We start from the raw sequence: 144,179 nt of genomic DNA on the forward strand, positions 1-144,179 counted from the left end.
ATGGCCCTTTTTATTTCACATATCGCCAAGAGTGGATATCTCAGATTGAAGTATTCGAGACTACAATGACGTCAGCCTAAGAGGGACCTCCTGCTTCGAGGGTAAAACAAATATGCGTGATGAGGCACGTAGGGTGCTGGAAAATGTGACGGTGACTTGAGATATAACACCACCCCCTCCATTGGTAGTCGTCTATATTTTCCATATTTTACCCTGAGCACATTTCTTTCCTGCTGCTAATGCTTTCCGACTGTTATGTGTGCCATTACTTGTGGGTGTTACTCAATTCCCGCCCCCCTCTTCTAATGGAAGGAATCTAGGGGCTGAGCAGGGAAAGAAGAAAGGTTTTGAGGGACTGTAGGGACCGTTTAGCCTTAACGGCTATTGACGCTGGAATATCAGTCATTTTTGCTGGAACGTTTTGTAAACACGCGACTATTCTTTGCCGAGGAAAGGGGAAAAGTAACAGAAGAAATGATGTGGGTGATTTGTCTATTTTTCGCCTTTGATTTTGGTGGAAGCGCTTCATCTGGAAAATTGACTAACTTTTCTCCTCGCGAGAAATTCTGGTGTTTGGGGATTGGAATGCATAGGTGTTTTGGTTATTGCAGACAGACAGAAGTGCCCCTGCTCACGTGATTGCGCTTTAACACATTTCGTGCTTTTCCGTTACTGTGACCAATGACTGCGAGAATGTATCTAAAGTTTGGTATTTCCAAAGAATTTCTTTTATGTTATTGATACGTCGAACAAGTAAGGTAAACACACCACTACTGGTGTGTTTACCTTTGAGTTTTTTTATTCATTTAGCTGAAGTAGTTATACAAATGTGATGTTTCTGCATTTGTGTCAAATATTGATCCAGTAAATGTCAACCTCCGATCTGATGGAAAAGCGAACATCCAATTTATAGGTGGAAACGGACACATCTATCACTTATCAAGGTTGCCTTTGCCGAATTTCAAGGAGGGGCACATCGAATTGAACAGAACACTCGCTTCAGTATCACCTCGCTATTTTTCCTTTTCCCCTTCTATCTCATTAGATAGAATCATCTTTCCTGGCCACTTGCCAATTTACCTTTACTAAACGTGGTCGGACAGTACCTTTTCATTCAAATGTATGGTTTATTTGGTTTATGTTGTTACAAAGATTATTTGTCTTAAAATGCTTTCACTTGTGCTCATTATGAGTAAAATACGGATAAGTCATTGGGGCATGGGGGGAGGGGGAGGCTTCGGTAAAACTGAAACTGGTCCTCTCGGCGTTCACGTCTCAACGAGAAAGATCCCGTTTTAACACAATTATAAATTATGAAGCAAAAATAAGTGTTCAGAGTAGAATGTTCTTTCCACTTTTTTTTTTTTTTTTTTAAATATTTTGGCTGCCGTAATGTAGTTATTCAGTGATTCCTTATTATTAGCAAAGATGTTTTTGTTGTGTTATTCTAAATACGGATCTTGTTATTTTACAGTTTGTTGATCATGAGTTCTTGTATACAAAGAAATGCAACTGAAAAAAAGGGAAAGAAATGAATTTGTAGTTACAACAATGATAATATTCATCTGTAGTCAAAGGTATTGCACATTGAATACCTCCATTGAGTGGAAGACCATTCTGTCATATGGTTTTTCTCAGGATACACTAGACCATTTCTGTACATTCATAATAAAAATAGTTTTAAAAAAACTTTTCGTAATAGGGATCAAAAAATCTGAAACCTTTGGTTTTTCTGAAAAATTTAGTAGGACAAATTTACTAAGTTTGATCAATTCACCGTTGTTAAAGAATATTTCCTCTCTTTGCTTTAAACAGAAAGGCTACTACAGGGTGGCGACAGATCAGGGAAATCAGGGAGATCAGGGAAAAGTCAGGGAACTTTATTAATCAGGGAAAAGTCAGGGAAATATCAGGGAATTTTGAAAAAATAACAAAAAATCAGGAAAAATTGATTTTATGAAGAAATTTTTTTTTTTTTTTTGCTTTACAAAATTAAGTACTCTAATTCCCTAAGCATTTTTCGCCAATTATCTGTTCAAAAAAAAAAAGTAAAATAAATGAGGTGCGATTATACACTGCCGCATATTTGTACATCTTTTTTACTAAACGTCAAAGTATTGAATCTTACTTATTAACCACAAGATAAACTTCCTAAGATTGCTTCTGTGTCTGTTAGGTTGTTTATTTTACCTAGCTTGAAATTTCCTTATACGCTTTCAATGCTACGTAATATAAACAACCATACAGGCAAAGAGGAAGCCTTTGCCTTTATTCCATTGTCTCGAAGTAATTAGTGTACTGTAATCACGATTTCAAGAAGAAATCTTTGGTTTTTGAATTAAGACCTTAAAAGCTTAAAAGTTATTACTTCTTTGCATTTTTAATTTAATTGCTAGAATTGAACTTTCAATTATTTGTTGTCACCGCAGATTATAAAGGTTTTCTTTTCTTCAGACTTAAGGGATTCTTTAATTTTATAACCAAGTTGTATTCTTCTTTTATATATTTTGAAATTAACTAATTGATTTTTTTTCTTGCATTTCAAAGTTGTTTGTTAGAAAAGCAATCTAAGATTTTTTTTTCGTTACATGCTGAAATCATTTGAAATAGAGTTAACTTGTGTACTTAAGTAAATATCTTTATTTTTTTTTATTGATAAAATACTGTATTCATTCATTAAAACCTATGTTCTTGATTAGAGAAAAGCTCCCTATGAATGGATGTCAAATGGTTTCATCTGTTTTGCATAAATATGTCAATTAGTTATATAAGAACAACTACATTACTTCAATTCTTCCACTATTACTTGTTATTCTTGCAACATTTATTATACTGTTTGAAAACTTAGTTCAAAATAATTTCAATTACTTTTTAGTTCTATGATAAATACACATGTTTTTAAGAATAATTTTAATAGTTTCTTAAAATTCTTATGCTAAGTGGTTTCTTGAAATAAAGTTTTTTTTTTTTTAATTTTCTATAACCTTTCCATGTAGAAAAATTTAATATGCTGTTTTGTAGGGGTTTCCCCCCCCCCCCAAAAAATTGACTTGATGTGTTTTTTAAAACCATTTTATTAAAAAAGTAGCATCTTTTTAAAATATCTTTAGTTCAACAACTTTACACAACTTAAAACGTTTAAAATACTGCATTTTATACAAACATACAATGGATTTCAAGTAGAGCAAAGAAAGAAAACATTATCATTGGTAACGTAAATCAGGGAAATTTGGTGAACCTAATCAGGGAAATCAGGGAAAAGTCAGGGAGCTTTTTTTCACAGTTCCTGTCGCCACCCTGTACTAGATTTAGCGAATGAAAGTTCGAAAGCCAACTATTTTCTCTTGTATTCCACAGACTATTCAAAATGTTCTAGGTCTTATAGCTGCAAAATTTCTCGTTTAATCCTTTTATTATTTAAATTTAATTTTTTTCGATCGAACGTTAACCACTAACGTTTGAGTTGCATCAGTGCAAAGTATATATTGCACATTCCATTCTGATGGAAGTAACTTATAGCCAGTAGACAATAGTTCACCTAGGGAGTCAAAGATTTATATGCAGAAGAAATAATGCTTAACAGTGTATTAACATTCTATTTACCCAACATACAATAACATGAAGGGCTCTTGAGATGGAAATCAGAACGTTCTGTCCTTTCCTCGCCAATAAAACTCAACCATTTAGATAGGCTAATCATCTGTTTTCTATCCAAGTCATGCAGTTCTGTTTTCAATCAACCGAACAGCCGCCAGATTCAACCGAGGTTATGAGAAGGGGAGGAAAGAAGAAAAAAAAAAAAAAAAAAACACACACACACACACACGCACAACGTCTGCTGTATAAGAGCGACTTACGTCAGCTATGCCGAGATTGCCTTAACTGCTGTGTATTGGGTGGGAAGCGAGAGAAGAAATCGATTTTCTCTCGTCCTTCTCCCGTACCTTATTCCCAAGCGAGAATGCCTGGTGCAGGGAAACAAGCGTTCATTCGCTTCGAAAATACTTGTCGTGTTTCGAAACTCATCACCGCGGCACTGTATCTGGATGCATCGATCGGCTGAGGGATGGGCGTTCGGTATGTGTGTCGTGGAGTGAGTAATTGAATGGCATTGTAATAATGTGTCTGCCATCATGAAGTTAAGACTGACTTCGCGTCAAGAATGCCACTCTCATTCGCTGGAGCATTCTTATTCTCCACTAATGCATCATTTGTTTCCGATCTGATTGTTTATGTTTATGGTCCTCTGATCTACGATGTTACAGAGTGGCAAAGCTGTTCATAAGTTTTTACTTGAAACTTCTATTACTTAATATCCACTATTGAAGGGGGGGGGGTCGGAGGGGAAATGACCACGTACTTCGACTACCAGAATTGTAAAGCCTCTGACTCCTTTGCCCCACAAACAGTTCGACTCGAACTTCGCGACCCCGACTCCACAGCGATGGCAGAAATGCAGACTCTGAAGGAAAATAACCGACTCCGACTCTTGGAATTTGAAAGTCTTCGACTCTCTATTCCAACTCCTGATGCAAGGGAGGAGCGATATGACGATCACCCCTCCCTTGAGAGACTCTCCTTTGGCAAATTTTCGATATCGAAGTTCAAAAACACAATTTTAGGCGATCTTTGAAATGTTCAAGTTAGGAGAAGAGATATTTGAGGCTCGCCCGTGAGAATGTTTTAGAATTGAAGTCCGAAATATCTGCGAGGAACATTTACAAACCAGGAAACCCTTGACAATTTTCTGGATCCGCCCTTACCCTGATGACAGAGGGACATTTTTGCTCTGAAAGATTCATTTAATTTGGCAGTTGGGCGAAAGTCCACACGAATTTGAATCCTTATTGTTATTGTTTTGCATTTATTTTTCAATTGAAGTAAAAAAAAAAACAGTGGTGGACTTACAAGTTTCAGGGTCCGTCGCAGTGCATCTTTTTGGGCTTCCCTTAAAGAACACAATTACGTAAAACCTTTTTCATGTGCCTTTTTGGATTTCCCTTCGACAGAGTTGTTCTCGAGAGAGAAAAAAGGGGGAGAGGGGGGTTCGTGGCGCATAGTGCGCCATTGAAATTTTTAGGTGGTGTTAAAATTCAAAAACTTTATATGGGGGTTGGGGGGCTTCAAACAAATTGCCATTTGTTCGAAGCATTCTTTATGTAGAACTAATTCGAACTGTCGAACAGCCGACGAAATGAGATGTTAAATGCCTAAGATTTTGCGAAAACATTAAGTTACAGAAATAAATCCAAACACTATTCAGATGGATTACGTGGAGAAATAGATTTTATAAACATCTTACGGTTTTCCATGACTTAAAATAAACGATTTAATTAGGACTAAACTCCCTAGTTTCAATCGTCTAATACTGTCGAAGATTCAGAGACAGCATCACAACTAAATGCTCTTTTCCCCAATTCAATCAATACATTAATCAGAAAACTAGTACAGAAAGTCTGACGATGCAAATATAAACCTCTCTGTGCCTAAGTTCAGTACAAACGTTAGGCACCCACCAGGGAGGAAGCAAAATTTCCATTTCCCGCCATCTTCATTCGTCGAATGCGATTGCATACAGGGGCCTAGATGTGGTCGAACATGAATATTTAATTAAAGCGGACAAGAATGGCTGCTCTTCCCTCTATTACGGGTACCTGAATTATGGATTGCCATTCTGGAAGCCTGCATAAAGTTTGCATGGTTATGCCCTGTTGGAAGAGGACCTATCTGATGTGCTTGTATCGCGGCCTGTTGCTGCTCAGCGAAGCGGTTGATTTCCGAACTGCATTAAAGCAGCTTGTTTCATGTTCGGTAGTTAGGAAGTTGTCTCGGGTCTTCATCATACGAAGGCTTGACGCACTTGCTTAAATTTCTAGAACTTAGAAGAATTCTCTGGTGTTTTGGCAACACTGAAACAACTTGGTTGTCATGGTTGATTTCAATAAAGAGGCCAGGTAATGGAGATAGGGTATTGTGGACAAAAGCTATTCTGCCCTTCTACATTTAGATGGCTGAGAAAAGCAAATTCTGTGCTTCAGAAAAGTGGAAAGTGATGATGCATTTGCTTGAAAGCTAAGCCAAGCAAAGAAACCTGTTGGGAGTTGGGATAAATGATGTTGAGATGTATTTTTGCTAATATGTTTTTTTTTTTTTTTTTGAAGTTTTGATTCCTCGAAGAGGTAACAACATCAAACTGGATGAGAAATATAGTTAAATATGATATCGCAATACGTTTAGTTCGACAAAGTCGCAAAAATACTTATTCGGGGTATGACGTCCATGTCCAACCATTCATCTGAAAGAAAATGTGTTGAAGAAAAAAATCATTTGACATTATGATTTCCGCCCAGTTCGTGATGAAGAAATGTCATAAAGAGAAAAACACATATGATTTAAACTGTTGTTCGAAATTGTGACCAACAGCACTGAGCAAACGTCGAGTTGTGACGTTGACCTGCAAAAGGGAGTGAGCCCCCCCCCCCCCCCCCCAAATGTTTTTTTCCCGTCTTTCGAATTGGGGAATGCTGTTTCCTGACGGAATTCATCCTTACTTACAAAATATTCTCAGGTTCCGTTTCCAAACATTTGAAAGAAAAATTACTCCAAACAGAGCTTCCTTGAAAATAAAAAAAATTCGTATTTGCCGCTTATTTCTTTTTTCAGGGTCAGCAGCTCAATTAAAGATTGTTAGAGGTCTTCAAACCTATCAGGAATTCTTGATACATATTTCAGAGCTTACCGTCCCTTGAAGGAACATCTTTTTCATTTCTAACAACCATATAAGAACATTTTTCGGTGCCGGGTCATGGTCACTGGGGCTTTATTTATGTTTTCTAAGACCATATTTTTTGAAGCCACGTTTCTTAGCGAACGTTCTTATCATTCAGACATAAATATTGTTCTCTCCTACTGTTTCGGTCTTCTCTCTTAGTACATTTTAAAACATTGCTACTTACTTCTGAATTTTTGCTTTTGCCTGCTTGCGCATTTTTTATGAAGGCTAGTGTCCATGATTTGAGGTTGTTTTCGTCGTATCCAATGGTTTAAAAGTCAGCTTTAAGCACTGAGATACAGAAAGAGGATCGACGGAATTCATCACGTAGATGAGTGTAGTCTTATCTCTTACAAGGTTGAGATTAGCTACCGTCTTGGGAAACTTTATAATAAGTGTGATGGAAATTAATTTCTGCTGATATTTATTTTTTAATTTAATCGACACACAAATACGTGTCTTTAAAGAAACATTTAGTTCACTTGCAAACTCCTCCCGCTCTCCCGTTTCATGTTTTACTCATTTCTGACTTAATGTTTTATAATTTACTAGTGGCACCCGCACGGCTTTGCCCGTAGTAGAAAATTAAAAGGTCTTTTGGTTCGCCTGTATATTTACAAATAATGTGTGATGAATTTCTCGCCAATTGGTTTGCCTGTGTTACGGTTCCGCGTTATGATAACTTGGTAATTTACTCGTCCATCTTATGATAATTTTGCTCGGGAAAATGTTCTTAAAATCGGAATAGAAAAAAAAAACAAAATCGAATTTTCGAAAAATTGCTTCGAGGTGCACATTTCTATGCTACAGACTAATTTTGTGCCAAATTTCATGAAAATTGGCGGAACGGTCTAGCCGCTATGCGCGTCAGAGATCCTGACAGAGAGAGATCCAGCCAGAGAGACTTTCAGCTTTATTATTAGTAAAGAAGATTTATTATGTTTTGATGTATGTTAAGAATTTTTCAAATTAATGTTTTGGTGTCCTTCCTACAAATATGCTGAAGAAAAAGTTCGAGTTGTCTAAAATATGTACTAAAACAGTACCTTAGTTTAATTCACAAGTGTTTTTATTTAGTTTCCAGCAAAGTCGATATTTTCTTCTAGGTTCATTTCTTTCTGTTTTTAATTTTACTTATTTATTTTTTATTATTTTTTTTTTAAATCATCAGCAACAATATTATGAAAAGTCCTTAAATTAACGTTGCATTTCGTAACTTTCTCCAAAAATAAACTGTAACATGGAAAAAAGAGAGAAAGATATTAGTTCCAATGAACGAAAAAATAACACATTTCGTGAAAATGAGGACTTATTTTTCAATTTTAATAATCAATGGTTTGAATTATTTGAATGCAGTCGGATCCCGACTTACGCGAGGGATGCGTTCGAAGATTCCTCGCGTAAGTTGAAATTTCGCGTTGCGGAAAAGGTGTTTGTATGTGATTTTTTTATTTGGCATACCCAGTTACTTTAGACATTTTTAAACACCTTTTAAACTGTTTCAGACTATTTTTAACTATATATTACCGGTTTTTTTTTTACATGAAGGGCTGAACTTTTACCTTATTTTTAAAAAGAGCTGCATTATTGAACGTAAAATACTGTTACAATGCACAAAATCAATGATCAACGGGAGAGAGAGAGACATAAAATAAAACAGTATACAATTATAGTCGCATTTATAACTTAAAAATTGAAGATGATGTTTTATGCTGTGCATTCTGAATTAAAAATCTGATCGTTATTCTAATATATTTTTAAATACAATAGCTTCGCATTTACTTTTATAACGTTTCCACCTATGCTAACACCCCTCTTTCAGGGCTCTATAATCCACATTGCAAGAGCAGATTCCAATTTCATACTGTTCGTATTTTAGTTATGCACTACTCTGCGAGCTTCATATTAAAACTTAAGTCCTGGAATTATATAATGAATGCCTTCTCTTGACTTTTAATTGTACGTATGAAAATTTCCCTCATGATTAATTGTCGTGCTACCTTCGACCCATTTTCCTGTTGTCCAAGCGTATCAAGAAACTTTACCTTTTCTTATATTATCACAAACTTAAGAATGAAACAGCGTGCCTAGCTGCTACAATATTTCATCACCTTTAATACTTAGAATAAATAGATGAAAAATGAGGAATAGTTATATATACACATTAACAGCGCGATGTTTAGACTACTGCGGTGTGTTTGAAGCAGACACTTAGTATCACGATTCCTGCCCAAATATTTTCGTGTGTCGAGTAAGAAATTCGCTTTAATTCAAAACTTCGTTGCTTGCGAAAAACTCGCGTTATAGCCATTTCGCGTAAGTCGAATCGCGTTGTAGCGGGAGTCGCCTGGATACATATATTGCAATTAAATGCACTGCTTATATATTTTTCACATAAAATCGCTTTTCGCACATTGTGTAAACCTAAATTTAAGTTATAACACTGACTGTAGATAGCAGAAATTGTTATTGAGAAGATTAATCTCTGTGTGATTTTTTTTTCTCCAGATATTCATCATTGATGTTTTTATCTTCGAGATTTTCTTTTGCTACTACCACAATCTATGGTTTGGAGCAGCAATTCTCAACATCTGGTCGGTTGAGAATTTCTGCTCAAAATATAAAATACATTAAATTGAATATTTGATTTAATTCCCTCGCAAACGTCATGTCAGCAGAAAATCCTAAATGAATCAGTTATGTGTAAAAGAACTGTTCATAAGTAATTTTTTTTATTTAATCTTTTTTTTTTTGGTAAATATTGAACGTTCAGTTACTTTGGCTGCTGCATTTTTTGTTTCAGTTTCATATTTTGTACAATAACTACAAAAAATATTCATTTCGTTCATGCATTGAATTTAGTGATTTTATTTAGTATTCTTTGTTTTTATTTATTTCCTTATTTCGATGTGCGTAACTGTTTTCTGAAGCTGGTATTAGTAATCAGTTCGACGTTAAGAATGGCTAAGTTCAAGATTTTTTTTTTAAATCTTCATAATAACTATATTGGGACTTTTAATTATATTTAAAGATTTCGTTGAAATAAAAAATAAAATTTGTAGAACCTTTTGCTTTGCAATGATACAAAACTACGAATGAAATTAAAAACACAGTAAGAGAGAAAGAAAAAAAACTTACAGTGAACCTTCTAATACTGTCAAACTTATGAATGTGATCACTATAGCAAATCTTGTCCCTTGTATACTCAAAACTTGTAAAATAAATACAAATCTGTCGTTTTAAGACAGTAGATCAGTTTTCATTACAAGAGGCGTCATTAAGATTACATTTTAAATCTCGCTAACTAGTAGCGAAAGTAGTCCATAAAATACCTTGTTCTAAAGCTCATTGTATATTTAAAAAAAAAATGAGATGGATATAGTGCAGGATACCTGAAGCTTTACGTTCTGAATGGTTTAGGGAAAATTTACCCGAAATAAACTGAAAACTTGCGAATTTAAACAAAATTAAGCCTTGAAGCAACATGCGGTCAGAACTTTTAACAACCACGCAAACTTTTAATCACATGCTTTAACTTGGACATGTTTTGAACTTGCAAGAGTTGTTGCAACGTGCTCGGTTATATCTACAACTCAGAAGGAAATGATGATGAATGCTGATGAGCTTTTCTGCTGTGAGTAAAGCAGACTTTCTCCTTAATCATATAGCTAAGATTTAGTGTCTAGTCACTTGCAAAAATGCACATAAATCTACTACCGAGTTTTTTGTTTTATTTCTTTACAGTGATTAGTTAGTAATGTCAGCTGTAAATTGCTCATTCCATTGTTGTGGATGTAACATTTTTGCGTTAATATTTGGACTTCCCAAGAATCCCAGGAATTTTAAACTTTCTGTCGTAATCTTTATAGTTTTGAACTAGCTGTACCGCACGACTCTGCTCGTGCTATAAAAGTGTACAAAAAGCTGTTGGAGCAAATGTAAATTTCTCTTCCTACTCTGACATAAAAATAGAGATTCTTTTTTTTAGTTTCCTATTAGCACCCCCCCCCCATCCCTCTAAGGCATTTTCCCTATTATAACGTTACCTATTATAACGTAACCTATATTAACGTAGCAGGGCAGTGGATTGCTACAAAATAAAATTTTTAGAAATTGAAATAAGAAAGAAAGAAAGAAAGAAACGGAGAATTTGAAAGGCGTAACCATGGCAACACAAAATAAAACGGTTATAATTTGAATGGAGATTTTTTTTTAACTTCACTTAATTCGCTTGTCATTTTTTTTTTTTTTTTTCGAATTGAGATAGAAGGTCGAATCTTCGACCTCAGGTCGAGTTAGATCTGGAGTAAAAGAAGTCGCTCTTTAAAATTGTGTCACAAAGAGAATTGTGGGACAATTTATTCACTTTGATTGATAGTTTTGATAAAGAAGGTAGTGCCTGAAATGCAGGGAAGCCTTGAAGAGTTCGAGTTTATAACGCGAATAATTTCCGCCATAATTAAATTAGAAAATTGGAACAATTTTCATGGTACGCAGAAAAATCTTCCCTTTCCACTGATATATAATATTAATATGGACAGGTAAGTTTTTACTTCCATATTCGAAAACTTATGCGAAAATCGTGCCTAAATTAAAGTTAAAAAAATAGTTAAAATTCGAATTTTTTTTCGAATCGGTCCGCAAACCTTTTCCTGATTTAAAGAAGCAAACTATTAAAATGTCAGCGAAATCGGCCCAATAGTTCTCGAGTTTTACACGTTCAAACACACAGACGCTTTTTGGTAGGGGAGAGTGTTGTACCTTGGGACACTTTTCATATTTTAATTTTTAACGTCAATTATTTGAATCAAATTTAAAATCTAAAAGTTGCATTAAAATTCCCCAACATACTTCTATGCAATATATATTTTTTTAATTCAGACAGTTTAAAAATAAAATATTGTCAGCCATTTAAAGTAAAATTTCCTAGCTGTCCCAAGGTACAATATCCTATTGTACCTTGGGACACATCCTGTTGTACTATGGGAAAGTCTTCATGATTCAAGAAACAGCCATATACTTGAACCAATTTTGCACCAGAAACAAAATACATATATAATTTTTTTACATGGTAGTGAATTAAATCATGAATAATTAATTATAAATAATAAATTATTATCTAACATTAAATGTGTTTGAAAGACTACATAAGATTAGAACATTGTTCCATGTACCTAAACATATCTTATTTATTAAGAACCATGCATATATTGTACCTTGGGACGTGTCCTAAGGTGCAAACTGTTTGACTGCTCCAAGGTACAATCACCACGTTGTTTAAGAAAAGCTAAAATGATGGTCAATCAGGATGCACTATCATTATTTTCACATAAGCAAAACATTTAAAGTACTAGTTTATAACAAAATAAAACTCAAATGATTAAATTTGCTAATACAAAGACAGAAAATGAATTTAAAATGAAGAAAATGTTTACTTTGGAGTCATAAAATTTTCTTTCTCTCACGAAATCGTCAATTTTACTCATTTAAAGCTGATTTTTACTATGGCATCATTTAGTGGTGAAGGTTGCAATTAAAGATTACAAAAACATGGCTGCGAAAAGTAGATTCAAAGAAATTAGCAGCATCCCAAGGTACAACACTCTCCCCTAACTACATTTCGTACTAAGTAGACCCTCGTTTTACGCGGGTTTATTTTACGCGGTTTCGATTATACGTGGTTTAAGATTTGACACCTTTATTTTATTTCACGCGGATAAGTTTCGGTTTTACGCGGATGTTGCAATGCAAACAGATAAAATTTTCCCCTCTTTCAAAATCCGAACTCCTAAATATTGCAGAGTACGCGTAATCAACTGCGTGCTAATAATCGAGTTTGGGCCATTGGAGACATTTTATGCGATTGGTTCCAGATCTCTCTCCAGAAGTTAAGTTATTAAATTCACAAAGTTCAGAACTCACTGGAAGAAGAACTTTCAGGAGTGACAAAAGAGGCCAAAACCAACGAGGATACCGACGGTGGTGACACACAAACAAAAACGTTCACATTGTAAATTTTAAGCCATTCCTAGACAATAGAAATGATCTTTCCGATTTGTTGGTGAAGGGAGATTTTATCATAGAAATGACGCAAGCGATCAAAGAATTACAGAGAAAAGATCTTAATGACTGCCAAAAGACTATCATAGCCAGCTCCTCTTTATAAACAGAACACGAAATTAATTCATGTTTTCTTTATGCATATTGTGCATAGAAGTCGAAATAACACTGCACTGATCTTTTGTGTACAGGACTACCTTGTTGTAAATTTATCTGGACGAAAATAAAATTTGTTTCGTCTTTAAATTCCATCATCTTTTCCTTTAATAATGTACTGATTAGTTTGATAACCCTTAAAGTATTCTTGACATTGGTGTTAAAACTCAGTTGGATTTGAGCCGAGAAACAAATGTTGCTAGGTACGGTACTTTCGGATCATTTGGTTCGGAAAACGTAAAGCACCGATCCACTCACATGGTTCAACTACGACGCCAGAACATACGTTTTGCGGGAACCTTCCAGTACTTTACTTTGAAATATATCTCGAGACCTAAAATCGTTGCTTTCAAGAAATGAAGGCTTCAATCTCTCCCTCTACGTTTTATCTATTCTCAATTGACATATCACAGTAGGAAATTTCATTGCAAAAAGCAGAGCTGGCTTTCTTATTGTCCTTTGGCAACGGGTTAAATATTTTTTTCAGTTTTCGCTCAACAATAGATTAAAATAAATATTAATCATTTGGGAGATATAACCATCCAATGTTTAAATTTATTATTTAATTAACAAAAACGTTTCCGATTCGATTCATCACGCTTCGAAACCATGCTTGCCACAACTTAATTACATACAAAAGTTTGATCAAATTCGGACCAGCCGTTTAAAAGCCTTATGGTGATAAACGTACGCACAGAAGAGTTTTATATATTAAAATTACAGTACGTAAAGAATGAACATTCTATTTTGTGATAAAACTTGCATTGAAGCAGTACTTGTTATTTTTAGCAGTAAATTTGCGCCTTCGCCTTTTTTTTTTTCCCCCATGGGGCAAAATGAAAAACAAAATATTTTTCTGATGAAATATTTTGTATTTGATTACAAAATATTTTTGATGAAAAAAATCAGTAAATAAAAAAAATGATTGAATAATGAAAAGACTGCAAAACAATAAACGAATATTTAAAGCAATTAATATATGAAGAAAAATAAATGAGCGTGTAAAAGAATGAATGAATAAGAAAATAAGTAAATGAATGAATAAATAAGTGAATTACTAACTGAAGGAATGTAAATGAATTAATAAATGTAAACGTAAGTGCTTTATAAAAAAAATATTGAATGAGTAAATGAAACAAACTACATATTTCACTTTGCCCCATCCACTTTGCCGCATGTACTTGACTAATTGTACAATTTACTAAAAATTCAAATAAGCTTAATTTGAACCAAATTAATACTGCATTGAATATTAGGAGGCCTCATTTAATATTTAAAATGCTAATAACAAGAACTATATCATTTTATTGTAAAAAAATAATTTTTGACTTACAACAAATAATTACAAAGTGAGTCTCATTTTTTAAAAAAAAATCCTGTATTACCAAATCCTTTAATTTTGGACAATATTTTTTTCCTGACTGAAATAGACTACATCCTTTAATTTTACTTACTATATAGTTAAAATAATACCATATAGTTGGAGCTAAAACCTGCGTAAATATTTCACCGTTTCACTTTGCCCTCATGTTCCCCTTCTGTTTTTCATTGTGTTTGGGAACAATTAAAAAGCGGATTTCAAGTATTGTTTAGTTTTCTCATTGTTTTTTTTTTTTTCATTAAAATATACAATTTTATTGTAAGTGTGCCTAAATCTGGAAGAAAGAACAAGAGCGTTGCGTGAGAGAAAACAGGTGAAATGACAGTTCAGAATAAAGGAGAAGATGAAAGTTTTTCTCACTTCTATCGTGTGTCTTTACGACACTTTTTTTTTTTTTTTTTTTGCTACCTTGCACTCCGTACATCAATGGTTTTCGAAGTAAGAGACATTTAGCTTACAATTGTTTAGATTATGCAGTGACCTCCGCTTTTAAGAATCACGTTTATTCTAAACAGTGTTGATTCCATAAAGTGACGCATTCAATAAAGCGTCTAATTAAATAAAGCTGGATTTTGTTCTGTTTTTGACTATTTGATTAATTGAAACGTTTGATTCAAGCTACCACTGATTCAGTTAACCGGCTTCCACTGTAATTAGGTTCCACTTTACTAAGATGTATATCAAAGGTTCCGTGGTTAATAGTAATTATTAGTTAAAGTGGAAACGTTCGAAATTATGCACACATATTAATCCTTTTTTTTTTTTTTTTTTGTAAAAAGCAAGTAATTTTACAAGAAATTTTAGATCCTCTATCCCCTTTGTCTCTTATCATTATTCGTCATAAAACTATTTTGCTCATTCCAAAACTTTCCGATATTCTTGCTCCATCTTAAACTTATTTGCATTCTGCTTTCGAATTCAATATTTACGTTTAATATATCATGTTGTTTTAATTCCTGAGAGTTTCTACAAATAAAAGTTCCCACATTTTGAGCTTATTTAATATATCATCAAAAATGTCGTTGCCCTAAACTTAATGAGCCTTATTAACCACACAAGCAAGTTTTACTCATGCAAATTATTCATTAGAGCTTTTGTAAAATTCCTTAAATTGCCTCCGGCCCCTAGCAAATACTGCATAAATATTGAAAATCCATCGATCACTATTGAAGAGCTTATAATTGCGAACTATACTGCTGTCGTCTCCCTGATGACATCGCCTATAATTGTTCACTTTATCCACAAATGATCACCAGGCTTGTTAGAAACTCCTTAAAACAAATATAGTTTTAATGGGGGTTGATGGAAATGAAAACGATTGAACTGCATGTTCTTGGAAACGTTGACCTTCCCATCTAATTCTGAAAACTTGCGCCGTTTTCATTTGCGGAAGAACTCCTTCCTGTAAATATGAAATTCAAATGAGTTTTCAAAGTGGATGAGTTAGTTCTGTTTGCAGGTGTTTCTTTTCTTGGTTTCTCATTCGCTTGGCCGAGAATCCGATGCTTTGGTATTGCATAAAGGTCGATACCTGTTAACGTTTAAAAAACGATTAATGAGTATAGACATCGTTTCTCTTTAGAGTTTTGCTTTCGTCAAAAATAAATCCCTGAAGCAGTGAATGCTGATTCGAGGTTTGATGACATGAATATGAAATTGGAAACTCAGTAGCATGAACTATTTCCCACGGGCAAAGGGACTGTTTTGCCTGACAGATTTCAGGGTGGTCTCTAATTTTTTTGATGAAGCACTCTGTTATTTGCTTGTGATCTTACGTTGACACCGACTATCGGTTGGAGCGAAGGTTACATATTAAAGTCCCAAATTAGCATTGTAAATTTCATACACATGTTTCGGAGATCTAAGTACTTGTTTAAAACATGAAAAAGGAGTTATGTGTCAAAATTTTTGTACAGCTGTTGTTGCATTTCAATTTCTTTGAGTAAATTGCCAAGAAGAGAACCAAACAATTGTTATACAGTGAAGTCCCGGCTATCCGTATGTACAGTATGAGGTCAAAGCCCTTTCAGCGAATTGAACTAATTAAAATGCCTTAGGAATTTTTGGGTAACCGGGAAACATTCGTCTCTTGTCACGAGTAAGGAAATGTGATTTTAAAGCTTTCATCTCTTTCTCCTATTTATCGGAAAATAATGACTTTTTTTTTTGAACAGTTAATATGTTTAAAATTGAAGACTTCAGATGTTCATCAAAAAGTATTCTCTGAATTTATGTGTTCCCGGAAAATAACACTTGAAGTTGAGAGGGGTGTCCATCCGCCCCAAGGGTAAGGGCACACAGTCCCCCCAAATACGGTGAAAGTCCTTCTAATCCGTCCCGCCCCCAAAAAAAGGACAAAATGCCCCTTAAAACAGGGGCGGCAAATAAGGGGGTCAAGAGGGGGCGGTCGCACCCCCAAATTTTTTGAGCAGAATGATAGAAAATGGGTGAATTCAATTTATGTAAGTCGGAAATCAATGTTTATTAAAGAAAATCTCTCTGGTTCTCAGCAACTATTTGATGAAACTCTACACATTCTCAGACTAGAAAAAGTGTTTTTCGTTATTTGGATGATGACTTAGAAATTCATGAAGTATTTTCAGCTTTTTCAGAACATAGAAAACTGATAGAGAACCATGGTTAATTTTAACTAAGAAAAAGAAGACATTGCCTCATATAGGCTAAATATTTCACATTTGTGTGCCCAGTGTAACGATAGTATGTCCAATATGAGGGGCCCGTGAAAATTGGTGTGGCTGCATGGTCCTCACAAGAAAATTCCTTGATATTTTACATTCACTTTTACGCTCATTTTTTAAGTGTATATTTATTTAATGAGTGTTCATTGCTTTCTTTTGCTAGGAACACGTTTCAGCTGCTCAATACATTACAATGCTTTCATAGAAACTTCTTAAAAATGCATGTGATTATTGAATAAAAAAAGACATATCAACCAAATACCTTTTGTGGGGCTCTATAATTATGCAATCGTGGAGTGAACTAGATAATTTTCAAGAGTTAAAATGATAAAAACATTACTCTATAACTTCAAAGCAGTGATTTGACGACTGGAAGAATTATTGCAAAACGATTCTTTCAATGGTGAAAAAGCTCATGCCTTTTAGCATGTATGACTTCGTTTGAATTTTTATCCAATTTGTTTGCATCGAGAAAAGGTTTTTGAAAAATGCTTTACTCTATCAAAATCTATATCTTCAATCCGCTACTCGACTATTCAAACCACAGTTCAATCTCCAATTGAAACTGAAAATAGATTTTTTATAGATGTATATTTGAATCAATCGTGAAATTTTTCAAAAAAATTCTTCCTCCGATATTTGATGATAATTATTTTTCTGTATGGTTGGCTGGGATTATGGTTGTTTGGATTGGATTTTGAAAACGAAAAATAAAATGTTTCAACTGTGAGTAAAACTTTTAGCATGAGGCAAGAAAAATTACAAGCAATATACCGACAGAATGGTTTTCACATCCAGAGACTGCAGTTTCGTCCTTGTTATGGACTCATCAGTCTGGAATACACAGCTGGAGGCAAATGATATCTCATTGAAGCTGGGAGCGCCGATATGATTAGATTATTCAATAATGAAAAGTTTAAGCCCCTCACAGTTTTTGAATTAGCCTGGGTGATTTTGAAGAGCAAGATTTAAAAAGTGTTTTCATACATAACTTTATGTTACTTCAATTAATATTTTAACTATTACAATCAGCTCAGCTAGTAGAGAAAGATTTTTTTTTTATGCCTCAGGAGGTTAGAGAAATATTTTCAAAGCACAAAGGGGAAAAAGAAAAAAAAAACCTTTTCCATTTAGCTGAAGTGGCAAAACAGCACGACATTGGGCACTGATAGATTAGTAACACGATTCCCTGCTCTTCTGAATCCCAAAAACCATGCATTATAACTTTTCCAAAAGGTATAAAAACTTTAGTAGCTAGGTGTTTTGTATGATAACTTTTTAGTTAATGAATCACATTTTTAATTGTTTCTAAACACTAATTTCATTCATACTAAACCGATTTTATGACAACTTCTTGTTAGCTAATGTGTGTTTGGTTTCGCTTTGGGGTTATACATATTTAAGAATCTCGACCCCCCAAATGAAATGGTGAAATGCCGCCCCTGCCTTAAAACAACCCAGCCTAAAAATTTCATTAATGCAGTGTGTGCCATGGTGGGTACCCCTGAGGTTGAAGTCGAAACCTTGTATAGCATAAATAACAATTAGGAGAAGTAGTTTATAAAGGACATGTTGATGAAGACGAACCCTGACAGCGTGCATTCTACAGCGAGAAAAAGAAATCACTGCCTATTTTAAGAAATCACAAATATTTAGTTTTTGTGCACTTTCTTCGCATAGATTGATTACGTTATAATCTTTTCCTCGTCATAGCTAAAGTATTTTAATAAAAAGAACGACAAAGAGATAAAATTTTTGGTGGAGCCGGAATTATAATCGGAACTTTACCGTTAGTTTCTGAACATGATGGTGATGAACGCCTGGTCGATATCTCAGTCTCAGGAATTTTTCAGTTTACAAAATCTTTAAAATCGTTAACCAAAATGTTTGTCTCGTTCAAAATTACAGCACCTTATAAATTCCGAAACTCTGAGCTAAAACTCATGTGGCATGTGCAATAAATAGTCCTTCCTCTGTTGGCCTTTCACTACTGCCATGACTTAAAAATTATGGAACTCCACAGCACAGTAAAGAATTAGAAGTATGTTCTAGTGCGCACGCAATCATTTTCGACATTCCGGACAAATTGCGCACCCGAAGCAACAGATTCTTTATGCTAAAACGAACTAACGGCATGTTTTACAAACGGAACATATGCTCCCAGTGGCGGATCCAGCCGATTGTTTAGGGAGGGGCCATCCGAAATTTTTGAACAAACTCCTCAGGGCCGAATTTAGCTCCATACCACCTCTAGGGAAATTTGAAATCTGCCGCCCCCTCCCCACCCCCTAAAAGAAGCAAAATATCCTTGACTCAAAAAAAAAGTAAAAAAGGGTTCCCCAGATTCAAACTGTCAAACTTATGAAGAAATGATGGCGTTTCACATTCTGAGGCGCCCCGATGAAATGATCAGAGTGATGTCTCAAAAAAAATTTTATCCGGCAAATTTTGCTGACGATTCGGCAAATACCATGATTGAAAAACATTTGACTTTCATAAGATGTGTGAAAGTAATCATTATTAAATTACAAGAAAAAATTGTCTCTGCAGGAAATGAAAGAATGCTAATATTTTACTTTCAAGAATAACAATTTAATTCAAAAAATGTGTTTAAAATAGCAAATTTGCCGCCCCTGAAAAGTTTGCCGGCCTAGGCAGCTGTCTACTCTGCCTATTGGGAAATTGGGCCCTGATAACTCCCCAGAAATTTTATTAAAATGAAGTTTTAAAAACTCAATTTCCGGGGTATCGAGACATTAGGTGAGGGGGTGGATTTAGGAATCTCCCTCGAAAATGTTTCAAAATTTACATTTCCGAGCAATTTTTGAAAATTAGGAAGCTAAAAACGCATTTTGTCTATTTTTGATGATGTACGGAGAAAGGTCAGGTTTCGGGCGCCGGCCCCAAAATACTTTTTGGAAATAAAACTTAGAAACCAAAATATTCTGTCATTATACATTGAGAAATTAGAACGGGAGGGGTGCTCTTCCCAGCTCTTCAGCTGTCCAGCCTAAAAATGCACCTTTAGGTAATGTTTGCTTACGTTAAAGGAAGTGTGAAGGTGCTTAGAATCCTTCCTTCCTGGAAATATTTTGCCTTTGAGGCTCAAAAAATCGATTTTTAACTATATTCATACATATTTTAGAAAGGGATGGAAGATTCGTGAGCTCCTCCAAAAAATCTCCTTTTAAAGCTATCATCCCGATATAAACTAGGAAGGGAGGGGGTCCTATCAAAACTCGTTTGTAATTGAAGTTCCAAAAAAAAAAAAAAAATCATTTAAGTTGCTTTTAATCAAGTTAAGTGATAAGGGCTGGATAAGCTAGTTTCCGTTGACATTTTTTCCAAATAAAAGACTTAAGATGCAATTTTTGGCTACATATCAAGGCATTTGTGAAAGGGCATGGGAAAAGGGGTTCGCCTCCTAGTTTTGAAATTAAAGTCATAAAAACGAATATTTAGGCTCTCTTTGGTCTTGTGAACAATAGGTATACTCTGAAACCGCAACATTTAGAGATCGTCCAAGTGTCTGTAGTTTGAATCAAGAAATGATGTAAAAGACGGAGAAAAATTTTGGAAATAAAAGTTCTGTTTTGAGGATAGGAATATAATTTATCTCCCGATTAAGGCCTATACTTCTTTTTCAGTAAAATACATGTGTTAAATTTTGTTATCTTCTCATAATACTTTTTTCTTTTTTTCCTTAAAAAATGTTCTACAATCACAAGGCTTTGGGAGGGGCCATGGCCCCCATGGCCCCCCGCTAGATCCGCCTCTGTATGCTCCATTGTTTTCGCGGTTGTCTCTGCGCTCTGGATCCAGCGACAGCTTCCTCAGATGGATACACCACCACCACAGCAGCAGCCTGTCCCGTGTTCTGAAACAGACGTCGGTCGTGTTTGTTTTGTTGCTCTTTGTGGAGATGATCACTTTCACGATCTTCTTTCCATGGTGTCCGCCTCTAGTTTAAACAGTGGAGACGTGATCAACATAACCGGTTCGCCTCCACCAGACAGCGCGCTCCTTTTCGGAGGGGCACGTTTCCATCCTTTATTGTTTTTAATTCTAGGGCAGATATTGTTATTTCTCGAAACAATCATTGAGCTGAAGATTAGATTGAAATATCTTAACTCTTTGTGGACATCTGTATCGCAGAAGTCGGAAATACAGTTCGGCCCATAGGCGTTCCATCATTTTTTATTAAAAATTGAAATTTTACTTGTAGCACCACTTTTCCAGTTAGTTAAACGTGTCATATGAGACGTAGCAAATAATAATATAACGTGAGCAAAATATGGTCTAAATACACAGTTGAATTTAAAAAAAAAACAGTGTAACGACACCTGCGACGTTTTTAGCATCATACGAAGCAGTGAGGTAGAAGTCAAGGGATCCATGTGGCAAAGTTAAAAATTTGGAGATAACCAGTACAAATGAAAATTGGTTGGTCTTCCTTATAGATCCTTGTGGAAAGTAAGGGTGACAACATACATCAAATGGTGACCACGGTTTCAATGTCCTTTTCCCGTTAAGTGATTTTTGTCGTTTTTCAACTTTCGTTCTATGAACTAAAGCTGAATGAAAGGTAAGCCATAAGTGTTCTAGAACTGTCACCTGCACCTTACAATGGTAGTAACGAACTATAATGCTTGGAAACCTCCATCTGGTACGTCACATTCTGTTTCCTAGATTTTAAAAGCCAGCACAAAGGATGGTGCTGAATATATGGGTGCACATGGAACACTGGATGTGTATATTCTTTTACGATACATAATTAATATTAGTTCAGTGTAAAACTTGGAGACATACAGCAATTGTGTTTTTCGAATTTTTGGCATAACGTTACATTGTGGTCACTAAAAGCGTATAATATGATGTCGTAAGAAAACGACAAGAACTAAATGCAGTAACATCTGATAGTAAAGAATAGGAATGGCAGGAAATTAAACTGCTTTTTCAAGTGTTTGCATAACGAAATAAAAGTTAACCGTGTAAAACCTTCGAATCACCTCATGGAAGAAAAAAAACTTTTACCTATAAAATCGGTAATAATGTGATCCGTTTAATCTCCCCCCCCCCCTCTTCTTTTAAACCAAATAAATGACATACTGGACCTTTTTTTTTTCTCCATCATTATTCCTGAAGAGTAAGAACTTACCAACAAGTCGCCGGAAGTAAAGCAATATAAATTCAGTATATACATTTCGTTTTTACTCTTTTTTTACTTCCTGTGACAAAATTAGCTGATGTGTGCATCACATGACTTCCTTTTACTCCAATTTAATGTCATTTTCTCATTATTGGCAGTTTTAATGTGATTCAATAGTTTGCTCTCTAAATATCACCAACAGTGGCCAAATTAAAACCAGATTAAAAAAAAAATAATAATAAAATCGCCAAATTTGTCTCCAAGTTGGCGACAAAAATTGGCAAAAGACTGACGATATATCGCCTAGTATCCGCCAAATTATAACACCACTTGAGTTTACATCAAAATTAACAATGATTTCCCCCCAAATAGGGGCACCCCCTTTGGAGCATCCGAATGCAACCAAAAAAGAAGGTGCATAACTAGACCACACTAGGAATCTAAGTACCGAATTTCAACTTTTAGGACATTCCGTTCTTGAGTTATGCGACATACATACACACATCCGTACATACGGACGTCACGAGAAAATTAGTTGTAATTAACTCGGGGGTCGTCAAATGGATATTTCGGGTGTCTGTACGTTCCTAGGCATATATCTACGTGTGATCGGGTCGAAAAAAAACTCAACATTCATTCGGGGGTGAGAAAAAGGGAAATTAAGGCCGATTTTTGATTGAAATTTTTTTCGCGAATACAATACTTTATTTTTTGTAAAAGGAAATAAAAAGGAAGTATTGTATTCTCGAATAAATTGACCTTATCTTCCATTTTGCTCACCACCAAAAAAATTTTGAGTTTTTTTTTTTTTTCAACTCGACCACACGTGAATAAGTGCCTAAGAACGTATAGATACCCGAAATATCCACTTTGACGATCCCCGAGTTAATTACAACAATTTTTCTCGTGACGTCCGTATATACGTATGTATGTATGTGCGTATGTTCGGATGTATAACGCATAACTCAAGAACGGTATGTCCTAGAAAGTTGAAATTTGGTACGTAGACTCCTAGTGGGGTCTAATTGTGCACCTCCCTTTTTGGTTGCATTCGAATGTTCCAAAGGGGATCTTTTACCTTTTTGGGGGGGGAAATCATTGCTAATTTCAATGCAAACTCAAGTGGTGTTATAATTTGGCAAACACTTGGCGATATATCACCAAATGTTTGGTCGCCAAGTTTTTGTTGCCAACTTGGCGACAAATTTGGCGGTTTTTTTTAAATCAGGTTTTATTTTGGCCTCTATTGGCGATATTTAAAGAGGTAACTATTGAATCGCATTAAAATTGCCAATGATGGCGAAATAACATTATATTGGTAGAAAAGGAAGTCATGTGATGCACACATAAGCTCGTTTTTAATCAATTTTGCGTTTTAAGATCGTTTTGAAAACTATGTATTGTCATTAATTCGTTTGGAAAACTGGAGTTAAGGCTGTTAGTTAAAACAGAAAATAAATTTCTTCTTCAGCTTTCATTCAATAACATAATTGAGTTCGATTTTTGCTTGGAGCTTCGAAAATGAACATGTCGTCGCCTCAAAACAAGAGTAAAATGTCTTTTACTGTTATTCTTGAGATTAGATGTCTTACTGTTGCTCTTAGTGATTACGTTGTGAAAATGGTCCCCCGATGATTTTTTTAAAAACTAAATCTTTTTTAGGAAGTGAAATAATGTGTCTATAAGAATATCTTCCCTTTCCTTTATTACTCATGGGAACCAATTACTATTAACTTCTTTTATCAGTATTCTTTTTATAGAAACCAGGTTTCTGTATGAAACTTTCAACGAACGAGTTGTATATTATGAAATATCGTCAGTCTAAAACTAAATTTGGAATCGAAGTTTCTTTTATTTTCGGAACTAAGTTTTCTAAGCTGCAGATTTTTTAGGTAACCTTAGAGTTTATAATATACTAGCATGGATTTTTTTTTTTTTAATTTTATGAGGGTATAAGACACTACTAGTGTTTCATTTTAAGAGTTGACGTTTATTTGTCTCTACGTTTTTTAAGAACATACTTTTTTCTTGTTTCTTTGTTTTCATTAGTGTACAACTAACTGTACTATATTCTTCCATAGTAAAATCTTATCGATCCCATTCGAGAATAGATTTCTTTAGCAACAAAACATTGTATTGAGACCGTGACTTTTTACAGCAATGCATGGCTAGTCGAAATGGTGAGCATGCATTGCATAGTATAATTGTACTGCAGTGATGTTCCCATCAATTTTTCTGAGGGTATACTCCCAGTATAATCCACACGCACAATGTATGTATGCAATCATATACATAATATGTCATAATATGAAATTTTTTGGAGCTTGAGGGTATACGCAATGTGTCTAAAAAAGTTTGAGAGTATACGTCGTACATGGAGAGTATAGTGCACATACGCCGCTCTAAGTAAATGATAAATTTTAAGTGTTTGGATTACTGTCTTCCAATTAGCTTGCAATTCGACTAGGGTACTATCTAGAAATTGTTTTCGATTTAGTTAGTTTTTTACATTAGAGAATTATTATGTTCTCTGTATAATCACTGCATTGAAATTTTGTTACCTATCCGCAGGGTCGGATACGGAAAACCATTTTCGGGAGGGTTATGTTGAAGACCCCCCCCCCCCCGCCCAGGGAAGAACCTACGGGTTTGGGTACAAAAGTTTCTGAAACTCCTTGGAGGTCAATAAAAAGCACCAAATCTGCCAGGAATAAGGCACCTAATTGGGGATAAACGTTGCAAATTCATTTCATAAGCACTGAAACGAAATAGTAGTTCAAATTTTTACTTTCAAAAATAATTAATGAATTGAAAAGATACTGTAATCATTTACATAATATGCATAAAGTTTTTAAACACTATTTGTACAGATACTCTGTTGTGGCCGGTTTAGGGGGAGGGGGAGTGGTTCATGACTCCCATGAACCTCCCCTTGTATCCGCCACTGCCTGTCCGCTATATAGCAATAAAAATCACTATGTTTTAAAAGGCAATTTGCATCGTGTTATTTCTTAAGTTTCTGCTACGTATTTTTGCAATTTTTATAAGACTAGGGTTTTGATGAAAGGAAAATTCCATCAATTTTTCCATTTTTCTGAGTTTTTCTGTCAGAGAACTATAGCTTAAGAATTTCGTACTCTGCTAGTTGTAAACTGTTACAAACAGAAATTACAGCCTTAATGAAACCAGGAAACAGGAATACTAAAAAAGAATAATTCATTTTTTCTTGCAAAGACAATCAAGCAGTGTATCTACTACAGTTTTGATTAATATGACATTATCTTTGTTTACATTATATCTATCGCAGATTAATATAAACCTAAGATTATATCGAAATAAAATATGAAGGAATGAACTAATGCAATGGAGGACAAAATCATAGAGAAGGAATTTAACCCCCTGTATATGAATCCCTTTTGCTTCCAATTCGACTTCGCAATTTGTCATCTGGCTTCTGCAATCTTTGTGAACCATTAATCATGGGTGTCGTTATGCTTCCGCTTATTGTACGACATCATTTATCAAACACACGATAATTTAGCAGACGATCTAATGTGTGATACGTTATTGTGGTGGAACTTTTATGAAAATGATGCGCTCAGCTGCTTAATTTTCAGTTTAATTTGGATTCATAACTTTACTTTTAATTTGGAAATCAATTTGTTATTTAATTTGGCAATAAAATGATGAATCGGATTTGAAGGGAAATCCCCGCATGAAGCGGTCGCGCTAACCTAACGGTTGTCAGCTTTTTCTTTTCCTAGTATAGCTAAAATACTTTAGCTAAGATACTTCTTTGATTTTTAGAGAGAAAAGATGTTCTTTTTAAGAGAAAAAATAATTTAAAAAAAACCTACTAAGCACTCGTAACAGTTAATTAGTGTTAATTTTTTAAAAATTTGAAAAAGAATGCATATAAAATGCAACTGGGAATAATATCAATTAAGCTTTACTAAAGGCTGCCCTCTACTATAATACTGCTTTTGCTATAATCAAGTTAGTCACAAAAGTGAAAAATAACAGTAACCGAAGTAAGCATAACCATGCGATTAGTAGGTCAGTGTTAAGAAAATAATTCCTATAATTGGCAAACATTAGCCAATCTGGCTTTTTTTTAAAAAAATTTCTATTTTTATAAATTACTCTTGGCAAATTAAAATTATATCAAAGTTGCAATTATTGTGTCACCTTAAAAGTTTTGTGTTTAAAAATACCGGGAAAGTGTTATAATTATTCATACAATTGATGCTTTTAAAATTATCCAAAGATAAATAAGGTAAATAACCGAAAAGTGTGTCTCTATTGAAATCTGTGCCGTGTACAGGGAAAGAGCAGTAACTGCAAATTATGCATTTGTTTGCATTTTTTTCAATCTATTATACTTCAGCTTTATTGCACAAAGCATGCCTATTTGGTTTCCTAAAAAACACACACGAAAAGAACGCCCAATTCCAACATTTCCTTAACGTTAGTATTCAATTCAAAACACGTTTCTTCAAATATCTCGAAAACTCATTTCTGCAGATACTGCCGTTTACCTGCACACGGCAGAATAACTAGTAGTCGATGTGGTAATAATATGAATCATGAATTTTGAATTCATCAAGTTAATTCTTGAAATAAATTTATTCAATGTACGTTGCGACGAATTCGGTGATGTTCTTTTTATCTATTTACTTATTCATCTATTTTACAATAATAAGATGCATTCGTATATTTCGATCATTGTAGTCTCAAATTGACTAATTTTGACTTATTGCTGTTCTGCACATTACTTTTTCGTTTCTTTTTATTGAAACTAAAATTATTCTCCGCGAATTGAAACAAATAAATTTCTTTCATTAGTTAGAGATTTGTGCATGTCCCCCTTCTTCTGACTCTGAAATTACTTGTTCGGCAAAGGCTTTGAACAAGAGGAGAACAGAAATGAAATGCGGTTCACTGCCCCCCCCCCCCCCTCCCTCGTATGCTCATTCGAAATAGCTGAAAGAAGCGACTTGCGTCTTAAGCAATAGTATAAACCAAGACTAATTTTCTTGATAACTGTCTCTCTAATCACTCTTTATACCAATAATAAAAGTCCACATCTTCATTTTTTTCCCTTTTACCGCTTCTACGATCTTCTTTCTTTTCATTATTATTTATTTCGAAAGTCGTCTGGTGTCGTCGATTAAGGTCACTTTTGTTTCAACTCGAAAGAGAAGCATTATTATTCTTCACAATTCCTCTATAAGTGTACGGAATTTCTTCGCCCTGCGAGAATTGGTTGATGCTATTGATAAAAGTCAGCAATACTTGATGTTTAAAAAAGGCTGATCCATTTAGTATTGGCTTTGTTTAATGTCAAGAGAAGACAAATAGTTGTGACCATAGTGGGTACAATAGCTCTTCCTAATAATAATTGTTAAAAAAAAATAAATAAGAAAAAGAACCATAGCAAGAGTAATTAAAAGAAGTAATAATAATATTAACATCGACAACAGTAATGTAACAACAATTACAGTAGTAATACTAATTATAATTATAGCAAGAAAGAAATAGTAATAATAATAATGGCAGTGTTAAAATAAGATCGGCAACAAGAGTAACATAAGTAGCAATGATAGTAAAAATGATAATACAATGCAGTGAAACCTGCTAAAGAAGTTTTTATGCACAAAAAGTTATTTTCTCTGATCCCAGATTTGTTAACTTTTCTATGATATTTCGTTTCCCCTTATGTATATATATGAGGCAATGAGAAGCAAAGGAATGGAAGTGGGTTTTTTAATGTTTTGTTTGAGGTAAAACGCGTTTAAAGATAAGGTTCTAGGTAGGCTTTCATTTAAATTTGTTTTCTAAATCAGGATTTACAGCAGCACCTACCAAGGCTACTAGTGCTATCTCTTGCCCCAAGACAGAGGAGATATTCACCGGCTATTTGTTCTGGTTATCTCCAAATTTCTGATTTTGCCACTTATATCCCTTTGCTTCTCACTGCTTCCTATATTCATTGAAAAATCGAAAAAATCCGCGTAATGTTATTTTTGAACCTTTCTGACAAACAAAGCAGTTCAGTTGAATCCCTTGGCAGCAAACTTCAAGCGACCACTTTTTAACCGGAATTTTGTTGCAATGAAATTCGAGCAACTCAACAGCAGTTAAAACGGGACTAAACATTTATTTCGTTTAAACGGATGTTTCGTTGTACTAAGAAATCTCGTTACAACAAACTTCAAGGGACCGCAAATTTTGTTTGTGGAAACGAAAATTTCGTAGTAATGGAGTTCAAGTCATATTTTTGAAGATGATTCGCGACTGAAAATTTTATTTCCTTGAAGCAGATATTTCGTTGCATTAGTATTCGCTGCAGCGGATATTTCGTTGTATCGGGATATCACTGTATTGGTTTTCGCTGTTATGAGTACATTACTATTTATCAATTCTTGTTTTTCAAAGTTTCGTAAATTAATTCCTAAGTTCTACGATCAATGTTATCAAGTTCTAGGACAGGGAGAAAACAAATGCTTCTTTCGTTTTCGAAAAGCTACACATTTAACAGCAATTGCACTTACGTAGATGAGAAATTGATAAAAATAACCAAACTCATCAAGATTTGGAATTGTGTTTACCAGGTGTTATACGAGTGTAGTATTTTTATGTCTGGGGTTGCTGAACCAGGGATTGGTCGGTTTCTGGTCTGGATCAAAATATCAGAGTTGTCTTCCGGGTCCCATCAAACTGGTTAAACCACAAATAGTGGTGGGTATGGGAGACCCTGGAGGGAAAAATATTTTTATGTAGTGGCGACAAAACAAGAAAAAGTTTTTTTTTGTGTGTGTGTGTGTATTTCACTATCAAAAGCGTTAGAAGAACTCAAGGATAGCATCCATGCAGCAGTGAAAACCATTACGTAAGGACGCTGGACGCGACAGGACATAGCAAACACACTCGAAAAAACAACGCTTCTCTTGTTTTGTCGTCATTTTAAAAATACTGCACTCATATTGCGTTCACCACCTAGTGAACGCAATTCCAAATCTTGATGAATTTTTGGTTATTTTCATATACAGTGTAACTTCGATTTAAAGATACCCGATTTTACGATTTCCTCAATTTATTGATGCTGGCGGAGCCGGCTAGAGGCGTGATGGTTAGGCACTGGCCTTCTACGCCTGTGGACCCAGGTTTTGACCTGGGGTGGCCAGTCGGTGGATTTTCAAGATGCAGAAAATCATCAGCGCCCATGTCGTATGATATACGGCATGCAAAAGATCCTTTGGTCATTCGTTTGGCTTAGAATTCCCTCGGCAAAATTAATAACAATTAAAAATTATTTCCTAATGCAATTTCGCATCAAAAGAGAGCCCAGTTGCTTCCATTTGGTGGAAACTGGGCGTCCAAATTATCCGCGTCTCAATGGTGGCGCGTGAACGACTGGATGCCGTATCAGGGGATCACAGTAGGTCTACTAAAAGGCTAAATAGCCTAAAAACGAACCCCTATAAGACGAAAAAAAAAATGATGCAAGGCTCTTCCCCCTCCAAGAGCAAGGGCGCACCCCCTAAATGTCGCTAAGACCCCTCATCCCAAAAAATTAAAAACAAAAAAAAAAATACCCCAAAAACGGTAAAAAAAAAAAAAAAAAAACCCTTAAAACAACCCCCTCGAAAATCTCAATGGCGCAGGCTGACCCCCTTTCCCTATGTGAGCACCCCTGAATGATGCATTTCACTGGTCCGGATTTGGCGGCATTAAATGCCTATGTTTCTCGATTTAACAATATCCTTTATTCAACGATAACTTTTTCCAGTCTCTTGACAATCGTAAAATCGGGGTTATACCTCATCGTTGTACGCGCAATATTCTCGGATACATAGCGTTTCGAAAATGAACGAATCAAGTGTCGTTTCCTTGTCTGTGCCTCCGTCGGCAACGGCAGGGACTTGATTCTCCATTCGTTACACCGGGTTTAATGTCGCGTTTCAATCAAGTTTCGAATCTCATTTCATTTCATTACGGCATCATTCACAAAAACGAGCCCGAAACACAATCAGCACATCAAAAAGCAACTTCCTCATACTCGCCGGGCTACTAACACTTATGACATTTCGATTAGCCTTTAATGAAATGAACTCATCCACCTTTTTTGCTGCTGCCAATCTGGGAACAACAACTTCCAGCACGAGAGAGCGTGTTTCCAATGAATAGTTTAATTAAGGTGGCATGGCTGGCAACTACTGTTGGTAGCACTCGAGTTTCGCATTTTACGATCGCCAGCGCATATCATTTTTACTACGTAATAAGCCTCGAATTCAAATGATATTCGAGTCACCCTCACGCCTCGAGCAGGCGAGGATAACTAAGCAGACGATGTTAATCTCGAACAAGGCTCAAACGGCATAGTAATGAGTGGATTTGATTGGCAACCCTTCGGCACATATCATTATTGAAGGACAGTTTTCTAGAAATACACTTCGGTATGTAGTGGACGTAAAAAAACTAATTCATAAATTTAAACTTTTGAGCAATTAAATGTGGAAACATAAATACATAATGCAGGCAAAAATTACATTTCCAGTTTTAAATGCTTATTGATTGTTGTAAAACTAATAAACATGCCTTTAGTTACTGAAAAATTGCGTCGCATGTCGAGTTTTCAGTAATTGAAAGCGCCATCGCTTCGACACGAATTTTCGAGTTAACAAAAGTTATTTTCTAAGTTGGTAAGTTTTTGGCATTGAATGCTACAAAATTAACAATTAAGTAAGAAATGAAAGCAAAAGTTACCATTTTAATTTGGAGTTTCAGGTAAAGCATCATTTTGTTAAAAATTTACCTATGACTTTTGAAGAACGTGACATCATTTTGTTAAAATTTTACCTATGACTTTTTTTTAAGCTCTTTTATTATACTTGACCTGATTGTCACGGAGAAATCTGAGGCCTGGTTTTGCTTATATCTCTGTAACGAGACCACTTAGAGACTTCGGGATATCACTAAATGATATGCTTAATCTTAAGGTGCAACTTAGCGCTGAAAAATTAAAATTCTAAAATAAAATAATTATTTCAGTTAGGATAGAAAACAGCAAATTTCATGTAATTTCCCTATTAAATGTTTAAATATAAAAACCATTGTTACAAATTTTGTTGCCTTGCAAAAGTAATGTTAAAAGCAATCATAATAAAAAATTTTAATCAAGGCTTTTCTGAAGCAATCATAAATCCTAGAGAGGAACAAGGATTAAATTTTAGTACCAACTGCTTCAAGTTTTAGACACGTATATAGGTTTTTTCCCTTTTAGTACCGAGCATTTATATGAAAAAATAAGGGGAAGTTTCGTGAGGGTAAAATTATTCTAGTTCCGGAATACATTTACACTAAAAAGGATAAAATAACAGTTTTTTTTTTTTTTTTTTTTTTTTTTTTTTTCAATACTAAGCACTTTTCGTATTGTACTCAAAAGGACAAAATAACTTTTCTGGGTCAGAAAGGACAATTTAAGAATTCCTATAGTTTTCGAAAATTCCAAGAAAATGTCACCACAAACGAAGAAAAGTGCGGTTCTATACTCATTTCAAACCAAACTTTACCAATAAGGAAAATATGCATGTTTCAACACTCAAAGTTATGATTGAAAGCTAGACAATGATAAGAAATTCTCTTCATGACCTGAGCCGCACTTTTCTTCGTTTGTGGTGTCATTTTCTCGGAATTTTCGAAAACTACAGGAATTCTTAAATTGTCCTTTCTGACCCGGAAAAGTTATTTTGTCCTTTTGAGTGCATTATGAAAAGTGTTAAGTATTTTTTAAACAAATTCTATTATTATTTCAAATATTGATTCCTGTAAAAATGATTTAACAAATTATAACACAAGTTAAATTTCAAATTTAAAATGTAGCATAACAAATAAAAAGAGCTTAAACATTAATAAAATGAACAAGACAATATTAATGTATAATTATAAAACAAAAATTAAAACAGTAAGAGAATGTGGATAAAGTGAAGAAGTAAAGATAACTTTCCTTTTACATTGAAGACAACGGTACACAAAGACGACAGTACAAAGTGTTTTATTATAAGATTTGTATCGAAGCATTATTTTTCATTTTTAGCAATGTATTTGCACCTTAAAAAAAGAAGAGATTTCGAGGGGAAAAGTGAAGAATAAAATAGTTTTCCAATGAAATATTTTGTATTCGATTACTAAAATATCTTCGATCAAATTAATGAGTAAATAAAAGAATGAATAAATAATGAAGCATTAAACGAATGCATGAATTGATTAATATGAGAAAAAAAATAATGAGTGAATAAATAATAAAATAAGGTGAATGAATGAATAAATAAGTATATTAATAAATGAATTAATAATTAAACGAAATGAGCTACATGTTTCACTTTGCCCTGCTTGTACCTGGAAAATTATATCAAGCATTTAAAATCAAGACATGCCTAATATAAACTAGATATGTACTGTACTAGACATTGGTAGAATTCAATCGATGCTTAAAATGTAAATTACAAAAACTATCTGATATTTACTGTAATAAAAATTATTTCTGGTTACGGCAAAATGTTACAGTGTGGGTATCAATATTTGAAAATGATTTTTTATTATTTAATATTTTGATCTTCAGAGCTATTTATTTTTTGACTGAAATGAATTATTATGTTCAAGAACACGCATAAAATATTGCTAGATAGGTGGCAGTAACTGTGAAAGTATTAGGCCCTGCTATTTCATTTACCCCCACATTCCCGTACTTTGAAATGTAAAGTAATTAGTGATTAAACGCAATAAAACTAGTAAATAAGTGAAATAAAAATTATATGTATTTTTAAAATCTTCAACATAAAGTTTTCTGTAATATCCCAGGGTTATTACTAAATATTGCATAATTTTTTAATGCAGCTCTCATTTTGAAATCGAGCTTTTTCTGTAACTTAATTCTGCAAAACGAATTAAGTATATAGTTCCAAAGAAATAATAAAAATTTTCGAGCTTAAAATTTGCAATAAATGAATACAACTAAGTAACGCATTTATTAATGATGGGGGGGGGGAGAGGGGGAGTTAGAATGTGCAATGGGCGTTTAGTAATTAAATGCTAGAAAACTTTGAAATTAGATTGAGACATAAATAACATTTTCATTTCTATAAAGTTTCTGTAATACAACAAGGTACTAAATAGGCGAGTGAAAATGGGAATCATACTTCGAATTTTAAACTGTCATCAGTTTAAGTTAAAAATTAAGGTGTACGAGAGAAAGAACATAACTTTAAAAAAATTTAATTGTAAGCATGCTGTTAAACTAAATATTCAAACCTAGACAAATACCGAAATTCGCTGATTGCATTTCGATCCAAAAAAGGGTTTTTCAATTGAAAAAAAATTTAATTGACAGAAATAAAAATGCTAATTTGTGCAGAAAATTTTTTAAAAATGCAAAAGAGTTACAAAATTGCAATTATCGAATAAAGCAAAATTAATGCATGAATGAAAAAATAGCACTCATTTCGAGTGGACATTTTCAGTCACTAAATAATTTTAAGTACATAAATGTATTAATGCTAATCGAAAACTGATTTGCCATTCAAATGTTAATTTTGCTGTGATAAATGTATCCAAATGCATTTGTGGGTTGATAAAAAAGATTATCAAAATTTCAAGACTAATACACGAGAGCTATCAATAAAATGAACACCAATGTATTTTTTAATTTTGCTATTAGGAATTTAGGGGACAGTGGCCCAATGGCCCAAAGCGGGTAGGCCTTTGTATGCCCCAAATGGTGTGTTAGAGGCGATGCATACGTACGTCGTTTTTACAGGAATACCCCCGAATTTTAATCAGTCGCGACGAAGCAGCAGTGGATTGGCATGGCGCAATCAGGCTTAAAATTTAAAGAAATGATACATTTCTTTTAAAAAAATGAAGTTTTGTAACTTGTGACTAGTCGAAGACCAGCTAATTTTTTTTTTACTCTCAATAATATTATGTTATTCTGACACCATCTACCTAACAAACTAGGATACTCATTTCATTTGTTTCTTTTTTTTTAATTTGAGGTTATAATTATTGAAATAAAAAACTTGCCTTCGGCAAAGCGAGTACAAGATTTAATCATATATTTCTTTATAATTTCTTGACTCGTGTTTTGTCTATTAATTTAATCAGGTTTTTCTTTATGTTTCATTTTAAAAAAAATGTGCTGACTTAAATTGGATAAGTACAACATTTTTATGTATTTTTTTTATATAATGGCAGGTAGGTAGTCAATTATTTTAATCATTTTTAACTTCATATTTGATTGGCAAATGTATCAAATCATAATTAGTTAAGCTTACCCACTTTGGACTCCCTAGTAGGGAAAAGCGGGTTTTTCAAATGTTTGTAAAGTTTGATAATAAATGAATATTGGTTTGAAATAATACAAAAATCACTATTTATTTTGAAGTTCAAGAACCCTGCTAGGATATAAAACCGAAATTGTTGCGATAAAAATCCAAAAAGGACGATTTTCGAGCGTTCTTCGAAAACCAACGCGCTTTGGGTCATCCTCCCCTATGTAATGTTATCTGAAATTTGAATTGTTCGGCATTGAATGTGATTAGACAACTGGAGATAATGGGTTTTCCTCTGAAAAAAAGGACACTTTGTCCCGCACGTGACATCTAATATGCATCATTTAAATAGGAATTAGGCAACCTTTTATTGCTTGAGGTATTACAAACATGTGTGGGATTTCTTAAGCAAAAAGTTTTGTTCATTACTTTTTGAAATTATTATTTTTTTCCAAATGAAATGTATTAGCTGTCACGTACAAGATAAAATTGCGGCTTTTCCGTGGAATGACCCTGATGCAAAATACTTTCTCCCAACTTGACCCTTAAAACGCAATGCGTTCAATCGGCTCTCCATTTAATGACAGATTTGAAAGAAAAAAAATCTCGTAAACATCTTTGGCAATTGAAATGTTATGAGAAAATGTAATTTTTTGACCCATTAAATTAATATGCAATTGAATTCCACATTTCTTTGCAATTGTTAAACCGCTTCGAACTTGTAAATGGTATGCTATAATTCGATTCCCGCTATTTACACATTCAAATTAGCTTTTGCTTGAGACGTTTTCTTCGCACCATTTTCTTAACGAAATTATATTTCCTGACTATCTAAAGCAGGAAGTACGATCAGGTTTTCAAGCAACTGTAATTATTTTCACCTTTTTCATGCTTTCTTATGCTACCATGTCCATATCCTTGATTGTTTTTCCCTCAGTGACTGCATTCAAAACCGCGTAGCGTTTTTCCTATTCAGCTGTCTAATTTGAGAGTACCTACCAGCTTGCTCGATTAACCTCCTAATCACTCCTCGCACCCATTGTAAAATCTCATGTCACACCTCTGTAAGTGAAGATTCTTGAGACCATTGCCCTCCATTGTTTCAGCTGTAATTTTCCATCAAGCTTTGTCTGTGAATATTCGTGAATTTTGGTGATATATTAATTTCCTGTGCAAGCGGATTGTTCTAAATTGGGTTAAACGAATGCCAGAAGTATGGAAAATTTTCTTTTTACGGCATCTGTTTAATCTGTAAATAAACTGCCTGTTATTTTTTAACTCCTGATTCAAAATCTGAGACAGTAAAGTAAGCAATCATGAAGTTTTTGAAATTTACTGGAGCAATTACTGGAGCAATCAGGACTCAACTTCAACTACGTGGGGCACGGGTTAAAACGAATTCCACCTTGCATCCGATCACTATGAAATCAGTTTTTGAACCGCGTACCTGGAACGAAATCCCTAATAGGCTCGCATATTTATGTTAATAACTTTAACAACATAATACATTTTAATAAACATTTGCAGTATCATAGGAAAATGATAAAATTATTCTATGTTGTATAATGTAAATACGGTATAATAACTGAGACGCGATGGCTTCTTTCGAGGCCTACATTTTTTTTTTAGCGAATTGTTGAAGCCACGGTGTGCCCGTTGGCTGAAAAAAAGATGCAAAAATTGGTGCATCCATAAAATTATTACTTAATGCCTATTTTAAATGTGAAGTTTGCATTTGTGTTCCAGAAACCGATTTCTGAATATTTGGCTCCAAATTCGTGACATTGTGACTGAACGTGGTTTTCGATAAAACAACCGGCCACACAGATTAGCTCTGAGACCCACATGTGATATTATAGAAAATTATACTTATAGTCCGGATGAAAAGCTTGTGATTGTTCTGAATCTGAAGGAATCAATCTTCTCGACATGCAATATTGTCGATGCTGTAGTTCAAGGCTCCTTTGATGACATCTTGCACCGCCTACTGTTTCGTCTTCCTGGTTCACCGATGAATTCGAGCGTTCGAAAAAAGAACCATCTCCAGTCTTCTGAGACCGAAACCGACAAAGAGCCGATCGGCTTCTGTAATTGTCAACCGTAGCCTTTGCCACCACCGGGCTTCTTAATGAACGTGTCACGCCTTCCGAGGATGTGTATGTTCCCTCAACGCCTCGTTACGATCTCATTGTTCTTTTTTTCGTTTTCTTTTCCATCACCTCCTCCCAGTTTTTTTCCCTTCCGTGTTCCATCGGGGGTGGAAGACAGGGGCGGTGTCCGTTCTACAGTGGTTGTTTTTTCTGCGAAGGATTAAAAAAATGCCACTAGTGCGGAAACCGGAATTTGGCAAAAAAAAAAAAAAAAAAAAAAGTGGATTCCAGTGATTCACGTAGTTGAAATTTCTGACTTTCTAAATACTGAGGGGTCTTTTTGAAATGTTCAACATTCCTACCTTTTTTCCCCTTGTCTTTCTTTTATATTTTTGCCACATTTTCAGTTTTCGGCCTCGAATATTTCTATTCTGTTTAAAAAATGTGTGCCCAACAGAAAAAAAAATCGTGGTATCTGTTTTGAATATGTTGGAAAAAAATCCTACAGTAAAAAAGAGAGACAGAGAGAGAAAAGGAAAAGAAAGGGCAAAGTCAAAAGTAAAAACCCTTTGATTTCACTTTTTTTAGGGAATTTATACTTCAGTGATAAATTAGTATTGCCCTTTTTTTAAATAGTTTATCTGGATTAAACAAATTCTTTTGTTGAAGTGTATTTTTCAACCAAGTATAAATTTCTTTCTTGCCGCCAATGAAATCACTAATTAGGAAAATTGATTGGTTTAAAAAGTCAAGGTGAATTGAAAGAGTAGTTCGAATTCGTTCCCCCTCCCCCAAAGAGAAGAAAACAAAACTTCTCCTGCAATTAGTACTTACAAAATTAAATACTGCTTTTCAGTTTTTGTATGACAGACATAAATTTGCCAATTCAGCATTTTCTTCTGACTGTTATTTATTTTCAATTCATTTTCGCTTTAATTTGTATGGATTTTCAAGAAATTGTCAGCATTTTTTTAAAAGAATTTTAGCCAAAAACATTCAAAGTAGTCTCCTTTTGTTTTCGAAGCTAACTCAAGATATGGTAATAATTCTTCGAACAGCCAGCTAGCAGATTAAACATTTGTTGTTCGACATGATTTTCAAGTGAAGTAACCATCCATTAAACGCTTTTCAAATCATCATACTGGCACTGTAATCGATAGTGGATATTGTCATTTTCCTAATCCTTTACTGTATTACTTATATTAGTAGAAAAACACTGCAGCATTTTTGCTAATAAGAAAGGGTGGAGACAAGTGCCAAAATAAATTACTTGTTAATTGATAATTGTGTTTTTGAAACTCGGGAAGAGTTTGTTTTGCTCGTCTCTGTGTTTCAAAAATTAACGTTTTGTTATCTCTCAAGCCTCTTTGAAATGATGTGGCGTAGGTGGGCCATCTCATGTTGTTGAGTTGCGCTAATTGTACTGTTTTGTGACGCTACAATTTATTTCAATTCATGTTCCTCAATTAAATGTACCGCCTAATTGTTTTTAAAAATACGTAATGATAGTTTCTTCTTATTATTTTTTTTTACATTTGTAATTTTAATTTGAACTTGATTTTTTTTTTTTTTTTTTTTTTTTTGATTGCACAATTTCTCATGTAGCATTTTTAGGAAATCAGTTTACCATCTAGAGTAGACTTAAAGACTGGTTATTTATTCCTTTACTTAGAAGGAAGAAATAGAAATTTTTTTAAAAGAACAAAAAATGACAAGTCATCAATCAGTTTTTGGATATATGTTTGTAAAAATGGACGTTGAGTGAATGAGGTGGAAAAACTTCTACCTTTTTGTACGCGTTTTGTGAGAGATCTAATACTCTTTCAGTTGGAAGACACATAAACGTAAGCCAATATTGTCAATGAAACAATCGTCTCCCTCCAAAGAGTAGTCGACTTTGAGAACTCTCCCGGCTCCATTCCTTCTTCTAAACTCAAGCGATTCATTTTCAGCAATTAACTTTCTTCCAATTAGCTTACTTTAAAACTGGCTTTATTTAATAATGTCAGGAGTTATATTCCTAACTCCAGCGATGTGCACCGATTACTGGCGAACAAGTTCATTTGCCCCACGTCCGACGCAGAACGCAACTTCCTTATCTAATAAAAGCAGCTACAAAATCTGTTAAGTTAATAGTTTAGAACTAATGTGTTTCTTAGTGCGAAACTATTTTCAGGACTTAAACAATGGAGCCCTTCTTCTAACTAAACCAAGCTATTTACTGCAGAACCGTCCTTCCCGCCCAAACTTGGGGGCCGCTTTTCATCCTTCCAAAACCCCGAGTAATTAGCTTTTCTTAAAGAAAGTCATTTAACGCTAGGGAATTCCGGGCGGACTTGTGCCGACCTAGAAGTGCCTGGGATTACCTTGTTATGCTAATGATTCCAGCGCTAAGTTCGGCTTATCAGAGGAACCAACTTTAACGAGATTTCATGCCGACGATAACGCCAGTTGACGCTTGAGATATTCGAAAAGTATTCTTGGGACTTGAATTTCGGGGAATATTAGCAGAGATCGATGGGAAATATTCAATCAAACGTTTCTGCTGCTGCTCCTTCCGTGATTTCCTGATGTTTTGAAGTATTTTGAAATGTGTAGTCCGGGTATGCAGAAAAGTAAGATGTTTTTTAAGTTTCTGATGAAAATGAACACACATTCTTTATGCTACAGCAATGATTTGCTTGCTGTCAATGAATGGTAAATATAAATGCAGGAGTTTGTTTTTAACCCTTGCATTTTTCTTCTTAGTTAGCCATCAGGGAGAGGGGAGGGGGAGTGACAAGAGAAAAAAGTGAACCTTTGAAAGTTTTAGTAAAGCGCATGCAAGTTGAAACCCTTGGTGGGATTTCATTGAAAAGCTTTTCTAAATCATCAGTTTTTCTAAATCACCAGTGCTACTGGCACTATTTCTTGCCGCATAAGAGAAGTGAGTTTCTCCAACTATTTTTCCTAGGTATCTCTAAATTTCAGTTCTTCAGTTGTGAGAACCTAGAAAAGAATAACCAAGACCATCCTAACTAACTAGTCTAACTAACTAAATCCGAACTAACAGACTAATTGTTACAAGCAATTAGTCTGCTAAATGTGTCGCAAAGAAAGGAATCTTTGTTTTTGAAGGAAAATGAAAGTTCTTACCAAGTAAAAAAAGAACGGGAGCTATATTGGACTGAAACGCGTGTCAGAAGTAACCTGCAATTTGTGCTTTTTGACGTTGATATTTCTTACTTTACTTTTCAGCCCAAAGGCATTTATTTAACTTAACTGGAAAGTCGTCCGTCATGGTATGACGGGTGAAAATTTGCTTCTACATTTGAACGCAGCCATTGCCTGTTTGGTGATATATTGGTAGTTTTAAGTTGTAACCCTAACTCCAGTGGATTAACCCTCAACTCCAGTAGATAGCGGTCATTGTTGACCATTTTTATGTTTCTTCATTCTCCTGAAATGACAGTTTTAAAAGTAAAACAGTTAAGTCTCCGAATCGAGTTCATCCTTGTCTGCATGTCAAACAATACCAAATCATATTATCAAATTATCATGAAGTGGCGCAAGTTTCATTGTTGAAACACGCTGGTTACTCTATCAGCGGCTATTATTTATATAAGGATATTGGACTGATTTGAAAATATTTAAATGTCTTTATTATATGTTAAAGCAAACCTAACTCGTTGATGACTCGTTGATGTCTATGACTTTTTAAGGACCAATAGTTGTGTTTCCTCTTGTAACGCTCACGCGCCGAGTTGAGTGTTTTTCTCCCTCGCAATGGTGTTTCATCTACAATTTTCCCAATGTTTAAAATGTCGAACTGAGTAAAATATTTTGTTTAAAAGGGTGGCTATTTTCATGTACGCACTTCAACAATTCAAGTTTATATTCTAAAGTACATTTTAATTGATGTATTTTTGTTATTAACTTCATTTATACTTACATAAACTCTAATCGATGAAGATCACCGTGTAGCTAAGGCTCGTTCGGCTCAAAAGATAAGCAGGGCAGTCTATATCACGTTTTGCCGATTCGAAAATGGCAAACGTTCAACGAATAACTAAAAAAAACTTTGAAAGAATAGTAAAATATTGAAAGATGTTGCTGCTATGAGTTATAACTTAAATTCAAATGTGTCGCAACTACAATACGATTAACCCATTCATTTTATTAAAAAAACGTACTTTCAGTTGCTAATAGCAGTAGTTTCAATTAAGTTTTCATTCATTTCTACAGTAGTCTACTTCTAGCAGTCACAACGTAGTGTTAGATCCGATTTTGAGCTAACAATACTCACCATATTTATCTCGTTTATGCTAGTGCTTCATATTTTTCATTTTAATTGAACTCCGACACAATATGACCAAAAGTATTGGGACACTTTCAAAAATTCACATTTTTGCGGATTTCTCGAGAAGTAAAAGACAAATTGCTCTGCAATGTTTTTTACATACAAAGTATACTCCAGCTGTCATTGTCCAGTAAAAATTAAGTCTACTATTCATTTAGGGGACCAGCAACAAGTTGATGAACCAAAAAACGGTTTTTGATCATTTTTCATTGTAAATAGCTGGGAATAAACTATAAATTTCAAAAATGAGTTAAAAAACTATCAAGAATTTATTTTTATATTTTCGTTAAAGTATCTCTTATACCCACGAAGATAGCATTTCTTCCCAAAGTGCAATTTTTTTTTTCTTTTTTTTTTTTTTTTTTGAAGGTTTTCGGCCTTTATCACGCAGAGTTTTCCGTCAAACGTTACGAAACTTTCAGAATATTTGACAGCATTTTAGAAAAACATAATAATAAAATTTGAAGTTGAAATATTGAAAATTTTACAAAGTATGAACGTTTAAAGCAATTAATTTTTCATTGCGCATGCGCGAAAGATAGCAATTTATAACTTTCATAATCCAAAGCTCAGATATATCCTACAACTCATTAAAAATTTCACCTCAATATCTTTAAAATTTAAAAAGTTATCAGCAATCTAATGAGCCGAACTTCTATTATTCTTGGATAGGCGACGAATGGAAAGGGGTCGTTTGCAAATTGGCAACATTTTCCTGTTGTCGTTGCAAAGCAATTCATGATAAGAACGAATTATTTGCGAACGATCCCTCAAGTTTCGTCGTTGAGTTGTTCAAATTCGAATCATTAGATCGCTGATAACTTTTTACATTTTAAAGATATCAAGGTGGAATTTCTTTATAAGTAAAGGAAATATCTAGGCTTCCGCGATTAAGAAAATTAAAAATTGCTATTTTTCGCGCATGTGCAGTGAAAAATTAAATGCTTTAAACGTTCATGTTTCAATTAACTTTTAATATTTTAACTTCAAATTATATTATTATGTTTTTCTAATATGCTGTCAAATATTCTGAAAGTTTAGTAACGTTTGACGGCAAACTGTGCGTGATAGCATCCGAAAACCTTCAAACAAAATTTGCATTTTTGAAAGAAATGCTTATATCTCATTTGGTATAAGAGATACCTTCACAAAAATAGATAAGTGAATTCTAGATAGGTTTTTAACTTCTTTCTGAAATTTATAGCTTATTCCCAGGTATTTACAATGAAAAATGATCAAAAACCGTTTTTTGTTTCCTCAATTTGTTGCTCGTCCCCTAAATGAATAGTAGACTCAACTTTTGCTGGAAACTGGCGGCTGGAGTCTACTTTTTATGTGAAAAACATTACAGAGCAATTGGTCTTCTTTTCTCAAGAAATTTGTAAAAATGTGAATTTTTGAAAGTGTCCCATTGACCATTTAGTGTATCACTGACCAACAAATACCGTTTCCCAAGCTGTTTGATGTCATTATTTTTGATGATATTTGATGGGTGTATTTGAACGATTTATAGTGCCTCATATCTGGATTTTAGTAGTATTTCTCCAAAATGTTATTAATACTTAAGTCTAAGGCTTGAAGTACGCTGGATGTACTGCGGCGTTGGAAGGGGCAAAATGGCGTTGGACAACTGTTGTAGATACTACTTTTACGACTCTTTTTCACGAAATACTTTACAATACCAAAAATGGACTTGGTTCATTTGTCCTCTTGAACTCTCGATGTAAAGCACGGTACCTTTACCATTTACTCGCTCAGTTATTTTGTAGGTGGGATTTACTCACTTCTATATATTTGTGCTCATATTTCTGCTTGCTTTTAAACAAATTTTGTTGAAGCAAAACTGCTATTTAAATTTTGAGCAATCAAAGTGAATTGATTTCAAGTGCTGCCACTCTAGTCAGAAGGGTTATAACATTTTCGCCTTTTCCGAAAGAACTTGATCTCATCTTCTCAAGACTTCAAGTAATTAGCTTTTCTTAAAGTCATTTCACGCTGGCAGATCCGGGCGCCCTTTTGTAGGCGTCCGGCCAACAGTTTTGAGAGATTAGCCTCATTATGCTAATGACTTCAGCACTAAATCTGGCTTATCAGAGCAGCCGACTTTAACGAGATTTCATGCCCCGGATGATTCTCTAGGATAATGCTATCCGGCATCAGGAATATTGGGCAAAATTGACGATGCTCGTGTTGCAAGAATTATGCAATGGCATGTTTTCATACTTGTCCGGGAGCGATTGCAATTAATTACCAGGGTCAGTGGAAGCTGTTGTCACCGCATTCTTCTTCGGTTGTTTGATGGAACAAGGGTACCTCAAAGAACAAGCGGGAAAAGTTTTGATTTTTCCTGAAAATTTTTACTCGGCAAAAGTGGATTAATAAATGCAATATGTAGAAAACATTGGAATGACAAACGAAACCACGCAATTGTTGACGACATTATTTTCTAGAGGATATTCCTTAACTTCTGGAGGATATACTTTCTCTTCCTCACCAACTTCTTAGCCAGAATAATTTGTAGCAATCAAACTGAGAAACCATGCCTTGGTATAGTAATTTAAAAAAATCCGAGTAAGTTACAATTGAATGAGCAGGATGTAACATGTTTTTGAAGCATTTATCATTTGCCCTCGAATCTCAACCTCCCGTTCAATCAAGTCGTTTGCCTCAAATCATAGAAATTCTTCAAGTTTTCTAAAATTGACATGAAAGTTGGCATAAGTAGTGGCTCTTATGGGAAATGTTTATTATTCAGATTAATAAAAATACAAAACATATTTAGGTGATCTAAAATTGAGAAAAACGTTGCAATGAAAAAAAATTGTAATGACAAATATATAGTAGTTGTGGAGTATTTTTAGTGCTGACAAGTGGGCTCGTCCCATAAGGGGCGCAGTCAGAGATGCGATAAGCACATCCACCACCTCCTCCGAAGCACTTTTCCTTGAGCAGTCTTGTCAATTCTAATACAGTAAGTAATGAACAGGCATAGATTGCTATAAACCGAAAATATAAAAATAAAAATGCGTCGCCAAAGATATATTGTGTACTTTGCAAGAGAAAAATCCAACCAAAATAATTTAAAATTTTGCTTGTGAGAGATGTAAAAATTCCTCATATAATTCTGTGTACTTAATTGTAGAAAACCGCGTACCTGTTAAGATTTTCCCGTACAACAAGCGTTTACGTGTTCCACCGATTGAGAACCGCTGCTCTAAATCGAGCTGGATTAAGCATTTGATCGAGCTTTAACTAACATTATTTCCCCCAAGACATATTAATGTTTCTCCTATCAATTTACGCTCTTTAATTCCAAGTTTCATATTTGTCAGTCACACCCCTTTGCTTCTACCACCCCACCTAGTGCGGTATGATTCAGCACGAAGCTTTACGTCTAATTGACATGGAATTGCACTTAAGCTCTTGAAAAATGTACAATGCAACCGATACAAGGTATGTATTGTGTAAGTTACAAAAGAAGCATTGTTCAGGGTATGACTAACATCATTTGTCATAAAACAATCCTATCAATTGCACTACATATTTCCCGGCTTCATTTTTGTCGGTTGCACATCTTTGCTTAAAGTTTCCATGTGATTTTCCCGCTGATTGGTGGAATTCTGAAAAATTCAATTTGCTGATTCGCGGAAAGGATTATTCCGTTTTTTTTTATTTATTTAATTTAAAACTTTTAAATGTAAAAATACGTGAATGAGAAAAAAACTTCTCTTGTTAAAAATAACTTTGTATTTTTTCCCTACAGACTTTGTATTGATCATTGTTGAGTAAATAATAAGCAAAAAAGAAAACCAATTGAAGATGTGTAGAGATGTCTACTCAGTTTCAGAAATGCTGTAAAATGGCGCAAACCTACTTTTCCACGTGCAAGCGAAAGAACGCTAACTTTGTCTCTACATCTAATGCATGAATCGGATTTTTCTTTATTTCAAAGATTTTTTAAGTCTTGTTTTGAAATAAATTTAGCAAATATCTTTTTATTTCCGTTTAAATTTTGATTTGAAAATAATGATGCAATGCAGTATGTGCCCAATTAAAAGCTTGTAAATCATTTAATTAACCAGTAATAAAATGAAACAAAGAGAAATCGGTTCCTAACAAGTAACCTTCCTAACAAGTAACCTGGTGATTAAAAAGAGGAATATTTTATATATATATATATATATATATATATATAATAATTTTAAAGCATTTTTAAAAACAATAATGTTTAATATTATTATAGATTATTATAGGAATATTAAAGCAGTTTCCCTAAAATTGAGAAATAAATGGAATAAAAGCATTTTCTACTGTGGCGGAATGGAGTTGTTTCCTTCAGTCAAAAGTAGTACTTTTCGTCACTGAAATTGATAGAATAACCAAAAAAAAAAAATTACAAGGACCCAGAAAATACTTTCATTTTTCCAACAGTTATTTTTTAATTAAATTTTTAAAATGTCCAATTCTTCAAACAAGGAGTGGTTTTGATGACGTCACAAATGATGCATTTTGGCGTATCTTACTATCGCGTTTCCACGTTATGATAATCAAGAAGCGAATTAAAATTGTGATCTACGCTTGCTATCAACCATATCGTTGCTAATACACGTGAGTAACGATGCGAATTAAATATTTTGCTCTGTGAATGGCAACACTGAATGGCATTTCATCATTTGCGATGTCATCGGCAGAAGCTAAAACAATAAAATAGCACCGATTTAAGTTTTTTTTTAAATTTTAAACTTGGTCAAATTTTTTAAAAAATGATCAGATCCCATGTTTTTAAGCATGCTCTTTCAGAAAAATAATGCTTTTAAAATTTGGAAACGACCCCATTCCTCGGTTTTAAACTTTCAGATTCGCGGAATTCTGAAATAACCTGAAACCTTTTTATCCTGAAACGAAGGTCATTTGATTATCCAAAACAATGGGTTAGTTTCCAAAAATTTAAAAAAAAAGAAAAAAAAATCTGAAAAAGCATGTTTAAAAACGTAGGATCTGACCATTTTTTAAATAATTTGCTTAAGTTTAATATTAAAAAAAAAAAAAAAATACATACTTAAAACGGTGCGTTTTCATTATTTACATTTCTTGCCGATGTCATCACAAAGGATGAAATGCCATTTTGTGTTGCCATTCACAGAGCAAAATATATAATTCGCATCTTTACTCACTTGTATTGGCAACGATGTGTTGATAGCAAGCGTAGAGCACAATTTTAATTCGCTTCTTGATTATCATAACGTGGAAACGCGATAGTAAGATGCGCCAAAATGCATCATTTGTGACGTCATCAAGACCACTCCTTGTTTGAAAAATTGAACATTTTAAAAAATTAATTAAAAAATAACTGTTGAGAAAATAAAAGTATTTTCTGGGCCATTATTATTTTTGCTTATTCTATCAATTTCAGTGACTAAAAGTAGTACTTTTGACTGAAGGAAACAACCCCATTTACTTTTTTTCCCAAGTGGACACTACACAAATATTTTACTTCCATTTAGAAAAAGGGATAAAAAACGTGAAAAAGTGTCAAATGTTTATTTATTATATACCAAGCAGCATTTTAACAAAAATGTAAATGAGTTAATCGTTCTAAGAGAAAAAAAAATAGCAAAGGCACATTTCTCGATAGGCCACTCATCAGTGCAATCTCCTAAACACGCGATAAGTTTCCGAATGGACGGAAAAAACTGCCGATAAAAAAAGTAAACTATTAAGCTGTCATGAATGCGAGCATTTTCGAGTGTTCCTTGCAGACGATTAATACGACAAGACCCCAACGGCTGTTATTCTTCAACTGGATTGCAGTTTTCCACCAGGGAGGGAGCGAGGAGTTTCGCTTTGTGTCTCTGGAACCTCTTGGTGTGCTACTTTAATGAATAATCACGTTGTAATTTGGATAATTGTTCGTAATTAATCTCGCTTTCCGCTTGTTGAGATACGCATGAGATTTTACGCTCTTTAATTTCCCGTGCAGACGACATTTCGGTGTGTTTGCTTTTTTTTTAATGGAATGCGCTGAAATATTTTAGATTCATGAAGATGCTTTTCATATATTTTATGCCTTCTTAGTTCGTATTGTTGGCTGTACAAGTTGTTCCATAGAAAAGAGGTCGATTTTGACTTTACTAAAATGTTTTTAGTATTGTTTCTTGGGTGCAATGTTTGGTTCAATTGTTTACTTAGCTAGTAAATTCTAAATATTTTTCTTTTCTTACATTGTATTGTTTCCTTTTTTTAATTAATTTTTTTCCCTTGTGCTTCGCACAGTATTACATGGCTACGGAAACAAAAGGCACAAAGGGGAGCCATTTACTAAATATTTTCCGTGAGCTCATCCGTTGAATCCGGAAAAGTTTGATAAATAAAGAGTTTAGAATAACGATGAATTTGTATCGTGATTAATTAATGTAGATATAATTGACAATAATATTGTTTTTCTGAGTGTAATTTTCATTCATAAAACTAGCGATAAAATCGTTTTGCAGAATACCACTTTAGCTAGAACTTATTGCTTCCCTGCTCTAAACTCATTTCCATTGACAAAAGTGTTCTTCCCCTGGACCCTCTAAATGAGTGCTTCCCAATCTTTTTTGGCCCGTGGATCGGTTAAACATAGTAAAACATTTCGAGGATCGAAGAGGGGTTATTAAAAAGTAAACAAAAGAAAATCTTTAAAGATTTATTTCTTATTAAAAAATCTATTAAGGGAGCTGTAACATAAGTCAATGGTAAGATTTTTAAAATTATTATTTACTTATAATTATATATAAATGCAAAAATAAGTAATTATAGTAATTTATATAAATTAGTAAAGGAACCTTTGAGAACATTTGGAAAACTTATTACAAACCTTACTAAAATGTCTTTAAAATGCTACTATTATTTTATTCATTTATTTATTTTAATGAAGAAAAAGTTTTGACGTGGACGGATGAAAGCATCTGATAAAGTTGATAAAATTAAAGGTAAAGAAATAATTTTATATTAATCAAAAATAAATTTCATAAGGAACTAAATTTTACAAAAAAAAAAAAAGGACCGGATTTTTATACTTAAATTGGGGGAGGGGTGTCCCAAAGTGGGTAGGTTAACGAAGAACGATCAAAAACTGTTGTTTTTGGCTTTTCATCGAAAAAAATATTGGTTTTATTTCCTAGTAGGGATCGTGAACTTTAAAGTAAAAAGTGATTCTCGCGTTATTTCAAACCTAATATTCAATTATTGTCAAATATTACAGACACTAGAAAAACCCGCTATGCCCTACCTGGAGGCCTTGAGCGGGTAAGCCGTTCGAGTAACGCGGGTAAGCTTAACTAATTGTGATTTCGTACAGTTTTTAGTCAAATATGAAGTAATAAATAATTGAATCAACTGACTAGCGAACTGTTCTTATAAAAATTAAAAATAATAAGTTAGATTTTCAGTTTAAACCAGATAAGTATAAGTCAGCACATTTGTTTATGAAACAAAAAGAAATAATTGGTTAAATCAAATAGACTAGTTAATTAACATCATGAAAATAACTTTTTAATGTTATATTTATTCTGTTCAAATAGAAAACCTAAGCCAGTACATTTTCTCAAAAATATAAAGAAATCGGGTGTACCTGCTTTGCTCTACCCACTTTGCCCGAAAGCATGTTTTTTATTTCATTGTTTTAATTGTAATCATAAATTAAAAAACAAAACAAGCGGAATGACCATCGTAGTTTAAAGGAGGATGGTGTCAGAGTAACGTAATATTATTGACAGTAAAAATAATAATAAAAAAAAATGCTGGTCGTCGACTAATCACAAGTTAAAAACCTTCCGTTTTTTTTAAAGAAATGTGTCATTTTTACTTCCTTTTACAAAAAAAGGATGTATTGTATTCGCGAAAAAATTTTCACTCAAAAATCGGCCATTTTTCCATATTTCTCACCCTCGAATGAATCTTGAGTTTTTTTTTTTTTTTTCGACTCGACCACACGTGGATAAGTGCCTAAGACCCCCGAAATATCCATTTTGACGATTCCCGAGTTAATTACAACGAGTTTTCTCTTGACGTCTGTATGTGCGTATGTGCATATGTATGTCGCATAACTCAAGAACGGTATGTCCTAGAAAGTTGATATTTGGTACGTAGACTCCTAGTGGAGTCTAGTTGTGCACCTTACCTTTTGGTTGCATTCAGACGTTCCTAAGGGGGTCTTTTGCCCCTTTTTGGGGGGAAATCATTGTTAATTTCGATGTAAACTGAAGTTGTGTTATAATTTGTCGGACACTTGCCGATTGACTTTTGCTTGCCAAGTTTTGTTGCCAACTTGGCGACAAATTTGGCGGATATATATATATATATATTTTAATTTGGTTTCAATTTGACCACTGTTGGTGATATTTAGAGAGTAAACAATTGAATCACATTAAAATTTCTTATAATGGGGAAATGACATTAAATTGGAGTAAAGGAAGTCATGTGATGCACACATCAGCTCGTTTAATTTTAAGCCTGGATGCGCCATGCCGCTTCACCGCTGCTTCGCTGGGACTGATTAACACTCGGTGGTATTCGTGTTAATACGACATACGTATACATCACCGCTTGCGCACTATCCGGCGGCATACGAATGCCTACCCGCTTTGGGCAACCTACCTGTTTTGGACCATTCTCCTCTATTTCATTTATGAAGTAATTATGTCTGAAAACTATTTTTATTGTTGCTGTATAGTATTGATATTAAACTACATATGAATTTATTATAATTATATTCTCTTTCTGTTTCAGGTAAGCTCAAGAATATTGAATTTTTTGTGAACAAGTTTGCGTTCAACTTTTAGACGTGAAGGTAACTAGCATTCCTATTATTGTAAATAAAAAAATTCTGTATAAAAAAAATAATGTGCTTTTGATATTATCAAGCACATCACGCAAAAAGTGAGGAAAATGAAAATTAAAAAAAAAAATGTTTTTGAAGATATATGAAGATGGAAAATGTATACACATGTTTGCAATCGTACTAGAATTCCGCTTTTCGGTACGTGAAATTGGAGCTTGATGGTAAAAATGATGACTTGATATATGAAGTAGGGAAAGAGAGTTGTCTTTTAACATAAATCTAGTTCAGTTTTATGAAGAAAGAAGTCTTCGTATAGTTGGGAAACAAATGTGCAGAATTTCTATTCTTTACTGGTGCCCTATAGCATATTCCCTATTTTGGAAATCATCATTTTTTTTATCATTATTATTGATTGATATTTTTGCATTTCCTGTTAATTACTAATATGAAGTTGAAATTGTTTCTTGCGACATTGTTTTGCAATCATTGTTTTTGCCTATAATCATTATTGGAAAAACCCCTGTTAAGTGAGTTAAAAAAATTTCATAACTTATTTTTTTAGGAAATCTTCACTAAATTCACGACGGTATTTCAGCTCACTATATCATCTTGTTTTCAAACTGAACATATACATTAAGTAGTTGAAGCGCTTCTTTAGAACGGTTCCATGAAAATGAAAGTTTTTTGACTAACGCATGAATTTTTTTTTTTTTTTTGACTGTAACTGAGGCAACGAGTATTGATATCTCAAGTATTACAAGGCAAAGAAAGATATTCGGCTACAAAAAATATTCGTACTATTCCTATTTTGAGCTATTTCTATACTGAATGATAAAGCTATAGTCTGAGTAAAATTTAAAAGCAATAATAGACGCTGTTTTTATTGCTGTTAGATGAATCTGAATTAATTATTTACAAAAATAAAAAATATGCAAAAAAAAAAAAGTTTGATCACTGAAATTGAAAATAAAAAATTTCAAAATATTTGACAGAAATTTCGAATAAATTTCGAAATAGAGGAGTTTTTTTCATTGAGCTAGAAAGATGAAGAGGGCTTATACATCAGTTTGCGGTGACAGTTGGTGACAAGGGTGAGGGAGGGGGTAGCAAGAAGTGTGACATAACGCATTTCGAATAACAATATATAAGAAACAGCGTGGCATGTGACAGGGGGAGGCGAAGTGTGACACAGGGGGGAGTGGTGGTTTTTTGATAAAAAGTGTGATATCATTTATGAATGTCGTTTTACGAAAATTTCAAACTTGAACCAAACTGGGACAAACAAATTGCAGCATCGACATCGAATATCAACGGTTTTCTTCTGTTTGTTATAGGTAAATTGCTTTTTCAATATATTAACTGAATTTGCAAGTTTTATTAGGAGCGGGTAGCCGAGTTATCGCTTCATTGAGTCGCTGGAATTTGCCAAAGTTCATTTTCGAGCTGACGTTTCTTAGAACATATTTAGAGTCATTTATACTGATTGGCAAAGAGCCTAATTTGGCCATCTATCGGTTTTTTTTTGCCTTTTGGGTATGGGAAGACAAGAGTATGTTAGGCTGGGCCACCCAATCCCTCGCCTTCTTTTTCTCAAGTCGGAAGTGACGTCAGAGGCGCGTCTAGCCTCCCGCTCAAAGTAATTGGGTGCCACTTTCATTAACGAAAAGAATGAATTATGTAAATTCCGAAATACCGCGGTTCGAATTCCGCTCCACAAAGGGATACAATTTATCAGGACTCTCTCTCTCTTCTTCTTCCATTCCCACCCTAGTGATGAGTGGCCTGGGCACGTGATATCGATCCTCAGCTTCCCTGAATTAATAAAGGGTTTCCCTCTGTCCCAAGGAGTGAGTAAAGAGGGATGTAATTTCAGAGGGGGCTAATGTACTCGTAATGCCTCAATCCTAGTTTGGAAACGGGATACCGGACGTTTTCGTGAAGAATACATATTTCAGACTTCGTTTGCAAACTGAAGAGGAAAGATTACAGTCTAGAGATAGGCACTGAGCTTGTCTGTCGGAAGGTTTACGTTTGAGTAGACGGTCCTCCGCTAGTGTACATTTTCCCTCGCAGACAACTTAATTTAGAATTTTTAAAAGATTCTAGCTGCTTGCATGTCAAAAAAAGTTAAGAAAACGCTTCCCTAGATCACAGTAATACAATGAAATTGCTTCTTTCTTACTTTTATCTCTTTTTGAAACTAACTATGGTCGACTAATGTACTTCATATCACTCCTGAAAAACCGTGGAACACTTGACATACAGTTACGATTCCTTAAGTCAGAGGTGCGCCACTGAAGGAAGAAAGGGGGGGGGGGGCAATTGGCACAGGTTGCACAACTGAAAATTGACAGGGAGATTTTTAGCTGGGCTGCGGAGTCGGAGGGAAAATGTCCGACTTCCGACTCCGGAAAGTTTAGAACATTCGACTCCGACTCCTTTAACCCAAAATTAGTGCGATTCCGACTTTGGCTCCACAAGCACTGGCAGAGTTACAGGCTTTGAAGGAAAATGACCGTCGCGGAGTCTTGTAGTTTTCAACCTTTGACTCACGACTCCGACGCATTGTTGGTGTTTAGGAATATTTTTCTCTTTTAGGGGGGAAAGTCTCTCGTTCTTGAGGTCGTAGTGGTATTTGGAGGCAATACTCTTGAAAGAGATGAGTTTCCCTACCTCAAGTACAACAATTTGGGATAACTTTGGACCATGTAGATTAAGTTTTCACTATTACATATATTTTTTTGCTCATTTGACTTCAAAAGAAACTGTAGAATGCTCAATGCTTCTCTTTGCTAGAGAGATTTTTATAATATCACTGTTCTCTACTCTCTATTTTCAAAATAAGTAGGAAATACTCTACTGTCCAACCACGGATTGTATGGAATTTTCAAACGTCCAGATGAGACGAATCTATCTGAATGAAGGGGAAAAGTAAGAATTTAATGCACATATTCCACTCATTTGAATAAGAGTCTGCTTCTGCAAAAGCTAGCATTGCTAAAAATAATATATTTGTCCATTTCCGGCAGTAAAACGGATGATTGTCTTTCCATACAATCCGTGGTCAGACAGTACCCAGCTCATTTTATAATCCATAACATTTTCTTATTTAATAACATTGTTGAAATGTCTGCACGTCAACTAAAGACGAGATAAATAGAATCAAAGCAACTTTTTGGTGAACTGAGATTTGTTACACGATTGTAAAGATATTTATTGTTCTGTCAAACACGTTCTATGTTTACTACTTAAACTACGTAAGGCCTTGATGTAACATTCATTTGGGAAGCTTTCCTTTCTTTGTAATATTTTCATTCGTGCATTTGAGAGTGCTTTAGCGTTTTTTAATTCCTTTAAGAATTAAACTTGAGATTCTTTTGCTGAGAACGCGGTTTCTTCAGGTCGTTAGATCATTGGAACAGCCGACTACGAACTACTGAAATTGCAGTCCAATTAGCTGTTTAGCTTAGTAAGATTGGTGATATATATGCATATTTTCGAGTGTATGAATGATGTATGGAGCACACAGCATGGAGTTTAAAAACTGAAAAGAAAGATTTTGGTTAACAAGTTGGTTTCTAAATTATTGTACCCCAAAAGTTAGACTAATGACTATTAAATTGTGAAAAAAAGTGCAAAAGGCAGGTTTATATGCTAAAAAGAGATCGGTTCGTTTGGAAACAATACTTAAGGATGTTTCGTAAAAAGGAATGAAAAATGAAATTCAAGCATTCAATGGAGCCGATTATGGCTCCATATTCTCAGCAATTATAAAATTTAAATTTTAAAAGAATGCAATAACGAGGCCTAAATTTTAAAAGATGGCAAATGATTTATATTCTAAAAGGGTTCGTGTTAGAACTTGAAATAGGAGACATTGATTGACTTTAAACTCTGAAAGAGTATGCATAATGATGTTAACGGGGGTACTGACTCTTGCCTCAATATGTCTTGATAGCGTGTAAAATTTTAAAGCCATCTTCAAGAAGAGTTATGTTTACTTACAAGAAAACCTTGCTTATCTTCATGTGGAGCCCACATTACCGCATGTTTCTGGGGACTTCAAGAAGTCGATAAAAGTATCTCACCACTAAAAGGTCCTCATTTACTCCTCGAAGTAAGATCGATCTCGACAAAAGCATTTTTCCAAATTTCCAAAGCTCGGTTAATCTCTGGGTCGAGCGGGAACCTCCCACCCAAAGATCTGTCATCAATTTGTCGAAAATCCCTGTCTTCCGCCCTTAAAGCAATTTAAAAGAGGGTTCTCCGAGTTTTCAAGAGGATGATGAATTTGGTCGGCCCCTCTTTTGACAAGGGAGCTAACTCATCGTCATCATCATCCTCCGATTCGTCTTTTTAATTGGGAAGAGAGTTTCTCTCCCTTTGGAGAAACGAAAGCAACAATTCCGTAATCGTTTATTGGGAGACATTTTTATCGGAAACCGATGCCTTGGGCGTTCCCGGGGCTTGCCCTCAAATGTTGAACGTCTCGGCCTCTCGAAGAAAGAACAAATTTGACTTTCGGGCTGATGCTCTAATAAAGCTGCCGCGGAATAACTTTTATATTCTCTAACTTGCGGGGTCTATATCGAGTAGAAAGGGCGTTTTTATAATTAATGTTCAGGACAATTTTTAACGTGATGTAAGCGTGTGGCTGCAAAAGTGGGTATCTCAAAAAAATAAATAAATAAATAAATAAATAAATACAAAAATCAGGCGTTACAAAAAGATACGAGTTACAATATCTTTTCCTGTTTGAACTAGTAGTGCCCACCCTATGGCCTGTAGGCCATATGTGGCCTGTGAAATTGATCCATGGGGTCCGTTGGTGTGTTCAATGTTAAAAATGTAAAAATACATTTTGTAGCTTTCCAAAACAAGCGATCATATTCATTCGGTATTACGAATGACTGTTGCAAATTTGACGTCCAAGAGTCAGAAATTCGTTTCTAAATACCTGTTGGAAACTTTACATCAATAAAATAAGCATGTTTATGACAACAACAATTCTTTGTAATTTTGTTTCCCTTTCGAACTTTTTCCGTTTTCCTATTGTTATCTAAAAAGATTGAAGTATCTTTTAATTTAGTATGTATATGTGTCCTGGCCCGCTAGATTCATTTTACTATAAGGTGTGTCCCGCGAGTAAAAAAAAAAGGTTTGGACACCACTACTTTGAATCTTTCAGGGGACCATTTTTAAACTCTCTTACTGCATCCGCTTGTTAGCCTAACTAAAGATTGCACTGAAAGAATTTGCGGAAAATTTGAAATTGTAGCCTAACCTACTTTCGTAGCTACACGTTTCAGTTATTATATTGAATTAGTACAATGTATTATTAACAAAAAAAACCCTCATTTTTAAAATATGATTCTTATTCGAGGAAGTCTAAAATAAGCAGCTGAACTAATGATTAGCTTTCTTTTTGCTTTAATAGGTAAAAATCGTACAAAAATGAATCTGTTTCACAAATGTGCTATAAATGTATGCTCTCAAATGTATTTTCTTTGCTTTTTTCGGAAATGATAAAATATTTCAATTTCCCCAAACACGAAATTACTTTTTCACATGCGTACTCTCCATCTCCATAGCGTGACCACTTTATGGCAGTGATGCATTGCCCATTTGAAACAAAAATATTACATAATGAGATTTTATTCGTTAATGTTTTAGCTGATGAAAATTTTTGGTCCGTTTTTCGTTCCCGGAATAATTCGGGTCATAAATGACCCAGTCATTAACTTAACTGCAGTTCTTATTACACTAATTCTTCAAGGCGCCGTCATAGGAATTCTAAACAAGAAAACATGTTTTAGTACGCGATTTTATTTTAGGTGGCGCTCGAAATAGCCAGTAACAAAGCAAATAAGACAGATAATATTTGTACTTTAAGCGAAGGGAAGCAACTGCAGGAGGGGGGCTGGAGATAAGTTGGAATTTAAACAAGAATCATTGGATAAAATAATAGGCTATAACTGCTTCGTGTTTCTTTTGAAGAATGTGAGCGTGGAAATGCGGTTAGTTAACTGCCTTGTAGTGATTTTTTATTAGTGAAAAGTAAAATATCTGCATTGCATTGTGCGTTTGCTTTATTTTTTAAGTGCATTCAGTTCCGTTTTTGATTATCTCGGATTTCGCACATGGAAGGATGTTTTGGATTTTGGCTGAAATTAAATTGCCTGGTAGTTTAAATATTTATAACCGGAAAGGGAGGAGGAAAGAATATTTTTACCGCGAAACGCAATTGTGTATTTCTTTAACGAGCGTTGCAAATTTTTATTTGAAACATGTATTCTAAACTCGGTTATGATCTTATTTTGTTTTCTCCCCTTTTGAACGCGTTTTTACACTTCAATGCCCAAAAACCAATGAAAACAGTTTCCCATTTTGATGGTATGAGCAGTTTTCTTTAATTAACAGCAAACATTTATTTATGTTAAAAACACTACTCCATAGGTGGCCTGCTTATTAAGCAATCGGGCAAAATTCCATAAATAATAATTCTCGTCTGGCCGTACTCTGTTTCTTTTTTTTTCTTCTTCTTCTTCTTCTTCTGAAGCAAATAAGCCATTTGCTACGTCTTTGACCATCCCATTAGATAGGCTTGCCAGACGTCCCGGTTTTCAGACAAAATCCCGTTGTCCCGGCCGGTTTACTTCATATCCCGGATTTAGATAAATTTGATTACAGATGACTAAAAAAGTCTCAAAATAATTGACTGTCAATTAATATTTAAAATGCAGTACGCTTAATGGAATAGTCTATTTTTCATGTAGAATTATTCTAATGAGCGGCATATTCCATTAACAGGGATCAAAATAATATGCATAAACCTTTTTTTTTACATAGAAAATGTATAACATTAAGCGGGATATTCTTTCAACTGATATTCCAATAAGTGGGTTTGACTGGAAAAACTTAGTCATTTCTGTACCTCAGAGCCAGATCGACGTAAATCCAAAAATTGCGAATTTCGGTTGACATCGAGTCATGCAAACGTAATTCTAAACCCACTCCACCCCCCCCCCTCTCTAAAATATCAAATTTTAGTAACTTTAACTGTATTGAAATCGGTTTCCATGGGGAAAATATCCTGCTAAAACATGGAGAAAGTATCTGAGCAACCCCCCCCCCCTCCCTTAAAATCTAGCATATTTAAGGGGGCGCCCATGATTCATAGCATTGAGAATGAACTAGCCTCTAAAACACTCTAAAAATAAACCAGGGATGTGTGCCCTGTTGAATACTCGCTATGCTGGCGGTGGGGGAGGGGAAAGTATTCGGTGTCCCGGTTGAACATTTCAGAAATCTGGCTAACCTACCATTAGAGGAACTCATGTTTGTCTGGTGTATTGCAGAAGAATTAAAAAACAGGTATAAATTTATTTTTTTAAGAATCTGAAACGTAACTGACAATTACTCATATTTATTAAACAACTAGAAAATCGCGGGTCAAGGTATGACGGGTGAAAATTGCTTCTACATTTGAACGAAGCCATTACCTGTTTGATGATATTTTGATAGCTGAAATTGGAACCCTAACTCCAGTAGATTAATTCAACTCCATTAGGTAGCGTTCATGGTGGTCCACTTTTTCGTTTCTTTATTCCCCTGAAATGACACAGTCTTACCAGTAAAACAGTTAAGTTACCGGATTGAGTTCAGCCTTGTCACAATAAAGCCTTTCCCTGCATGTTAAACATTACTAAAACATATCAAATTATCATGCCGTGACTCGAGTTTCATTGTTGAAGCACACGGGTTACTCGATGATCGGCTATTATTTAGTTGAGGATGTAAAATGTTTGATTTTTAGTGAAACTTACGACTTACGACACAGATTCGTTGAAATCAATGCAGTAATATCGATCTTGTTTTGGCTGTCGCTTACACGTAAACACTTTTAGAAAATGAAACTATCATTCTTTAAGGTGACGCCTTGGTTTTATTCTGAGGCGGAAGGGTCGTTCATTCATGTTCACCAGGAGTGGAAAAAATGTTCTGAAAAATTGGTAATGTATTGATGTCATCGTCGTCTCCTTCGTCCTGGATAAATATTTTGATTCCGTTATTGCAATTGCCCTTGCAATGCAAGCATGCGGCAGCGATGATTTTCTACAAGTGACTTTCTGGTGTCACATCCTTTCGTGCATCGTGCATCGGTCAAAATCATCTTTAAGATTCCATCAGGAGCAACATATCCAATTATGAGAGTTTCGGCACGAGTTAGTCATTCCTCGTTTCACAAACCCCAATCCGATACTTCACCATTAAGTTCCTGGCTACAGTTGTATCTAGTGGTACGGGAGAATTAGAGATCAGTTTTTATGTTTGCAGCTACTTTGATAAATGATTTGTAGCGGAACTCATTAAAGGACGTTTCTGTGGCTGGAGCACCATACCATGAAAGATACATATGACCCAACAGCCTCAATGGATTCAGGGGAAGAACTGTTGATACATACCTTAGATACATGTTGTATGATTTTAGAATTCTGGTACATTTTGACAAACCCCTTTCTCCTGAGATACGCTGCGAATCTTAAATTCCTCTTTCAGATTTTTCCAGCAGAGATTTGGCTATCAAGAGAAAACCAGGAGGATTTCCGCTTAAATATTGCTACCGAAGATTTTCTCCATCTGATGATAGTTGTCTTCGCAATATCAACGTCAATATCACCTAATGCTCGGAGCGTATTTGGCTAGTTTTTCTACAGCTTCATCATTAGCAGATTTGTCAGCTGACTGTTATGTATTATGAAAGTTGGACAAAAACCTTCTTGTTTGATCGCCGCCGCCGTTTCAATTTTCTAACTGATATTGATTTCCACACGGTCGGTTTATACAGTCGTCTCTTTTTGCGAAACAGTTTTGTAGACTATGTATCCTCAGCAACAACAAATTCAAATTTCATTAAATCAATGCCGTTATCAATGTCCTTAATTAGTGATATACAAAAGTGCTGACTTTCTGCACTCGCTCAGTCCACTAATGCATACTGCATATACGTAATTCTGCAAACCTTCGTCCAATTCCTAGATAAAGGGTGTCTATAATTGATGTCACACTTTTTTACAAAATTTTTAGTTTCCCTCCCCTTTTATCACAAAGTACGTTTTACAAGGTACTTTTCACAAACATTTTCTAATGAAAAAAATTCTTGATATCACACATCGTTTCACTCTTCCCCCTTGTCACAAAGTCACAATTTCTCCGACCCCCCCTCCCCCTGGAAGCGTGACTTCATTTTTGTTGCAGTAATCCACAAAATACTTCTTCATTGTCAATCAGGATTGTCAAATTCATTGAGGGAAGAGGAAATGCGCAATCCTTTTGAGTCACTTTGATGTTTTTGAATGGCAAGTGTTCCATTTTTCGCCATAAGGGGGCGCGTTTGAAATTCTATAATTTTTGATTGGTTGAATAAAAGCATATCAAATTGATATGCTTTTATCAAAGTAGCATATCAAATTTAAGGAAATTTAAAACGCTACAACTTTGTCACTGACAATTTTTACGATTATTCATTCTGGGAGGCACTAGGAGCAAATTTTTGACAAAAAGAGAGAATTTTTCCTAACATATACCCTGAAAATTATTGGAAATTTGACAAATATGTGTAGAAACAGTTCTATAGAAACTTTAGTTCTTTTGAATTTTTATTTTGAACACACTTTTCCCACCATTTACAAAATATATTTTAAAAAAAAAAAATTTGCTTCCCCCCTCTCCCCACCTTTAGCTCACCCCCCAGGGGCGGGGACTTTTAGTATGTTTACATACTAACTACCCCTAACAATATTCTGAAGTCAAAAACTCCATCACATACTCCATGCACGCTGCAATGTGTTCATTGACTGGACTAAAAAGTCGAATCCTCCCTAAGAAGTGAAAAGGACGACAATACAACGGGGACATGTTGTTTTTACTGCACTGACAGTTCTCTCGCCCAGAAACAACCTTTACAGAATTTACTCGTTTTTGTTGCGAATTGTTGTATTTGGAAGCACAAATCGGTCGCAAAATTTGCGAAAATTTTAGAATTAAAATACTTCAGCGCCTCTTTAAAAGACGGGAAGATTTTAAAACTTTCTGTGCTCGTGATACGTACCGTTATCTGGAATTTTTCTAATTATTACTAGAGCACGAGTAGTTTGCGTTTTGCTGTGACCTACTGAGACTGTCTAAAATACAGTAAAACCCTTCCTAACGGACACCCCTCAAATGCGGAGAACCCTCCTATGCGGACATTATTTAATTCCCCGATTCTAAGGCAAATAAAATTATTAAACCCCTGTCCTGCGGATACCCCTCTATTGCGGACAAAAAAAAAATCTTTTAGTGTCCGCATTAGAGGGATTTTACTGTATGTTCCAAGCGATCTAAATCTTTGCTTAGTTAGTACTTTTCCTGTTAAATTTCATTAGTAGTTTAGTTTAATTAATTTATTTTTTAAGATATTTTTAAACGCTGCTATCAATAGTTTTCATATTATTTAAGTATTTTAGTGATTCAAATTCGGACTATGCTCATCAGTGTTGAGACTCAGCGACTTTAAATCGAGATTTATCTTAAATCCTAAAGTATAAAGATCCAATGGAAGTAAGTTCATATGCGTATCTACGTACATGTATATTCATGTCTTCCATGAGAAGTATTCCAACATGTTAAAGTTTGGAGGTGAGAAGAAACAATAAAGCATAAAAAAGTTTCGTTTTTTTTTTTTTAAAGAAAAATTCACCCAGTGCTAATATTACTATGATTTCATTTATGAAGAAAAAAAACTGAGATCCAAGAAACCGAATTGTGCCTTTCGCACATGGGTCAATCCTTAAAAGCTAGTCCCTTATCCAGGCTTGGAGTTGATTACGAGAAAATGTAATCGATTACGATTATGATTACCAGCTCGAAAAATAGAAGATTACAATTATGATTACGATTATAATCCTCTGCCAAAACGTAATTACGATTACAGCAACGATTAGATTATGTTAAAAATGTAATCGATTACAATTACGATGTGCCGATTACGATTTTGATTACGATTACAGACTCGTGAGAGGAAAATGCATGCACACATATACTATATTATTCTCATTATTAATTTGCGGCAACAATGTCATAGTTAAAAAATTATGATTTTTGATTGTGCTTTTAAATGCTGCATAACTATTTTGACCATATATCCTGCACAGGTAATTAGGTGTCCCATATCCAAATGACTTGCCACATTATAATGCATTTTGTACATGATTTAAATTTTCATTATTATTTTTCATACAACCAATACCGTTTATAAAATTTATGCACTATATTTCTACATTCTATTCTCTACAATTTGCTATAATATTATTTAATTCAACCTATTTTTTGAAAAAAAAAAACCCTATGTATTTAATTTTGCAAAACATGCATAGTATTAAAATATATTCAAATAGTATAAATAAATGATAGGAAAATAAATGTTCAAAATAAATACTGCAATCAAGACAATTTTTTATTGCATTTTAATAATACCAATGCTTTAAATGTATCATGTTTCATCCTCATTCTCTGTGAGGTATAAAACTTTCAGGCAATACTGAATAACCGCTCAACAGGTGCAGATGATGCACAAATTGACAAGTACTTGGGAGCAATTTTGCTCAGTATACATACAGGTATACATGAATATTGGATCCCCAGTATTCTAGGGGATCAATATTATGCCCATTTGGTACGCTAGTTTCATACGCATTTATTTCGCTTTCGATTTTCTCCTGTATTAAGGAATTATTATTTTTGTAAGTGCTGGCTGGTTTTTCTAAAAATGCGAACAATTCCCCCCCCCCTTTTTTTTTTTTTGCAGGCTGTTTTGGTGACACATCTTTTGTGTCCTTATCTTCTGATTCAGTGCAAATGATATGACAGTCTTTGTTAGACATTATTTCTTCCTTGATAATTTCTTTTATTTTATTTTTTGTGCTTGAATCGTACCAGTTGCATTTGAGCCTTGGGTCTAAAAATGAAACCACTTGAAATGCTTCCGATTCTTCATAGTGTCTCATTCTAGAAGTTAGTTCTGACAACAGCTTTTTTACTGTCGTATTAGAGTATTGCAAATTTTTGGTAAGGAGGTCCTCAAGATGGTGCTTGAACACTCTTAAAGCAATATAATTGGAAAGCACTTTAAAAAGTAAAAATGAGTATAAGTTTTGCTATGATTTCCATTCATTATTTTCCCCCCACATGCATAAGCATTTTATGATATTTTTATATCTCAGTTTCAAAAACAAATGTTTTTAAAATCTTTAAATGCAAACTTTTTTCTCTTATATACCTATTAAAGAGTATCAGCATTGAAATATAAAGCATAAATTTAAGATTAAATTAGATGTGAAAATATTTTGAAAAATCACTTACCAGAATGATGTCATCACAAAAATCAAAGAACCGCTAAGATAGTGCGTGTGAATGAGCACTGAAGTGCAAATCCAAATTCGCTCTTCTTTTGACAAAATTCCTCCTCTTCCGCCAATGAAAGTAAAAAAAAAACACCAAAGGAATAAAACTTTTTTTTTTAGAACTTTGTCGAAACGAAAACATATGTTCGTACAGCACTGTTGATATTGTTCTCTTTCCGAGGCGGTAGCTCCGCTTGTTTGTCTGTCATTCACAGATGAAAATTCCCCCAATCCAACTTGGGGACGCGTTCCTGTCAATGACACCTACAGGGCAGACTAAGATGCGGCATGTTTATGACCCTTCGCCAACGAGCCCTTTTAACAGCAGGGCCTGGGGCCTAAAGGCTCTGCTGTCTAGTCCTTGGTACGTTTCTATTGAAGTCTTATCTTTTCCTCAGTCCAGATCCCATCGTCTGCATAGCATTGTAGAAACGCAACTTGAAAGTTTTCACTTTCAGCAAGTCGGGATTACACGATTATGGAACAAAATTACGATTATCTAAACTTAGATTACAATTACGATTATGCAAGAAACACTTGATTAAAATTACGATTACAAGATTACGAGTGTCCCATTGACAGATTATGATTATGATTACAATTACACAAAAATGTAATCGATTACGCAGATTACGATTACGTAATCGGCGATTACTCCAAGCCTGCCCTTATCCTATCCTATAACCATGAACACATTAATACATGCGTGCATATACATATTCAGGGCCTGATTATTGAATAGGCCAACTAGGCCATGATTTGGGCCCCCTGCTTCTTACGGGCTACTAAATGGTTAAAATTGTTTCAGCCAATTGTAAGGGTTAACTGCAGCCCCCCCCCCCAAAAAAAAATGCTTGACCTAGGGCCTTCGGACATCCTAGTCGGCCCCTGTACATATTTCATAATAACTATATACGAAATTTCGTGAATCTTAGGTAAGACAAAGAGATGAAATGTTTATCAAGATGACTTCTGGAAATACAATGAAGATGGAAGAAATGTTAAAGATGAAGATGCATTTAAACTCATACCTCGATGACTGTGATCTTTTTGTCTCTTCGATTGAAGCCCCATAGCGCTTCGAAGGCGGTATTTCAACCAGAAAATGCTTTGTCTAAGAGCTTTAAACATTTCGAAACAAAGACTTCTCAAAATCAAATATTTAAATAATTTTCTCTAATTGAATTTTGAAAAAAAAAGAAGAAAGTTTGTAGATGCTTGTTATATAAATCAGTCAAGTGTCTGAAAAGTGAAAAAAGTATTTTAACTGTATCATTTCTACTTGATTGGAAGTAATTCACTCTGCTACGATATTTTCTTGTAATTGAACAGTTGAACATCGTTTTGAAATTTATTCATTACATCGAAGCTTTAAGTCCTAAAGTCTTTTTATTTTGTAGTCCTACTTTTATTTTAAAATTTTCAAACATCTTTAGAAGATATTTAAAATATATTATGCTATTTAATATATTCAAATTTTTCTTAACAAACTTTAATTATATATAGCCCAGTAATTACATATTTCTTCTGCCACAATAATCATACTACCAAGCTTTGTCTATTTCTAAGTCGTATAAATTAGCTTATTTTTATGCCTGCTTTTTCTGTACCTTTATTTGCAGCCATAGTACGCTCGTTCTTCTTAACATGTTATTTGCGAACATCCTTCTTTGCTGTCTCTTCCCGCCAAGATCATCGATCCGCGGGAATTCGGGGATGTTTCTCCAGTCAATATTCCTCGCTCACCCCAGACTTGTGTGCGCAACTTATTCTTTTTCTGCGGTATTCCCTTACCGTTCGATTAATGGAGTAAAAGCCGAATTCTTCCGAAAGTATCCGACGCAAATTGAGCCTCAGATTGAATTTTGGAGCACTGTTGCCAAAACCGTTCTTCAAGATCTGGAAAGATACGTTTTGTTTTTCTCTTGCGCTCCATCGATGTGTTATTCTCTTATTGTTTACGCTAGTGTAAGATAACAAATCCAATAAATTGAAAATTGTGTATTAGGTTTGAAACTTTATGAGCATGAGTGCTGCTTGTTCTTTTAAAATCATTGAGTTTATTTTTTCTCATGTTTCATTTTTCAATGAGATAAATGAGAACATTTTGTTTCATATCAGTTGGATGATGATAATGTTCAGCTTGGATTGGCCGAGGGTTTTTTTTTTAATAGAATTGAGAAATTTAACACAAAAGTACCGTATTTTTAATCATAATCATATTTTTTTCATTATTTTAGACCTTAAAAAGCTCTATCTCCGAATTTAGTCAATGCTTCAATACTCCCTGAAATGTTTGGTTTATTACGGTCAAAATTATACAAATGTTATCTAAATTTATTTCAATAATTATTTTTAAAAAAAAATCTGCTTCTTAAGTAATAAGTAATCCAAACTGATCTTGTTCGGTCCTTATAAAAATCCGTCAACCATAAAAAAAGTCTCCAAAATTACCGACGGAGAACAGTCATCTTTTGATCAGTTTTCGAGGTTTAATAGTTTTCTTAAGCTAACACCATTCGTAAAACAAAAGATCCTAAATTTTCTATCATTTCTAAAAATTTTTGGTGCGTTCTACGCTCTCAACATACGCCTCTCCTTCTCTCGGACTACAGCTATCTTAGGAAACCTGAGCTCACTACATTCTACGATAATAAACTTTCGTAAACTATCCAACAAATTCAACAATATTTGTAAGAAGTAGATGCAACTGGGTAAACCTTTTTTCTAAACCTCCTACAACTTTTAATTTCTCTTCATCTTCCATAATGAAAGCTATCCAACTGAGCCCTGATGGATTGAGTATGCAATTTCTCTCTTTATCCGTTGCCGATATTTCCAGGTTTTTTTCTTGTTTTTCCTGTTTAGAGGCTTAATTTTAGCTATTCTTTACTTTTCCAAATCTGTCTAGTGGATTTTTTCAAGTTTTTATGCTGGGCCAAAGTAGATCGTAATTTTTAGGTTAAGAGATATGTTGTCATTATCAAATTTAAAAAAAAAAAACGAAACAGAAATGAGAAGTACAACTATACTACGACATAGAGTATTGAACAGTGTTCATAAATAAGTATTTAAAAAACTCTTAGCTGATGTAGAACTGCTTCTACATGAGAGGTTATGAAGGCTTGTGTTTGCACAAGGAACGCAGAACCACCGGTGTTGCTTCTTGAGCAGAGCTATAGAACTGTTTAGTATAATTGATGCTCTCAAGTGGAATCTGTCAAAATATGTTGAAAATTTTCCGCCCTGAAAGTTGACAGAGAACGTTGTATCTTTTTCTCCATTTGGGCCAAAAAAGGACCATAGAGCCAAAGTAGCCCGCGTTTACAGTACATCCAACATTACTTTCACTTAAAATACAATTATTTTTCATGAAATTTTCTTCTTTTATTTAAAAACTTCTTATTTATATCAGTGATTCCCTCCCCCTCGCTTTATTTATATAAAGCAATTGATTTGAATCCAGTTTATTTAAATTAGTGAACCTCAACAGCTGATATTAATTCAATACACTATCTTAAGTAAAAGGAGATAAGAGAAGGGGTGCAACAAACAAGGTTTCAACGCGGTGGTTCCCTTCTAAAATGTTTCAACATGCCCAACAGTAAACTGTAGTTCTTCTGTTTTTTAGCCTAGCATAAGTGTGGCAACATGAAAATGTCTTCTATGAAAAAAATAACCTGATTTTCAAGGAATATGGCAGCATAACTTCAGATCAGTTTGATATCATGCTTCAAATCTAAATCAATATTTTAAAGAATATGAAAAATTTACTTACCTTGCTTCAGATTATAAATACCTATCTGTTCGAAAATGGTATATTTATGACTCAGAGTAGTGAAAGCAACATGGATAATACTGTCGTGCTAAGCACAAAAGTTGTATCTGCACTTTCTGTCAAAATTGAGTTATAGTCACCAAATGGTTCTTTGTCACATATTTTATGCAAATACAGTGTTTTATGGTCATTTGTCGATAAGAAGTTTTTTTTTAATTTAAAAAAATTTCATTTGAATCAAATACATGGGGCCACACAACTTTAAACGGGAATTTATCATTTTGAACTCAGCTGCAGATACCACTTTTGCGCTTAGCACGGCAGAATAGCTGTACTTAAGACAGACCAGATAGATATCACCTGAATTATCTACCCTTTTTTTTATATACCTACTTAACTGTTTCAACATGCCTCACTCTACACACTACACACTATATAGATAGCACCTATTCTCTATCCTATTTTTTTAATAACTACTAACTCAACTGTTTCAACATGCCCCTCTCTCTCCAAACGTTTTCTTTGTAGCAATAGGAATTAAAAAGTATTCAGTCATGTTGCGAAAGCTGGATCCTCTTCGGGAATGGTTTTCTGAGACTTCGCGTAGTGACGAGCTTATCCTTACTCTATAGGCTTCTGATCATTAAATTTATGGTTCCATTTTTTGATATCAAAATAATTTCGATTGTGCATTGTACGGCCATTTGTCCCCTACCCCCCTCTTTTTGTGTATTTTTTGGACTTTGTAAAAATAAAACTTTTGAGTTATTAATGAATATTTTGATTAACTATGAAAAAAAATCACTTTTTCTGTCTCATATCTCACAAGATGTTAATTAACATTACAGGATAAGCTGAGATTTTGCGTGGAGTAATATATATATATATATATATATATATATATATATATATATATATATATATATATATATATATTTAAAAATGCTCTTTTTTACAAGCCTGCAAAAAAATCATGGAATTCATAAGATCAACGCCTCATTCCTTATTAGCCCACAGTAAAAATCCCAATAAGTCATCAATCCCTTTTTTTTTGAGTTGCATTAATACATTTCGTTTAAATAACTAGTTATCAAAGTTGTGATCATTAAACAAAAATCAAAAACCCATTTTGATTTATTCAAAATAGAAAGGTGTAAGCAAATGGACCACAAGATTTAAATTGCCTTTTCTTTTCTATGACAGTTACAAGTTTGTCCTCATTTCACATAACCTTCACTAACAACATTGTCTCCACATGACCCCATTCACTGTGTTTTCGTTCTGACCTTGCGACGCATTCCACTTTATTATTATTTTGTTTATTTATTTTTCATGCCGCAAATGTAGTGAAAACTAAGCGAGGGCAAGTCGCGCTATTACACATAATTTAATCTTCCGTCCGTTACTTTCTTTTCCGAAGTGCTTTCCTGGTAATTAAAGATAAAATTCAATCGGCGAGTTTGATGAAAAATTGATGGTTTCATCATCGCAAAATGTGTTTGCTCGGTATGATTTATTGTGCCTTTATTTGGTTTTATTTCAATCATAGCTTAGACGTTTCGCTAAATTACTTGAATTGAGGTCAATAATGATAATAATAAAACAAAATGTATTTTCCGTTAAAACTTTTTTCCAAACTCATGTGGAATGTTTTGTAGATAAATATTTTAATCTAGAAAATCGCCCGTCGTGGTATGACGGGGGGAAATTGTTTCTACATTTGAACGAAGCAATTGCCTGTTTGATGATATTTTAATAGTTGAAATTTTAACCCTAACTCCACTGGATTGACCCTAAACTCCAGTAGATAGCATTCATTCTTCATTGTTGACCATTTTTACGTTTCTTCATTATCCTAAAATGACAGTATTACCTGTAAAACAGTCACGTTGCAACTCAAGTTGGATCTAGTTCCGCCCTGTCAAAATAAAGCTCATTTCCCTGCGGGTCAATATTACCAAAAAATATTATAAAATTATCATGGCCGTGATACGAATTTCATTGTTGATGACGTCAGCGTTACTTGATCATTCGCTATTATATATATATGAGGATAGCTAAATTTGTTTAGCTTTTAAAAATAATGTTACTTCTTTGAGTGTAACTCTTCTTGTTCGATTTTGAAGCTGTGCTGCTGCATTCGTATTCACTTGTACATAAATGTCACATTTTCGCTGAAATATTCCACAGAGGAAAATAATTCATGTTGGTGTCTAATACCAAGCGACAATAAATATTAAAGACAAACATTCTTTCAACGCTACTCCCCCCCCCCCCCCCGAAAAAAATGAGGAACGTATTTTCATTGCGTAGAATGTCCAGGTGCTGTATAAATACACGATTCGTTCGGTCTATGAAGATCCTTAAATTTTAGTTATTTTAGCTTTTTCAGAGTACTGGAAGTTTTTTACTTTTTATGGAAGTGGATTTCAGTTCTTAATGTCGTTAAGTTTCAAGAAATGAGATTGATTGCCCAAAATAGTCTTCAACATTTGGAACGATTTAATTTATTTATTTTATTATTATTATTATTTTTTATAATTTATTATTATTATTATTAATTTTTTTTTTTTTTTTTTGTAAACTAACCTTTAAGTGCGGGATTTTTGTACGACGATTTGATTATGTCGAAGCATATCTTCTAATCTTCTATATTTATTGAGATAGCGAGATGAGAATTTTAACCAGTATAACTACACATGTCAAAAATTTAATCGCTTGAGTTAAAAATTAAAAAAACGACCTGATGTGTGTGCATCACATGCCTTCCTTTTACCCTAATTTAATCTCATTTTCCCATTACTGGCAATTTTAATGTGATTCAATAGTTTACTCTCTCAATATCACCAACAGTGGCCAAATTGAAATCAGATTTAAAAAGGAAAAATCCGCCAAATTTGTCGCCAAGTTGGCGACCTTGTTGACCTGGTTAGCACACTCAGTTTCTCATGTTTGAAAACTCTTTTTTTAAATAGTTGTTTTCGTATTTAAATTTTACTTTTTGTTGGAATAAGAAGGATTATTGACCGTTTTTATCCAAAAATGGGAACAATTTACCAATTTTTCAACGGTATGTATTTTTAACTTTTTGAACACAATGTCTCAAAATGAACACAATGTCTGGTTTCTTATTTTTAAAAGAACTGTATTTTCATTATTTTGATCTCAAATTTAAGTATATCTCAACATTTTATGTGCGTTCTGATCCCCCCAAAATCATTTTATATGAGACTAGCGTTGCCTGGGTCAGTAATAATAATGAGAAAAAATTTATACTTTCCTTTATTTATTTTTAGCTGTGCCCCGCGAAAAGAGAAACCTTGCAAGGCACATTACATGTAAAGCACATCAAGACTCATGGGATAAATACATCAGTAATATCGAAAATGATGTACATAGTAGACAGACAATGGCCTACAAGATAATCAGGAAATTGAATAAAAAGGATACAGACGACGCAAATATTAATATTATCAAAACGTTGACCACAGTGGGTTGACCATTATAAGAACCTCTGGTACAACCCAAATGCGGCTACTGGGACACAAATTGGTGATATTGATGATGATGTAGACAATGTTGATTGGTGGGAACTACAGGAGGCTTTAAATACAGCCAGAAACAGGAAAGCTGTGGGTACGGACAACCTGAACTCAGAACTCATAAAATATGGAGGACCCCTTCTACATGAAAACCTGCTCTACCATTTTAACATATGTTGGAAGAGCTGTAAAATACCCAAAGAATGGAAAACTGGCAAAATTCTATCAATTTTCAAAAAGGGAGATAGAAATGATTGCGAAAACTACAGAGGTATTATTATCCTAAATAGTACTTACAAATTATACAGCAAGATAATTAACACTAGAGTCAGAACGATTATTGACCCGTTATTATTGGAAGAACAGTCAGGCTTTAGACGAGGTAGGTCTTGCATAGACGATGTTTTTGTGGTAAAACAATTAATACAAAAACGTAGAGAATTTAACCTTGAAGCGTATACGATATTTACAGATTTTGAAAAAGCTTTTGACCGTATAGATAGAGAAAAATTATGGATTATAATGAAGAAAAGAGGCATCCCTATACACTTAATACAAGCCTGCCAATCCCTCCATCAAAGCACTGTAAAATAAAAATTGACACAATGAAAATAGAAACCAACCAGGGCGTACGTCAGAATTGTGGTCTATCACCAACCCTTTTTAACATCTATATTGACGACGTTTTACGCGCTTGGAAAGCATTAGTCCAGACTGGTATTCCACTCAACATGACAACTGTAATTAATACATTACTGTTTGCTGATGATTTGATCATTATTCAACCGAATGAAGATGACCTACAACGATCCCTTTACACGCGACGAAAAATATGTCAAGACTACAATATGAAGATCTCGATACAGAAAACTAAATCAATGGCATTCCGGGGAAAGGAGCCGGTAAGAACTAAAATCGTCCTCAACAACCAAATTATTGAACAGGTCAATAATTTTAATTACCTTGGCTGCAACATTTCATACCAACAGGATTCTGATATCCAGAACAAAGTGTATAAGTTCTAACATATTTGTGGTACGCTGATGAGAACCTTAAAAGGAACGAAAGGAAGAGAAACTCAGATGAAATTCTATAGGGTTATGGCAGTGCCAACACTGCTCTATGGCTCGGAAACTTGGACCATGAACCCCCAGACAACAAACAGAACTCAGACGGCGGAGATGCGATTTCTCCGACCGATCAAACATTTCACCATCCTAGACAAAATAAGAAGCGAATATATACGAAAAGAATTACATATCTACAGCCTCAACGGAAAAATTACTGATTATCCTATTAAATGGAGAGACCATGTACGAAGAATGCCGCGTGGAAGACTACCAAGGGCCGTCTACTACTATCAACCCAAAGGCAAACGAGACCGCGGTCGACCTATAAAGCGGTGGGCAGACCAGGAAGCCGGAACAGGCTGAAAGCCTAATCCATGAAGATGATATATATATGTATATATATATTGTAAAAAATTACACACCCTTATCCACGTCGATGTTTTCCGTTAAATTAGAAAATCGAAGAAAAAAAATCGATAAAAAATAATTGAAAACCCTTGTTTTATAAATTATTGATTTCTAAATCAGCAGGGTAATAAATGCTGAAAATCTTTCCGCTCGTAGCCGGGTTCGAACCCGGGACCCTAGGGTTGCTGGCCGACCGATTTACCGGCTCGACCAGCAAAATTCGGGCAACAAAACTCGAGCTATTGATGCAACAAAAAATTCATCATGGTTATTATTGATTTCATTTCAGTTTATTGCTGCTCTTCTACTTTTAGTCATAGCGTGATGTTATATAGCCTTCCTCAATAAAAGGACTATTCAGCACAAAAATAATTTTTCAATTCGAACCAGTAGTTCCTTAATTAGCGCGTTCAGGCAAACAAACTCTTCAGCTTTATATTATTAATACAGATACAACCGTCGGATTGAATAAGAACACCACAGTCTAAGCCGCTGAGTCAAAGAGATGTGGTTCAAAGTAGAATTATTACTATTAGCCCAAAGTTTCTGCACTTCACGGTATTTGAAATCCTTAAAATTTCTTCAAAATCCATAATTTTTTGCGTAATATTGTTGCCTTTTGAAAAATTCCTCATTCGTTTATTCTAAAATTTAATAAAATAGTTTTAGGTCCTTTAGCATAGTCAATGTCAGGTTGATAGTTATTGTCCTTGTTGACAAATAAGGTATTTTGACCTTCACAGCAATGAAAGTCAAGTTCTTAAAAGCTCTTACTTTTTGAGTAGAACTGTTGTCAAAAGTAATTCATTTTACCAAAATCCTTAATTTTTATCTAAATGTTACATTCGGAAATTCGAAATAAGGAGAAACTAAGGTTCTGTACAAGCAAAACGTTTTGGCACTGGAAATATATCAATCTCAATTACCGTCTAATCGATTTCCGATTTTAATGTATTCTACTTTTACACACGTCATTTGTCTCTTTGTTGCCTTTCCTTCGGGATCTGCGAAACGTTGAAAAATTGTAGAGCATTAATAATCAATCGATAATTTCTTCATTAAACTGTCAATTTTATATCGAAGCGTCAACTAATTTCTGTGACAGTTTAAGCATGTTAATTTAAATTTCACCGTCATGCTTCATCTACGACCGGGCAATTTTTCAATCTGAACCGAAAACAAATATATCTGTCAGAAAAAATTGGCAACTGACATGTCTTAGCGACCGCCAAACTTGACGAAACGAGGTCATTTGAAACCTCGCCCATACCGTCTTCCCCTGACAAAGTAGATACGTTTCGCGTATCAGTAATCGGTCAAACATTTATTGACGTTTGGCCGCAATCCATCAAGGGCGGACACTTGTTTTAGCGCAGTGGAGAAGTAGAAGATTCAGAACGTACAGAAAAAGGAACTCGTGTGTAATTTGTTAGGTGAAAGCGGTAAGGAGAGTGAAAGTAAAAATTGGTCCCTTCCGTTTAGAGAATATTTTTTTCGAATTTAAGAATCGGAAAGTAGATTGTCAATCACTCTCATCGGATCACGCAGATTAATAAGCACGGACGTGACTGCTTGCCTTATCTATTTGCAGAGGTGTGACATTTTCCCGCATATGTTTGCACTTAATGGGGTTGTTTCCGAAATTTTAAAAGCATTTTTTTCTAAAAGAGCATGTTTAAGAAGATTGGCTTTAACTATTTTTAAATGATTTGACAAAGTTTAATATTGTTGTTAACCATTGTTTTAATCGGTGTGCTGATTGAAATTCAATTTTTTTGCTTCTGAAATGCCATTCACTGATGCCATTAGCGCACAGCGCAAATTATCATAGCCTGGCAACGCGGTTAACAGCAAAGCGTGCAATGAAGTAGCACGCCAAAGTACATCACTTGTGACGGTGACGTCATAATGACCACGCATTATTTCCAAAATCGGACATTTAAAAAAAGCAAATAAAAAATAACTGTTGGGAAAATAAAAGATTTTCTGGCTTCATGTTATTTATTTATTCTTTTATTTTTTTTATTTTATTTTTTTTTATTTATTTATTTATTTATTTTTATTTACTTTTTTTTGGGGGGCCTTTTCTATCAATTTCACAGACTAAAAGTAGTACTTTCAACTAAAGGAAACAACCTCATTATTTTTTTTTTTTTGAAAATCAGTGATTTGTGCTCGTGACCACCCACACAGTCACGCTTGCAACACGTACAAATAATTTATTTTTTTTAGTGAACGGAAACTTTTTAAGAAGTTGGTGCTTCACATTATGATACATAATGGTTTCTTATGTTCGAATGTATGAAAATCAGAAGCCGAAGTCTGTTTTAACGAAGTAAATGTCCAGTCCCGATTTAATTGCCATTACCTAGCTTGAATTCTATTACAACGAAATTCCCGCTGCAAAGAATAAAATTTGTGGTTCCTTGACTTTCGTTGCAACGGGATTCTACTGTAATGCAGTGGACGCCGGTTAATTGAATCAACCGCTTTAATGAATCAAATTGTCAAAAACAGAACAAAATCCAGCTTTATTGAACTAGCCGCTTTATTGAATCAGCCACTTTTTGGAGTCGAAACTGTTTAGAGCAATCATGATTCATATAAGCGGCAGCCACAGTACTTATTACTGGCAAAGATCATCTCTCTTTCTCTCTCTCTTTCTCTCTTTTTAACGAAGTTTAAAAGGATTCAGTTGCTCGATGAATCAAGAAAATTGCAATGAAAGTTGAACTTGAAAATTAAAATTCAATTCCCGAAGGACAATATTCTCGCTTCTCTTGAATAATCGATATGAAATTTTCGCAGATATTATCCCCTCCCCCTCCCCTCCATTGAGGTCTTCTCACGCTCTTTAAAAAATGCAGATGTGTGTTTAATTCCCGTCTCTCTTGCCCTAAAACTAGGGTGGTCAACCCGATTAAGAAATAAAATCTCCATCCGTTTTGGAGAAATTACCGAGAGAATAAAGTTGCAGCTACAATCAGTCTGGTTGTAAAAGTTTTACTCGGTGTACTTACCACCACCCATTACATCTTTTTACAACCCCAATTACAGTAGCAATAAAAGCAGGCACGACTGCACAAAGTGAATTCAAAAAAATACTAGCAAGGCATTAACAAATACTTTCCTTCCACTCGCCAAAAAAATGGAAGCAACTGTTAAAAACTACACTGCGCAATTAAAACGAGAGGGCGCGGCTGTCAGAGGGGGGAATTGAGGGAGGGGGGAATGTCGAAAAAAAAAAAAAAAACATAAACGCAGTCGTGACAAAGCTGTAGGTCAGCTGCGCCATCTGCTGCTTTAGCAGGTAAATTAGTGGGTGAATAATTGGCGAGATTCTATTCATGTATTTATTTTTTCTGCTTTAACTGGGTAAATATTTGTAAGTGAATAAATTTCATCGACAAAACACTTCTCTCAGCTTGGTGTTCTTTTAATTTTAACGGATTTATACATTCTTGAAATTTATAAGCAGGGCAGCCAAAAGCAAGCCCTGGTCAGTTTGGTCGCCGGAAATCGGATCGGAAGTTGATAGCCAAAAAAGGTTGCTCCCTCCCCGTCGACTCCGACTCTGAACCGGACCCCTGTCAGGGCTTTGCCCTTAGCTTCCGACAAGGCTGACATGGCCTCTTGTTTGCCCTGTTTTGTAAGCAACAGGAACAAAATATAGGGCTTTGGGCAATGTGTTATTTAGGCATCATTTTCTCGATAAACGTACTGCTCTCTTTCACTGATCTGCTATGAAATCTGTCGCTGCTATAGTTAAGGTACAAAATAAATATTCGCTTTCTTGTTCTTGTTTTTAATTTGATCAAGTGGATAAGTCTCAACTGTAAAATATTTTCCCCATTATGGTGTTTTTATTTCATTTATTTGCTTTTTCAATTCATTTATATAGTAATCGAGATCGCTTATTGCTCTCACTTCGCCTGTGACCTGACGTTCATTTCAAATATATTGTCTTTGTAATTGGTAGATACGAGTCACGCACGTGATCTTTTTTAATTTCATGGAATAACTTCTACAAAAATAATCACACAACCTTGATTTATATGTTGAAATTCTTGGGAAATTCAGCCCTATTTTTTGACATAGAAAATTCAAAATTCTGTCAAGAATGTCAATGATTTTGAAAATTAACCATCGTCATCAGAATTCTTGAAAATGAAGCAAACATGTTTTTCCAGAATCATTTCTCGTGGCAGCTTTTGTGTGTAATTCAGTTGAGTTTTGGTTGGTACCCGTAGTAGTTGGTACCTATTTTCAGCTATTTATTCTACTGACTATAACTAAAGGGGGGGAATTAATATGTATCTCGGTCATTCCACACAGTATCTATCTGTGAAATGTCCCGTACATATTACCAAATATCGAAATATTTAGATTATTCTCACTAAAAGTACTAATGACAGTTAAGAACAATGGAAAATTTCGTTATCTATTTTCACAATGAAAAAATTTAAATGTTTTGAGATTTATCTCTACATACTGGATATTTCACTGTAAACAAATACCTGTTTAAACATCCCTTCCAGAGTAAGAAGCTATCTTTATCTGATAAATTAACTACGTGAATGCGTTTTGTTGTCTATATTTTGCTTATTAAAATAAACTGTTGATAAGATCTATTTATTTATTCAAGTTTTGAATGAAACTTAATTCTGTAATAAGTCAAAGTAAAAGAAATTATTTACAAGCTTATCTAAACAAAAAATGCTGTATAATCCTTTCCTCGTTTAAATTCAGCAGTTCAACCTCTCAACTTATCTTCGTTAACCGCTAACGAGAAAGCTTGATATTGACGAGAGTAAACGATATCTTCCAATAAACTAGTTCACTACAGAATATTTCATTATAATCCACGTCATACTACGCCCTTCTTATTCGATTACGTTAAATAAGTAGGGAAACGAGAGAGATTCTGTGAAGGGTGGGTTGTCAAATTCCCCCCCCCCCTTCTTCTCTAGAGATAGAATCAACCGACGATTTAGTGAATCAAGTGTGTGTATGTTTTTCTTTCTTTCGTTATTTTTAAGAATGTACAATAATGGAGGTTATGATTTTTTTTTCCCATAAAGAAATAAATATGTTGCAAGATTTGGAACCTTAGCATTTTTGTTTGGAAAATATTTTTTTTTTCTTTTCTTCAGCTTTGTTTGATTAAATTGACGCATACATTTGCAATAAGAAAACATTTGATGTCATATTATTTTTTCCAAAGCATTCTTCTTATTATTATTTTAATAACTTTTGCAGGGGTGCTCCCCCCAAATGAGAAAAATACCCCTCAAAACACCCTCCTCCTAAAAATTTCAATGGCCCAGTCAGCGCCATGACCCCCTTCAGGTGAGCAACCAGAAAATATTTTTAGGGGGGGGGGGGAGATTTTTTTTTTTTTTTTTCACAACACTCTATCAGCGTTATCTATCTCTCTCTCTCTACATCAATATATATTTATTATTATTATTAATATTATTTTGTAAAATTCCTTAAAATTGTATAAGTTTTACAATTTTTTCAAAAACTGTTGCAAAAACATTAATTGTTCTTATGTCAGAATTGAAATCATGTTAAGTATAAACTAAATAAGTACTTGAAACAACAGTATGGCGGTAAGATGTTCAAATTAATAAATGGAAACCAATGCTTGTTATTACTTCGTTTACAATATTAATGAAATAAATCAAAATGCACACGAATTTTTATCACCAAAAGCTCTAAACTATTCATATTTTTAAGATCATTCAAGGAAAGAGAGAAAAAAAAGAAACACGTTAAAATGGCATGAAATCACTTAAAAATACAACAAAATAATCAATAAAATCACTTACACTTGATGAGTCCTAAATATCCACATTGCATATGTACATTTATAAAATTGTCTTATTATCTACAATACAAAGCTTAACTGTCGCTGTTTCTTGGTTAGTTCTTCAATAACTTCATCTGGTTCTACAACTATATCTTTGTTGATACAAAGCTGTGCTAATCCATTTAAGCGTTCTTGCATCATTGTGCTTCTTGAATAGGACTTGAGACAGCGCAATGTTGAAAACGATCGCTCCGCTGTAGCGGAAGAAATAGGCAGTGGGATACGATCTTGTAATCGTTTCAAATGAGTTCCTAACTTAAGAAAAAATAAATGCCGAAAAGGAGAGAGGGGGAAGTTTTAAATGACCTCTCGTCGTCCCTGCTTACTTTGGAACCACTTCGTTTTCTCAAAGCGTGTTCATCTTCGTTCGAATAAAAAAAGGAGTATTTTTGAAAATTCTTCAAATTAGCGTTCTAGGGGGAGGGGGGGCACGAGCTCTGTGGGCCCCCTCTAGTTGCGCCCCTGACCCCCTCCCTCCCTGGTGGACACCCCTGTCTTTTGACCATTTAGGGTAACGGCAGCAGACATGCTTAAAGACATCGCTCTCAGGTTAACTCTATTTTCCGATTCTTTTAATGTATTTAGACTTTTTAAACTGTTTTTCCCTCACGCAACTATAACTCATCTAACATTTGTCTGCTTCTGAATCCTCTGAATCAGTTAATTCTACTTTTATTTGCTCAATTTCGAAAAAAGGTTCGACCCCCCAGTAACAGACACTGAAGAATCTTATGATACCCATTAACACATAGGATGAGGAAAGGATGTGTAATGGAGAAAAGTCCCTTTTGATCTTCAAAATGTACAAAAGTTTTTCATTTTTAGAACATGAGCTGACCTCGTGGTGGCCTTGTAAACCACTGCCTTGTAAATACCAACTGGCTCATAAAATTCACTCTGATAACACTAGATGGTTGTACCGTATTCATAGGCCACAGCAATATCAGTTTTATCCGCCTAACATTCTTATTATTTAAATCCAAACTTAGGACTGCCTGTTACTGGACCCTTGTCTATTACTGGTGCGTGGTGCCGTGTTACCCTATTGAAAATATGTTTCTCGGTTACATTTCTTGATCATTTTCTAAGTAGATCTCGGGCTGTTACTCCGTCTCTTCATGAATATAAAAGCTTTCTCGTGATGGAAAAAAACTGTTTTAAGTCGAGCCACTAGCGCAGCCAGAAATACCGCCTGGGTTTTTTTTTTCTTGTTAACACACTCCTTACATGTGTTATTACTACTGCAATAGAATTCACTATATAGTATTAAAGACAAGCCTCTGGGAGGGCCCCTTCCTCGGCTTTCGCTGCCTCACTGGGTCGAGCACATTATTCTCTGAATCTGAAAAAGTTCGTAAAAAACACAAAACACACTAATGTATTTAGCTCAAAAGAAAAAGTGTCTTGGCAGCTTTCAAGTGATGTCTGAGACAAGTATTTTGATCAAGACTTATATAATCAAAATTCGAACGTTTGCTCAAATGTAAAAATCAAACGAAGAGATAGAACCAGAATGGCTATTTCTTTCCTAATTCAGTTTCTGCACTCGGAATAAAATATATTGCACACCTAATACAACACCGCCACAAGTCAAAAATTGTAGATTTTGAGTTATATACATGTCCTGGTGCATTTTTATTAGTTCTATTAAAATACAAGACAGCCATATACGGGGGGGGGGGGAACCTAATTTTTTTGAGATGTGCCATTGCGTTACTATAAGAATTTAAGCTAAGACGCATTGCGTTGAAATTGGTTTTTCTCGAAAAGTAGTTTTTGCAGATGTGTCAGTGCTGTACTAAGTGTGCGATATATCTGCAATTTTCGCTATGAATTCTTAATGAAATATCTTTCATTTTAAAAATGTTTACGATAATATTTTATTTTACGAATCGTTTGTAATGGTTTCTATTTATTTTCGATCAAATTCTATGAAAAAGAAATCAGTGCAAATGTAACAAAGCAGAAGACTAAACCAAATTTATTCTTTATTTGTGGATTGATTCTTTTTGTCACTTTTCGTTTTTGTTGAACACAATGCAATTCTGTCCTCCGTTTATTGCAGAAGATTCAACAAAAGCGTCAGTGGATAATTCCATAAATTATTCCCTTCCCGATGACTGAAATATTATTTTTTATTCACTTTACAAAATTATTCCTCTGGCATAAATGAAATGCCCATCTGAATGGTGGGGAAAAGGGACATTTAGCAAAACATTAATCTCCACTCTTCTGCGACGATTATTTCAACTGCAGACGATTTTTTTTTTTTTTCCCTTGAGGAAAAAAAAAATCGCTGGAGAAATCGTCGAAGCCGTTTTCTAACCTTTCTCCGTGAAAGCGAGGGCATTAATATGCCATTCGTCTCCTGTTGGTATGACAAAATGCTATTAGCCGAGGTGACTCGTTGAGAGAAACTTTGGCAGTAATAAGTCGCAATGATTTCTGAAGTCAGGGCCATTCATTAAAATGATTTATGACGCTTAACGCTCAGTTGGCTGAAGAGTTTGATATCTTCCTGGGCTTTTGCTTCAGGATTGGAAGGCATATTCCAAATTTATTCTAATAAGGGGAGGAGCTATGCGGTTTCATGTATTGAAAGGTGCAACACTTTTCCAATTAAAACTGAATCAATACCTTTTTGTATGAAAAGTACAAAAGAAATAACAACATTATATTGCAGATTACTGCCAGCACGTGTTTCGGGGTTACTAGGAACCCTTTTTTCAAGCAAGATAAGTTCAATGCAAAATAAGTGAGCCGGATTGTACCAAAAATCAGTGTTACTACAGGTTATTGATACTAAAGCTTCAACTGAACTAAAGGAACAGTTTTGGGCTAGAGATTAGAAACAAAAAGTGGACACTTCGATGGGTATGTTAATCACCAAAATACAAAATTGTTATAAAGATTGTTCTGACAGTTTATAAAAAGTTTTGAAAAGTGGTATCCTACTCAGCACTTGCTTAACGAAATTTTAGGTTTCTTCATAAAAATAATTAGAAGGGCTATAAATTTATTATTTTGTTTAAAAATAAATTCGTCGCTTTGATTTGTTCTTTATTTATTGGAAACTAGTGGTACCCGCACGGATTTGCCCGTAGTAGAACATTAAAAGGTCTTTTAGTTCGCCTGTACATTTACAAATAATGTATGGTAAATTTCTCGCCAATTGGCTTGCCCATGATACGGTTCCTCGTTATGATAACTTGGTAATTTACTCGTCCATCTTATGATAATTTTGCTCGGGAAAATGTTCTTAAAATAGGAATAGAAAAAGAACAAAATCGAATTTTCGAAAAATCGCTTTGAGGTGCACTTTCTCATGCTACAAACTAACTTTGTGCCAAATTTTGTGAAAATCAGTCGAACGGTCTAGGTGCTATGCGCGTCACAGAGATCCAGACAACCTGACAGAGAGAGATCCAGACTTTCAGCTTTATTATTAGTAAATAAAAAGATATGACTATGATTGAGCAAAATTAGGTTCTCTCTCTTGTTATCCACCAGGGGCGATGTCGAAGTTTAAATTTTTACTATGAAATAATGTGTATGCCGAACCTTTTATCGTTTTCGATTTCCTAAACAGGGTGACACTGATGACTACAAAAACAACTACTGCTTCTGTTTTGAAGCAACGATGACTATGACGATTATTTTCGGCAGATTATGGCCAAAACGACTATTTTCAATAAGATGTTAAAAACGGCGGCTGTTTTAGAGAAAGGACGACTAAAATACATAAAAAGAGAAATCCTTTCTTGCAGAAAGTCTTGAATTTTCTTTCCTCTTCCATGCGCACCCTTTACTGTGAATTTTTTTTTTTTAATTTTTTTTGAAATTTTGTATATGTTCTAGCCCGCAAAAATCATTTAATGAGTACTCGACTTGGTGCATAAATGCTATTTTTTTTAAACATAGGATACTATTTTCTACATCTGGAGACTATTTTGGAGACTATTTTTCATATTTCAGACGACTGAAGCTATTACTATTTTTTGTAGCAGAACTCAGTGGCAGCCCTACCTATAGTTTCGATACACTATCGAGTTACGATAAAGTTTCCTTGTTGACCCGCCCCTGAGACGGAAACCAAAAAGCATTCCTCGTTCGAGACAAGCACGGAAAGTGCGGAAACCTGAAAGTCAGCTTTATTTAGAGCCGCCTTTCATATCAATTATTCCATCAATAAGTGATGCGGCTCGCCGCTGTGCCCTCTGACTGCTAAAATTGATGCAGTGACAATGGGATGATGAACTACTGACCGATCGGTTATTGTGACAGTGGCAAGCCTTGGAGAAGAATAGCTACAATAGAGGGAGAATTATTGCGTCCTGTTAGCTCAGAAGATGGATCTCCGGGCGTTCACTAATAAATATATTTCTCGAAGATACATTTCGCAATTTCCTGGAGCGAACCTTATTATTTTTCCGTGAAACAGTTGCATGGTGTTCATTTTCGGAGCGTTTTTGGAACAAAATTCAGAAATGGCAATAGTATTATAGTAAAAGGTTTTGCCGGTAATTTTGCACCTCATATGAGCAAGTTTCTATTTACTTGATGGATGTGATTAAAGACAACTAAAATCAAAAAGGTTTAAGAATGAAATAGGGAAGCCTTACATTTAAAATTACAATTGAAGTTGAACTCTATGACGGATTAATAACGAAAATTAAGTATTAATAACAATATTAAAGTTTTTTTTAAGGAAAAAAGTGGCAGATTTACAGGTTTTGGGGCAATGCCTTTTTTGGGCCCCCTTTGTACATCACAAAACAATACAAGGCATGATCATATACAGTCGATTCCCGCTACAACGCGATTCAACTTACGCGAAATGGCTATAACGCGAATTTTAGAGCTAACGCGAATTCCTCGTCCACAATACGAATTTTTTTGGAAAGAAGTATCGACTTCGTTATTTGCTACTAAATATTGATTTCATGACTATTATTACATCCCTTTAGCATCACTGACAACGAAAGTTCTCACATCAAACTAGTCTCATCGCATTGTTAGTGCATCAAATAACCACTCAGTATCTTTATTTTATTTATTTATTTATTTATTTATTTTTTCATTCTAAATATTAAAATTGATGAAATGTAATCGCACGTTAGTGTGCTGTTTTATCTAAAGACCAAAAAAGAAAAAATAAAGTTAAGATTCCCGATATACTTGAACAACTACAAAGCGTCTTCGGTAGCACGGCAAAAAGAGTATATGAGTGAATCTTCAATACGTACAATTAAAAGTCAAAACAAAAAGATATCTCTTCAGAACTTAGTTTCAATATTAAAGCTTACTGAATCTAAGCAAAGTAAATAGTATGAAAATGGAAGCTGCTCTTGTATTGTAGATTAAAGATATCAGGAAGGTAGGCCGTTGATGTCTCTAATAGAAAAGTTATTAAAGAAAAGGCGAAGCAACCGTATTCAAAAATGTGTTAGATAAGAATAACCGTCTGATCATGGGTCATAAACCATCATTTTGTATCTCATAAATATTATTACTATATCTACTCTACAGTGCTATAATAGTGCAGCATTTCATTATTACTACTACATACTGTGTGTACCATGTTTTATTTTGTCTTTCCCTCCCGTCGGTCATTCATTTTGTGCATCTTTAATTATTTTAAGTTGAATAAAACAGCTTTTTTTTATGTTTTAAATACAGTAAAAGTTCTGTTCTTTGTGTAAGAAACTAATGTATAGTTGAGGAGTGCTTGGAAGCAGTTTGAGGGGTGCTTACAAATGTCTAAAAAAAATTGGTATGTTCCTAAAAAATTTGAAAAACATACATTTTTCCACAACGCGAAATTTCGACTCACGCGAGGAGTCTTGGAACGCATCCCTCGCGTAAGTCGGGACTCGACTGTAGATTTTTATGTCTCCTTCGGGGTTCAATCGCAATTGCAACATTTTGAGACATAGTAAATCCGACACAGCAAAAAAGAAAAAAAAGTTCAACTTTCTTTAGTCATATGTATCATTTTATCCTCCAATAAGGGATTAAAATATAACCCACATACGGTCCCTTGATACTATACAGTGTTATCAACTATAACTATCCATGCCCTAATAATCACATAAACGCGAGAACCGACTAGGCCCCAAGGTGTCCCGGGTTTTAACACCAACAAATTTAGATTGCTTGCTTTCTTTCTTTTTTTAAAATGGAATCTTTTTTTTTTTTTTTTTTAGTTTTTTATTTCCTTTTCGGTTATATTATAGCAAAGTTTCTGGAACATTGTACTTGTAATTGCAGTGCAAAGTATCATTCAGTTGCAACTTCATTAATTTCTTAATTGCCACAAGCCAGTTGGAACGGACCTGTTTACAAACAAACCCTAGTCTACCGTCTGACAAAACAGGAACATTAGACCAATCAAATTCTTTGAAACGCGCCGCCATGCGCCATGAGAATTAATATTTGTTTTATGTTACACATGATAGAACAAAATAATAATATATGTTTTATGTTTCTTTTTCTTTGTTACTTGTGGTCTAATTTGAACACCACTCAGGATAATTGCATTACAAATTAGTGTATGATATTTTATAAAAATTATATTCGTTTGTAAAACGTAGAGTAAATATGACATTTAAATAGGAAGTTATCATTGCATTATTAAAACTGCCTACGATCCCGTATTTTGCGGAGAACTTAAATACTAATTTGAAAAAAGCATAATTGACTGCAATTTAATTAAAGCAAAAGTGGATCATAAAATGTGGGTAAAGAAAAAAAAGTCAGTATCAAAATTCGTGTCTTGCATGATTGTTGTTTCGATTGTAATGGAGTTGTTTCCATCAGTCGAAAGTACTACTTTTATTAATCACTGAAGTTGATAGAATGAGCATAAGAAATAACATGGAGCGAGGAAAATCATTTATCTTCAAACCGTTTAATTTTTAATTATTTTTTTTTAAGTGTCCGATTTTTCAAACAAGGCGTTTTCTTCATGACGTAGCAAGTGATGAATTTTGGCGCGTACTTAGCAAGGCTTGCTGCATGCTTACGCTTGCTGTGTACCACGTTTCCAGGTTTTGATAATTCAGAAGCGAATTAAATATTGCGCTCTACGCTTGCTACCAACCATATCGTTGCCAGTAAATGTGAGTAAAGGTGCAAATTAAATATTGCGCTCTGCGCCAATGGCATCAGTGAATGGCATTTTATCACTTGAGATGTCATGTGCAGAAGCGTAGAAAATGAAATTAAATCTGCACACCCATTGAAATATTTTTAAAAAAATATTAAGTTTTGTCAAATCATTTAAAAAATTATTAAATCCTATGTTTTTAAGCATGCTCTTTCAGAAAAAATATTTTTAAAATTTCGGAAAGTACTCCACTGTAAAGAGCATGTTAATCGAACGATATACTGATTTCAAATTCAAAGGAAAAAAAAACATTTATATTTTACATTTATATTTTACATTTTATTTTTAAAAAGTGGTGACTTTTGTGGTGAAAATTTAAATTACAGTTCATAAAAACGGCATTGCAATAGAAATTCAACGATGATATCTTCTTTCTTAGTTTTTAAAATGCACTAAAAATCCTTCAAAATGCTTTTCTTGCTGAGTAATCTCTTCTGAAAGAGGAAAATGATATTCCTTTGATGTCCACGGCATTTGTATTGCATTCATCACCGTCTGCTTTTCGAAAGGTTTCTTTGTCTTTCATGATGGCTTGTGAGCACATTAGTTGCCATTGTAAGCTTGTTTGTTTCGACACGTGAACACGTTTTAGTGTAGGCGGAGAAGCATTTCCGAGAAATTTAGAGATAATATGGCAAAGACCTAAAAACTCACAGTGACAGACTCGTCATTCACTGTATTTCAATTGAGTAAAGTTCGACTCAGGACAATGCACCGGATCATATCTTAAGGGGCTGTCCATAAATGATGTGTCACATTTTTGTAAAAAAAAAAAAGGTCCCCTCTTCCTCTGTGTTACCAAGTGTCACACTTCGCCTTTCCCCCTGCCCCTGAGAATTCAAAACTTTATTGATTGAGATATTGCTACGAAGTACTCGATTTGTAGTTGGAGCCAGGCCCGTCATTTGGAAGGGGGGAGGATAGGATAGGACAATTGACCCCCCCCCCCCCGGCTTTGAGAAATTTATGCTCATATTTACATATATATGTGGGTGTGGGTGTTCTTTTTTTTTTCATTTTTTTTAATTGAGTATACACCTTTTGAACCCCTCCCCCTCCTGTGTAACGTCGAAATGACGAACCTCGTTAGAGGCCTACGAAATTCGCACTATTACGAATAAATCCTCTTCGCAACTACAGCTGTACTTTTTAAAACATGAAATTACATATCTTATAGATTGAGGTTATGCCCACTAGTAGCGCTTCGCTCTTCCACTCCACAGGCCCAGGTTGGGCATGGTTGACTCAGCCGTTCATCCCTTCAATGGATCGATAAAATAAGTACCAAGCGTGCTTGGGAACCAAACATTGGAGGTTCCGTTTTAGGCTGACCACCTAGCCGGAACATCTGCCTTGCGCCTTGCACCCCAGTTTTGGTCAGGAAAACTGAGCTGGGCACAGTAGCCCTTGGCCCTCACGGGCGATCGTGTCACAAGGTTTCGTTTTAGTTGAAGAGTCAAGGAAAAAAAACTCTGGTTTGAACGTCCTATGCACAAAAAAATCAAGTTAAAAAACTTCCATTCTAATTTCACGGGTACATCAAGGTGTTGATTAAGTATTCAATAAATGTATACCTCTGATGTTAGATGGGTAATCATTCAAATTTTGAGAATTGTGAATGTCCAGAAAGATTCCAAAAAATAATCGAAGAATCGAGGTTTCAGTGTTCTCACATTTTAATGGATGTTAAATTTATATGAGGGTTTTAGTGTTCGATATGTATCAGATTCTGACATCGAGACTTCCTAGAACTATCTTTTGTCTGATATAAAAATTGCATACAAGATTCAATACGTATCGGAGCCAGAAATCGAGGTTCTATTGCACTAACTTCCGGCATGGACTTCACTTACCGAGTGCCGTTGGACACTCGGCCACCATCTTTATAATATGTGTCACATTTTTTTTTCCTTTCATACTCATTTTTCTGTTCCCGTTAATGACCATCTGATGCAGTGAACCGTACAAATACGTTGTGGGTGCGTGTCTCTAGAAAAATGATCGCTTCGGAACAAAGAAAAAAGGGCCCAATCTCCGTTCATCCACCCTTGGCGTCCTTCCAATTTCATTTCAAAATGGCTTTAGGTCGCCCAAAATGGGCAACAGCAGCAAAACTTTCATACTTGGCGTTCTTGCCTGATTAATGGCTGTTTCTCATTTTTATCAGAATTTTCTTTATGACAGTCATTGGGAGGACAGTTTATTTGATTTCAGTTTTCAGTCCACCAGGCAATTTTTTCCCCATTTTTTTGTTTAAATAAAGTTCCGCTTTTTTTTTACTTCTATTTTTTTCCCTACCCTTTCACAGAGTCAATGTAGAGGACAGCTGAGATGTCGATGTCTCGGAAATAAGTTGACGAATTGTCGATGTTGCAGAAACATTGTTTTGTCTTAGTCATTGATATATGTCTTTGGGCTTCCATTAATCTAAAAAGATTATTATTTCTCTGCCATTTGGTCATTCATTTGTAAACTTTGTAAGTTTTTGGTTCTTGTCCAAGTTTTTCTGATTAGTCTTGGTTTGAGATATTTCAGTGCCATTCGGTGTCTTTATAGCTAGGGTTACCATGATTGCACAGCATTAATGTGGGACAGTTACGTGACAAATCAAAATATGAATGAGGTAAATAGGTAATAGTTTATTTTTTACAGTGATGAAAGATAAATAAAGTTGAAGCAATCTAATGAAATAAACATAATTATAAAAAAATTATACAATGTTCAGCCCACCCGATTTTATAGAGATATCTTTTTTTAATATATATATCGTATCATTTTCTTTTTTTCATACTAAAAGCTAACCTGGTAGGAAGGCTACGCGGATCCTAATCACAGCATTATGAAGCTACCAGGTTAGGTTTTCTCCAATTATTGTAAAATTGATCGCAAATAAATGAAAAATTGTGTCAAACTTGCTTCAATTTCTCCCTTGAAAACTTATTTCAGTTGAAACTAGGAGAAATACTCTTTCAATACTTGCAATGTGGGATGGTACTGACTCACCTAGCTGAATTAGGAATGACGTCTAATCAATATGTTTTCCAAATGTGAAGAGCCAACTCTGAGTGGAGTTAAGCTAGAAAGCTATAGAAAATGAACCATAGATATGTGGCAGCCCTACTTCAAGCGAACTTCAGGTGAAACTTTGACACGGAAACTTACCGACTGAGTTCTCAATGTAGTTGGAATGATAAATATGGTTTCATACATTTAGAAAGGGGTTGCGAAACTTCTCTGACTCGCGGCATTCTTTGAGGAATTAGAATTTTCTCACGGATTTAGAATTTTCTCTATACCTCGGTCTTACTCTATAGGCGTTCGAATATTTACTAATCAGTGACGTAGCGAAGGGGCGGGGCATACCATCGGGTCTATATCCTGTCTGAAACGAGCTAGAAAGTTCAAAAATGAAGATGTCCATATTTTCACACTTGATTTTCCTGTTTGAAAACTTGAAAGTCGAATTTGATGACATGAAATTTCATTAGACCCCCCTTGAAATGAAATCTTGGCTACGCTACTTCTACTGATATCGTGGACACTTGGCAGCACCCCTCGCCTCTCCCCAGGGTGCCGCGTCATCCACTTTGGGAAGATCTTTATTTATTATTATTATTATTTTGTTGTTGGTCATTTTACAAGAGCAAGGAAACTACTTAGCTCTTCTATCGTTATACGGTTTCCGACCTAAGAAGAAGGCTGTTCTGCATCAACTTTCTACAAATGTTGATATAACTGGGAAAAATCAGAAACCCTCAAAACTATAGCTGGGAAAAGGCTAACCTGGTAGGAAGGCTGCGCAGATCCTAATCACAGCATTATAAAGCTTCCAGGTTAGGTTTCCCCCAACTATAGTTTGTTATGTGTTTCATACTATCATTCAATCTTTGCTATGTTCTCCCTATCAACTTTCCTGTGGGTGAGATTTTATTTTTAAAAACTGCTCTTGACATCATAGACTAATAATACAAATACAAGACTGGTGCAAATACATAGCCTAATAATACAAATACATATAGACAAATAATGCAAAATACAAGACTAATGCAAATACATATAGACTGCTAACATAAATACATGACTAATACAAATACATAGACTAATAATACAAGACCTTGTATTATTAGTCTATTTGCTCGACATAAACTTGCACGAGCTGCCATGCCATTTGATCACATTCGTATTTTTAATTCACTTCAGTTGAATTCCCGAGTGGCGATGACTCAATAATTACGACGGAAACGATCCCAAGCTATGATATCTTTAGAAGCTCCCTCCCTTATGCAATTTTAAATGTTTCATCGACACAACCCGATAAATTATGCAAACCGTCGTCGTATGATTCTTTTGTGACCCTCTGGATACTTTGTTCTCCCTATTTTGTGTCTCTCCGCCCACTTAATTCCTTTTTGACAAGCATACCCCGAGGTTCTGTTGCGAAGTTTAAAGTTTTAGACCGTTCCATTAAGTAGTTATAAGGAATAATTCTTGTGATAATTTCGGCTTAGAAATGTCAGGAGTACTTATCTTGGAAATTGTATTTTCTAAGAGTTATTTCATGGAAAAGAGAATCTGAGCTATAAAACATAATCTAGGGTATAAAATAAAGCATGATCTAGAGTCGCAGATGCGAACCCCTCCCTCCCTTTTTTATTGTTTAGAATAAGCAACGTTGCTTTCGTCGATTCTCGTTCAGAAATTTATACATAATATTTAAATACGTATCAACAAGTAGAATAATTTAGATTATGGATTGAAAAGTAAGAAAAAACCCTTTCAGAAGAAATATTGAAAAAAGAAAAAAATCATCCATTCTTAAATTGAAACACAGAAGGCACAAACTTTTTAATCAAGCTGCAAAAAAATGTTTTTTTTTTTTTTTTTTTTTATAAACAAAAGTGAAAATTTGTCTACTTTTGGAATGAAATGTGGTCACCATTGACCGGTGGTACCAATTTCATTACTAGTCCCTTTTTTGAATTGGAGTCCACTTCTTTTTCGACTTGTAAGTTCTGAACGATCTATTCTTTTATTTATTTATTTGAAAGTCACTGTATTTTATACTACCTTTTAGTCTCATAAATATTACGTAATAGTGAAAAAAAACTTCTAAATAGCATTAATATTTAATAATCAATACTGATCAAAAACTGACAAAAATTTCTGTTTGAATAATATTAGTATTCAGTGCTAAAAAATCTAATTTTTGGCTCACCCAAGTATTAGTACCCAGACACATCCCCGAAGAAAAGTAGCACATGTTTTTAATTTTGTTCAAATTTAAAACACTTGATTAACGGCCGTTCACCAGCTGAGTTGAACCTCAGTCAGACTCCCGAACTGCTGCTGATTGAAACCTTCTGCTTGGCTGAAGACGACGGTGTGGATGAATATGACCATAACAAGTCAATATCTGAAAAGTTAACAGATGGGACAAGTGTCAAACGAAGAACATTTTACTGACCTGAAATGGCTGACTGATGTATTAGCTTTTTAGACTTAACTCTATAAGCCCGGGCGTATGTGTATTAGGAAAAATCATACTTTATAATATTAGTCGAAAAAGTAAAAGTTGCTTTTTTTTCTTGTGTTTAAAATAGTTTTATTTTGGCCTCTTGCTCCTTTCTCTCTCTCTCTCTCAAAAAAAAAAAAAAAAATATTCGGAACAGATGTTCACTAGGGTGGAATGAAAATTTTTTTTGATTTTTCAAAATTTGTTTTCAAGCATTAGAAATGAAAAATAATAGGACAGGGGGTTAGTAAATGGCTGAAAAAAGCCTATAAAATATACAAAATATTTTTTAAACCATTTTAGATTATAGTTTTAATCTACGCATTTCGTCCAAAGTTCATCAAATTTCCAAAATCTCCTATGTTTTCAACATATTGAACCGACATGAAGTTGACATCAATCAGACAAGCATGGAATAGTGCAATATACAAATCCTATACATTGATGGGAACTTGATGACAACATGCGTTTAAACAAGACAGAAGATGGCAAAATGCACAGGACAGCGTTTAAAGAAGACCACATTTCTCTAATAAAGGGGCCTGATTACACAGTACCGTTGTCTGGGAAAGCCATTGACAACGAAAATTCTATATTAGCGTGCTTTTTAGAAAACAACCTCACAATGTCTGAAATTGTTTGCATTGGCTTTAATGGATGCAATACAAACACTGGAAAATACAAAGATGTAATTAGAAAACTGGAAGAAAAACTTGGTACACCTCTGCACAATTACATTTAAATGAACTTTCTTTACGGCATTTGTGGATAAGCTAGATGGACCTACTGGTGGACCGAAAGGATTTGCTGCTCTTGTTCGTCGAAGATTAACAGCATGCCATACTTTGAAATACGTTCAGTTTGAGCCCATAGAGTTTACCATAAATCAAATGAACAGTGCCAATAAAAATGATTTGAATACTGACCAACAATATATTTATGACATGGGCAATGCAATTTCTAGTAGGAAAACGTAAATAGAATTAGAAAACGGAAGTCCAGGAAAGCTTTCCCATGCCAGATGGTTGACTACAGCAAACAGAATCCTAAGACTGTGTGTAGCGACTACTTCTCCAACTGAATATTTAAAAGAGTTTGCTACTTTCATTGTAAAAGCGTATACTCCTGATGGCTGGTTCAGGATTAAGTGCAATCCAAAAACTACCAATGGAGCTGCAACTTGTAGGGGACAATAAAGAGTAGCATTTAGCTCTCTGGGGAAAATCAGAAAATTGTATTCAAATTCATCCAAAACAATGCACACATTTTCACCCTGAAAAGATGCTGTGATCCATGTTAGTTGATAAGAGAGATAAGATAAAGAAACTGGTTTTAAGTCGTATTATCTACGTTCGGTTTAGAACACAAACCAGCAAACAAGTGAGAATGTTTCAGATCCCAAAAAATAGATTTTGGAGCATCAGAATACAATTATATGATTTCTTGGCACGATATCAAAGTTACAGAACCACCTTTTACACCTCATTTGACAACATAGGATTTACAGAGATTACTGGAAGCTAAGAATTTAAGACTTATTTCCGAATGCACTCTTTTTGAGCTTCCATCACTCACCTAAGCTGTTGAAAGAGCTGTCAAAGAGGTCACTGCCTCTTCCAAATTGCTCTGTGACCACAAGAAAAGATGAAGTTTAGAAAAACGAAGCTGTTTGATAGAAATATCTGGCCAATCTATGACACACAAAAAAAAAAAAAAAAGATTTAACTATTGAAGACCAATCTAAGCAATGTAAATTTGTGCTCTCATCAGTTGGGAGGAAGAGAGGGCACGGGTGGGACTCGAAGTGCAACCACCTTCTCGTGGTGAGTCCTGGGTAGTTCTACGCGAGCTAATAAAGAGTTGCACATAGTGAGGAAATAACAAGATGATTAAGAAAAAATTTTGGATAAAATCTAAGCAAATTATAAAAATGTTGAAAATATCGGAAATTTGGGAAATTTGATGAACTTTGGACGAAATGCGCAGACTGAAACTATAATCTAAAATGGCTTTTAGAAAACTTTTTATTTCAGGCCTTGGCTATATTTCAGGCCTTGTTCTGCCATTTAATAGCCCACCGTCATGATTTTTTTCATTTCTAATACTTGGAAAAAAATTTAAAAATCTAAAAATATTCAAAAATTTCAAAATTTAAAGTCAAATGCGCAGACTCAAGATGAGGTCGTAAAAGTGAAATATTTCAGATTTGTTCCTTAGCCTCATACACAGTAATTGAAATGTACCCGTTTCCGAAAATCAAAAATTCATTTTTTTCACTCCACCCTAATGTTTACCCCTCATGTAAAAAAATGTTCGTTATTATTTCCCTAAATATACCATTCCAATTTTGTTTTATAATAAAAAATGCCTATTTTTTCGTTATTTTAACAAATGCCAGGAATTTTTCTTTAAAAGACAAGGTTTTAGATAAAGTTTTATTCTCTTCTTTTTTGCTATACGGACATGCTTTTGTTGTTTGATCAACAATTCCTCAAAAATTTAAGTTCCACGCCAAAATTACCTTTTGTTACACTTTCTGATTCAGCCTCATCTCCATGCGTAGCCCTCCATGTGAATCTATTCCTTCCTCGTAACTATGCATTTGATTTGCGGATAATTCCCCATGTGACCTTTGACACAATTAAACATTCGACCAATAGCATTCCGGGTAAATGCAAATAACGAACCAATTAACGGCTTCACAGCGCGAGTGAGAGTGGAAGGAGACATTATGAAAAGCGCTTCGGGCTGAGTAGCTTCAACGCCGTGAAATTAACTTGGTCTTCTTCAAATAAAACGACTTGGGAGCTGTCTTGTTGAATATGGAATTTTCTGGCTAATGAAGATGCAGAAGGATATAGTGCGATGCGATTTCTGCCTTATAAAATGGGAGACTACACCAGGAAAAATGAGTTGCGATAAAATTTGAATGCATCTTTTGAGACTCGTAGTTTAATGCTTTCTTCTAAATATCCTGTCTGTGTTATAAGCATTGTGCTAGTCATCAATAAATTGAGTTTTGCAACGTGCAATTCCTTGCATAACAATTAAGTTTTTTTTCCCTTCAACCATTTTCTTCTTTGTTGTTTTATTAATTTACTAACTGCGTCGCCCGGCTTTGCTAGGTTTTACTTTGAAAATAAAAGTTATGTCAAGCGACGCGTGTTCAACTATCAGGTTTCAATACGGGAAAAAAATGTAAAATTTCTCGTCACCGTCAAAATAATCATTCTTAAAAAAAGAAAACGGCAAATAAAAAATGCTTAAAAATGCTTGTAATTGTTCTTCTGGTGATTTTAGTCTTGGTTTTTTTTTTTTTTGAAATTCGAAGGAAGTAAATGAGTACTCCAGTGATATTTCTCGCGGGCTTTCGAATTGCGCTAAAATCGAACTAGTCTCATAATTATTTCGGGTGGAAAGAGTCATTTAATGCCATTTTCGGGCGCTAAAATTAAAATTCGAACGGTTCGGTACTTTTTGGGCATTTGAAAAAACCCTACGTTCCTTCTCGGGTGCCCAAGTACCTCCTGCCAAATTTGGTCGAAATCCTGTGGATTTGTATAGGGAACATACACATATACACTTATATATACTCTATAACAAAAAATCGACACACCAAGAAGCACTCATCCGATTGCTTTGAAATTTTGTATGCATGAGTGTTTTGACCACATATGCAAATGATTAAAATCTGGTGTCCAATCAATGAATAGTTTGATCTCCAGCGCATCGAAACTGCGCATCCAGGAGATGTATATAAAGAGCAGTTCTTCAACAGGTGTTAAAACTTTCGGTTTGATTGCGATTCAGATTACCTTTCAACAACTTAAAAATGCCTGGCCGCATGGTTCGTGCTCAATACGAGCAACTGTCAAGAGTTTAAAATAGGTCGTATCATTGGATTGAAAGAGGCCGGTTGGTAAAATCGGAGAATCGCTCGTCATTTGAGTCGAAGCGATGCGGCGATTCGAAGATGCTGGCAAGGATAGGTGGAAAATGGCAGAGTTCAGCGTCAGGATGGTAGCGGTCTACCTAGGATCACAACAGATCGTGATTGTCCGATCAGCTGTCACAGCGCTTTCTTCACCTCTATGAACCGTCAGACGTCCAACCCCAAACACCAGTGTCCATCATAACCATTTACAGACGGTTGGGACAACGAAATCTACATTTGCGTCGACCGTTACGCCACTTGTCACTGACGTCTACGTACTGCCGAGCCAGATTAGTGTGCATGGCTCGATCTAGTTGGAATGGTGCCGACTGGGGACGTATAGTCTTTAGCGAAGAATCTCGCTTCCAACTGTGTCATGATGATCATCGAAGATGTGTTTGGAGACACCCAGGGCAGGGGGGGGGGATCCTGTTTCACTTTTGCACGCTACACTGGCCCTCAGCAAGGCATTATGGTCTGGGATGCCATTTCCTTTGAAAACTGGACCCCTTTGGTCGTAATTAGAGGTACACTTACTGCACAGTGGTACGTCGACGACATCCTAAGATTTGTTTTGCTGCCGTTCCTTTTGCAGTACCCTCGGCTGGTTTTCAGCAGGACAATGCCAGATAACATACGGCATGTATTGCTATGAAGTGTCTGCAAGCTTGTCAAACTCTTCCGTGACCTGCCAGATCGCCAGATCTCTCTCCCATCGACCATCGAGCATGTCTGGGATATGATGGGATGGCGATTGCATCTGGCAAGGAATGTTGATAACCTCCTCCGACAATTGGAGCGAATTTGGCCGAAAATACCGCAGGACATCCTCCGGGAGCTTTATCGGTGTTTGCCACGCCGTGCTTCAGCTTGTATCCAGGCTAGGGGTGGGTCAATATCTTATTGAACTTGTTACTGTAACTCTGACATAAATTATTAAATTGTACTGATAATTTAATCATTTACTATTATGTGCATTGTCTTCCTATCCACCAATTTTCGTCTCAATTGGATCACTCCTTCTTGGTGCGTCGATTTTTTTTGTTATAGAGTGTATATACAAAAAGTTAAACACTTTTAAAATTTTGGAATTTAAAATTTTTTATCTCATCAATGTCATTATTTCACAAGCAATTTAACTGAAAAACGATTACGAAAATTTAATAACTTTTTCAATTCCGGTATTTGCGAACCACTCTTAAACTGAAGTCAAAAAATACGAAACATAAGGGCTGAAATGAGCTTCCGAAGTATTGTAAAACGCGGTACTTACGCGGTCACGTACTTACGCGGTTTATGCTCGTACTTACATAAAAACCCTATTTTAGCGCATGCATCGCAGAAGTTCCGTCAGTCGGAAGTTCCCAGATGTACGTAATTTTTTATCCAACCCAACGAACGTCTATTTTGGATTCTATCTGAGTATCTGAATGCAACGAGTAAATTCTCTTACGGCAACCCTGTTGGATTTAAACACGGCGCGGCGCTGCTTTCCAGATCCACAAAACGCTCCTAGCACCAAAATTGGCGAGATACTTTTTTTTGTTGTTGTTGTTCTGCAAAGCACGAAAATACTCGAAAATTTTGCTCGTGATCAGGTCAACGAAAAAAGGCTTGAAAATCCGTAAAACTTGTAGGAAATCTGGAGGAATTGGCAGACATGATCCACTCATTAAACACAAAAAATTATGAATGAATATGAATTTTTAAGTCGTTATTTCAATTAGTTCTTAATTAAGTCCGGTTCTCGATATATCAGACAGTTCGAAATCTGAATATCGTAACCGCGGTAGTAAATATATATCGATATATTACCATAGGCGGATTTAGGACTGAGTTCCTGGGGGGGGCAGGATTTTTTTATTTTTTTAGCAACATTTTTATTGCCCCCCCCCCCACTCCCATGTTTTTGTCTGTTTCCTGTGATGCATAAGTCCATGCTTTACTTTTTTGTGTGTCGTTTTCATTAATGTGTGTTTTCATGCTGTCCTTTTTGAATTGACCTTAGGAGAGGGAGCCGGTATCAAGAGAGTGACGCAGGGCCCCTTTTTAAGTGGGAAATAGAATATCTCCAATTTTAGGGGGCCGGGGGTTTCTCCCCCGGAGGAAATTTTGTAAAATGGATATAAAATTCTGCATATTGAAGCCTTATAAAGGTTAATTGGATAGACATAGAAACTGATAACTAGATTATACAGTTGTACAGTATTGTTCAAACTTTGTAAGAAACAGCCATTTTAAGTTTGAAAGAAAAAATAAACTAGATTTCTCGTTACAACAACCTTTTTTTAATTATAAGTGGTGCAGAAAACGAAAATGAATAGAGATAGTGTATCATTTTTTTTCTCGGCTAAACAGATTAACAATATGCAGTAGAAGTAATTGGAGCCTACTTTGCTTAGAATTTTCAAAGACTTATCTAATTGTTTTCAAGGACTCTGGAATAAATAAAATTATTTTACGCCCTTCATTTTTACTTTCCAGTCTCTTGTATTTTACTACTTGATTGTAAATTTTTGCAGTCCTGTTCTTACTTTGGGAGAAATAACTAGTTTAACTTTAAAAGAAAAAAGAAACCATAGATTTCTCATGACAACTTTTCTTCAGTTGCAAGTGGGGCAGAAAACGAAAAGAAATAGAAGTAGTGTGTATTTTTTTTCCGTGCTAAACAGATAGACAATATGCAGAAGTAGTAAGATAAAAGCAATCAATACAAAAGAATTTCCAAAATACTGCATTCAGGATTGAATAAATAGCAAGATATGAAACATGTGAGTCACAAAACTTAACTTCAAATAATATATTACAAACGTGAGAACCGTTATTTTTACATTTTTAATATAGGATGTAGCAAGGAGCTGAATTTGACATATGTTGGCATTCCTCCCCCTCTACCATTTGTTAGAAATTTTAAAATTTAAGGTTTGTAGCCACACGTTTTCAAGCACTTAAAAAAGAAATTAGTTTTTTCAAGCAATTTCCATTTTTTAAGGAACGAATCATGATTCTTTTTTTTTTTTTTTTTTTTTGGGAGTTAGGGACCCACTTCAAAGCAGGGGCCATAAGCAACAGCTTGTTTATCTTATAGGCAAATTCGACCCTGTTTGTAATTCACTCTTACCTGTAAATTTTTGCTTGATTTTTTGTAATTTTTACGAAAATTTGTCAGTTTTTACGGTTAAAGGATTTTTACGATTTTACCAATCTTTGTTAGGTTTTTATAGACTTTTATAAAATTTCAGTAAATTTTTCCAAAACTTTTGATGACTCAATTATTTAGATTTCAATAATGACAAGGACTGACTCACTTAGACTTAGATGATTATGACATACCTTACTTTTTAAACAGAATTTATCAAGTAAGTAAAATTGTACTCTCCCTCTAAGTTGAAAGATTCATTTAATCAAAATACTCAGATAACTGAAATTTATTCAGTTTGCGATAGTATTTAATCTAGGAAAAAAAACTTATGTTTTTTAGAATTTCTCAAAAGGTCAATTAATATACTCAGAACATAAATATTATGCACAAATAAATATTTGAAATGTGGACACAAATCATAACGAGTAGAACGTTCTGTTAGCGCGAATGGGGATGGGGGGGGGGGTTTCCCCTTTGCTTTAGGTTCTAATTTGTTAAAATAATCGTCAATTATTATAAGTGTTGCAGCATAATGTATAGCTCGTTTAGCCTATATTTTCATTCATATACTTGCCCAAATGGTTTTCAGTCCAAAATCGTGAATTTAGACACATTTTCAGCACCCCAGTGACAGCTGTACTATTTGTATTTAATGTTCGTTTTTTTTTTCCTTTTCTTTTCTCCCATCGGAAAAGGACATTTGATTTTCTCTTCATTTTCATTGAACAATTCAAAAAAGAAAAAGTCATGATTTTTTTTTGTTCTAAGATTTTGGAAGATGTGTTGTTACTACATAAAGTCCTCCCAAAACTGGGGGCATTGCCCCCTATGCCCCCCCTATAAATCCACCCATGCCCTTCTAAACTATTCAAAAAAGAAAAAAAAATTTTTTTTAATTTTTGGAAGATGTGTTGTTACTACATAAAGTCCTCCCAAAACTGGGGGCATTGCCCCCTATGCCCCCCCCTATAAATCCACCCATGCCCTTCCCTTCTGAACTATTCAAAAAAGAAAAAAAAAATTTTTCAATTTTTGGAAGATGTGTTGTTACTACATAAAATCCTCCCAAAACTAGGGGGGGAATTGCCCCCCTCTGCCCCCCCATAAATCCGCCCATGTATATTACGATACATCGGTATATCGCCCAGCCCTAGTTATCAGTATTATGTTTCTCTAATTTTTTGAAAAGATAACATTTTTCGTTTTTAATTATTATTTGAGGAAACAAAAGATTTTGAATGCGATTTTTGGCAATCATGTTTTTTTCCCTCCAAAAAATATTTTTTCTTTGTACTTTATTAGATTCGTACTCGCTTTAGAACAAAAAAAAGTTCTTCATTATTTCATTAATATAGGGCGCGTCTTGGAACATTTTGCGATTTATATTTTCAGAACAGCAGGAACAAAATCCTTTATTCGTCAACTTTATAAAAAAAATTCTTAATTCCCCGTAAAAGCCTGAGAATTGACACCGGTAAACTAACTCTGTATTTGTTTCAATCATTTTTCAAAGAAACGAAACTATTATAGCAATTGCTATAAAATTCCAACTATTGTTTCAACATTCATTGTGAAAAAGTTTTTAAATAAATAAATAGACCTTTTGCTTCTCTACTTAAGGAAAGGCAGGGATTAAAAAAAGAGAGAGAGAGAGAGAGGGAGAACATTTTTCTTTTATGTGTGTTTGCATAACGATGTAATTTCTTCGTAGAAATTTGAAAGTGCTTCAGTTTAAAGAATAATAAGCAAAGAAAAAATAAATAATGAACGGAAATGGGAGTTTTTTCGCCAGTAAAATTCCTTATTAGCTTCCCAAGAGTTTCCAAAAACTTCATTTATGCTGCTGCATTAAACAAAAATAATTTTTACTTTACCATGAAAATTGCTTTACGTTTTTCATTTGAACCGCCAAAATCGTTCTGCTGTCTAAACGTGCAATCAATGCATCCCTTTGTTTAGCATTCCAGGCCTTTTCTTTTAACAAACCAACCATTAGAGCAATTGTTGATGCATTCTCAAGAAAATCAATCTAGTGTAATGCAGCTAACTCATTGTAAACTTCGTCAAGCTTCGGTGGTTTCCGAAAATAAGAAAAAGTCCCTTCTATCCTGACTAATGCGATGGAGTATACTTTTTAAATATTGGCCTCCAACTGTGCAAAAGCGGTCAACTAGCTCTGTCCCATTTCAAGTCATTTTCAAAATTTGTTATGAATTCCAGACGTTCTTTGATTTCCAAGAAACACAATTTCAGGTTCACTGCCAATGTTGCTAACGATTGTTTGATTCAACAAAGGAGCGGTCACGGTCACATTAAATGTAAACACGGTCGGCAATCCTAAAATGTTTTTAATTCTTTTATTTTTTTAAGTAGTTTTTAAAATTTGTTATGAATTCCAGACGTTCTTCGATTTCCAAGAAACACGATTTCAGGTTCACTGCCAAAGTAGCTAACGATTTTTTGATTCAACAAGGAGCGGTCACATTAAATGTAAACACGGTCGGCAATCCAAAAATGTTGTGAATTCTTTCATTTTTTAATTTGGAATTCACCCTTTCGTGCTCATTTCACGTTTAGCCTCCATATCAAGCCCTATCGCACAAAGCATTAACCTTTCCTGGTAGTGCAAAAACTTTTAATCTCTTATGACCTGTAAGCTTTTTATTCAATATTTTGCAACCCAAAAGAATTTGTTTACTTTTCTTTATCTTCTTTACTAATAATAATGCTGAAATTCTGAATCTCTGGATATCTGTCTCTCTGGACCTCTGTCTCTCTGTATGTCTGTTACGCGCATAGCGCCTTGACCGTTCAGCCGATTTTCATAAAATTTGGCACAGAATTAGTTCGTTAGCACATCGAAGCATCATCTTCGATGAGCACATCGAAGCGATTTTTCGAAAATTAGATTTTGTTCTTTTTATATTCCAATTTTAAGAACATTAGGCTGTCGGGATTCTGTTTGTAAATCTTGGATCTGGGCTTTATCGGTAAAAACATACAATTATTTAATACTAGAAAATCACCCATCAAGATATGACGGGTGAAAATTGCTTCTACGTTTGAACGAAGCAATTGCCTGTTTGGTGATATTTTGATCGTTGAAATTGTAACTCTAACTCCAGTGGATGAACCCTAAACTCCAGTAGATAGCGCTCATTGTTGACCATTTTTTCGTTTCTTCATTCCCCTGAAATGACACAGCCTCACCAGTAAAACAGTTAAATTACCGGTTCCAGTTCAGCCTGGTAACAATAGAGCCTTTCCCTGCGGGTTAAAAATTACCAAAGCATAATATTATTAAATTATCATGCCGTGGCGCGAGTTTCATTGTTGATGACGTCAGGAGCGTTACTCGATCATTGGCTATTTTTATATAAGGATTTTAACTGTGAAACATCATTTTATTTTCCCCCCAAAACACATTTACATTTTCCATAAAATTTACTTTTTGAACTAAGCAATCCAGATTGGTAGTGTTTTTTGTCGACATGCTGTGACTATATAAACAGATTTTGTTGGGACAGAAGCAAAAAAAAAAAAAAAACTTTTTTTTCAACACTATTTTTATAACCGTTTTCTAAGAAATTATTCCAAAGACATAATTATCGATAGATTAATTTTAAAATTTACAAGCATTTGTTTCTTTTCATTTTTACGTTATTTAAGGTTAATAATTGACCAATTAAAATAGAAATTACAAAAAAAAATTAGGAATAATTAGCTACATGATTTTTTCCCCTCGAACTTGGGAATTCTATAAACTTAATCTTGGGTTTTGCGGGGAAAAAAAAAAAACATATTGACAGCCCTGATATTTGACTAAAAAAGCCCAAGCGATTTTTTCTCATCTCATGTTACTATTTGTGCTCAATCCTAGCCTTAACATTCGAAGTCGTTCATCGTTTTTTTAAGTCCGGATCCAGCTTGCGTATTAACATTTGAAGTGAAAACATTACCGGATAATTACATCCTAGAAACGAAAGCAAATACTTATCATTTCTCCCCTGTCGGCGGCGTGCTTAAACGTCATTTCGTGCGTAGAATGCTCTAAGCATTAAATACGAAATCCTACTGGCAGACTGTGGCTATTATTCCACAATTATTACACGTCATTTGTTACGTTGAGTGAGTTTTGGTTATATCTGTGTGAAAATGGTAATGTACAGAGTCCGACAAACCCCAGGCGCCATGATGCCTGGGCGACTAAAAAAATTACCGTATTACAATGAATTTTCCTATGAAGTGAGAAATACATTCGTGCCCGTTTTTGCGAGTTCATAGCCACTACTTAATGCGTGGACTCGCGCTACAACACGAAACGACTTTAACTCGAGTTTTTCTGGAGTAACAAGTTGTAGAGTATTCCTCGCGCGCAACACAATTTTTTTTTTTTTTTTGAAGTGAATCGCGGTATGTTAGTAAATGCTTCGTTATTGGCTGCTAAATATTAGTTTCGTAAATGGAATTTCATTCCTTAAACATCACTGACAGCCAAGGGCGCCCATATGCAAAATTGTAAGGGGGGGGGGGGTCGCTCAGATATTTTCCCCATGGTTTAGCAGGGTATTTTCTCCATGGAAACCGATTTCAGGACAGATTAGAGTCATTAAAATTTGTTATTTTTAATAAATGATTCATTAATAGTTGGAGAATAAATGTTTTTACATTTTTGCAAAGAAAAAGTACCAAAAGCAAGAAAGTTCTTATTTTAAAGTGGGGCGATCGAGCCCCCCCCCCCTGCCTCCCTTTATGGATGCCCTTGCTAACAGCGGAGTTTCCCACACAATACTAGTCTGAACATTACTTTGTTTATGTATAAAACTTAACACACTTTTTTTCCCCCCTCGCTCTAAAAATAATTGAATTTGATGAAATATAATGACATCCAATCGCGCTTTTTCATTTACAATTTATAGATGGAAAGAAAAAAAGAATGCTTCTGACAATCAAAGAAAAGGTAAAGATTTTCGATCTACTTGCAACTACTAAGTGCTTTGCAAAGATCACAACAACTAGGAATAAGTGAGTCCTCGTAATGTACAATTAAAAATCAAGAAAAGGAAATCCTTTGAAGTTCAGAACATAGTTTCAATATTTTAGCTAGCCGGTGTCTAAAAAAATTCGCATGCATACCTGTTTCCACAACGCGAATTTTGACTTACGCGAAGGGTCGTGGAGCGCATCCCTAGCGTAAGTCGAGACTCTACGGGTACTATAGCTTCAATTCTCCTTCGCGTTTTGTGTGTGTGTGTGTGTTGCTCATGACATTTGTTTGTTGATATGAATGAGAAATGAATCACATGCATTCATTATCCAGCCTCCGTTGCTCCGGATCTCCGTACAATTCGAATCAAATTTGTAAATTTTAAAAACCTTTTATGCTGTATTTATTATGAAATAATGAAACAGATCTACATCTAAACGTCAAGGCTTACTATATTCATAAAAATTGTTGAAAAGACATAGAAACCCTTGCGAAAAGAAATTTGTTAATTCGTAGTGAAATCAGCGAATGTAATAAAATGCAATGTGAAAAATCAAATTTTTTTTTTTTTAATAATATATTCTGAAAAAGGAATGTTTCCTGTGTGATGTAAAAGTTGAGCAAAAATTCAGTTTTATAAAACCTTATACGGTTTAGTAAAAATAAATTTTCCCGAAAGCTAATGGACTGCTATTTGTTTCGACAAGGCAGTAAAGATGCATTTCTCGGATGTATAATTGAGAATAATAGTTACGCTACTGCCAACATATGTATTCATTTTCGTTTCTTAATGTCATAAAAGTTCATTTTTTCTCAAGTTTGTTTTCTTTTTCTCTGTAATACTGATGTAAAATTTACAGAAAAATATTTTTTTTAATTATTAAAGCCTAAAAATGTAATCTTTTTTTTTTTTTTAATTTATTTAAGTTAAAGAAAAAAGCTTTAAGGCATTATTTGCTTTTTTGTTTAGTAATTGCTGTTGCCATATCTTTTCCCATCCTAATGCATTAATATGCTGAACAAAAAATGAACACGGAAAAGTTAAAAACTATACCTCTTCATTTTCAGTTAGGAGAGTTTTTCGTCGAAAAATATCTGTTAATGAGTTAAGACTTAGGAACGCTTTTAATGGAAGAGAACCTTAGGAAGTTTTAATGTATTATTTTAAAATGGCTTTATATACAAATGCTTGTTTTTAATGTAAGGTCTTCGGATGCTTTGTTTGCTATGCTATTAGTAGCTTGTTTTTTCTTTTTTAAAACTCTTGTATTGTTTATTTTCTATCTCAGTTTTTCAAAAGAGCTCATTTTCTTCCAATGGAAAATGGTTTCTGTTTATTTTCACTCTTGCGAATTGCCATGCTTCTACTTTTTTCGTTTTAATTTCTTTCTTTTTTTTATTCATTCCACAAACGATAAGTAGTGGCAACGGAAGGAAGAAAAAAAGAACAAATGTTGACTTTATTTCACACGCTTCCTCTGCTGCCATTTTTCAAATTAGAAGAGGTAGGTTGGGGGAGTGCTAAATTTATTTTTGAAGCATATCTAGTGCGAAAAGTCTTAGAATAAATCAAGGGGGTGGGGATGCAACAGAAATGCATAATCACGCGAAAATTTAAAAAATATATGAGATAGAAAGCTGTTTATACTTTAAAATTTCATTCCAACTGCTCTTTTTCTCTCCCTTCTTTTTTTGATAGAGGGTGGAAACCAGCACCTGTAATACTCACAGCACGCAAGTCATCTGCATTCTGTAATTATAGAGTGTGGGGATGAATAAGCAAAAGTGGGTCAAAAATCTTTTATGAAACTGAATGTTGGAATAGTATTGTAGAAGAAGGTTGCGTATCTTGGACCTATTTTTACACTTCGCCCTTTTAAGTTTATATTTACTAGTAATAATATACCTGAGAGCACTAGCGCAGCCAGAAAAACTTTCTGGAGGGTTTTTTTTTTTTCATCAAAAATACTGTCCAACCACGGATTGTATGGAATTTTCAAACATCCAGATAAGCCGAATCTACCTGAATAAGGGGGAAAAGTAAAAATTTGATGCCGGTATTCCGCTTATTTGAATGAGACTCTGCTTCTGCAAACCCCGCTGGAATGGCTAAAAAAATATAGATTCGTCCATTTCCGGCTGTAAAACGGATGTTTGTCTTTCCATACAATCCGTGGTCAGACAGTACTCTCTTAAAAATTCCAGCGGTTTTAACTCAGACTGAGTAAATTTTCACTCCTTTCCAGTGTCGAAAACGCACTTTCCTTATAGGAGTAAATTTCATTCCTTTTGCGGAGCGGTTATTTTCACTCCTTTTGGATAAGCTAATTTCACTCCCTTTTGATAAGTGTTTTTCACTCTTTTTAAGACTAAATTAACATCCTAAATGAGTGGTTGCTTTCCGTTTTGGAAAGCCACTATTTCACTCTTTTTTTAGAATAAAATATGTAAAATCATTTCACTCTCCTTTGGTGAAATTGTTTTTTAAACGTGTTTTCGTGTGCTTATGCTGTGTATTTGAATTTAAAACTGTTTTTAAAACTTATTTCATTTGAAAAAAAAAATTAGTTTTTTAATTTAAAAAATGAAAAAAAAATGTTTTTAGTGTTTCCGAAGAGGATGCACAAGAACTGTATGGTAAGTACGAAGAATTTTCTTTTTTATTAAAACTTTAACTGGTAATATTTCTTGAACTACTCGTATATCGTTACAAATCACCCACGTGCAATATTACGTACATTTCCGAATCTAAAGATTGAAATAAAACTAAAAAACCCACACAGTTCCAAATAAATAGATTTAAAATTTTGAAACTCTATATTGATATTCTCGGTGTGCCTTTTAACATTAATAATGTTTTAAAAGTTACATCAGTTCAAATTAATTTAAAAAGTCACTCATAAATTGTGACAAGATACGTTTGAATTCAATTTTGTTTCTTCGAGGCCATTCTTTAATTACGTAAGGACAATTTTGGTAATTTTTGACCTTCCCTTCCGCCTATGTAAGGGTATATAAGACTCCCCCCCCCCATCTTACGTAAGATTCTTTTTTTTCTTCACAATAATAAAATAACAAATATTACATCACTGGGATCGTTCTTAAATTAACTATCATTTTTTTTTTTTTTTAATTTTTTCAAAAACATTTTTGAGTAAAGAAATGTTTACTGTAAGGAATCTAAACTGAATATTTTTCGACAAATAATTTTTGTATATGATGCGATAATAATTAAAAATAAGACATGCAAAACACAGTGCGATTCTTTTATTATATTTTACACGTTTCATTCTTTGAAACACAAGTAAAAAACAGCTCATCCTATAATACATACTTTTACCTTCCTGAAGCAAATGAAATATAATATTTGTCAAACCACTTGACCGCGGATTTCTAATATAAAATATCGGCTTGGAAAATATTACGTAAGAATGGATCCACCAACCCCCCCCCCCCCCTCCAATCAAGGGTATGTAGAGAATTCCCCTTCCCCTCCCCCTCTGGACCCTGAATAATGAATGGCCCGTTACACATATGAATGAGTGTATTATACAAAGTTTATGATACTCTTTAAAGTTTATTATACAAAAAAACAATGTTTGATTAATTTAAAATGTACGCAGTGGTTGGAGCTCCGACCATCGGGAGCGGATTCGGTATCCGACCTATAGATTTGCGCATGGTCGGGTCTGTAACACCTGCCTAAAATATATATACAGTTCACACACACCAAAGATGGTAACGACTGTTTCAAATGTCATATTTTTGATTCGATGACCGAAATAAAATTGTTGATAACAGTTTCATTAATTTGGAAGAAAAAGTTACAAAACGTTCGCCGTAACATTGCACGTGGGTGATTTGTAACGATATAGCAGTTCAAGAAATATTAACAGTTACAAGTTTTAATAAAAAAGAAAATTCTTCGCACTTACCATTCAGTTTTTGTGCATTTCCTTCAGAATCCTCATTCGGCAACAAATAGTGTTTTAATTCATTAAATGAAGACATTTAGATAGCGACATCCACTTGGTATTTGCGATCAACGTTAGTTAAGCCTAACGTGGAGGTATAGAAGATTCTCTCTAAACAAAATCACGTGACAGAATCGAACCAATGAAAATGCTTTTGAGTCCTTCTTTTAAAGAATGTTTTTATTTTTCGCTCTTCAAAAGGAGTGTTTCCGAATATCACGCCAATAAGGAAAAGTTTTAGTCTTGGTTTTTTTCGTAAAGCGTCTTTTTTCGATAAAGCTAGCACTCAGAAAGAATGAATGCACCCGCAATAGATTTCACTCTTTTTAAGAGTTATTTTTTCGTTCTTTTGAATTAAGAGTGACCTTCTGGAGGGAGTTTTATGATCAAAACAGTCATTTCATATGCTTAATTATTGTATTAGAATACGCATTTATGTTAAAACCAATGCCTTTGAGGGCATTGGTTTTAACATAAAGGCAACACTTGGTTTTAACAAAGGCATTGGGGTTGAAACCAATCCTTTATACGGATCGAATTTGTAGTTAAAAAAAAGTTTCCTTCAATCATAATTTTAAATTACTGATTTAGGACAAAGGAGTTGGAGTTTTTACAAATCTGGGAGTCGGAGTCGCTCATTTTCCCTCAGAGTCCGCAACTCCGCCAGGATTGACAGTCAAAGTGGAGGATTCGGACTGATTTTGGGATAAAGGAATCTGAATCGTAGGCTTTAAATTCCAGGAGTCGGAATTGGTCATTTTCCAGCCGACTCTGCCCTGGATGTAGTAACGATTTCTATAAATACATAAATCGTTTATCCAGGTCTCCGGTTAATTCAGATCAAATTTGCAGAGCTATTAAAAAATTATATTCACTTAAATAATAATTTTAAATTATGATAGCAAGAACGGAATGAAAAATACGCTAAACGTTCGCTTATTATTTTTATTTATTCTTGCACAGATCTTACAATAAATTATAGAGTAATCTAAAAGACATCACAGAACGTCAGTCTGACACCACTACGACTGAGCAATTAATGATATACTAAAGTGAAACGGTTGTATGCAATTTTGTTGAAAAGCATTGTTTATTCTGAAAAGATACTTTGGATCGTTTTAGGGATGTTTTGCTTTTACTCACATTACCCGGATTATCCAGATTTCCTTTTATCCGAATTGTTTTGGTCCCGGTTAGTCCGAATAATCGAGGTTGTATTATCATAAATCCATTTTCCTTTAGCCTATCATGTACAACACTTTTAATTATGCTTTTTGTTTTCTTTTTAAAATTTTAAATAAAGTATATTTCAGTAAATAATTATTGAAAGTCAAAAAAAAATCAATGTAAATAGAACCAAAGTTCACCACTGGTGGTGGAGCCCCTGAAAATGAAGAGCCCAGAGTTAGGGATTGCAATACCGGACCAAAAATTCAATACCGGTATTCGGTATTTTGAAAACGTGATACCAGAATATCGATATTAATACCGATATTCGAAATTTCTCGAAAATTACTTGAAAACATATTATTTAGTTGCCACATTTCGTAATTTTGTACAAAAATTGCATTTTTACGGAAACGTATCGTGAACAAATATAAAATGAAGGAACAAATGTCATAATAAAAAATCAATACACTAGTAAAAAACATAATGCTTCTATTGAATTGTGTCTAAGCCTGGAACTCATTTTAGTACTCAACCTTCCTACAGTTTGAAACTACTCTTTCTGAGTTCACGCAGGTCAGTGGTACTGTTAACAATGCGTGATACCTCCTCTAATTTAATTACCTAAAAGTATTCTATCTCCAAAAAAAAATCGATCTGTTGCACATTATTTTTGGATAAACCCTTTTATATATGTGTGTGTGTGTGTGTGTGTCTTTCGTATTGTGTGTATTTCTATTATTTTTTTAATTTAAAGCTTGTTGAAATTTCTTTCATGAGAGACGACTTTTTTCCAATATTAACATCATTTTCTCTTGAACAGGTGGGGTTTGTGTTTTCTTTTTATTAGCCCTTTGGTTTGAAATTTACGATAAACTTGACTAAATTTGATCTTGTTGGTTTCTCTTATTCGTTTTAGCTTTCTTTTGAAAATTCTTTGCAATTATAATTATGTAAGTACCTGAAAATATCTTTGAATTCGTGGAACATATTTATGCTTTTCCCCTATGCAAAATTTCAAGGCAATACATAACTTCTAAATTTTATCTTGCCAAGTATGAAACCAAATAGCGAGACAGTACAACAAACCAATACTGGTGCCAACAAATTGCCATTTGTAATGCTAACAAAAAACAGTTTTTGTCAAAATTTAGTACAGTCGAGACAAATATTTCAGAAAAAAAATCATAAAGCATTCCTACAATTGATAATTTGAATAAATTGTTCATCGGACAAAGGAGGGGGGGGGGGGGCATTCAAAATTACACTCGAAATTGTCTTTCCCAAAAGGGAAAATGAGCGGTCTGGGAAATGCAAAAAATAAATACATGGTGCACAATATACTTTTATTTAATAATATTCTATTAGTTGATGCTTTTGAAGCTACATTTTTACATCAATAGATTGATTTCGGTTCTGCATCATGGGAAAATAAATGTACGCTTAAAATATAAGTAGATATTTGATAAGTTAAATTGAAAATTCTTGAATTAAAACTATTTATTATTTTTAGCTAATGCCAAAAATACCGGTATTTTCCTCAGCAAATACCGGTATTACGAAATTACATAATTGCTCGAAATACCGGTATTCGGTATACCGGTACTGCAATCCCTACCCAGAGTTATATCTCGAACCACGTCAAAAGGGCTCGAAATTTCTGCTATGTATTCGCAAATTTATACGAATCGTCTGCCAGTGCCGCAGGTGTGATCTGCTTATTTTCCTCACCTTCACATTCCTTACCATGTAACTCCAATTCTCCATCAATGCTCGATTTCTTTCGTTCTTTTCTGCCAAAGTGAGTTTTCTTCTGCTCGTTGTCGTTTATGACCCCACCTCCACCTTTGAGGTTGGTGTTCGACCCCGAGATTCGATTCCAATCACGTGACTTTTCGCGAGGGGTGATGAAAGAACTCAGCCTTTTGCATCCCTGCGAGAAGAAATTAAATTGAAATCGTGCTGGGTCTTCATTTGGGCTCTCTGTGGAAATGCGACTGGTCGGATGTTAGACTTATCCGCAGCTTGAGGTCAGGAGTAGGTGACGCAGCTTTTGAAAATTGTATTCTCGTGGTGGAGATTTTATCGAGAGTGAATGGGTTCAAATATTATTGTGGAATGCATTGAGCTATTTCCGTGAAAAAAATCAGCTATTTTATCAACATAATATATTATGGAATATGATTTGTAACATAAGTAAATCACTTGGCATTTTCTCTGATATGTTTTGTTAGATAACACTGTTAAAACTACAGGTTGCATTCGGCACCTTTCAGGGGTGAAACGCTTGTTCACCAGCGGCACCCAATACGGAGCCGAAATTTCACCTCTAACTAGGGTGAAAAACAGGCACCTTTCAAAAAGTAGGCAGCCGGGGTGAAAAGAATGAACCTTCGGAGAGAGAAATGGCACCCTTACTGTAGATCCCCCCCCCTCCCCCGTATTGTGTGCGTTTTTGAATACAGTTGTGTATTTTTCTTTTTTTAATAGTTTTGTTTTGATTCATGATACGTCTACGTTTTGCACACTTTTCACATTGCATAAATTCAGTACTGGAAATGATTATAACTTGTAATTACAGCATTTGACCATATTTCAGAGTTTTCAACATAGTTAAGAAGTGCTCATTGCTTTAATTCATCTGATCTTTCTCTACATCAGTGTTTCTCAACCTCTTTTGACCCACGGGTCGGTAAAAACAAATGAAAAACATTGCGAGCCTGTGAAATTTTTATCCTTTTCTTAAAAATAAATAAAATAAATAATAATAATTATAATAACTCTCGGGGCGGTAAAAAACTTGTGAAAAAATTCTGCGTACTGATGAGGTTTTTTTTTTTTTTTTTTTTTTTACAAAGTAATATTAAAGATGAATAAAACAATAAACAATAAATATCTACATATATATTTATTTGGTATCAAAGAGTTGTCACAAATATATTTAAAGTTAAAGACGAGTAATTATTTGAATAATCATAGTTAAGTTAATGATCATTTGTGAGAAATAACCGCACCGAAAGTAAAGTGTAGATGTACTTATGAATTATTTACATGAACAGCCAAAAATATTCTGGGATATTAAAGTTACGATAAAACAAAATCGTTTCTCAAACGTTCAACATTTCAATCAAAATAACAATAAAATAAAATGCGCATAAAATTTTTCGACAGTTAAAAATTTAAAGAAACTCCTAACACTATCGAATAACCGCTAACAGGAAATGATTCAAACACCTGAACGAAAAAGCAAAAGAAAAAGATAGACGGAGAGAGATTTCTTTTTTATTTTTTGCACACGCTACACGAAGCACAAGAATGATTTTTATTTCGGTTCTCACTTGTTGGTTATTGAAAATATCATTGCGGTTACTATTTCGGTGATTAAATGTTGCTTATCGAGTACTCAAGAAAATAATGAGAGATACATTTAGTAGCGTTTTGTGTGAATGATGGAATTTTCACGATAGTAACGGTAACCTGAAAATAAACAACTAACGGTACTACGGTATCGTAACGGACTAATGGTAACTGAAAAGCATTTCAACTATGTTTGAAAGCCCTAAAAGCTACAAAGTGATCAAAAGCTGTACTTACTTGTTATTTTAAAGAATTATCCTACAAAAGTTGAGATTTAATCCAATAGTGCACTTCATTCAATGTGAAAGACGTAGAAGCCACGCGTAGTGCAACCTATCATTCGTCCGCCATATTGAAGTGGTTGAATGGTGAATGTATGCCGGAAGCGCATGCGCCAGCAAGTCATTTAGCGATTGCTCGCTGTTTTGGCACCCCTGTCTACGACTGTCTGCTACTTTCGCACCTCTGCTTTACTTCCTGACCAGTATGGCACCCTTGGTCACCATGCTTTCACCTTAGGGGGAATATATTCACTCGTCTGGAACCTCTGGTTATAACAGTGAACAAGGTTATTAACCGTGGTAGCGACAGATTTTTAATAGAAAAAAGGAATAAAATATATTCCTGTATGTACTAAGTTCGATAGATCAAGAATATATAAACAGACACTAAACCAGTGCCGAATCTTCAATTTTTTCGAACATGGCCAAAAACTTGTTACTACCGCCCAAACCCATCTCCTTTTAAGTTTTTACATCGATTACATTTCAGCGAAAAAACACAGAAATAGGGTAAATTTGTGGCACCAATGAAATTCCCGCCAGGGACAGGATTCCGGCTTTCCTCCCATAGATCCGACACTGGTCTAAAATGATGAAGCGGGCTAGTAATAAAAGTGTAATAAAATACTTATCTATTTCTTAACAAATTCTCTAAATTATTTATGTTCTTCAAGAGCTTATTCTCTTGTTTTGATTTAAATATAGTCCAGTCATCTCTCTCTCTCGCTCTCTCTGTGTGTGTGTTTAACGTTTCAGATCTTTGTTAAACTTCTGTAATTATTGATTACTTTTTGGTTTGTTAATTTGTGTTGGTCCATTCTATAGCGAAAATAAAATTTGAGGTTATTTAAAAATGGGATTTTTTTTGCATGAACAATATTTTTTTTTTTTTTTTTTTAAATTGAGAACGAAAAAAATTCTGACTGCGTATATTTGTTATGTGTAACATACCATTTTCAATCAGCTCAGTCAGTTTTAAATATTTTCTTTGACATTATTGTTACATATTTTAGTAACAGAAAACATGTGAGGCATTTCTTTTTTCAGAAATTAGCAACGAAAACTATCGGTGTTTTTTTAGTGAGAAAATATTACTTCTTGTAGCTTTCTGAGCGGTGAATATTTTCTAACATCCCCTTCTCACACACAGAATGGTGGGCTTTTTTTTTTTTTTTTTGGAAAAGTATTGAACATTTTTGTATCATAATTTTACATGTAATCGGAAATTTAATGTGTTAGATTTTAAAACTATTTTTTTAAAAACACGAATACAGGATTTGTAAAAGCTTAGTTTATGGCGCCCCTTCATATCGTGGCGCCCGGGGCGATTGCCCTGCTCGTCCTCTCTTCGGACGGCCCTGCTTGAGTTTTAATTATCTTGATCATTCCGAATGAATTTCAAATTGCATCGTTTTTTACGGAGTACGAAATTATACGAAAACTGAATGGACGAATTTTTTCGATCACATATTAACAAATATATGTTAAAATCCTGCTAAAAGCGATTATTAGAATAGAATAAAAGTGAATCTCAGGGAAAATATCGGAAGTTGCAATTTACTTTGTTTTCAAAATGTTCTTAAACTTACACGAACAAATTTAACTTTTATTTCATTATTTGTGAAGAAGATGATACAAAACGTGTTTGCTTTTCTTCTGTTTTTCTTTGTTAAAATATTTATTCATAAACTAAAATAAAACATTTGCATTATCGTATGCAAGAAAATTAAGTTGCAATTTACTTTGTTTTCAAAATGCTCTTAATTAAGCAAATTTTACTTAAAGTTTCTGGCAAATTATCATTTGCAAGACAATTGAGTTGCAACTTGCAATTTGCTTTGTTTTCAAAATATTCTCTAACTTACGAGAGCAGATGTAGTTCTTATTAAATTATTTGAAAAGAAGATAATACAAATACCAAACGTATTTGCATTTATTCCCCTGGTTCAAATGGTTATGCATAAACTTAGAGTAAAACACATACAACCCTCATATATATAATAGCCAATGATCGAGTAACGCACGAGATTCACCAATGAAACTTGCGCCACGGCATGATAATTTAATAATATGTTTTGGTAATGTTTAAAATGCAGGGAAAGGCTTTATTGTGACAAGGCTGAACTCTATCCGGTAACTTAACTGTTTTACTGGTAGAACTGTCATTTCAGGGGAATGAAGAAATGAAAAAATTGTCAACAATGAACGCTACCTACTGGAGTTTAGGGCTAATTCACTGGAGTTAGGATTACAATTTCAACTTTCAAAATATTACCAAACAGGCGATGGCTTCGTTCAAATGTAGAAGCAATTTTTACACGTTATACCTTGATGCGCGATTGTCTAGTTATAAAAGAAAGGTGATTAGGATGTAGTAAAAAAGATAAAGATTTTATGGCCCATATCCACTAGTACATTTATCCTAAAGATTATTTATAGCGTATAACGTTATGTACTTTTATTTCTTATCAATCTTAAATAATGAGAATGAGTAATCTGGAAATTTTATATAAAAATGCAGTTTTGCTGTTTAAGTTCATCTATAAATAGGTGTTTTTTCCGGAAAAAACGTAATTTTTAAAAGCTCATTTTTTTAAAATGTAAAGTCTGCTTGAGTTTAATTAGCCATTTCGGAATTGCTCAAAAATTCTTCAATTAATCATTCTCAGAAGGAGACAAATTTCATGTTCTTTGCTGCGTAACAAATGCTAGTTGTGCCAGTCAACCATCAAAATCTAAATCTTTACCAACATTTCTCTTTATGTTCTTTCACTACTCTTTGTACTAGTTTAAACATGTAAAAATAAAGACTGAAGATAATTGAAAAGTTGTAAATGTAAAATACCATGCCTTATCCCTGTAATGGTAAAACAGCTTGCTACATCTTTATGTTTATTCCGGAACATTGGTTTCTGAGTCTTCAGCTGCATTTTAGCCTTAAATATTTTCCCACGGTTGAAGTGCTGAAAACTGTCTCTTCCTATGAATGAGCTGTTCACAGATTCCTAGCCGATTCCCACGCACTTGATTTTTAGCACCATTTTATTTTTAATTATGTCATTTGGGGATAATGTTTTGAATAAGTAATCCTCTGGTTAGTTTCCATTAGAATTTAGAGAATTTTTAAAGGTTTTTATTCACATTTTTAAAGTTTCAAACTGCAAATTCATTATTTGAAAAGTCTTTTTAAAACCTATAAAATCAAAGATAATTAACTCGATAGTATATTTTATTTCTATCCATATTGGGAACTTTGTGCAAAAGAGAAAAGCAAATTCATTTACAATTAATTAATTCTATTTTGCATTAAAATTTCCTTGGAGGTAACTGTCTATCGCATGGTGTAAAAGTTCTCTCTCTCCCTTTTTCCCTCCCCAATAAATGACGCTTCCAACCTTATCAACCTGTTAGTAGTACAGAATACATGTTCTCAAAAGCAGACAGGTCAACTTTGGTTTAAGTGAGTGCGAACTGTTTCATTTTTCTTATTTTTATTCCAATTATACCTTCAGAGTAATTATTACGTTCATTATAGCTGTTCCATTAGTTCATTAGAGCTGAAATATAAATTTAATGACTTTAAAATTGTTGCATTATTTATGAAGAGCTTTGATACTGCCTTAAAAATAATTATAGCTTTCAATTGCTATAATTTAGCGCTAAATACGCTTGGCATTAGAAATGTTTTACCGAGGTGGTCATTATCATGGTGTTCAGAAAACACAGTTTTGCTGTCTAGGGACATGGTAATAAGTGTTAGTTTTGTTTTTAATTCATAATTAGATGAAATTTTCATCAGTTTATCACAGAGATGAGTTTTAGGTATTATGAATATTTCAGCCTGATTTGTTCTTATAAAGTGGAGATCATCAAAGGAAGGGGAAGAAATCTTTTTTTCTTGAGTAATTTAATTTTATTTTTTAATACTATTATAAATGACTTTACAAGATGTTATTAATGAAAATGGAGATTGAAAATTTGTAATATCCTCGCATTCATCTTCTACTAATTACATATTAACGTTCAGGAGTACCTACTGTTATACCTTATTTTCAAACACGGCTGTGAATGTTGTTTTTGCACTGTTCGATCGGTTGTAGGTTTTCACACGGATGTGATAAAATGATTGAATATTTATAGAAGCATTACTGAAAGAAAATAAATTTAACGTACTAAGAATATGATTAAATTTGTCCCATCCCCCTTTTATGCTTAATTATTGAGATGTTGGTAGTTGCATGCTTCGGTTTTCAATACCATGAAGATAAAATGGCGATCATCTTCATTGTGATCAGAGCTTTTTCAGAATTGAATGATAGATTTTTTGTGCAATTTTGTTTGTAAATATTACTGATAGAAAATAAGTTAACCTTTAACGTACTAAGAAAATAATTAAATTTCTGTGTGTGTTTTGAGCTTAATGATTCATCTGTTGGTTACTTCCATACTTCTGGTTTTCTTTACCACGAAGAAAAGTTGACAATTTATCTTCATTGTGATAAGAGCTTTGCATACAAAATTAAATGATTAATTTTGTGTGCAATTTTCTATGCGAATATTATCAATGTAAATACATTAAGCTTTAACGTACTAAGAATATAATTACATTTGTGTGTGTGTGTTTTTGAGCTTAATTATTTAGCTGTTGGTCGCTTCCATACTTCGGGTTTTCATTACCATATAAGGATAAAATGGCAATCAACTTCACGGTGAGGAGAACTTTGCATAGAAAATTAAATGTTTAATTTTGTGTGCAATTTTGTATGCGAATATTACTAGTGTAAAGAAATTAAGGTTTAACGTACTAATATATAATTAAATTTGTGTGTGTGTGTGTGTGTTTTTTTTTTTTTTTTTTTTGAGCTTAATTATTTAGCTGTTGGTCACTTCCGTGCTTCGGGTTTTCATTACCATGAAGATAAAATGGCAATCATCTTCATGGTGAGGCTGTATCTTCATGGCTTTATATAGAAAATTATGTGATTAATCTTGTATGCAAAGTAAATCATTAAATACTGCAACGTATAAAAATCAGGTGAGACATAAGCCGCTTATTGTTTTATTACTTTTTATTAATAATATGCTCAGCACGTTAAACGCCACTGTCCGGATGGTGCTTAACGTGCGAATGAAGTACATGTAATTAAGTTTGACAATTCAAAAACTCATTACTTCGGTTATTGAGGCGAAATTTAGTTCATAAATATTATTGCTAGGTTTTGTGTTTGTCATTACCATATCCAGTAAGTACAAAACTTCAACGTTTACCTTTGAGATTCCCATTCCATATCACAAAGTAATTGAGTGCATGCGCATATGAGTTATGAGCAAAATATTATGTTACTTGCAAAATTTTCGAACCTCTTTTTATATTTAAACAATCTAATTTTCACTTGTGTTTCAGTGAAGAAAAATAGTTCAATGAACGTGCTTAGTATAATTGAAGTGTGTAGCTGTAAAAATACATATCTTCAATTTTCTCACAAACGCGTTTTTCTCCCCCCGCCCCCTCCCCACGCACAGACACACTAACTTTGCAGTACTGAAGTAGACCAACAACCTGAGATAGTCAGATAGTTGAAAATGGTCTTTTAAATGATACAAACAAAACAGGAAAAAGTTATTGTAACTTATGTATCTGTTTTTAGCGACAGACATGTGAATTTTTCTATAAAAAAATATTTTGACATACCTATTTTTTCAGCTATAAGTTTCAATTATTTTCGTTGTTTGTATTTATTTATTATTTTTATTTGTAGTTTTAGTGCTTTTTTTTTTTTTACTGCAACTAATTTTCTCTCTTTTTTTCAGGTAAATGTCTTTTATCTTATGGTTAATAAAAGGAAATGTTACATTAGTCATCAAATTTTATGTAAGTAACTTTTCACAATTTGAAACCTGAACGTCTGTTTTCAACTCTTTTTAATCACGGTTAATTCAGAAAACTTTCCATATTATTTATACAAATGTATTTTTATTTATATTTAATTAAACTAAAATATGTTTCAAAATTGAATTTTATCTGTCATTTTTATACGACACTGAAATTAACATCTGAATTAATAGTAATTCTCACTGAAATTATTCTCTCAACACTGTCTGCATCAGTGTCTAATATAAATGCAAACCTAACGAAGCAATAAAAGTTTTATGAAATTTCTGAGGTATTTTGCAACATAGTAAGCACTATAAGTAATTCCGGTCGTTTGTCTAGTGGTCAGAGAAGTCTGATTGCGATGGGGAGGTCTCGGGTTGGAATCCCGTCTTGGGCATGAATTTACTTTCCCGCTTATGTCCTTCTTTCTTGTGTGAATGTGATGTTCTGCTGTGAATGGTTGCCTACCGTGTAAACCGATTCTTATGGCATGTGTGTACACTGTCGGACTTCACACCAAATTACGGTGCAGTTGAAAAGTAAAGCAGCGCACCCCTAATTGCCAGGCTAGCTTTCACAAGACAACAACAGCAGCAATACTAAAAGTAACTTTCAGGAAAAAAAAATATATTGAAACGTAATCGGATGCTTTAGCATTTATCCAAATAGGAAAATATCTTTTTTTTTCTCTTCTTTTAATAATCAATTCTATTCTCAAACCTTGACAATGTTCGAAAGAACTACACGTTTCTCAACTCCTTTTCCACGGGCTTCCTTATTTGCAATGAATGTCTTAGTTGTCCTTGCGGATTTGGTGACCGCTGATCATACCTTTCAAGAACACAATTTCCTCTTTCTCGTCGTGCCAGAAACCCCTTTCCCGAGAATTCGTGCAACACAATGATTTGCCGCTACCGCAAAGAATGTTGTCTTTCCCTAGCGGAGAACGGTTATTATCTGCTGGTTATCATCTGTGATCTTTCTCTATTTGTTGTACCACTGCAAGACAAAAAAAAAAAAAGATCTTGTTTGAGAAGGTGCCAAATTTTTAGTATGAAAGCTATATTAGTCAAATTGAATTTGCATTACAATTATATCAACTCTTGGTATTTGCTCATTTTTATGCTAGGATGATGTACAGGAAAATAGAATGATAAACTGTTAGATAAATTATATTTTTGATTTTCAAGGATGATGGCATTTTATTCCGATCGAGATATCTCTGTATGTATTTACTTGTATGAAAGACATCTTGCGAAGGTCACCTAAAACTGATTTTTTTCCTTGTGTTTGTGTGGCAGGGGGGGGGGGATTCCCAATAGAAACTAAACCCCGAATGGAACTAAAAATTTTGCCGAATCCATAAAATACGGGTATGTTATGCACAAACAAGTACAAAAAGGAAAGGTGACATTCGGGCATTTACAAATTGCAGTGCTGCAATTTCTCGGATTTTGCCTCATCGCCAGACAAAATTTGCCGAATAAAGGAATTTTTGTGCAGGTCACAGTGACCTCCCATCGAGGCGTCCCTGATCTTGCGCCATCAAACTTTATTCTGGTTTCCGAAAAGAAAAATGGCAATAAAGAGTTTCCTCAGTTGTTGCTAATTTGATGAAAAGAAATTTTGATTTTTAAATGTATTACATGAAATTTAGCTCAACCGAAAATAATATTTGTTCGTTTGTTTCCCCCTGTGTTTAAAAATTGTTAGTTCAAAGAAAAAAAATGATTTTTTTTTTCATTGATCAAAGAATTGACGGTAGATGAATACAAAAAAAAAAAGTCAGTTTTAATTATGATTCGAGAAAGGAATTCCAGGGTGGCGACAGATCAGGGAAAAGTCAGGGAACTTTATTAATCAGGGAAAAATCAGGGAAATATCAGGGAATTTTGAAAAAATAACAAAAAATCAGGGGAAATTGATTTTATGAAGAGAAAAAAATTTTATTAAGTACTCCAATTCCCTACGCATTTTCCGCCAATTATCTGTTCAAAAAAAAAAGTAAAACTAATGAGGTGCGATTATACACTGCCGCATATTTGTGCATCTTTTTTCCTCAACGTCAAAGCATTGAATCTTGCTTATTAACCACAGGATGAACTTCCTAAGATTGCTTCTGTGTCTGTTAGGTTGTTTATTTTAGCTTAGCTTGGAATTTCCTTTTGCGCTTTCAATGCTACGTAAAATAAACAACCGTACAGGCAAAGAGGAAGCCTTCATTAATGTCTTAGCTCCATTGCCTTTATTCCATTGTCTCGAAGTAATTAAGTTCTGTAATCACGATTTCAAGAAGAAATCTTTGGTTTTTAAATTAATACAATAAAAACTTAAAAGTTATTACTTCTTTGGGTTTTTAATTTAATTGCTAAAATTGAACTTTCAATTAAAAAAAACTTTGTTTTTTGCCGTTATACTGTTTGTTGTCACCGCAGATTATAAAGGTTTTCTTTTCTTCAGACTTAAATATTTTTTAAATTTTATAACCAAGTTGTATTCTTTTATATATTTTGATATTAACTAATTGCTGTTTTTCCCCTTGCATTCAAAGTTGTTTGTTACAAAAGCAATCTAAGATTTTTTTTTCCATTACATACTGAAATCATTTGAAATAGAGTTAACTTGTGAACTTAAGTAAATATCTTTATTTTTTTTATTGACAAAATGCTGTATTCATTCATTAAAACCTATATTCTTGATTAGAGAAAAGCTCCCTACGAATAGATGTCAAATGATTTCATCTGTTTTGCATAAATATGTCAATTAGTTATATAAGAATAACTACATTACTTCTATTCTTTCACTATTACTTGTTATTCTTGCAACAATTATTATACTGTTTGAAAACTTAGTTCAAAATAATTTCAATTATTTTTTAGTCCTATCATAAATACACATATGTTTTTAAGAGTAATTTTAATAGTTTCTTAAAATTCTTATGCTAAGTGGTTTCTGGAAGTAAAGTATTTTTTTTTTTTAATTTTCTATAATCTTTCCATTTATAAAAATTTAATGTACTGTTTTGTAGGTTTTTGTTTCCTTCCAAAAAAATTGTCTTTTTTTTAAAACCATTTTATTAAAAAAGTAGCATCTTTTTAAAACATATCTTGAGTTCAACAACTTTACACAACTTAAAACGTTTAAAATACAGCATTTAATACAAACATACAATGGATTTCAAGTAGAGCAAAGAAAGAAAACCATTATCATACGTAACGTAAATCAGGGAAATTTGGTGAACTTAATCAGGGAAATCAGGGAAAAGTCAGGGAACTTTTTTTCACCAGTTCCTGTCGCCACCCTGAATTCTCTTACATTCGCAATGCAAAACGGCTGCAGAAATTATAAGAAGTAGAAGGATTAGTTTCTAAGCAAGTGTTTTTTTTCCAAATTCCAAACAAGTGTCACCATTATTTTTCATCGGATAACTAAGCATCTCTATATCGTCATAAAGGAAAAAGTTCAAAAACGCTATTTGACTTTTTTAAGTAGTCAAGAATGTATCATTGCGTTGACTTACAACTTTCATAACTCATGAAACGCTTAAACTTTTATTTATTGATCTTTGTGGGATCCCCTCTCAACCGCAGAAATATACATCTTAGAATAATAGGAGAGACTAGATGACTTAAAAGTTCATCAATATGTTTCAAGTACTTTATTTAATGACAGTTAAGAAAAAAGCATTTTGTTTTGTATTCAAATTTTTAACCTTAAGTTTCATAGTAGAATAGCATTAGAGGGTGTGCCATGCCCTGACTGCAGGCTACTCTTTGCATTATATATGATGAATGGGGTGGGCTGGCATTTTTTAATACAAACTGTCGAGCTGAAACTTATAGATGTTATCTGCAGTCATATTTCATATTCGTTTTTCTTTTCTTTTTTTTTTTATTAGTAGTTCTAGTAAACTATAGTTGAATCAAACCCAAACCTAACCTGGCAGCATTGTGAAGGCTATGCAGATCCTAATCACAGTATTACGACGCTAACAGGTTAGGTTTGCCCCAACTATAGTGTGAATGTTTTATCCTTTTCTCGCTTTTTTTTTTTTTTTTTTTTTTTTCTGTATTATAGACCAGCCACGAGGCCTCAAGGTTCCGCACAAAGTAATACGAAAACTAAATTTTAGACGTGCAGAACAATAAATAAAAATCATAATTCAGTGATTCAAAGTCTCGTATATCAATTTACCACAGGAAACATTATTATAATAATCCTTTTAGTGTGATTCTAGTAACTGGGTATTTGTGCTTCGTATTCACCTAGAAGTTAGTCTCAGATTAAGCGCCATTTTGTTTCTGGCCCTGATCTACGCGAGATCATTATTTCCCCATCACTTCTAATGATCTCGCTTTTGTTGAACTTTATATCAAGGAATGGAATTTGCTGCATATGGCTTTTACCTTAACTGCTTTGTGGCTCATTTAGTTTTAAAATAGCTCAAGCTCTTGCTGAAATATCTTGACCTCTATCGTTAATGCCACTTTCATTTTGTTGTAATTCTTTTCTCATTCAGAAATGTTTGGTTTTCTGAAATCTTGTTAAAGAAATGTTCATAATGTATCGTTGCATTTGAACTTTAACAAGCTTTGTTCTTATTTCTAAATAAGTTTGTTGTGAGGAATTTAATTTTAACAAGTAATCCGTCAAGTTTGCTGCTTGTGTGGAAACCATATTGATCTGGCTTTAAAAATTAGAGATACATTTTAGTGAAAAGTTTACCCCACTCCGATCACAGGAAGGGAGCGTAAATTGCGTTGCAATATTTGAATGACATACATACCGAAAGTGTGAGCTAATAGTAGGAATAGAAAAAGTCGAGCGTTGGAGAGAGATGTACACTATGTGTTATGTTCTTTAAACCTAGATGTTTTCCCTAGCCCCCCCATAGAGGCAGGGGTGCCCATCCCCCCCCCCCAAGTTCAATGGCGCTAATTCCCCTCTCCCAATTTTGCTCAACTCTCCCCCCCCCCCCTTTTTTTTGTTTTTAGCTCTTTTTTTATTTTATTTATTACTGTATTTAATTATTTTTAATTATTATTATTTTATTAGAAAACTTCTGTGCTACGCCAGTGACACACACACACACACACACACAAACTAAATAAATGAAATAAAAAATAAACAGAATAAAATAAAATAAATATTAATTTAAATTAAAAATAAATCAATAAATACATAAATAAAAAGCAATTTTAAAAATCCCCCCTCCCAATTTTGATGGCGCAACTTGCGCCATAATCCCCCCCCCCCCCTTGTGGGCACCCCTGCATAGAAGATACTAACTCGGGAGTGCCGCAGGTAATAGAGCCTGGCCGGAGAAGAATCCCGGGATGAAAAATATGGGTAAAACTTTTTATAACTATTCGCAAAAATTGGAGGATTCTGTGGCACCATTTGGCAGGGAACCTAGTTATTGGACAAAATATTAAATATTGAAATGGTGTCATGTTTTTATTTGGCAAAAATTTAAATGATGAATGGGTTAAACGTATTAGCTGTTTTCGGAAGTTTATTAATTTATCACGATAAAATTTTGATTTGTTAAACTTTTTCTTTTATTCCAGAAGTGAAGTTGAATGTTAATCCTTTTTAATTCTCCACTTTGAAATGTTTTCGTTTAGCGGATTTTAGTATATCTTCGAAATAAAAATAGGAGAATTCACGAAGAACTTTTTTCATTAATAATAACTCAAATGATTTTCAGAACTTCTATATACAAAGTTTGTACTAATGGGAAAGATATCTCTTTTTAAAAGAATGAAGAAAGAATGTCAAGAAAAAGAGTAGAGGAAAACTAACTCGAGGTGTTTATTATTTACAAGAATCACAACTCAAATAATTTTATAACTTGTGAAACACTAACCGTCTGCTGATAGCGAAAAACGCATTTAAAAATCAAACACCGTACAAATGATTTAACGATTATTTTGTGCAGAAGAAAGAGCCATTTAAAAAAAAAGTAATATTGTCAGATTTAAGAAGCATGATTTTACTTTCGATTTCCTTCTTATTTATTTACCTTTTTATTTTGCTAAGTTAAAAGATATATGAATAAAAATATTTATTGCTTATTCAATGCATAGCAGTTCAAAACTACTCATAATTGTTATTCATAAATAATAGCACATCGATTAAAAGAAACTATTTACTTATCGCATCGTATTTATTTATTCATTCAGTGTGTTTCAACAGCGCACGTCTTCGAATTAGTCCAACCCCATCCATTGAGTTTGTTTGTTTTCATCACGCGGAACCTACTTTTACTTAATAGAGTTTTCAAGCGAAGTCAATTTGTTAACATCCCAGCTACGTAGCCTCAATCAAAACTAATAATTAAATGAGCAAATAGACTCGGGCATTTCCATTATGAGGGCCATTTTCTTCTTCTGACGTCATAATTACGGGGTGGGTTCGCCATTTTTCCCGGGGGGGGTTCGGATTGTGCCCTTTTCAACGGGCCGTTCCATCAAGCGATTTAACCATTTTTGCGAAAAACATTGCCAACTCCAGATTAACCCAGAAATGCAGAGGAGGCAACAGACAGACGGGTTCTTCCCACCACTGCCAGTACAAAAACTCATCTATCATATTAACCCTAAACCGACGACGGACCATTTTCCTTTACAGCATTGCCTAGTCGACCCACATTTGTTCAAAACTGAAGAAACCATTATCTGCATTTACAAATCGAGTTAGCAGATATTGTCCACTGAGACTTTCTCCTTTTGTTGATGTAAATCCATCGGTAATCAGCTTGTTCCGCTATTTTTATATTAACGTCTATTTTGACCTCTGATCTTCGATGCAGTTATGTTTTCCGCTATGTAGAACGATAAACCTGCTGGAATGGTGTTGGATAATCATTATTGTCTAACAATCTGTTTAATAGAAAGTGCAGCACATTTTGTGCGGACTAGTTTTCTTGAATGCTGCTATGATTCGAAAGATAGGAAAAATCGTTGTAAGCGTTTATGTGAAATATGTGTAAGAGCGAATATCAGGGGGGTGGATTCAGGGGAGGGTCAAAGGGTCAGCTGATTCCCCTGTGACAAGAATTTTACTATGATTCTTATTAAACTTCAATTTTTTTAGAACCGGAAAATAGTACATAGAATCAATGTCAACTTTACTTTGCTTGGTTATGCAAAGTATTTCTTCTCAGTGCCTCATGTTTCAAAAGATTGACTTGGTTGGTTTGCTAGGCTATTGCTATTTTCAGTTTTTTGTTAATTTTCAAAAGGACAATCATCTTTAATGAGTTTAACGTTTTTTTAGAATTCTCTTCCACATCAAACCGCATGTCGTTTATGCTTTTTTTCATCTATTTTACAGCTGTAATCTTATATAGTCAAAGCTTACGGTAATGTGATCAGCCTGTTTGCCTGAAGAAACATGAATTTTGATGAACATTTAAGGGAATGAGGGGAGGTACAGGCAGTGCCATTAAAAAATTTAGGGGAGGCTGTAAATTGAAAGGGTTTTGATCTCATTTGGGGGACGGTGCTCTGAAGCATATGAGGGGATGCACCGAATTCCTTGGTGGGTTGTCACACCTGCTTGACTGATACCTTTTTACGTTGGAGGAAAACACTGGCGATTGAAACTTGATCCCCGTTACAAAATTTTCTGGATCCGCCCCAGGCGAATATGCCTTTATACATATGTGAAACTTTACCAGAACCTGTTTAACAGTATTGAATAACTATTTCTTAATTACTTTTGTTGAAGGAAAAAATGTGTATTGTTTGGCGTCAGGTTCGAATTTAGGCATCATCATAGAAAAGTTGGGCATCATTGGCACCTAGCCTTTTTTTTTTCTTAGTTGGCAAAATATTTTGCCTCTGCTTAGATGAGATGTAATTTCGCTGTGAAAGAAGTGCTTGCTTTTACTCCGATAATGAACAAAAGCCCTTATATCCGAGTTGGGTCTCTACTTGCAACATGTGATTACTTCCAGTTAAAAGCCATTTGGTTAAAATGTGTCATGTATTTGGAAAAGCTCGAGGGTGTTGAAATGTCAGAAAAAAAAAATTCCACGAACGGTTAAAGATTGACTTCATTGTCCGAAGCTTGGCAGAGAAAGACATGTAATCGATTTGAAAAAGAGAGTTTGAATCTCACAAGCAAAAACTGCATAATATATTTATAAAAAAATATTAAAAAGGACGTCTGATCATAAAATGAGAATCGTCATTTTTTTAATAAAAAAGCTATTAGCTTCAAAAATAGTGACTGGATGTAAACTCGTAGTCGTCAGTTTTTAATTAAAAAATACAACTAACGACCATTTATTTCAAACCCTGCTGGGTATATCAATTCGCTTGTCTTGCAATGAACGCATTAGACCCTCTTGAAAACTTGCCGCAAATTATTTTCGAAAATCATTACTAATTGATGGCTCCGTTTTTAATGGTGTATTACATTTATTGACTCTCTTTGAAATATGTGATCGACAAATATGTGGCAAGATGTGAGAAAACATATAGATTCATGACACACGTATCCATTTTTTTTTGCGAAAAGTCCGAAGTTATAGAAGTCAAACCAAAATGCACTGTAAGTTAACGATATATTTCGCCGATTAATCTTATCATCGCTTGGTTTTTCTAGAGGTATTATAAACAGGGATGCTGCAAACAAATATTTTATTTTTTATTACCTTTCTGCACTCAAATGTTATTTATTTCGTTAAAAAAAATAAATAAAACTAGAAAGGGACTTAAAACAAATAAAACTCATTAACCTCTTCCAGTGAGAGCATATACCGACCTACACGCTCGAGCACAAAAATAACACAAAATCCACGACTCTCAGCGTTTTGACTCATAGCAATTCTGAGAGCTGTCGTCCTCCAATTGAACTCATGTTGGGGGCAAGGGCGCCCATATAGAGGGGCAAGGGGGGACTCAAGCTCCCCCCTTAGAAATGAGAACTTCCTTGCTTTTTTCTTTGCAAAAATGTATAAAAATTTCTTTTCCAGCCATTAATTAATAAGTTATTAAAAATGTCAAATTTTAATATCTCAAATCTGTACTGAAATCGGTTTCTAAGAGTAAAATATTCTGCTAAAGCATGAAATTTTTTAACCCCCCTTAAAATTTTGCAAATAGGCGCCCTTGGTTAAGGGTTCTATGCTCTCTTTTTTTTTTTTTTTTTTTTTGTAGCCGATGAGATTTATTTTTAATATTTTGTCCCATTAAACCATAAATTAAAGAAATAAATAAATTCAATTAAAAAAGAAAATTCTTTCTTCAGTATATTTTGGTGTAGTGCAAATTGTCCTTTAGATTAAAAGGTAACTGCAAGTTGCCCTGGCTAATGTCCTATTGCATTATGAGTTCAAATTTCATAATTTACTTGAATACTTGAGCAATACAGCATCGCAAATTAGCCTGGAGTACAAATTAAACGAAACAATATTCTTTTTAAATAATCCCCCATCCCTTTTTTTTTCTACGTTCGCGATACTACTTTGTTTCTCCTAACTTTGGTAAAATAATTTATCATTCTTCGGAGGGGGGAAAAAAGATTCCATTTCGTTCGAACTATACACCGTACCAACCCACATATGACCTAAAAATAAAAATCTATTATCTTCACTTACGAAACGAGTTTCCAATTATCGTTAGACCTCCTATAAAAGCATCGTTCCATTGTTTGCTTCTTCAGTTAATGGAACTGGAAGAATGTAATAAATTGACTTCACTCCTACTTTTGGTACCTTTCTGTTCTTCAATTTGTTGAAATACCAATCATACTGCCCACCTACACAGCATATGCTTTTATTCCAACGAAATGGCAAAAACAGATTGACTATTTCTGGAAAACTGATACTGTTTACCTGATAATGGCTTCCCGTATTTACTAGAAAATGGCGAATAATGTTTTTTCGATATCGCTTATCTATCTACTCACGAACGAGGCAAGGTTTGTCAATATACTTAGTCTTTCAATTAATGCGGTTGATTGGGTTCCAGAAAATTCTATGAAAATGGAAATCATGACGTTTGAAATGTACTGTTAATGAATGGGGTTGTTTCCAACAGTCAAATGTACTACTTATAGTCACTGAAGTTGATAGAATGAGCAAAAATAATAATAATAATAATAATATAAAATAACATAGCACGAGAAAAAACTTTTATTCTCAAAACGTTTGATTTTTAATTATTTTTTTAAATGTCGAATTTAAAAAAAAGCCGTGGTTTTTATGACGTCACAAACTTTGGCACGTACTCCACTGGCGCGCTGAATGTTTACGCTAGCTTTCTACCGCGTTTCCAGATTATGATAATTCGGAAGCGAATTAAATATTGCTCTCTACGCTTGCTATAAACTATATCGTTGCCAGCACATATGTGTAAAGAAGTGAATTAAATATTGCGCTCTAATACTAATGGCATTTCTTGTGGTATCATGTACAGAAGCGTAAAAGATGAAACATAATCTGCGCACCGATTGCAATAATTGTTTAAAAATATTAAACTTTGTCAAATTATTTTTAAATCGGTCAGATCCTATGTTTTTTAGCATTCTCTTTCAGAAAAAAATACTTTTAAAATTTTGGAAACGACCCCATTGATGATCTATCCCACTAATACTAAGTCAAATAAAACGGAAGTTCGCAAATGCACTTTCTCAAATTTTTAAAGTTATTATACTTTTAATATGTTAAATACGCCGCTGAGCAGATTGTGTAAACATTTTTTGGCCAACTCTATAAAGTGTGCAGGTTTAGTACAGTTGATGATGAAAGGGCAGAAAGTCCGAAGTACCCAAAGTATATGAAATGAAGAAATGTAATATGTCGTTGAAAGCCAAAAGTTAAGTAGAGCATTTTTATCGAAATAGATCCAAATATTTCATGATAAACATTTAAGAAGATAAACAATTCGTGTGGTAAAGCTTTATCACACTTCTCTTCTTTTTTATCTTAAGACTTCAGATTTTTTAATTTTGAGAATGATTCAAACCCAGAAAGTCTCTCGAAAATAAAGTTTTAGGTTTAAATTCCTTGCTTTTATTTGATGGTGCGAGTGACATCATGTAATCATCATCAATATATGTAAAAATATTTCCTTGTTTTTGTTTTTCTTTGTGAAAAATCCTGACTATTGCTAATTAGGACGCATGTAAACTAATATTATATAGTGCTAATACTTTATTTTAAATTTATTTTCCAAATTCATTTCTCAGAGGAACGGTGGGATTTGACTTAAAAACCCCCAATCGAAATCTATCTCAATTTTTATTCGTTTCAATTTAGTTTTTTCGGAATAAGTTTAAGTAATTAATGCCTTTTTTTCATTCGCATTTACTGCTTTATACAGGGTGACTCAAAAGTTAACGAATGGATTTCAAACTTTTATGATTAGCTTTAATTTGATCACATACTAAATGTATATTTTTCACTGCAATCGGTAATGGATCCAATTTATAAATTTTCACGCTCTTACATTCTTAACGTCACTCTGATGGCGGTCCTCGTGAATACACATTGAAAGGCTTACTTCGAAATTCGCCATCACATTCGTCGACGTGAACGTGTCATGTAATTTTTCACACATTGCAGATGATTGAGTGTACGATATTTGTTGCAGAAAACAGTACTTTTCAAAATTATAATTCAATCAAATTTTTTTAATACGTTATTAGATGGATATCAGCTCGTATCTGATACGTTTTCTGCTTTTCCCGTATAATTTACATTATTAATTTTATATCGTACTATTTTTTTTTTTTTTCGTTATTTATTGAAATTACTCTGTCAAGATATCTGATCAAATTAGTTAAATTTTTAGAAACTGTACGATTATTATTAACTGATGTACTTGGAAGAAAAATTATGATAGCAACAGTTGTAGTAGAAGTAGATGTAAGTAATTAGTAACTCCCTTCTATTCATCAAATTTACAGTATTTAGTTGTGCTGTAGGATCTCGTTAGTTGGATATGTGCATTCAATTAAGAGAATTGTGGATGAATTGTATCCTCTAAACAGGTATAAGGAACACAATAAAAATGTTTTAATACTTTGAGTAGTTTCTAAATATGAATTGCCCTTTAGTAACAAAGAAATCTCTATTCTATGTATTGACAAAATTCTTTTGGGAATATGTATTCTTGATTTTTCTATCAGTTGCCATTATCTATCTGTTCTAAATCAATGAATGTACGTGTTTTTATCAGTCAAACTAATCGAATACAAGCGGCAAAGAAACAAAAAAGTACGTCCCAAAGGGGTTTCCATCACAAACGAACTTCCGCATACGCACTTCGATGCACACCCCCATAAATTATTCAATAGCCCGACCTTTTCGCCATCCCCCTTGCCACCCCTGTTAGGTGGAAGGGCGGGAAAAAATGCAATTAAAACGCCGAAGCAGGTCCATCAAACAGTATCCTCTATTTCCGCCACACTCCAGAAGACTTGGAACCGAAGGGGGGTCGGGGGAGGACAATAATCGATGGACTTATTGGTGGAATAAGTAGCATAGCGTCGGGGGTTTTTTCATTGGAAATTAATGATCCATTCCAAACATAAACGAATCGCTTCTCTGAAAGCGAAACGGCCGAAGGGAGAAAATATCTACCCAATGGACTATTTTATACTTTCCGCTTCCAGGCTTGCTGTTTCCTTCCAGTGAGGTTATAAATTCCTAGCCGCGCAGCAGAAATACTTATCCATCTCTCTACCTTTCTGCCTTTTATTCCTGCGATGGCTATTATTTTTATTTAAAGCCCGAAGGCTGCGACGTAAAATTAACTGAAACGTCGCTTTGGTAGTTTTCCACTAGATAACGGAACGAGGCTGAAGCCTCTGCTGGTGATTATTTTTGACGTTGGCTGTTGAAGGTAGCGAGAGAAAGAGGACACTCTTCGCCCCGATTTTATATGCACAGATACGGACAGGCTGCGAGCCTGACTCGTAAAATTCAAATGAAAATTAATCCCCCAAAAATATTTCGCTCCGAAAGTTCTGCCACTTTCGATATCAGCGTGGAATGTGAAGACGGGGGGTTTATGTGAACGAAAGCGAAGAACAATATTCTTGATGTAATTTATTTGCGGCGAAGTTGTTTGAACAGAGAGGAGCTACAATGCAGTTTCCGTGGGATTACCTTGCTGTAGAAGGAAGGGTTTAGGTTGGTAGAAAGATGCTGAAACTCTAGGGGGAGATTTCTTTTGGCGCGACATTTCAGCTAATAACTGTGCGAATATGTCCATATTCCACATGTTTCACTTAGCTATTTGTACCAAACACTATTTACGATTTCTGTTTGTAATTTTAATGCATCTTATGTCTTATCTTAGCCGAACGATGAATTCGAAGCTGTATTGAGTTGGCAGATGTTTTCCGAAGTTTTAGTTGGAATGTTGAAGAAGTGTACATGATCTGTGTTAGTTACATTGAATGCTTAGGCATTTTAGAACCTTTGCAAAAAAGAAAAATGTGAAAGCAGAAACAAACTTAAACACTTATTGGTTTAGTGATTGTAAGACATAGCAAAGAGTATAAAGAAAGCGAGGAATATTACGGAATGTTCCACCTTTTGATGTTGAAATTGCTGCTAGACTTTCCAACTCTAGAGCAGTTTGAAGTAGAAATTTTAAAAAATCATTTTTTGTGTTGCGAATTTTCGACCAGTGATCAGAAAGTAAACTTTCTAGGAATTCCTCAGATGCAAACTTTTTTTATTAACAATGTTAAACGTGGAAATATAATTGGTAGTGGCGAACAGTCAATATATTTTTAATGAAAAACCATGAAAATAAAGGAATGTGAAACAGCATTAGCTATACATCAACAGAAACTACCGTTGCAAGGGAAATAGGACAGCTGTCTTCATTACCTGTTTTCAGAAAACTTCCCAATGCACCTGCGAGTAATCTCCTCTAAGACCATTAAGCACAACGATGTTCCCAAAAAATTTCATTATAAAAAAGAGCTTATTAAAATAAACTTTCAATTTAAAAACCTCGTTAGTACTATTGTATAAATATAAAACCTTTTTTAATGCCCTATTAATCACTCGCTGTTAATTATTTTATGTTTATTTTCAAAAAATCAATCAACATCTTAGGAATAAAATCCAGTCATATTTGTTTCTCGAACGATAATAGATTTACAGTATCAGGTTTAACGGTACAAGTGCAAAAGAAAGAAAAAAGAATTCACACTTATCATATATCTCTACAGCAGAAATATTAGTCGAACATAGTTTAAATGAAATTATGTAGATTCAGTCAGACATAATTTACGTGTTAAACTGTTGAGGAAATGCAGAGTTAAATTCAACTGATGTTCCAAATTCGAAATGAGTGTAAGCTTGATACACCTTTGGTTTGATGGGGTCGGTTTATTTTAGTGTTACTGGTTTTAGAAATGAAATCGCTCATAACCCATTAAAAGTATCTGATATTTGGCGACTTATCTTTAGTTAAATATCATCAGTACTTGCTTTGAAAAACTTGGCCTGTTAGGAAGTCTACCTTTTTGGAAGTTAAATTTCGCCATTGCCCATTTGAAGAATTTTGTTTCCACTTCTCTAGGAGTTAAATGCCGGCTTTGTGCTTATCTAAGTGTTGATTACCAAGAATTTTGCTCTTGAGTGCTTTTAGAAAACCTTGTCGCCACCTTTTTTAAAAAGCTCAGCTTTATTAAATTTATTCTTAGAAGTTAAATTTCATCATTCCTGTTTCTTCACCTCCTCCTTTTTAAAAAATTTAATTTTGTTTACATTTTCAAAATTTGATTTTGCCATTTCCTTACTTGCCTTTTTTTTTTGTTAAAAAGCTAAGCCTCATCGCCATCCTCAAAAATCTAAATTATGTTGTTAGTCTCTTAATAGAATTATCAGATCTAGATATTCGATTTTATTCTCATCCCCTTATTGTTTCACGCTACCCCCACGATCAGGGGCGGATCCAGGTTCCGGTTTTGCAAGGGGTCACTATCGGTAAGAGAAGGCTCAAAGTGCAATTTTGTACTCAAATAAAGGGTTTGGGGCGGGAATGCGCGCCTGCCTGAGCGATATTAAACTGCATTTTCTGAATGTCTGGTGCAGACGGAAAACTCACCAAATTTTCTCCAGCAGTCTCCATACAGAAGATGCTTAAACCATTACATAGTTTAAGCATCTTCCCTTTACACCTGTCAGCAGAAAGTCACACTAAGATTGTCACTTGCACCTGTGATGAGATATATTATCAGTTTCGTCCACGCTTTGCAGGTGAAACGTAATATTTCTTGATGTAATTAATTATTAAATAGCTGTTGTGTGAAAAAAAATTGCCACAGAAATAATTAATAAAAATGACAAATGGGTTTAGTATGAAGAAGTCTCCAAGTTATTGATTATGTGGAACGCCTACGGCTTTTGAATTTTGAAGAAATATGTCACGTTTTTTTTTCCTGAAACGTTATAAGTGTCGTTTTTCAACGTTTTCTACATTTTTGATGTTTGTTGTCTTCGTTTCGAAACATTTGAACATTTTTAACTGACCACATACGTAATCTAATTTTACCACATGAATCCTAATTCTGTTTACTTTTTTTGGGGGGGGGGGGGGGGATAGTTTTTGAGGTAGAATGAATGCATCATATCTGCCCATTTTCATTCTTATTTATTCTTTTTTGTTTTGTTTTTTCGAAGATGTTGAAATTTGTAACTGAGTGTTTAATTTAGCAGTGTCGAGTTATCGCATATGTTCAAAAAATTTGATTTTTAAAAATTTTTTAATGTACCTTGTATTTGCTAGTTTTTTTTTTTTAAATCTTCAAAAGAGTTTAATAAACACTTAAATATATTTCAGTCAAATTTAACTTGATCCATGCGCTATCTCTAATTGCGGTCCTCCAACCATGTGCATTTGGTAGCAAACATTAATTGATTGATGTGTTTGTTTCATTTGCTTACTGCTAATTTTCACTATATTTACATGGTACACGTCTTGGTCGTAGTAATGAAATACAAATGAGGTTAAAATATCAGCTTTGCGTTATGAATTCATGCCAAAATCAATTTCCTATGCTTAGGCGATGGACTTCATGAAAAATCTGTCGAAATGGTGGTATCTTTCCAAATCTGTATTCCAGAATGAGATATACTAAAACTAGTGTCCTCTTGACGATATTGCCAATATTTGACAGGGTTTCCATTAACTCAAAGTTGACCCATCGGCGAATTTTGGTTCCGTTCCACTTGCCAATCTCTGTAAAACTTTTCCCTGCTCCTCTTAGCAGCACGGCAGGAATCGCAGTCCTAAGACTTTTTCTTCACAAATTTCTGCTCCTTTTTACATACATTTAAAGAACTTGAAAATTAAATTACGAAACATTTACATGAAAAGTTTACTTTAATGAAAACTTTAACTTTTTGATATTGACTATACTAACCAGTTCTGATTACAGGAACCTTAATCTTTGCTATTCTCATAGCTCATAATGACTGGTTACTATAATTTCTGAACCACCATGCATTGGGTGAACTGAAATTTCCAGTTCTTGTTGAAGAAAGTTCTATCTCAGTTTTAAAAATAATGACTTACCATTATAGATACCAGTCAAGTAGTCTTCCTCCATTTATTAGGTTATGTTTTTATTAATTTTATTATTATTTTTTTTTTCATAAATATTTTCTATAGCCTTCTCATGTCCATCAATTCTTAACCTGTAAAATGTCTCAGTATTCAATTTAGAAATGCTTACCGTTCGTTATTTTTTTGTAGGAAATACATGACTACAATTTTTTTTTTTTTTCTGCTTCTAACAGAACCAGAGGTTTGAACTTTTCAGTGTACTGAAACTTACAGCAAAAAATATTTCAACATTCTACGAGTAGGCATCATTCATGTGAAAATCACATTTTATAATATTCTAACCCAATGGTTCCTAAACTTCAGACCTCCGCTGACCCCACCTGGAAAAATTACGAATTTCGCGGACCTCCCCTCCCTCGTCACCCGAAAAAAAATAAATAAATAAAATATATATATATATATATATATATATATATATATATATATATATATATATATATATATATATATATATATATATATATATTTGACACAGTTAAATCTTTTTTTTTCTAATATATTTTTACCCTTTTTTTCTTTTAAATTTATTTATTTATTGTTCTGTATATTTTTTCATAGCTCTTGTCTGGTTTTCATTTCTTACATTATTATTTTGAGTTATGGAAATAAAATTATCCATATTTCAAATTCTATCAGGAATAAAAATGTTATCACCAAATTTCTACAGCAAATTTACTAATAAAAATGAACTTTTGAAGTTAGTAAACAAAACACTAGGAACCTAAAGTAAGAAATAAAAACGTCAAAAAGCACAAACTGCTGCGTTAATTTTCCATATGAGTTGTATTTTTGGCGTATTAGGATTTAAGTCATTAATTATTGATGTAAATGGATGACTCTTAAAAATTTTGATGGGGGTGCCGCGTCCATCATGTACGTCAGCAAAAACATTTTTATTCCTCATAAATGTACTTTCTTTTTGAATTAAAATGTCGTTACTCGTCCTTCAATCTAAATTATATTAAACGTTTTAGCCGGGTAGTAGCGCGGGCCCCTGGCACGGACACACAGTTTGGGAAACTCTGTTCGAACATAATAAACATCATCTGACGTCACTTTCGAAAAACACGCCTCATTTTTAACGTGCGAAATATCTCAGCTGAGTTCGCGTGTCTTTGTTATTACGCATGGTGGTCATATGTCTTCCACCACTGTAATAAAAGAAAAACTACCCTCCACAAGTGTCATGCGCCTGTCTCTTGCAACTGTCAACGTCGGATGACGCGACAGTTACGATCTGACAACCCCCAAGTGCACTTGAGCTGAGCTACCAAGGTCTGACCTACGACTTTGGTTTCGATAACTCCCACACCGTGTTACGAGGTGCTGGGATTTTTGAACCTGATAAACGACCTTGTTGTTTACTGGTATTCGTGGCATTGTCCTCATGTGCAATCCTGAGGTTATCTAAAACGCAGACGATTTGATAAGTAGGAATTTAAATTTTTTGTCGCTTTGAGCTGAAATATTTTCATTAACAGCAACACATTTCTTATGTTGTTCAGAGTTCTTAATGCCCTGAATGTTTATTTATGTTTTATCAGTCATGCAATCTTTGGTTTAGGTTAATGTTTTGAATATTCACTGTATTTTCTTTTTTATCAAAAATATTATTGCGTGTAGTGATTGCGATGCCGAATGCCGGTATTTTGAGCTATTTTGCAATTTTATAATACCGGTATTTGCTGAGGTAAAATACCAGTGTTTTCGGTATTAGCTGAAAATAATAAATAATTTTAAAAAAAAAGAATTTTCGGTTTATTTACTAGGTATCTACTGCTGATTTAGAATGCATTTCTTTTTTGAACAAAATCAATCAGTACCAAACTCAATCTGTTGATCTAAAAGTTTGGTTTCAAAGCACGAATTCATCGAATGTCTGTAAACAAACGTAGCGGAAAACGTACAAAATGATGATATTTTTATCTACAGATGGTGTGGTGAATCGCATTTTTGTGCGTTTATGTTCACCACTTTTTTATGTTTACCACTTCCTCGATCATTCACTTGCCCTTTATCCAAAAGTTAGTTTATCTACAAATGTATACGTGCTGTGAATATATTATTTAATATTTGTCTCAATTGTACTGAATTTAGAGAAAAACCTTTTCTTGTTTGTAAAACAAATGGTTATTTGTTGTTCCCTGTGTTAGCGTGCTATAGTGTCTCGTTATTGAACTGTATAAAATCTTGGCGGGATGATATTTAGCAAATACAAAGTGCCTTCAAAATTTGCATAGAGGCTTAGTGAACTGGAAAATATTTACAGAGATTTACATATTGTAAAGACATTTGAAAAGAAAACAAAAACGAATAAAAAAAACTTACAAAAGAAACAAATTTAGTTAAATTCCTAATAAATTTCCTGCTAAAAGATAATACATTGCAAACGTAAATCTATCCTAATCAATAGTAAATATCTGAAGATAATGTTAAGATTTGAAAAGAACCGTCTCTGGAAGAGAAGTTGCAACTAGATATAAATTTTTAAAAAGGGAAATTATAATAAACAGTAAAAAAGAAGAAATCATGCATCCAAAACCAGCAGGCAAGAGACCGAATTTTTTGAAAATGAAGAACTTCGACGCAATGAGAGGTGTGTGTCACACATTATTAACAATATCACCGACCAGCTGGAATTCAGGAAACATTTTCAGCTGCTGGAAATTCGTAAGCTTAGTGAACTTTAGGCTTAGTGACAACTCAAAAAGAAACATTGCCTTTTACTAATATTGAATTTTTATTATAATAGTTGTTCCTGCATTTTATAATTATTTCTTCTTAATAAATTTTCGTAATAAATGTACTTTTTGCACAAAAGTATGACACGTAGTGATCAAAAACAATATGTTTTTGATCTTTTTTTGAGAAAATTTCTAATACCGGTATTAATACCGGTATTTCGGTATCACGTTATAAAAATACCGAATACCGGTATCGCATTTTTGGTCCAGTATTGCATACCTGAATTACGTGTTATTCTTTTGCACGTATAGTACAAGTAGTAAAAAGTTGTGTTTTAGGTGGAACAACTTGCAGCCACAAAAACGGTCGTGAAACAAACATATAAAAGAATTATTATTCGAGTTATAATTAAGGAAAAATTGATGCCAGATTTAAATTATAAAAGTAAATTAATTAGAGTTGAAATAGTTAAGGAAGCACTGTAAATGAGCAAAATACATATTAATTTAGTGTAAATTTGGTGCTTAATTAAGTAAATATATTTCAAATATATCTTGTTAGATACAACCGAAAATCTGGTGCGTTACCCCTTAATCTCAAAACCTCTTCCTTCCACTAGTAAATTATTAGTCACTGCGCTATTCCACCCTTTCCCCTAATATATATTCTTGATTTTGATTTTGTACAATTTAATGGAAAACGTATTTTAACCAGTAAAAAATACTTCATTTTCAAAATTAAAAAAATAATAAGTTTTTTTTTTTTAAATGATGATTTAAATGTGCAAAATTCCACTTTTTTTTGAATGAAACTGTTTTCACTTAATGAATTATTTCGAACCCGAGTATCAAGCCGCAGGTTGAAACTTCTCACACAACAGTCTTGTCGATTATCGTCCGGTAACACTTCGTAAAACTGAGCTGAGATTCAATTTTTAATGCCTGTTGATCCGTAAATAATATTACAATGGATTTTTTTTCACTCCATTTGTCGTATTGCTGTGAATAATGCAGCATTCCATTATTAGACATTAGATATTACATTTTGTTCCATTATTTCGAAGAAAACACTTATCTTTAAACTAATTTATTCATTGACAACTTCGAACTCATTTAAAATGCTTTAACACCTTTAAGTATTCTAACATTGGCATGTTCTCATATCTTGGGTACGAACTATGCATTAAAAAATAGATTTCTCTTCTCATTTTTTAGCAAAAATCTGTCGCTTAATAAAATGATTTTAAATCCTTTTCTTGAGGAAGATGATTCTTTTTTACCCCCTCGTCTTAATCTCTTTTACATTGTCAGTTAATGGCGTGTTGCTAATGCTTTGGGAGAGAAATGAGCGAGCGCTTCCTATCCGTGTCGTCTTCTCACACTTTCATCGAAAACGCATTAGAAAGTCAATGTCTACAGAGCGAAGCAGAGAAACGGAAGCAGTTGTTTTTCGCGTACCTGAATCGCGCGATTTATTTATACATAGCTGCATCCTCCTCCCCTCCCCCTCTTTTTCGAGCTTTAAAGTTTTTTTTTTTTCCCCTTATTTTTTCTTTTCTTTTTTTTTCTTCAAGATGTGAGGAAAAATATCTGAGTCGAGCCTGAACAAAGCAATTTTTTAGCTCCTTTTGGAAATTCAGAATAATCTTTTATTTATTTATTTTTAACCTGTAGTTATACCGTGAAAGAATATTAATGATTATTAGCGCCGATTGTGGATTTGGTAAAGAGTAATAAGTTAGCTCTTCGCTTGTCATAAACGTATATTATTAGAATCTATTCCGACCAACTGTGAAGATAGAATCAGTTTTATGATATTTTGCATTAAATGCTCAAATCTGCGATGTCTCATCCAGACTAATGTTTCATCCATGAGCACTTTGAAAAGAAAAAGGTATTCATTCTAGAAGAGAAAACGGAAAAGAGGTTTATGTACTCTTTTTGAAATTCTGTACCGTGCTTCTTCATACGAAAAAGAAATGTAAATAAAACTTTTTGAAAATACCTTTAAGTATCAAGTAAAAGTGAGTACTTATCTGAATTAAGTTGTTACTCATTATTTCATCATTTACTAACTAGCTCGAAAACATCTTGCAATGAGCACCTATTACAATTTTTGGCTCTACTGGTCATAGTTGTAGAAAAACGACATCATTTGTCACAAAAAACTAAGATTGCGCTTGAATCGTAGCTATTGGTTTTTCCTCTTTTTTTTTTTTTTTTTTTTTCAAATCTAAGTTAGGCCTATACTTTACATGCTTTTCGGATTATCTGGAATTTCGGATCTCTGGGGTTCGGATTTTTGTGGTTCCAATGAATAAATATTCATTTCAAAATAAAGCTCTACAAAACATACAAAAAAAAAATGTCTTTGTACATTTAACGTTTAGCAAAATAAAATCTTATTGTGCCGCAAAAGTGCTTCTCATTTAACCCATTTCATAATTTCAGCAAATATTTTCCCCTCCGCATAAACGGGTTATGCTCCCAAACTTTATTCATCACTAAAACATCCGAGTTCATTTTATCTTGACTGTTATCTGGAACTGAAAGGGACCGATTTTTTCCCTCCGTAATTGCCAGCGTCTTCTTTGCAAAGAGTCAATTCCTTTTCCTCTCCCGTGCCTTCGTGACATTTTCCCTGATTCACCCCCAGGGTTAATGAGACCCGGGTTCCTGGACGTCTTGAGAACAGTTTTTTTTTTTTTTTTTTTTTGTCCTTTTTCCCTTTCTTTCATATAAATGCTTTTTTTGCAATCCTCTTTTTGAAGCGAAGCTCTCTAGAAAAATTAGCATAATTATCCCATGCTTTCAGATGTGCAACTTTTTGAGTTTCGTTTCAATGTTTTTTTTTTTATGGCTTTTTTTCCCACCAAAGTGCGTATTTTTTTTAGAATTGTTTGCTTTTTTTTTTTTTTTTGGAAGAAACGGAATATTTTTTACGACAGAAGTTTTTCCTTCAAATACATTAAAAAGCTTTTTTCAGTCCCTGACGTTTTACCATTCTCGTATAATTGAGAAAAATAATATGAATGTTTATCAAGAGCTCAGACATTTTGCTTCAATGGCTCCTTTGACTGAAAGTCCTTTTCAACTTTGGAATGTTTCATTTCCCAATCGATCTTGACATTCGAAGGAGCCATTTTTCTTCTCATTTATAAGATGCATTACACAGACTTAGAAATATATTTCATATCAGAAAGCCAATTTAAAGATTATTGTATTTTAGTTCCAGAGATGTTCCAAGAACTCACTGGTTTTCTGAAAGCATGCTGCTGTTGCTGTTATCATTATATGCAATTCATATACAAATACTTGTATAATCACGAAAACGGATTTAGGTTTTAGCGCCTTTTCATATTGCCAGAGACTGAATATTTAGAATTTAAATGGAACTCGATCAGTACTGTTGGATTTCTCAGTAGGCGATAACTAACCGAGCTTTCTTACTTATCTCTTTATTTACAATCAGATCAATCAAAGGCTTAAGAATTATTGCCTCAACATAAAAAAAAAAATCATTTTTGTTTTCGTAGAAGAGCAGTATATTGCTCAATAAAAAATAAAGTACAAGTATTAGTTTCAATTGCTGAAAAAAAAGGAGAGAAAGCAGCAATGATGCGGGTCAAAATTATCTCCAAACTTTTTCTTTAAAAGCACAACATGTTCCACGCTAAATTTACGATACGCCGGAAAAAGCTGTCATATGTCCCAAATGGAAAAAAAAAAAATATGTTGTCGTAGAGCGCGTAGAGGAAAAAAAAATCTTAAGAATGTTTTTGTCCAATAAGTCAGCCGGTTACTTTGAAGTAGGGCACCGGCGACACAGTCCCTTTTCGGAAGGGGGTGAAAAAAGGGGTGTCGACGACAATCGAAGCCACACACGTTGGATTTTTATAATTGAAGAGCCCCAAAAATAACTCTTGTGCGGAAACAGTGAGACAGGGCTTGGCAGCATCAGAGAACCGCTGCTCTTCATAAAACAACAACACTTCTTCATAGCGGGAAAATGAAGAACAATGCTTTTTTGGAGGGAGAAAAAATATTCTGAAAGCTCTTTGCTTCTTTGTTTATCTATTATAGCGCGTGATCGCGCTAACAAGCGCTTGTCTTGATGTTTGGAAATGTTGCTCTTAACGAAGATGGATGTTGCCCAGGCTTACCCTCGTTATGGTACATCTGTTTAAGTAAGTACGAAAATGTAGAAAATACTGACTAATTGGAATGCCGAGGTTAATGGTAAAAGTACTTATTGGGATGAAAGCATTGTTGGAACAGGAATAATTTGGAAAAATGAAAAGCAAAAGGGTTCAGGAAAGCAAGTAATGTCATGGAACAGTAATTGAATTAATCTCCTTAGGTTTAGAAGTTTAGAATCTTAACAATATGCATAATCCATCAGTGCTTGCGTTTACTAGTTTCCTCAATGTGTTTAAATAAATTTTCCAAACACCAGTCGCAGGTAAATGTGAAGTCCTGAATTGTGGAATAAGTGGCAACACGTCCGCCATCTTGGGGCTAAACGATGCTCTCTTCCTATGTCTGCTATGGTAAAGTGGCGTGTTTTTCTTTTTGATTGTGGTGCTTCTTGATTGTGGATTAACATGGAGTTAATAAGAAAAACCACAGTCAAGAAACAAAACACGCTACTTCCTCACAGCAGATATAGAAGAGAGCATAGTTTAGCCTCAAGATGGCGGACGTGTCCCCACTTATTCTACGATTCAGGGCTTTAGGTAAATGAATTGGTTGTTCGAAAAGTGGGAATATTTATTTGTTTTAGCTCGGGGTTTGGTTCAGAATCGAAATTAAACGTATTTATGTCAATTGTAATACGTATGCTATTAGTCGTGTTTCAAAATTAAAACTATTCAAGTCTCTTTCTACTGAGTTGAAAATGTAAAAAAATGTAGTTGTTCATTTTTTAATGCTTAACGAATTGAAGCAAATAAGGATGCTTTAATATTTGAACAATAATGAAATATGTTTTGTAATCTTGCGGTCTTAAAACTTTTCTGAAAATGCATAGAATAAACACTTTATTAGGTAGTAAAGGTGTCGAATGAGTTCATTTAGTACGAAACAACTTTCTTTTCTAATTAATATAAAGTGCACTGATGATTTATTTGATGCTATTTTGTAAGCTGAAAAAATTAAACTAGTTCAAGAAATTAAGTAATCACCCAAACGGTAGCGTGTCCCTTCCGGGAGAGGAGTGTCTGCACCTGCTGTCACTTGTCTGGAAGGTGTCACCCAAAATGGATTAACGAGTTATCAAAAATGTCAATTCTGAAAATTTTTAAATTATATTTATCTTACCAAACGCAGTAACATCAAAGAAGAACGATAAAGAAATTTGATATCTACAAAAGTATGTAATTATATTTAGGTCTTGAAATAAGCAGAAGAGTAAAATTTAGTTTCGGATACAATGCGAAAATCAAGTTAAGCTTCTTAAACAGTTAATGCTCTCTAATGGAGAGGCAGTAACAATGTACTTGCCAAAATGAGGAGATGACATAGCTTTTAAATTGGCTGCGGTTTCTAAAAGGATAATGATGTTGAAATTGAATTTCTAATTGAGGTGGTCGCAATATTTAACTTTTTAGACGAGCAATAATTTCTAACAGGAATATACTGCTAGAATTAAAAGTAATGACTATAATTAGATCCCTGATTTTTACGCAGGAAAGATAATAATGTCTATTTTCTTACTGGAATTATAATTTGTAAATGTCTGTAATAATAATAAGCTTTAGAGTTAAACGAGTAATGATGGTAATTCAGTCAATTAAGAACTTTGTTGAAAACGTTTTTGTTTCCTTGATATTGTTCTCCAAATTGTAAAAAGTGTCTTCTTTTTTTATATTTCATTTATTTATCTATCTTTTTCAAAGCCTTGGTTTACATCATAGTGCTAATACTTAGTTCCTAAAATAGGACGATGTCGAAATTTAGTTCCAAATACGTGACAAAACGAAGTTTAGTTCTAAAGAAATTGACATTTTAAGAACAGCAGTAACTACTCTGAAAGCAATTTAAAAAGTATAAGCAGTAAGCAGTTTTAAAGCGATCACCGTGTCATTTTTTATTTAAATTTATCGCTAATTTCGTTTTAAATTTTTTGAATCTTAACAAAACTTTAAAAACATATGCAAAATAGATAAACATCTCAATTCTAGATTTCTAGAAAAAAAGTTTCTGTGTTACGTTTTCAGAATCTGTTTAGGTTTATTTTTTATTACTATTATTATTGTTTTTTTGGAGAGAGGGGGGGGGCGAAGGTTCCTAGAGAAATTTACCTTTTAAGATTAGCAATGACTACTCTAAATGCAATTAAAAAAAGTAAGCAATTTTGAAAAGATCACTGCACCATTTTTTATCTAAATTTATCATTAAGGTTTGTAATTATGAATCTTTTTCATCGTTAAAAAAACAATATATGTATTACGGGAAAGTATCATAACTCTAGATAAGCTTCAAAAAAAGGGGAGAAAACATGTTTTTATGTAACGTTTTCAGGATCTATTTAGCTTTATTATTATTTTGGGGGAAGAGGAGGTTCCTAGAAAGGAACCTTTGCAAAAATAAACCTTTTAAAATAGTATGTAATTGCAAAAATGAACGTTCTTGGAAATCTGCGACCGCAAAAATAAATAAATAAATAAAAGCTCTTCTCAATATTATTATTGCTAATCATTCTTCTACAGGAAAAATTGTCTTTAAATGCAAAAATTCCTTTGTTACAACGTTTTTGTGTATCTTCGTGTTAAATGAATTTTTTTTTTTTTTTTTTTGAAATTTCTTATTTTATGTTATCAATGTTCCGGTGGAACATTGACGCAACTACAAAAAGTGTAATTTTACAGGAGAACCAAATATACGTGAAACAACTTCATTCAGTGAAACATAGTTGAGTTGCTGCCCTGGTGGCTAAAAGTGTAAAAACAAATCTGTCAGCGTTCCTCTGTATGGGGGTGACCACGTTCGGACCCAGTGACGACAATAACTCATTTTCAATTAATTTTACAGTTACGTCAGTGTTCCACAGGAACAGCGATATAATTTTTCACCAAAAAAATCTGGTAAATATCTCAAAATTGGTAATTTTTTTATAATTTAATTTTTTGATAACTATCAGAAATTCACCACAAAAGAACTTTGGCTAAAACTTCTCGCCATATCCCCTGATGCTCAAAACTAAGAATGAATAAATATATCTCCAGCAACAAATAACTCGAATAAAGCTTCTGGAGAATTTTCAATTTCAAAGAGCTTGTGAAAGAGTATGTTAGACTGGTGAATGCTACTTAATTCTTTTCAATAACATTTTGGCTCTTGAAAGAAATGTGTCAAATCTTCCTCTCTTCATGTTCACCGAGTGAGACTTTAAACCTCTGCATAAATTTATCCCCCAAGACACGCGTGGTAATCAATAATTTATTTACTTCTCTCTTGGGAGGCCCAATGACATTGTCAGGCACGTCCGGGAGAAGTAAAAAAAGGTAGGGAAGGAGCTTCAACTTCATTCGCCGGACTTCCATCTTACTAGATAGTTCTGCTGTTTTATGGCTGATCAAAAAAAAAAAGCTTCCTCAAGCTTTCAAATTTCCCCACTATTCTTTTTATTTCGCAATTTATTTATTCGGCTCCTTTTTATTCGTGAGTTGTTATTTCGGGAAATAAAAACATAAAAAAAGGAAAGAAAATGAAGAAATCGCAAGTGTATATATAAACCGAAATAAAAGGCCTTACCCCCTTCAGTTTCATCTTATATTCAGTGAGAAGTCATCTTCAGTGATAAAAACCAAACATTTGGAGTTTTTATGTCGTGGAAAAAAGAGTCCTTTGGTTTGGGGTTTTCTTTGCCTTTGGAGTAAACCAAGAGAGGGAGTGATAAAATTTATTTCAGAACAGGAATGTCTCATAAAACAGTGGGAAACTGTTGAGAAGCCTCGGATAACATGTATATTTGTTATTCTTTTGTCTCAATTTTACTCTAACTTTCGCGTTTTGATTTCTTTTTCATTGGTATCAATCAGAGGTTTTATGTTTTGGAAACAAAACGAGCATTTTGGCTTTCTACAAGAATACTGACGGTTGTTTCTTCAACTGAAAAAATATCTTTTGTTCCGTTAGCCGTTCAGCTCATCGTATTGCATTACTAAACAAAGGTCGTTTAACACCAACACCAGGTTGATGAACTTTGATTTTGCACAGATTTACACTCTACAGTGCTGTGCCCCCATTGCACTTCTAGCATCTTTATCGTCTTAACGAATCATGCTTTTGCAGCAAAATATTTCATTGGAATTTTCTCTTCACTAATGAAGTAAAGAGTTTTGTGTGTTTTTCCTCTGAGAACCAAGGGATATAACCTTAAAGTTCGGAATTTTGCTTGAAGACGTTTCTAGAGTTGAAGTTTAGGATGAGTAATCACATTTCATAAGCATGTGCAACTTTTAACATTAATAGCAAAAAGTAATTAAATTGAAATAACATTTTTGCACTCTTTAATTAAAATATATGTTCTGAAAATGTTGATAAATCACGTCTTCTTGCTAAATAGTAAACAG

This window comes from Uloborus diversus, chromosome 1 (assembly GCF_026930045.1).
Source record: "Uloborus diversus isolate 005 chromosome 1, Udiv.v.3.1, whole genome shotgun sequence".
Classification (NCBI taxonomy): Eukaryota; Metazoa; Arthropoda; class Arachnida; order Araneae; family Uloboridae; genus Uloborus; species Uloborus diversus.